Raw genomic sequence first — 144,179 nt, forward strand, 5'->3', positions numbered from 1 at the left:
AATTGGTGGTTAAGGGCCCTGGTGGGGGGGTTAATCCGTCCCTGGGTGCGCTCATGATCACGGCAGCAGTCGCCTGTTTGTCCACGGCTGCGCGCGCACCTGCAGCCCATGAAGTATAATTCGTGCTTCGTCCCGCAACTGTGTCGCGCCGCAACGCAGGCCTCTAACGCTAACAGTGGTGGCGTCCGCCATGCGATGTGAGCTTGTATATCAGCTGTTGCGCCAATTCCATATATTTTTGTGGGTCCTTGACATGAAAAAGTTTGAGAACCACTGACACATAGAAACATAGGACTTTTCTGAAACGTGTCATGATTTGTAGAAGACATTCGTAGAAGATCTGGCAGGTTCTAAATTGGTTAGGTAAAGCAATTGAGTACCGGGATATATACTTTTTCCACCACTGCTACACACACTGCACTTCCACACTCGAGTGAGGAGACGAGGGGACCTTCGGATCGGGTGGCCTGTACTCCTCTGTGTGTGTGTGTGTGTTGGGTCCACAACAGAACTAGAGAACACTGCTTATTGACCTGTGTGTGTGTGTGTGTGTGTGTGTGTGTGTGTGTGTGTGTGTGTGTGTGTGTGTGTGTGTGTGCGTGTGCGCGTGCACCGAGTGCCGCACTGTTAGCCTGGTTAATAAACCAGACTAATATCGCACGGATCGCGGGATATTAGTCTGGGGAGGCTCAGCTTGGATTTCATTTCCCGGGGGGGCGCTACCGCGCTGTGAGCTTGTGGGTCTGCTATTTTTGAAGATTCGTGAAAATGCATGCCTCAAATCTTTGAATATATATTGTTACAGACACAGAGTGAACATTTTAACTCAAATCTTTGCTTTGCTGGAACAACATATTTCCAGATGGGGGGGGGGGGGGGGGGGGGGGTCTCGGTTCGTAGCGCGCCACCGAGTGGTGCGCTACGAGCTTGTAGGTCTGCTATTTTTTTTTTATCTAAGAACGACTGACATAGAAACATGGCTTTTTCAGAACACTGTCAGGATTTAGAACACACTTGCAGAATCGTTCCCAGGTCAAAATGGGTTAATTGGGACCCCCCCCCCTCCCTTGGAGGTCCCCCCACGGTGGTCCTCAAACCACCACGTGGACTATACCATGCAGAGAGTCATATAGGATGGGCTAAAACTCCGCGTTTTCCACAGAGCCCTGCAGAGTATAGCCGGCCCACTACCACCACCAGGTGCAGATCCTGGCACTTGATTACATTTTCCAGGTCTGTTTGATTTTATTCACACTTTCTGCACAGAGAGTGCAAAAATGTGATGCTTTTCCGACGCACACGCGCACGCGACACGCACGCACGCACACACACACACACACACACACACACCACAAGAAAGGAAGGGAGAAAGGAGAGATGTATCCCCCACCACAGTAAACTCGGCGGTGTTAATTCAACACGAGTGTATAACCCGTCTGGGTTTCCGTTGGGTACACACACACACACACACACACCCTCAGAGTTACATTAGCACTGATGACTTGAGCGTGTGTAGGAATTCCAACCATCCGCAGATGGTATGTAGCACACACACACACACATGCACGCACACATGCACGCACGCACGCACGCACGCACGCACGCACGCACGCACGCACGCACGCATGCACGCACACACACACACCTTTGTAAAATAAGCTAACTTTATTCCTGTAGGCACTGGGCATATATCTATACCAAATGACACTGTCAGGGAGGAGAATGAATGTAGGATTCAGTGTGTGTGTGTGTGTGTGTGTGTGTGTGTGTGTGTGTGTGTGTGTGTGTGTGTGTGCGTGTGAACCTCCTATCTCTCTCTCTCTCTCTCTCTCTGGTAAAGTCGTCCTGTTTGACGCTGTACTCATAACTGGTCCCTCTATAACCCTATACCTTGGAGCATGTGTTGTTGTTGGCAGAAATTTTTGATTTTCGTTTTAGTCATAGTCTCTTGAATAGTTTTCATTTAGTTTCAGTCACATTTTAGTCACCCGGAAAGTTTTAGTTTTAGTGTGTTTAGTCGACTAAATCTACATTTGATTTAGTCGAGCAAAATGTATTTTGGCGGTGCCTTGGAAATAGACGATCTACAAGCCCTGCGACGCGTTGTGAGCTTGTAGATCGTCTATTTTCAGCATGCAACATTTTACTCTATAGTTTTTATTTGTTGACGAAATTGTCAGTATATTTAGTCTTGTCGTTTTAGTCACCGTTGTCATGGTTTGACTCTTCCCCTATGTCTGCATTTCCACGTCAGCCACTCCCACTCTCCTTTCCTACTCAGTCCTTGTCACACACCTGTTCCCACTCCCTCTTCAGCCCAACAGTGACATGTCCAGGGCCGCACACAACTTCTTTGGTCTAGTACTCAGAGGAGCACCTGGAGGAGTTACTTGGTGCTCCTAAAATGCGGCGACCCGTCTCGCCGGATGGATAAAAGAGGGATGCATGAATAACTTATAGCAAAACAATATTTATTGGATAAGTGGGGACTGGGGAGTCAATGGAGAGTATTGCAACTCTAATACAAACTTCTTAATACTTCCTTTGATTGATTGAACAGTTTGCAGAATTACAGTATATTTCAAGCACAATCCTTATAGGATAATATGAGCATCAAAGCAATATTTAGATACTTTTTTTATTTAAATAGCCGATCTACAAGCTCACAACGTGTTGCGGAGGCGACACGTTGTGAGCTTGCTGATCAACTATTTGTTTAACATACGACACGTCGTACGGCGAAGCATACGTCAGGCTTCCCTTTTAGCCGAGGCGAGACACCGTCAACACAGTCAGTCAGACACGCATGGCTCCTCGGTGCAAAATAAATAATGTACACTACCCGACTTTACGATAAAAGCTGGGTGACTGAAATTCTTTGTCCCTGTATAAAAGGTGCAGTTTTTATCGGCCAGATTGGGATGCTCACGACATATTTTGCACCACACCTCGCTGCGCTCAGCATTAGTTTGGAGCCAGCCGACATCATCCAACCACTTTTCCGCAAACACACGTTTTCTGTGCGGTTCAGGTGGTGGTTCCGTTCGGCGTCTCTTTGTAGGTGATGGTGCTGGAACACCAAAATAGTTACTTAATGGCGCTTGCTTCTTGGACATTTTGACGAGAGTTTGGCTGTAATACTGTAAGAATAATGTGTCAGATAACCTTTTCTCCGAGTCCGTAGTAAACTCCTGTCCTCCTCCCAGTAGCAAGCAGGAAGCAGCACGCATGGATTTGGAATCCTCCCTCGTTTGAGTAAGGAAGCACTGTGATTGGCCACAATGGCCGGTGCACTCTCGCAAGACGTGCTGTGATTGGCCAGTAGCCACTTTGAGTGGCAGTCGGTGGGAAATGCTCTCGCCACAGAATGTAGTGGGTATTTTGGCCATAATAATCATTCTGGGCGGCCCCAGCTGTTGGTACGCAGACGCGCTTCCCGGCGCTTGATTGACAGCGCATTTTTAATTTTGACGATGCACGCGCACTGGCGCACCACTTTTTTGCAGCCCTTCCACACCTGTGAACACTTCAGCAATTACCCTGCTCCCCATAAGACTGGACTCTTTCCACTCTCCCCCTGTCAGAACATACTTCCTTGTTCCCCGTGTTGTACCTGAGTTCCTGCTTCTCTCTTGTTGCTTTTCTCTAAGGCTGCATTTGTGGACTACTGCTTTTTGCATTTTGGAAGGTTTGCATGGTTGAACTTTCGGTTTACTGCTTTGTGTGCTTTGGGGAACTTTAGCAGTTTTGGCATTTCCTGATTTCGGCATGCAGCTACTACTCATTTGTTTTGTTTGTAGCTTGACTGCGTTTTGCTTTAATAAATCATTGAATTTAAATACTCCTGCTCTTGTCCTGCATTTGGGTCCTTCCCCTTGACTCACACGTGACCACCGTAGCTTTAGTTTCCATTTAGTTTTCGTCAGTGAAAACATTAAGGTTGTCCACGAACATTCTTCGTCTCGGTTTTAGTCGACGAGAAGACACGGAACACAGCCAATCAGGCTGGAACCATGCAGGCTGTGGTTAATCAGCCTGTTGTCACTGCATCTGTGTTCATCGAAGGGCTGTATGTGAGAAGAACACACACACACACACACACACACACACACACACACACACACACACACACACACACACACACACACACACACACACACATTCACACACACACACACACACACACACACACACACACACACACACACACACACACACACACACACACACACACACACACAATCTAGACACAGTGAATTTATTTCCGACGCCTTTTCTGTTTTCAATTACGTGGCATGCATGTGTAGTCTGGCAGTTTTTGTATTCTTTCTCACACTTGCAATTGCCCATGGTGTGTGTTTGTGTGTGTGTGTGTGTGTGTGTGTGTGTGTGTGTGTGTGTGTGTGTGTGTGTGTGTGTGTGTGTGTGTGTGTGTGTGTGTGTGTGTGTGTGTGTGAGAGAGTGCATGTTTGTTGTCAGCTGCCCTATACCGTTTTTATGCTATGCCCTTTGCCCTCATCCACACACATGCGCACACTCACACACACTCTCACACACACACACACACACACACACACACACACACACACACACACACACACACACACACACACACACAAACAGTATACACAAAGAATGCTGTTAGCTATTTGTCTCCTACGCATAGGATCTAGAGCAGGTTGGTTTGGTATGGCATGAAGCCTTTATATAACTCCATTCAGTCCACGCACGCACGCACGCACGCATGCACGCACGCACACGTCTAAATATTAAAGCGGCTCTATATGTAACTGTCCTCTTTATACCACAGAGTATTTTAACGTTTTTAAGTCAAATCTTCGCTTCTGGGGGGGAGGTCCCTGGAAGAACATATTTTCACATGATGGTCTGCGGCCAATTAGCCTACATATAATGTTTTGGAGTCCTTGACATGAAATATTGAGAACCACTGATACAGAAACATGAGGTATAATAATTTCAGAAAACTGTCATGATTTAGAGGACATGTTATAGAATGGAGCTCAGGTCTAAATGGGTTAACCCATTTAACCCATCGACAACAACGGGAGGTAAGAATAAATCTATCGCGGCTAGCGACTGGACCGCGGAGGGCCGTCTAACACAGGATGTTATTTCATAATTAGACGGGATGATTTAGATCGCGAGTTATTAACGTTTTTAAGATTTTCGTTTTCGTCGACTAAAGGGAGTTTTTTCGATGACGTCTCATTCCTTGCGCAACATCGAGAATTGCCCAACAGGCACTTCTAGGCTGTGGAGCCGATGCTATGACCTTTTCATATCAATAAACTTCGTCTTTTGGACAATACTTCGTCTTGGGCGTCGGGCGTTACTAATAGAAAGGGTTCAGCCTAGGCGTTCAAGAGTCTGATGGAGGTGGGCACAAAGCTAGCTGAGCCCCTTTTAGTGAGTTTTGATGCTCTGTAACGCCGGCCTGAGGGCATTAGTTCGTAGTGGTTATGGAGGGTGTGTGTTAGCTTACCGTTGACTTAGCTGTTAGCACGGCGGAAAGAATGCCTCGTCTCTCCTAATCCAGGGCGCTCTCCGTGGTTTTGATCTGACGCATATACCAGCGCTTCATTTCTGCTCCTCATCCGTCTCTCCCTCAAAATATGAACGCTTTTTGGATCATATATCGTATAAATTAAAACGATAGCAATGTAAGCTATAGCGATGTAAAGCAAACTTTTTTTTTTCCGGATTGTTTCCGGGTCGTGGGTTTTCAGAGTAAAAGCGGCCATGTCTTTCCGGCACCCCAGAGCTCCCATTTTGAAGGAATCCCGGGACTGATTGTGTTAAAGAAGCCACGTGGGGGTTTAACCTATAACCTGGATCCAGCCCAAAGACCCCGCCCACTCTCTGAGTGGACTGATTGTGTTAATGAAGCCACGTGGGGGTTTAACCTATAGCCTGGATCCAGCCCAAAGACCCCGCCCACTCTCTGAGTGGACTGATTGTGTTAAAGAAGCCACGTGGGGGTTTAACCTATAGCCTGGATCCAGCCCAAAGACCCCGCCCACTCTCTGAGTGGACTGATTGTGTTAAAGAAGCCACGTGGGGGTTTAACCTATAGCCTGGATCCAGCCCAAAGACCCCGCCCACTCTCTGAGTGGACTGCGTCTCTTGGTCTGGTGTTGTGCTGTGAACCTATCATTTCTTCGGTACAAAAATGTATTATCCAATGAGAATCGGTGGTGGGGGTGGGTCTAACGAAACAACCAATCAGCGCCGAGGCCCGTTTTCAGCGTCATCACACAGCGCAACACACAGAGGAAGGAGGGAAAAACAACACCAATGGCTACTAGTGGTTGAGGGAAATCCCCTCCCCTTTGAAATGGCTCAGACAGGAGACTGTCAGACTGAAGCTTGAAGAAAGCTACAGTCTGATAATCAGGCTAGGTTTAACCCCTATAACCCCAACCTCGACATCTCTGTCTATCTATGAATGCAGCAAGTCTCTGTGTGTGTGTGTGTGTGTGTGTGTGTGTGTGTGTGTGTGTGTGTGTGTGTGTGTGTGTGTGTGTGTGTGTGTGTGTGTGTGTGTGTGTGTGTGTGTGTGTGTGTGTGTGTGTGTGATCCACGTAAGTCGAGAACCGTTCGCCCGCACCGTCTTCAAATTTGACACGCGCGCGTTCCACACCAACCCCCACAGGGACTGCAATGCCCGGTGTCGAGTCGGGTCGGACACACGGTTGTCCAGAACCGCCACGAAAGGCGCCTCTGCTCTGGACAGGGCTCCTGCCAATTAAGGCTCCATATATGGGATGGCATTTCCAACCTGCATCGTTCCAAGTATAGGCCAGTGCCAAATGGGCACCGCTCTAGTTTTCCTACATTGTAACGGTCAGATATTACTATCACTGCTACGAATTATTTAAATCACGGGTTGTGAATGATCTCCTCTCTGGACACAACTGATAAAGTGGAATGCAAAGAAATAGCCTAAATAAGCAGCAGAAAACAGTCAGAAGCAAAGCTCACGTCAACCTTTTATCTAGTAATCATGGAATCAACAGTTATACAAACAAAGTAGCATGAATGAAATGAGTGAGTGATCCGAAACGAGTGTGCGTGTCTCACGCACGCACGCCCGTGCTTTATTGTTTTAGTATAGTTCCGTGGTTCCAACCAAAGTCTGTTGCCCCCAGAGTTCCTTCCCGAACGTTAAACTCCCTCCAAAGTAATGGTGAATAAAGAAACTGAATCCGTCCCAGCAGCGAACGTAATCCAATGTATAGGATACTCCCAACGAAGAGGAAGTACGAAACCTCGGATCCTCGCGGGACGGTGAAGTAAATAAATAAATAAAAGACGAACGATCTCACCGGTTGCAGATGTCTCGAGCCTCTTCCAACTGTGAGCGTTATCGTTCGGGTAGCTATAGCTTCCAGTAACGAGGCATTAAAGAACAAACGTATCTACAGGTCCCTCGTAGACTCCCTGTTGTTTGTTTGTTTCTCCCCGTCAGGTCTACCTCAGGCCGGTAACCTCCGCCTACTATGGGCGTCAGTCCAACTCAGACCCATGTCACTCAAAATATATAAAATCATAAACATAGTGTTTAAAACCCCCCAAATAATAACAAAATCACACAATAGACAGCACAGAATTTATAGGACCTTACCCTTGACAGATGGCGTTAATTAGAAATATTAAATAATAGAACATGTACTTTTAAATGTTGCTATTAAAATAAATCATCTTTAACTTGTGTGGCAGTTGCTACATATACCCCCCCTCCAGCCAGCGGCATCTAGGGTTTGGTACAAATACATAGCATTTAATAAATTAATATTTACCACCGACACATAATCCTGCTCATCAGGTGGGCTTTCCCATCACATTCAGATAAGTCTGTGTCCTATTTTTTTTTGCTGGTCCTCCCCACTCAGGCGCTAGCATGGCAGAGAATGTTTTGTTGGCCTGGTGAGAGAGGACGCAAACTGACCCGACTAGGTCTCCCTGCTGAAAGTGGCCTACTTTCCTGCGGGCATTCTGGCCTAGCTTGTCTAGCCTGGTGCACCCCCACTCTCCCCTGACCTCCTCCGCCCACTTCTGCTGTCTCTTCTTCACCAGGAGGTAAACGTTGGCAGGGCTTCTCCTTGGACCTGAACCCCTCTGGTCAAGGCAGGTGTTCGGTAACGGTGATGGCTTAGTGTTCTTTGCCTTGTCCTGCCGACATGTCACACAGGCCTTGGTATGACCCCACACGTCCTTCCGGACACTTGGCCACCAGGCCACCTCCATCACTCTCAAGAGGGTCTTCAGTCGCCCCCGATGACCACCGAAGGGTTTCTGATGAAGGTACCGGAGGAACCCCGGCACCAGAGACTGCGGCACGACCACCTGCCATTTCCCTCCCTGGCCAGGCACTCCTCTGTACAGTACCCCCTGGAACTCACAGAGGCGGACACGGTCTGGTGAAGATGTAGACTGACCCCTGTCCTTCCTCAAGTCCCTCACACCCTGGTCTTTCCCTTGTGCCAGGGCCAGTTCTTCCAAGGAGGTTGGTAATTCAGAGTAGCTCTCTGCAGAGGCTTCTCTCAGAATGTCACTGATGATGGGCGTCGGATGAGCGTCTTGTGAAGTCCCGGCAGTCACCCTCCTGTGGTCGACACGGAGCCTATTGGTCCCGTCTGGGATGTTTACCAGAGCCACAGGGGATGCTCCAGCTGACGACGACGACTCAGGAGCCTGGGCCTCAATGTTGTTGGTCGAGCCACTTCTCACCTCGCCTGGAGTTGATGCGTGGAAGAGGAGAGCCGGAGAGGAGAGTGAATGTGCACCAGGCAGACGGCCGGGCGCAAAGGGCATGAGGCTGACATCAGTGGACACGGCTGCGGGACTGGTTGTCACTGGTGTGCTAGTGGGTTTTAAGCTAGCTAGCTCCCTTTTCAACATGTCATCCCTCCGCAACATACAGTTCACAGTTTCCTTTTCTAGCTTATGCAGGTCTTCTCTCAGACTGGTTATAGCTGTATCAAAGGACTGTCTCAAGAGGACTTCCCTGTTCACTGCACTGTCCACAGACTCTCTGAAATCAGTTTTCAGCTTAATCACCTGTTCCATCAGAGAATTTAATTCTCCTTTAACTTCCCCATTTTCGGCCTTCAGAACTTTCACTTCCCTCTTAAGCTCCCAACACAGAGCCTCAAAATCTCCAATTTCATCATCATCATCATCATTACCATCATCATCATACTTTTGGTCATTATTATTTTCATCCTCTACATACAACTCTTGCATCATAGTTGACATTTCATCATGAATAGAGGAAATTAAATGAGTAGCACTGAACTTGACTGTCTTCACTTTTGTTGCTGCCATACTGCAGGCCAAAAATACAAAAACAAACCAAAACAGAATCAATTTAAATCATTCCCCGTATGGGCCACCATATGTAACGGTCAGATATTACTATCACTGCTACGAATTATTTAAATCACGGGTTGTGAATGATCTCCTCTCTGGACACAACTGATAAAGTGGAATGCAAAGAAATAGCCTAAATAAGCAGCAGAAAACAGTCAGAAGCAAAGCTCACGTCAACCTTTTATCTAGTAATCATGGAATCAACAGTTATACAAACAAAGTAGCATGAATGAAATGAGTGAGTGATCCGAAACGAGTGTGCGTGTCTCACGCACGCACGCCCGTGCTTTATTGTTTTAGTATAGTTCCGTGGTTCCAACCAAAGTCTGTTGCCCCCAGAGTTCCTTCCCGAACGTTAAACTCCCTCCAAAGTAATGGTGAATAAAGAAACTGAATCCGTCCCAGCAGCGAACGTAATCCAATGTATAGGATACTCCCAACGAAGAGGAAGTACGAAACCTCGGATCCTCGCGGGACGGTGAAGTAAATAAATAAATAAAAGACGAACGATCTCACCGGTTGCAGATGTCTCGAGCCTCTTCCAACTGTGAGCGTTATCGTTCGGGTAGCTATAGCTTCCAGTAACGAGGCATTAAAGAACAAACGTATCTACAGGTCCCTCGTAGACTCCCTGTTGTTTGTTTGTCTCTCCCCGTCAGGTCTACCTCAGGCCGGTAACCTCCGCCTACTTTATGGGCGTCAGTCCAACTCAGACCCATGTCACTCAAAATATATAAAATCATAAACATAGTGTTTAAAACCCCCCAAATAATAACAAAATCACACAATAGACAGCACAGAATTTATAGGACCTTACCCTTGACAGATGGCGTTAATTAGAAATATTAAATAATAGAACATGTACTTTTAAATGTTGCTATTAAAATAAATCATCTTTAACTTGTGTGGCAGTTGCTACAACATTGTAAGCCTAACTCCCCCAAACTTTTTATTTATTTATTTTTTTGCCATTATTGCCATCATATTGTCCTCGCTATCTATAAATGCACAACGTCTCTGTGTAATCCACGTATAACTCGACACTCACACGGACTTCAAAATTCGGACACACGCGTTTTCCACATCACCACAGGGAGTGCAGTGCACCCCTATATCTCCATATATGGAGCCTTCTGAATAAATGGTCACAGAGAGAGACGGATACAGAAGTCTCCATATATGGGCATGAAAGGGACACAGACAGATGGGTACTCTGACACGGGTACACAGTGGGTATCGCATAGCCGGGGGTGGGGCATGGATCTCCAACTTCCATCGTCACCGACTCGGTGCCCTACACACAGCCGGGCACCGGTCTATAGTTTCCCCACTGCTCAATACATGCACACACGCGCACACACACACACACGCACACGCACACGCACACACAGACTCGTGTGCTCGCACACAAATCACACGAATCAGTCCATGCTCTCACAAACCACTCGCCTTATGTAACTGTTAATTCATTCTGGGCGGGAACCCCTTTTGGTGTTAGCATTATGCTATATATGCTTTAGCTATTGAAAAATATCAGATCTATGTGGCGCGCTACGTGCTTGTATAGGTCTGCTATTTTTTTAAACCGAAGAACGACCGACACAGAAACATAGCTTTTTCAGAAAACTGACAGGATGTAGAAGGACATTTTTTAGAATCTGATCTCAGGTCAGAATGGGTTAATTCATGTCAATGAAACCTCCTCCCCCGAGAGAGCTTTTCTGTCCCTGTGCAGTCAGGCTACAGTAACGCCCGGCGAGCCCGATGCTGTAACGAAGGCACGCTATCCATATCCCTTAGGAATGAAGCTAGAGCGTGCTGCTGCTAGCCATTGCCATAGAGAACTACTGTATATAATATATACTGTAGCCCATTTAGGCCTGACGTCAAAATTAAAAAAAGAAAAGTCTTCTAAATCATGACAGTTTTCTGGAATATACCTCATATATCAGTGGTGCTCAATATTTCATGTCAAGGACCCCCAAATAATATGAAATTGGCCACGTGATAATATGTCGTTCCAGGGACCCCCCCCCCCCCCGAGTTAAAAATGTCCGCTCTGAAAGAATATATGTTCAAAGATTTGCGCCACATTTACTACGAGCTTGTAGATCACGCTCACAAGCGTCGCAGCGCAACGCATCGTGAGCTTGTAGATTAGTTTTTTTCAGCAAGTGTAAAAATCTGTCGTTATACGATCAAGGCCTGCCAATCCTCTGATATTCAGTCGACTGAAACTAGACTGACACTAAAACATTGCAGTTCACTGAAATGTGACTGAAACTAAATTATTCAAGAGACTATACACGACTTAAACTCAAATCTAAATTTGCCCTTCCAGCCTACTGTATATAGCTTTTTTTATTTTTACACTTTTTGTTGCTTTCGCTGACCGGAAATTACACCATGCGGTGGATTTGAATACGCTGAAAAACAGCAGCTTAACCCCTTCAGGCCTGATGTCGAAATTTAAAAGCGTGGCGCGCTATGAACTTGTAGATCTGATATTTTTTTATAATAGCTAAATTATAACATAATGTATGTATAACAAAAGGTGGTTCCTGCTTAAAATGGGTTAGAAACCATGAGCGGTGACGTCACCGGTCCGTTCCCTACGTCCATAATCTTTCCTACAGCCTATATGGCGGACATGTGGGTTGGCTCCGAAACCGTGGGAGTCCACGAGAAAAAACGACCCGTTTCTGTCCGGCGGGGCGAGAGAAGTCCAGTCCTGTCCGCCCTCCTGTCGACATGTCGTTCATCCCAGACACTAATCGCTGTCATTCTGCAGTGCGTGATGTGACGGTGTGTGTGTGTGCGTGTGCACGTGTGTGCGTGTGCATGTGTGTGTGTGTGTGTGTTTGTGACAGATGCTGGCTTATACACCAGAATCCCAAATGTTTTCTGGCCGAGAGGCCAAGTGTTCCTTTGTGGTTCCCAGCCCACATTCCTGTAGCCTTAACACCATGGAAAACTAGGGAAAACACCACACTTAATGATTCAGGTGTGCGTGTGTGTGTGTGCGTGTGTGCGCGTGTGCGTGTGTGTGTGTGTGTGTGTGTGTGTGTGTGTGTGTGTGTGTGCGTGCGTTCATCCATCTGGCTGTGTTTGTGTACAGTATGTACTGTGTGTGTGTGTGTGTGTGTGTGTGTGTGTGTGTGTGTGTGTGCTTGTTCAAGTGATTCGGGATGTGTGTGTGTGCGCGCACACGCGTGTGTGTACATGTATATGCGTGCGTGTATACATGCATACTGTGTGTGTGTGTGCACATGATGAAAACACAAGGTAAAGTTAATGTTCCCTGCAGCTAAAAATACTGCCTGTTTTTCCTGACGCGCTATTTATAGAGCTCCCCACAGACACCAGCGTCACCGAGCCCTGCTTCCAGCACACACACACACACACACACACACACACACACACACACACACACACACACGCGCGCGTGGGGTGTGTTGCAACCGGAGTGCAAAGGAGGCAGTAATGAACTCCCACAATGAGGAAATACAGAGAGGGAGAGTAAGAATGCAGTTTCAGCAGGATTTGTGTGTGTGTACGCGCGCGTGTGCGTGTGTGTGTGTGTGTGTGTGTGTGGTGTGTGTGGGGAGGGGGGGGGGGGGGTGCTCTTTCTGCCATCAGGTGTTGTTGTGTGGTTGAGATCCGTTAAGGGGCGGAAACACAACACGGCATGCACACGCACACAAACACACACACACACACACACACATGCACACACGCTAAAACAAACACAGACACACATGCACACGGACACGCACACACAGTACAGTGTCTTTTTTGCAGAGATTGCCATCGGCCATGGTGCATTTATAGCTTCTGCACTATGTGTGTGTGTGTGTGTGTGTGTGTGTGGTGTGTGTGTGTGTGTGTGTGTGTGTGTGTGTGCGTCTGTCACAGTGTGTGCGTGCGTAGTGTACATGTGTGCATTTGCATCTGCGTGTTTGTATATTATGCTCATGTCGTGCAGTGCATCCGTCAGTGCCTGCATAGTGCGTTTATAACTGTCTGGAACTGTGTGTGTGTGTGTGTGTGTGTGGTGTGTGTGTGTGTGTGTGTGTGTGTGTGTGTGTGTGTGTGTGTGTGTGTGTGCGGCTGTGAGTAATTGCCTGTGTATAGTTATGTCTATGTGCAGTTTGAGAGGGCAAATCAGTGCTCTCTCTCTCTCTTTCTCTCTATCTTTCTCTCTCTCTCTCTCTGCATTGTGGAAGGAAGGAAGGAAGAGTGTTTTGCCTAAGCATCCGCCCCCCCCGCTCGTTGGCTCCCTCTATGACTTGCCCTTTCGGACGCCCCCACACCCACACACACACACACACACACACACACACACACACACACACACACACTTAGCTGCGTGACGCTCCCACGTCACTTCCACTCTGCGCTATTTATACGTCTTTTTAGGAACTGCGTGGGTCGGCGTTGCTTCTCGCACCAGTGACTCACTGAGCCGAGGAGGGGGGGGAGGGAGGGAGAGAGAGAGAGAGAGAGAGAGAGAGAGAGAGAGAGAGAGAGAGAGAGAGAGAGAGAGAGAGAGAGAGAGAGAGAGAGAGAGAGAGAGAGAGAGAGAGAGAGAGAGAGAGAGAGAGAGAGATGAGAGAGAGAGAGAGAGAGAGAGAGAGAGAGAGAGAGAGAGAGAGGGAAGTTAACAAACGGATACTTGCAGGTCGTGATGAAACCAACTGAGCAACCAGTCGATCTAAGCTTCAAAAAAGGGTTGTGACCCAAAATAAATTGCAATAGTAATTGTTCAAGTTTTATTTTTTTATGATCCTTATGGTCATCCAAATAACATATTAAAGCTGCTATAAGCAATAATATGTCAACATTTTAATGACCTTTTAATTTCTATTTTTTTGGGGGGAAATCAGACAGCCAGCAATGGGTATAGAACGCTTCCCAAAAAAGATGTATCTAGGAGCCGCAATCTGCATTCAAAGATTTTCCTAGAAGCTTTGTCATTGGTCGAAGATTTGCCTGTCTGCTTCCTGCTTGGTTAGTCATTGCGACCGGGTTTTTTTGTACAACAAAGGGGGAAAAAAATTTTATCTCACCCACCGCTTCACACCTGTTGAACCTGCGATGTGACAATCGAGACCCATGGTTCCCCGATTCTAATTTTGCATTTTGCTTTTCTTTTTTCCTCTCATGTCCTCTTTTGTAGATTTAATTGATCGAGGATCATTGTTGGCCTCTTGGATGCACCGTCCGGAGAGAGAGAGAGGCGGGGTCAGCGGTCACAGTGTTCACACAGCCGATTGGTGGAGAGGGAAGACGCTGTTCTGATGCCGTCAGCCGAATGGTGGAGAGGGAAGCCGCTGTTCTGATGCTGTCCCTCACAGCACCACCCTTACCTCCACCTCCAAGGTTAGTGGACTTACACATATTCGCTATGGGTTCCATTATTGTCTCCACCAGGCCGAAGGCATGGGGAGAGAGTATGTTTTGCACTCAGTTCCGTCCGTCCGTCCGTCCGTCCGTCGTCTGTGAACAGCTAATCGCCGGCACCGCTACACACTCCCTGGATGCCAACGATGAACCTCTGCCCCAAAATTTCCAGAACGGCCTGTTATGGCGCCATCAGGAGGCCGACTTTTGTCGTAAATTATCGTAGTTGTCGTGTTAAATTATGTGTTCAAGATGGATCTGTCCTGGAACAAAATGCCTCAAATCATCCAATTGCCATCAATGGTGTAAGAACAAATGGCACCCTTTTCACATTGGCCTTTTATAGCGCCACCAGGAGGCCACAACCTCACCTGGCCTGGTGGAGACCTGTGCCCCGAGGGGCACTTTTTCATTTTCTTTCAGTTTGTTTTGACTCCTGGGTTAGCTATAGTTTAGTTTTGGGCTTTTGAGAAGGCTTTGTTTTAAGTTAGATTCTACAACAGGTCGTTTCGAGGAATTTTCGAGAATTCAGCTGCTCTGTTCTCCCAGAGACACAATGGGACTTTGTGGTCGTAGTGACTACATCTGTCATTCATTATTTTTTTTCAGCAATTTTCTTAGTTTTAAGGGTAACTGTTGTAGAATTGCAATATTACACTTGATGGCGTGGTTTTACGTGATTATTGCCACGACAGTGATGCGCAAGCATCACTGTGGGATATAGCCGTCTGTCCTGATGCGTAGAAATCTGTTTAACCCTGTAAGACCCGGATATATTTCTACTTGCAAAAAGAGATTTCAACCTTACTGGACTGTACTACTAGGACTTATGTTAAAAAAATATGTAAAAAAAATAAGTTTGATGAAAATTGTATGCACATTATAATAATTATATAATAATATAATAAATTAATAATTGACATTTGGGGGATATCTTTCACAGTAATGAATAAAATGTTCTAATTCTAATGATCACAAAAAATATATATATATTACAATTATTTTACTTACTTTTATTAAGGTTAAAGGTCATGAGTCCTTGGTGTGTGCGACCCAAGGGGCCAGTGAGGCACTCCAACGTTGAAGCGCTGGGGCCCTAGTGGTAAGAGGAAGGACTGCAGGCGGACCCGTGGATTCATGACGAGGAAACCCCGTGCAGCTGGGCGTTAACATTGAGCGCTCGGTTGCATTTCCGCATTGGACCTCCAAAATTTGGTGGGTCCAATGCTGAAATAGACGGTCCCCTCCGGGTGCTTCAAACGCCACTGAGCAACTTCCACTGACATGAATAGCGGAGGGGGCGGAGCTTCGCGCCAGATCAGTCTCTATCCTTTTAATACTCTATGGTGCGACCCTTCTCCTATTCTATGATGTATTATACATGGTAACGCACCATAAGTTCAGAGCGCGGTAGTCACAAAATAATTATCCCATTCTGGACGGGAACCCCTTTTAGTGTTTTAAGCATTATGTTTATACTTTAGCTTTTGAAAAATAGCAGATCTACAAGCTCATAGCGTGCCACCGAGTGGCGCGCTACGAGCTTGTAGTTCTTTGAATATATATTCTTTCAGAGCGAATGTTTTTTTTAAATTTCAACGTCAGGCCTACATAGGATATGTGAACACAATCCATCCACTTTTCCCATTTTTCAGATTTTTACAGATTATTAAAGTACAGAATGTAAGCTTTCATATGATGTATCCTTCAATGAAATTGGACAATAATTAAAGGAGATATAACCATTTTAAAATGACTGGGGCCTTTCACCCAAAGCTGAAAAAAAGTCCTTTTCAATATTCACAACATTTTATCACCTTAGAGCTGGACAGAAGTGGGTGTGACAATGGGAGGGACAAGGGACAATAGGACGTTTTAGCTGTGCAACACTAGAAACACCTGACATGTTTAAGCCAGTAGAAACAAACAATGCAATTTGTAAGGTGCCCCAATAAACCCTTTTGAAAGTACTAAGTATTAAATACTAAGTATAAGTATTCAAGTATTAAATACTAAGTTAAGTGTTCAATTTAACTTATACACTACCTGGTTGTAAATAGCTGCAGTACACCATTTTATGCAGGTCTACTTTAAGCAATCAAAGTCAGACAATTGACCCAGTATTTTAAATAAATAAAACCGACGCATCAGGCTATGATGTTGTGCGCTTGTAGATTTGCTATTTTAAAGGGATTGTGACATTTAAAACACATTTTTGTATATTTTTTGGCTTTTTTGGCTATTCTTGACATCAATTTCACAAAAAAAAAACGAAGTTTGAACATTCAGTGTATTCTCTGCTGTCTGGACTTTTGTGAATAATTATGCAAAAATGTCTCATCTGGTTGGACGGCAGAGATATACGTAGATCTCCGCTAAACCTCCGCCCCCCCTCCCCTCTGCTCCCTGCCTAGTGCCTACCCTCTCTTCTCCGCTTCCTCATTGTGAACACGACTTTGTTTCTTTGTAATACTTACTAATAATGGCTTCTAGAGAAAAATAAATCTGCTCTGTTGTTGGCTGTGTCAATCAACACAAGTCCTTACACTGGATACCAACTGGCCTAGATGACTCTTTTATTTTTGACGATGACATTCCTACCAAGTTGTCAAAGTAGCGCATCTTGGGTTGACAGGAAAGGGGGAATTACCGACATCTACAGGCTAAAATAATGTGTTTTTCCATGGCTTCTCAGGATGAACTTTACACATGCACAAAAACACCTGTCAAGAAATACTGGAGTGGAGTTGAGTGTTCAAAACTTTTTAGACACGTTTGAAGGACCATGGCCAAGACTTTTAATGTTTTAAAATTATGTTATAAATCATGTCATAATACCTTTAATAAACAGATCTGTCCACATGCAGTCACAATGCCTGGTTTCTATTTAGGTGTGCAAGGCTTACATCCGGTCTAAAGCCCACCCACTGTATGAACTTGATACCGTTTCGTAGAGAGGGCCTACACAACGTCACTATATAGCAAATGAAAGCCCCAATTCCGTAGTTTACATAGTATTTTGAATTTCTTTAAATGAGCAAAAAATGAGCGAGTTATGATTTAAAGAAAAGACAAATGATCTTGGCTCTTTGCGGGTGGAGGAAAAAAAAAAGAACACTTGACACACGACACACAGACAGCTAGCTAACTAGGCTAGCTAGCTTCTAGCCTGTTGTGTGTTGCTTCCAGGCTGGGAAGCGTATTTGAGCTACGTGGTTTTGTTTATTTTCTGTAAAGTATAACCCAAATGCTCCTCCATACTACTATAGCCATGTAGAATACTTCTGTGTTTACAAACACAAGCACGCTAATGGGCGGTGATCAGAGCGTGAAACCTGAGGACAAAGAGATTCCAGGACCAATCGAAAACAACATGCAAATCTCGGAACTGCGCTTCTCTGATCCCAAAAACTTGTTAAAAAACAAGCCCACTTTTTTTTTTTCTTTTTTTTTTTTTTTTTTTTGCGGCTTACGCCTTTTATTGATTATTTTTTTAAGGGACAGACAGTAGGCTGACAGGAAACGGGAGAGAGATGGGGGGATGACATGCAGTAAAGGCCGTGTCGGGTCCGGGAGTCGAACCCGCGGCACACTGCGACTGGATCACCAGTCCGGTGCCCAGACCGTTACGCTACGGCCTGGGCCAAAACAAGCCCACTTTGACGTATAAATGTATACATTTCATTTGCCCAAATGAACAATCTGAATGAAAACCTTCTTCAACATTCAAACTGTATTAATATGAAAAAAAAGAAAATCACATAAAAAAAAAGAGTTTATTTATTGATTTACGACATGTTCAATCTGGCGACATGAGGCATGTTTTGTTGGGGTGGGTCACTACACACACACACACACACCAATTGTTTTTGTTTTCAATTCTATTTTCCGTTATATTGTAAGTTTCCGTTAAATATAACGACCCAGAAGCCTTCCTCTTTGTTTTTTCCCAGCTCAACCACATCTCAGCCATCATGGACGACTTCGCCCTTCTCCTTCTCCTCCTTCTTCGTCTACTTCCACTGACGTCCTCGGCAACCCTTTGAAAACAAAAATCTTCCAGCTATATGATGCCTGGCATCTCTAGGACCTTATAGCGCTCCCACGACCTCGTATATATAACACCCCCCATTTTGATCCCTCCCTCCCAACTGTAAACGAAAAAAAGAGGGAGACTAAACCCCACCCATCAGAGGTGTGGCTTCCAGAGGTACCTTTCACATGAAAGGTACCTTTCAAAACCTATAAAAGTCTGCCTGGTACAGACGAAGGGGACACCACTGTATATAAAATAAAAATGGAACCACATGAATTTGCTGCTGCCGCCGGGCAGAAATGCCCAAACAAGGAGCCGGTGAGGGAGAAGGTGCCCCTCCTGCAGAGGAAGTGGGTGTCGGAGCCCTCCGCCGCCTCCAAACGAAGCACGTTCGCCGACCCGGCAAAGCGCCACTCACACCGCGAGAGCATGCAATGCGGAGGAGGCGCCACCGGGAACTCCTCCTCTGCAAAGCTGTTTTTGGGATCTTCCTCCTCCGCCTTAGGGGGAGGAGGAGGCCCCTGCACGCCGCCATCTCAGGAGGGGGGTGGTCCGGGGCCGGGGTCCTTTATCACGCAGGGGTTCCCCCCGCCACCACCCCGGGGCTACGCCGCCTACCAGCTGGCTCAGCCGCCGTACCCCCAGCACCCGCAGACGGAGCGCTGCTTCCTGTCGGGAGCCAAACCCGAGCCCCACGCCTGGCCCTTCGCCGGGCAGTTGCCCTCGGACGACCTTTACCCCTCTGCGGCAGGCAGCGGGGGGCACTCTGCGGCGGGCGGCGGCGGGGGGCACGCCGGACACCCCCACCCCGGCGGTGGAGGCGTCGGACGGTTCCCCCGGCAGAAGTCCCCCAGCTTGCCGAGTTCTTTCGGTCAGTACGCCCACCAGTCGGCGGCGGTCCCCCCTCCGGAGGACGCGGAGGGCTACGGCGCGAGCAAGAAGAGCGAGCAGCAGAACAACAACAAGCCCAAGAAGCCCGGCAAGTACATCTGCCACTACTGCGGCCGCGCCTGCGCCAAGCCCAGCGTCCTGAAGAAGCACATCCGCTCGCACACGGGCGAGCGGCCCTACCCCTGCGCGCCCTGCGGCTTCTCCTTCAAGACCAAGAGCAACCTGTACAAGCACCGCAAGTCCCACGCGCACGCCATCAAGGCGGGCCTCGTGCCCTTCTCGGAGCTGCCCTCGCCGCGGGCCGCCGCCGTGGGCGCCGCCGGAGACGGCGGAGACCAGGCGTCGTCCGTGGGAGAGGCGGACACGTGCCACTCGGACGGCGAGCAGAGCACGGACACGGACGAGGAGGGCCTGGCGGAGGGCGCCGCCCTGCTGACGCCGGACGACATGAAGGCCAGCCCCGTCCCGCACATCTCCTTTGAAGCTGACAAGAGCACAGGTATATGGAAGCGTGTGGCAAAATACAAGTTCACGTATTATGCTGTATTATGGGTTATATTATAATATATATATATTATATATTAATTTTAGTGCTGCTGGCTGAGAAAACGAAACGCATCTGGAGTTTCGCTTTATTGCAATTTGGCTTTACTTTATGTGCTTAACTCATTCCGGACGGGGAACCAACCCCTTTTGGTGTTTTAAGCATTACTGTATGTCATACTTAAATAAAAAAAATAGCAGATCTGTGCCACGCTACGAGCTTGTAGGTCTGATACTTTTGAAAAGTCGTGACAATTTGGCGCAAATCTTTGAATAAATATTCTTTCAGAGCGAAGCTCCTCTTCACAAAATCAAAAAGAATTATTAAAAATAAATGAAAACACAAATGAAACTCCCCCTGTCAGGAGAAAAGGAGCAACTTGGACACTCAGGCATGAAGGAAGCATGAGTTCAAGTCCGTTGCTCTCCCCTTGTCCCCCATATATGGAGACTAGGTTGGCGGAGGGTGTGTAGAGCCCAGGATCACATTAGATAATTGGCACAGGGGTGAAAAATGGGTTACAACATTGTGGGATAAAATATATTTATAAAAACAAAACTTTGATTCTGGGGGGGTCCCTGAAACAACATATTTCCAGATGGGGGTCGGCGGCCAATTACATAATAATCATTTGGGGTCCTTGACATGAAATATTGAGAACCGCCGACACAGAAACATGAGGTTTTTTCAGAAAACTGTCATGTTAGAAGACTTTTTTTTTTAGAATCGTTCCCAGGTCTAAATGGCTTAACCAGGGGGGCAGTCAGAAAGATATTTCGTGAAGCCACTAAGGAAATTGGGACTTCCTGAAAGTTCATATAATGGCCTGTTGTGGCGCTGTCATTGGGCCCAAAAAACTCATATCCCCATAGAGGCCCATGTATTTGGGCCCAACTTCACCTAGACTGTATTACCTTAATAAACATGGTCATGAATACTTTCTGCTTCCAGTCACTATAGTTTAAAGTCTCATTTCTCATGTCATAATATTCTTTTTGGAAAATGATGGTCCCATTTATTAAAAAAATTACCATGAAGTCCCGCCTCGTTGTCTGGGCCAGCCAATGGGCCAGCTGGGCCCAAACGGATCTAGAAATATGGCGACTTACAGTGCAAGGAATTACAGGCTTCATTTTACGTCCATGTTAGACCCGGGGAACGCTTTGTCCATATTTTTTACAGTATATGGGCTTAACACCTTCCCTCTCTAAAACGTCACTCTCGTCCTCGACCGTCTTTTTAAGGCGCAGAGCCGGCGTACGCCGACTCTGCAGAGGAGCTTACGACCGCGACGCAGCAGCTGGGCTCCATGAAGGTGCCTCTCCTCATCGTCCCCATGCCGGGAGGGACGGGAGGGCGGGTTCCCTCGCCTGGAGGGATGGAGTGCCCCCCGTTCCCCGACATGAAGGGCCCGCACCACCACCACCCCCACCACCACCACCACCACATGCCAGCGGGTTCGCAGGCCGGCAGCCGAGTGATGGCCGCCGCGGACGACTCGCCCACCATCAAGCAGCGGCTGGCCCTCAGGTGAACAAAACCGCAAAAGTGCTGGAGAAAAAAGGGATCCATTGTTGTGCTTAATGACGTTTAGAAGATTTGGAAAACTTTCCCGGGGGTCTCAAAGATTTTGACATGTTATTGCTTATAGCAGCTTTAAAGGGACACTAAACCCTTTTTGCAAAAAAATATATATGTTAATGTATTTTAGAAGATTTAGAACACTTTCCTGGGGTCTTTATGCGTGCAATATGTGGTTTTAGATATTTTAGATTTTAGCAGAGAGCCCAGTCCATTGTCTCTGATGTCATGGACACTGGGCTCACTTACTTCCTGGACTACATGTTGTCTCAGTAAGACTATCCACAAGGAGGAGCAGTGCACCAAAACATTATGGGAATTGTAGTCCAGGAAGGACTACATATATATATATATATGCCATATGTATATATATGCCATATATATACATATATATATATGGCAAAGACGCTTATAGGGATGAAGGGTAGGGGTGCGCCGAAAGATAGGGCCACAAGTGTTTGACTCCCCTATGTTGCTGTTTTTCACATTAACAGTGTTGTTTTTGTCGACTAAAACTAAGACGAAAAATGTCTGTCGACCTTATTTCACTGACAAATACTAAATGGAAACTAAATGAAAACTAAGCTACGATGACTAAAACTAAGACGAAATTATCTACAGTTTCGTCAACAGATAAAAACTAGACTAAAATGCTAGGAAGGGACTAGTGGACAAGAGATGCAGAATACGTTATTTTACACTTGGTTGCATGCTGAAAATAGCCGATCTGCAAGCACACAACGCATCACGCTGCAACGCGTTGTGAGCTTGAAGATCGGCTATTTTCAGCAAGTGTAAAATCAGCCATTGCGACGGCATCAAGGCCCGCCAAAATACATTTTAGTCCACTAAATCTACAGTTGATTTTAGTCGACTAAAATGTATTTTGGTGGGCCTCGACGCCTACAATCTCATGACATTTAGTCGACTAAAACTAGATCAACGCTCAAATATTCCAGGTGACTATAAAATGTGACTTAAAAACAAAATGAAAACCATTCAAGAGACTGTAACTGAAACTAAAATGAAAAAACAACACTGCTGCCTAAATAATAAAGCATTCCATTCCATTTAAAGGTATATTCAGTGATTTCACTTAATTCAAATATATATGTTTTGTTTTGTTGTGATAATCCTCTCTACTATAGAGTGTGCTGACCATATAAGTTCCTCCCTGTCCCCAGTTAACCCCTGGGGGTCAAAAAACCTTAGGTTTCGTTTTTGGCTCTCTATCCTGATTGGATGAAAGGCTTTGCCACCTAGCCAAAAACGAAACCTAAGGTTTTTTGAGTGAAATCACTGAATATACCTTTAATCACTCGCTCGACTCTCACCCAGGCTGACGGAGAAGAAGAGCCAGGACTCCGTGGACCACCACGCCTCCTCCGCCGAGTCGCCGCCGAGTCAGTCCCTGAACCTCCTCAGCCCGCACAGCAAGGGCAGCACCGACTCGGGCTACTTCTCGCGCTCCGAGAGCGCCGAGCAGCAGGTCAGTCCGCCCGGCAACACACACAACACCGCCAAGTCCTACGAGGAGATCATGTTCGGCCGGACGTGGTACTACAGGCCGTCCAACAGGCAGTCCGTCACCGTGGGAATGGCCGGCGCGGGAGTGGCGCCGATGATGGTGGACCCCGGCCTAAAGCTGTCCGGCCCCGGCCCGCCCGCCTCCTCGCTGGACATGGGCAAAATAGCCGAGGGCCGCGTCTTTTTCCGAGCGGGGGACAGCGAGGGGGATGCGAAGCAGTATCCCACGGGGCCCTGCCAGAGCAGCACGGGACTCCTCCTGGAGACCCCCGGGGACTCCGGGGGGCCCCTCGTCAGGAGCAACTCCATGCCGACGGCCTCGTCGCCCAACGCCACCGGCCTGGCGGTACCGCCACCGCCGTCGGCGCCCTCCGGGATCCGCGTGAGCCACTCCTTCGACGAGATGATGACGACGTCGGACGACGTCTTCTACCCCGGCGCGGGGGCCGCGGGGGGGCTCCGGAGGGGGCTCCGCCGGCAGGCCGCCTTCGAGCACTCGGCCCACGAGACCCACCACCACGGCGAGGCCGGGGCGGGGGGAGGGGGAGGAGGAGGAGGAGGAGGAGGAGGAGGAGGAGAGGCGTACGGCCACGTGCCCAAGAGCGCCGTTTCCTCCGCGTGCGCCAAGATGGGCGGCGGCGGCGGCGAGCGGAGCCCGGGCGTCCCCGTCGAGCACGTGGCATACGGCCCCTACGGCACCAAGGTGGGCACCGCCACCACCGCCGCGACCGCCGCCACGACGTCGGCGTCGGAGATCTCCAACCGGAAGAGGAGGAAGGAGAAGAGCGTGGGCGACGAGGAGGACAGCCCGGGCCACTGCGACGACGACGACGACGTCGTCCAGGCTGCCGCCGCGCAGCACGGCAGCGGCCTGGACGGCGGCTGCTGCGGTGGGCTGCTGCGGCGGGCCACGGCGGGCTCGCTGCACAGCGCCCACAGCCAGTCGGACAGCTTCGACACGTGTGCCAGCATGTGCTCCGACGACTCGGACGGCGGCGGCGGCACCGGGGGAGGCCGGAAGGGCGGCGGCGGCGGCAACGTCATATCCGTCATCCAGCACACCAACTCGCTCAGCCGGCCCAGCTCCTTCGAGAAGTCCGAGTCCTTCGACTCGCTGCAGGCCGCCGCCCCCCCCACGGGCGGCGGCGGCTACCAGACGCCTACCCTGTCCAGTCAGTACTCGGAGCAGTCGGACACGGAGGTCTACGAGGACGCGCTGCAGAGCCCGGCCGAGTCGACGACGGCGTTGCTGATGCGGACGGAGAGCGGCGGAGAGCAGCAGAGCGACATGGAGCTGGCCTCCGTCGTGGGGTCTCCCTGCTCCCCCCCCCCGCCGCCCTCCTACCACCACGCCCCCCACAAGCTGGTGCGGCAGCCCAACATCCAGGTCCCCGAGATCCGCGTGACCACGGAGGAGCCCGACGTGAAGCCCGACAAGGACGCCCACGAGATGGCCGTCATGTCCAAGGAACCGGAGAGCAAGGTATATAGTAATAGTTATAGTTTTGACTTTTTTTTTGCTAATGCAGTTTAGTTTTCGTTACCCGCTATTTAATCCAATATTCTACACTGCAGAGATTGTTTTATATACGCTGAAGTATTTGCAGCTTTCAACCACGAAAATCCGGTGAAAAATGGTCTGTTGGTTTGTTATGATCAGAAGCACCAGCGGCCATGACAATGCGAAACGAAACCACAGAGCAGAGCAAGTTGTAGTCTAAACAAACGGCCCGTCCACTTAATTGCATTGGGCTCAATTTCCCAGAAGCCCTAGCAGCCCAGAGGTTGACTTGATTTCCGCTTTTGTCATTTTAGGTCACATTCACACCAGAGAACTTTGCTGCGATTAAAACTAATCCTGCTGCGCATTTTCAGAAAGTGCACTTCGTTTGGCAGGTGTGAAGGCTCATTCGAATCCTAATGCGTATCAAAGAACCGCATTGTACCTCGAGCAAAAACGTGGGTTTCGTCAGTTGGAGACGGAGAAGGCATATTTTACGCAGCGCAAAGATGACCCGTTACCGTGGATAGACCATAGAGCTATAACGGATAGACGAATGAGGTGGTCGAATGAGGAGACTGAAGCCCTGATCGAAATGAGGACGAGTACATTAATCAATTGCTTAAGAAAACACATGAAAACACTGCAGTGTATATAGCCTACATAATATTATGTCTGTCTGTCTGTCTGTCTGTCTGTCTGTGCGTGCCATAAACATGGAGTGCTGTCACTGTGTGGGGACTGGGGAGTAGGGACTTTCATCTTGATAAACTTGTAAACATTTTGCGCTGCTGTCTGTTATATCAGTGCTCTCAGCGCTGTGCCTCCATGCCCAATAGAACAGTGTGTGTGGCTGCGTGCGTATAGTGAGAGAGAGAGAAAGAGGGGGGGTCCAGTCCCAGACGGCACGACACATGCACATTATGAGTATAGTTTTATCACCATAGATTTCACAGTGTAGGCTAGTTTATGAATGGAACACAATACAATGATAAAGGTCCCCCTGCTGCGTTTCCAATTGCTGTGGATGAGTGTGAAGGCAAACCGCAGCAAATTAAATATGCAAGAATCCCAATTAATCCGCGCATACGCATCGAGTCTACTGCAGTATTAGGTGGGAATGTGACCATAACCTGACGGCCTCGTCATCAGGTCCCGGGACAAAGCCGCTGTTTCTTTTTAATTATTTTAAAACGGCAAAATGAAACGCATTCAACAAATATAGCGTTTTACGCGCGGTGGAACACTGGATTAAACAATTAGCGGCCGTCAAACTGTGAAATCCATAAGCCCTCAATGAATTGCATTGAATTGAATGGGAATTGAATGGGGCTATGGGGTGTTGTGCTAATTCGCTTATTTCCATCTAAATAAGTAGTAAAGTGTGCCGCTTGGGATATTATTTACATTATGAAGAGAGGATAAAAAATAAAAAAACAACGCCCCATTCAATTCCCATTCAATTCAATGCAATTCATTGAGGCCTTATGGTAGATGGGAAATAGCCAGCTTTTGCACAAAATTACACCTGGACCTCTTTGGTGGGGGCCTTTTAGTATGGAATTATCAACAGTTTGACTCCATAAAACGCTTAACCCGCATTTTAATCAAATATTCTACGCTGCCGAGATTGTTTTATTACCTTTAGAGCATACGCTGAAGTATTTGGGCTTTTGATCCGTGAAAATCCGCCGAAAAAACCTTCGTCCGTTTGTTATGAACGATCGCACCCGCCATCTTGGTGCACCAAAGACCGCCCCACAAGACCCTCCTCCATGAGGCGTTGTACCCTGTTCATTTGCATTGGCCTCAATTTCCCAGAAGCCCTAGCAGCCCACAGCATGTGTTGATCTCCGGTTTCGTCATCATACCATGAATGTCTCGTCTCCGGCTCCGCGGCAAAGACAGAGTTTATTTTTGAATTATTAAAATGCAGCGGATTAAGCACACTAATCAAAAGGCGGGTTTAGCGTATTAAGCAGAGGCGATCGCTTGATTAAACAATTAGCGGCCGTCAGACTGTTAACTCCAATAACATCCTTGCCTGGAGCAGCAGCAGGTGGTGGTGGTGGTGGCGGCGATGGAGGAGTTCCAGCTCCCGCAGCGCAGCGACACCCTGTCCCAGATGCCGTCGGAGAAGCTCCCGCCCAAGAAGAAGCGCCTGAGGCTGGCCGACATGCAGGAGCACTCGTCGGGCGAGTCCACCAGCTTCGAGTCGGCGACGGGCACCAGCCTCTCCCGCAGCCCCAGCCAGGAGAGCAACCTGTCGCACTCCTCCTCCTTCTCCTCCGCGTCCTTCGAGAGAGACGAGGCCGCGGCGCTCAAGTCGGCCTCGCCCACCACCAAGCAGGTACTTACACTATGTATACGGACCGGTGTTGTCTTTGGCAGCAAATTTCCATTTTAGTTTTGGTCATAGTCTCTTGAATAGTTTTCACTTGGTTTTAGTCACATTTTAGTCGCCTGGAATGTTCTAGTGTTTAGTCTAGTTTTAGTCGACTAAATCTACAGTTGATTTAGTCGACTAAAATGTGTTTTGACAGGCCTTGATGTCGTTGTAATGACATATTTTACACTTTGGTTGCATGCTGAAAATAGCAGATATACAATCTCAAGTTCTCAACGCGTCAACGCGTTGTGAGGTTGTATATCTGCTATTTTCAGCATGCACCCCAGCATAAAACTGGATCTCTTGTCCACTAGTCCCTTCCTAACATTTTAGTATAGTTTTTATTTGTTGACGAAATTGTCAGTATACTTAGTTTCAGTCATCATAGATTCGTTTTAATTTAGTTTTAGTCAGTGAAAAAAGGTAGTCGACGAACATTTTTCGTCTTAGTTTTAGTCGACGAAAACAACACTGATACGGACCGGACCGATCCACACATTTGGGTTTTGCAGCTTTAATCTTAAGAACACCAAACGTATTTTTTTGAGTGGTGCAACCACTCCTACAACCAGCAATGTCCGTGCGTAGCTATGTATGTATGTGTCCGTCATGAGCACGAGTATGTGACTTATTAGTACCAGTATAGGGGGCGCCAGAAACAGAGAGAGATAGTGATGTGCCTGCTGCCTGCTAATGAGAGAGAGAGAGAGAGAGAGGTGGAGAATACAATATATTCTCATCAAAATATATTGTAAGTACAGCAACACATGACAACTTGAGCTACTCTTCTTCAATATTTTATATTAAGAATACAAATATCCCTAAAAAAACCGAAGAATATAAATAGCTCTATAATAGGGGAGGGCAAGATCTGTGAAAAACGTGCATATTCTTTATTTTTTTACATTCCTCAAAAAAGAGAAATGAGGACAAACAGCAATATTTCTGACTATGTTTAAACGTCGAGTGCAACCAACAGGACGAACCGTGCGCCGCCGCCGCCAAACAGTCAGAGTTCCTGACGGTCCCCGGCATGAGCGGTCATTCGGGCCACCACCAGCAGAGGGAGATGAGGCGCTCGTCGTCGGAGCAGGCGCCCGACAGCGTGCTGCCCAGCGAGCCGCCGGAGGTGCGCAGCAAGTCCTTCGACTACGGCAGCCTGTCTCCCAACTCCAGGCAGGGCGAGCTCTACTGCAGCGCCTCCGCCATGAAGGAGCGCAGGAGGGGATACCTCGTCAGACAGGTGGGGGCAAACTAGACGCAGCTGCGCGACATGAGACTAATTAGTGTGTGTGTGTGTGTGTGTGTGTGTGTGTGTGTGTGTGTGTGTGTGTGTGTGTGTGTGTGTGTGTGTGTGTGTGTCAATTTAGGCTTGATGTCGAAATAAATAAAAAGCCTTCTGAAAGAATATTATATTATATTCAAAGATTTGTGCCACATTTTCACGATTTTTCAAAAAATAGCAGAACTACAAGCTTGTGGCGCGCTATGAGCTTGTGGATCTGCTATTTTTCAATAGCTAAAGTATAACATAAAGCTTAGTTAAAACACCAAAGGGGGTTCACGTCCAGAATGGGTCTGGTGTATGTGTTGTCTTTTTTTTTTTTACCCCAAAAAAACATTATTACTATTTTTTTATTTTTAGCAGTCACCTATAAGCCAGGGGTTCTCAACGGGTTTTTTTTTGGCTGGGGGACCCACGGAAATGCCTTGGCCTGCCGTGTCTCGTTTTCAGGAAACTGTCAGGATTTCAGCCTGCAGGGCACCATTTCATTTCAAAAACCACAGTATTTCTTTGAACAGGTAGCACATGTAAGAGACGAACACAACCATATGACTAGACAAGCCAGTTCGGGTGTTTTGGTGGCACCTGAACCAAGAACAAATATTCTTAAATCTTCTATTATCTTTAGAGCAGTAATAGGTTGGAATGCACTACCAAAGTGTATAACCAATACAAATACAAAATTAATCTTTAAAAGTTAAAAGAACACCTTATGTAAACCACACTGCAGTAACCCTGGGGAAATAATAATTCTAATGTATAATGTGTTGAAAGTGATTTTTTGCTATGTTTTTATTTCTCCTATGTTTTTTATTTCTTATTTTATATTTAATTTTACTATGTTTTATTTTGAGTTAGTGTTTGTAAGTATTGCCTTTGTTAAATGTTAAATGTTTGTCTGTGTCGGACCCCAGGAAGACTAGCTTTTGTCAAGGCAAAAGCTAATGTGGATCCTTATAAACAATTAACAATTTAGGGTATATGATCCTGTCGGGAGCGGATGATATCGTTACGTCATGTTGTAGTATTGTTTTGTAGTCGACAGGCAGGAACAACAGGCGGCGGCAACTTCCTTTTCCCTCAAACCGATTTGTCTCAATAAAAGCTACAGGCTATACGAGAGCTTTTATTGAGATGGAAAAGGAAGTTGCCGCCTGTTGTTCCTGCCTGTCGACTACAAAACGATACTACAACATGACGTAACGATATCCTCCGCTCCCGACAGCATCATACAGACTTTTGAAACAGAGACCAGGCTTTCCTCCGAGGTGGTGGCAATCCTGGTGAGGCGAGGTTAGTCAGGATGTAGAAGACTTTATAAAAAAATATATACTTTTGACATGATTGACAGGCGTCACTGAGTGTCTACCCAGAGACAGTGGTCCAGGAGGCGGGAGGCGCCGAGCTGTCCATCAAACAGGAGAGCTGTGAGCACGGCCTGTGGCCAACGGGACACGGGTACGCTGCAGGCACCGACCTGACCAACAGAACCAAGAGACTGATCGGTTCTGGAGGTGAGCTTTATTTTAAAGTGTTTTATTTTTATCGTTGAGTGGTGCAACCACTCAACGATGTGTCACCTATGTGTTCGCCTATGTGTTCACCCACCCCTCTGTGTGTTCATTAATGAGCACCAGTGCTGTTGCCTGCTAATGAGAGAGAGAGAGAGAGAGAGAGAGAGAGAAGGGGGGGGGGGGGGGGGGGGGAGAGGGGAGTTGCACCACTCGGTTCACACGGGTGTGATTTTTTTATTATTTCTTTAAATGGAGAGAGTTTGGCAGTCGAGGTTATATTTGATAGAACACTTGTGCCTATATCACAATATAGTACAATATCCAACCCCCCAAAAAAATCACAGGCAATATCATCCAGTCATAATGTCATAATGTCATGGTAATAATATTGATACTAGGGAATGTCCCGCTCAGTTGTCGTTATATATAATAATCAATGAAGGGAAAATAATCTCCAGTTGCAGTCCTAAGTATGTACCGTCTAACGTGTGTTGTTTTCAGGTGTGAGCTGCCATCCACAACAACAACATCTTCATCATCATCACCACCATCATCAGCACCAGCATCTGCTCCAGCACAGCATCAGTGAAGACAGCCTTCAGGACGAACCTTCGCTCTGTCCAAGGTCTTCATCAATGCATTGCTACATAACAGTAACATCTAGTCATTTTCTAGTCATTTGTACTAGTTGCCTAGTTTACTAGTCGACTAGTTGTTTAACTACCTATTATGTAAAAAATAATAATAATAATAATAATAATTTTGGAAATAAATATTTGGACATCTAAAAACTGTGTACATTGGTGACTATAACCTAATATAATCTACCTGATCTTGAGGCCTACAAAATCTGGGGAAAAATTTAAAAGTTAACTTTTGTTTTTCTTATCAACTAGTCAACTAGTACCAACAAGGTTGACTAGTTGCTTAATGCCCTATAACATACCAGTGGTGGAAAGTAACTAAGTACTTTTACTAAAGTACCGTACTGGAGTACAATTTTGATGTATTTGTACTTTACTTGAGTATTTCCAATTTCTAGTACTTTTACTTCTACTCCACTACATCTCAGAGCCAAAATTTGTACTTCTCCACTACAATTATTTGAAAACTTTAGTTACTAGTTACTTTTTGCGATTTAAAATTTTATTAGAAAACATACATTAACCACTTCAACCCTATACATTTCGGCCATTTGAAAATAGCCGATCTACAAGCTCACAATGCGTCGCAACGTGTGAGCTTGTAGATCGGCTATTTTAGATTTTCTACACATTTTGAGCTTGTGAAATGGGACATTCTGCAATATGAATGAGTACATTTTCAATTCCGAACTTTTACTTGTAACAAAGTAGTTCTAAATTTCAGTATTGGTACTTTTACTTAAGTAAAACAATTGAGTACTTTTTCCACCACTGTAACATACTGACGCTAATAATCTCCATAGTAGAAGAGAGCGCCTCATAAAAAATGTTGAAATTGTCATGTGCTGCTGAATACACAAATCACACTTGTGTGAAGTGAGAAGCGCCATCGAGGGCACGCACAAAGTTCATAGACTACGGCTATATGCTCTAAAAAGTGTGAAAAAATATATTTTTCATTTCCCTACGTACGTTCTTTAAAACTGTTTGGTAGCCATAAACGTCTGGACGTCTAATTGCCAATTAAGTACCGGATGCCACAGGACGACAAGACGTCTTCCCTTGGGAAGAAGATTTAATTTTTTTTCATCCATATTTTGAAAATTCCTCTAATCTGGTGTACAGGTGATGACACGCACATTACATGCATATTAGAATTACAAATTCTTTCTTTCTTTCTTTATAATGGGAGAATTGGCACTCAAAGCCTAAACTGGTGACCACCAGGTGGCGCTGGAAGAGTTTTAACAATGGTATACCCGTTGTTCCAGCATCAGGTCCCAGCATCGCCTACAGGCCCAGGGCTCGTCCTCTGAGGGGGAGTATCCTGCACACGAGTCCTACCAGCAACAAGCACTCTGGAACCAGGCCGACTCCAACCACAGGCCCAGGCAGCACCTCTCCTTCCAGGTTAGGTTCTTCGTCTCGGTTTTAGTCGACAAAAACAACACTGACTCCAACCACAGGCGGTCCCTGGAACAACATGTTCTGATGGGCGGTCCACGGCCAAATTCAGATAATTCCTGGGCGTCCTTGATATGCAAAAAGGTTTGAGAAGGACTGACATAGAAACAGAAAACTGTAGAAAGGCATTTCTTTCTAATCGGACTCGGACTCTATAATAATGGGTCAAGTCAACTATACAATATAGCCTGGGGTCTACCTATGCTTTCTATGGCATACAGGCAGCTACCGGCAGGATCCGCCGGGAGAAATTAGACGCAGCTGCGCGATATGAGACTAATTAGTGTGTGTGCGTGAACGTGTGTGCATCAATTTAATCCATTTAGGCCTGATGTCGAAATAAATAAAAATCCTTCTGAAAGAATATATTATATTCAAAGATTTGTGCCACATTTTCACGAATTTTCAAAAATAGCAGAACTACAAGCTCGTAGCTACGAGCTTGTAGATCTGCTATTTTGTCCAGAATGGGTCTGGTGTATGTGTTGTCATGTATGTCTTGTCTTGTTTTGTCATGTCTATAAAAAGAAAAAACAATAACAACTAATAACAAGACGATCAGAAATCAGCAGAGAGTGAGCGACGTTTGCGCTACTCTATGCTAGGGCATTCACTTCTAGTAATTTTTGCTAGTTGACTAGTTGCCTAGTTTCCTAGTCGACTAGTTGTTTAACTACCTATTATATATTAATTTATTTGGAAATAAATATTTGCACATTTAAAAACTGTGTACATTGGTGACTATAACTATAATATGCCTGATGTTGAGGCCTACAAAATCGTGAAAAAAACTATTTTTCTCATCAACTAGTCAACTAGTACCAACAAGGTCGACTAGTGGATTTACTAGTCCACTAGTTGCTTAATACCCTACTCTATGCCGAATTGAAGTGGACTCGAGCCCCAGACTTTTTGAGTGGTGCAACCACTCCGTTACGGAGCTATGTGTGTGGGTGGGTGGCTGGGCGGGTGGGTGTGTCTGAAAACGAAAAACAGCATGGATGTTTTTCACCACCTGTGCGCCACCTAACACACACACACAAACACGCATGCACATATTAACTGTATATATGGTGATGTCGGGTGTGTACAGTAGAGAGGGACCCCCACACGGTAACTCTGTCATTTGTCAACCGTTTCGGACGCGGGGCGGCTCGTCGGAATCGGGCCGGCACCCTGGGTGCGTTCATGTGGGTCTGGAACCCCCCCCCCTCCCCCCCCACACACACACACACAGAGTTGCACCACTCACTTCACACGGGTGGGATTTATTTATTTTCTCCCTGGAAATAAAGACGTCTGGGTTTCCGAGGCTATAACTATACAATAACCTGGCACCACCACCACCACGTATACCACCTCTCTCCTTCCAGGCCCAGCAGCAGCAGCAGTTCCGGAAGCTTCACTCCAGCAGCAGCAGCAGCATGGCAGCTCACAACACAGCACTCCACAAACACCAACAACAACAACAACAAGCACAGCCTAGTAGTCTCCATGCCCCGCAGCACGTCGTCCATGACCCACAGCCACAGCCAGGGGGAGGAGGAGGAGGAGACCAGACCAAAGCAGAACCCCTGCCGTACCTTCCCTTAGCTTCCTTCCTGCCCCGAGCCTCTCCTCATGCCCAACAGCAGCCACAACAACCCGGCTTTGGCTCGGCGCTCTCCTCCAAGCTGTCTCTATCCTCCTCCACCACCACCACCACCACCTCCTCCGCAAGCACGCTGCTCCAGCAGATCCAGGTTATTGGAATACTTTGGCGGGTTTTTATCATTATATACAGTTCAGTTTTCGTTTGTTTTAAACCCATTTAAGACCTGAGGTCGATTCTATACAAAGGCCTTCTAAATCCTGACAGTTTTCTGAAGAGCCCTGTGTTTCTAGATCAGTGGTTCTTCAAATTATTTCATGTCAAGGAGCCCCAGAATTATATGTATTTGGCCGCCGACCCCCCCCCCCCATCTCAAAATATGTTGTTCCAGAAGCAAAGATTTGAGTTATAAACGTTCACCCTGAAAGAATATATTCAAAGATTTTTCAAAAATAGCAAACCATTTTTCCCCCCACTAGCTAAAGAATTACATAATTCTTCAAACACGAAAAGGGGTTCCCGTCCAGAATGGGTTAAATATTATATTTTATATATGTTTATATTCCCAACACAAACATTAAATGCCATTGACAATGAATGGAGAATTTACCTCAAATCGTGTCCGAGCAAATCGGCTATGTTTGTGTTAACGCAAACATGATATGCCATGAATGGAGAATTTACGTCATATGTGGACGAGCAAATTGTTAAAAACTAAATTGTTTTACGTCATGATGTACGATGATAAGAGCGACCCTCACTTCACACAGTTGTGATTTTTCTAATTCAGTTAGTTTAGTGTTTTGAGCGCATTTGCTTGTTTTCTTTTTTTTTTTTCATTGTTGTGACAATGCTTTGACAAGTTCTTGTCAGGTGCAGGATTCAATAAGGTCAGAGTAAGTAGTGCAATAAAATAAAGAAAAAAATATATATATATTTTTATATATATATATATTCAGTTACTGTTGGTAACGACAAAAACTAAGGGCATTTTGTGCATGATTTAGTTTGTAAACACACGGTACAGTTTGAGTTAGTTATCGTTTTTTTTTTTTTTTTTGCTTTTATTACAGTTTTTATTTACTTCAGTTAACCCATTTTGAGCGGGAACTCTTTTTGGTGGTTACATACATTATGTTATAATTTAGCTATTAGGTCTGCTATTTTTGAAAAATCGTTAAAATGTGCCTCAAATCTTTCCGAAAATTGTCATGATTTAGAAAACTTTATTTTTTTTAATTTGAGGTCAGGCCTAAATAGGTTAATTAATGATGTTGTTAACTGAAGCAAATGTTTTTTTTTTCCCTTCGTTTGTTATAACTCTTAATATCTTTTTGCAGCAGATCCGCCCGGCCTTCGCCACCCACACGGTCTGCTCTCTGCCCGAGGGCGCGCAGCTGGTGCTCCCGGGGGGCACACAGCTGGTGCCCGGGGGCGCACAGCTGGTGCCCGGGGGCGCACAGCTGGTGGTGCCCGTCCGCATCCACACCCAAGTGCCAACCTTCGGCAGCGCCATGTACACCACCGTCAGCCAGCTGGTGGCCAACCGCGGCGTCGGCACTAGTGCGCTGTGTGTCCCCACCGGGCTCGCCAAGGGAGGAGGTGTGTATTGTGATGGAAGTTATGAAATGTATAGTTGCTCTGGCCTCTGTCCTACTGACACCTACTGTCCATTTGCTGTATTACACAGTGGGTGGGAAAAAAACAAACCCCTTAAGTCTAAACCCCACCCATCAGAGGTGTGGCTTCCAACGGTACCTTTCAGGTTCCTTTCAGGAAAAGGTACCTCAGAGGAAGAGATGAAAAGAACCCCACTGTAATAAGTAAGCATGTCTTCGAGAGACAAGAAAGGGGCCACACACACTTATATAGCCAACTGCCATCATTTTAGAGCGCAGAGAATGAATGAATTAACTACCTTCTTCAGGGTATGTGAAGGCAGTTGTCTGACGAAACGTTGGTACATTCATTCTCTGTGTCCTAAAATAAATGATTGGCACTTTGGCTATATCAGTGTGTCTTGTCTCTCGAAGACATAGTTTTAAAACACTGATACTGCCACCTGCTGGACGCACAGCCAACCTCAGACTGTCGAGGCCATTTCAATGCTGCACACGCTGGACCCACATCCCGTTTTGGGCGTCCATGTGTTTAATGCTAAATAAATAGCATCAATGCTAGCGAGCTAAAATTAAGCCATCCTTGCTCTAGAAAGCGCCAATGTTTCCATCTAGACCACCGGATAATCAGCAAAGACCTCCGAACACCGCACGTTTTATCCTAACCACGGAGAGCTCCGTAGAGTTCGAGTTATTCCGCTTTTATCAGCCTGTATAATTGGGAGGTGGACTGCAGCGCGGTTGCGCAACCCGGTCTATAGGATCGCTAAAGAAGGAAAGGCAGAGACAAAATAATAATGAAAAAATTGAAATCAGCGATCCGGTTTGATATCAATAATAAAGCTTATCAGACGGAAACATTACGCCCATGAAGCAGTTGCTAGTTGGATTCCTTCTGACGGAAGGTTCCCGACCACGAGCAGCTAAATTGGTTAAGACTATTCCGCCCGTGGACTGGCACCACTGCAAGGCTTTGGCGTGTGTATCCATGTGTGTAGCATAGTGCTTGGATAATCTTCCTGATAACGGCTCAGTGAAGATACAGGACTGCCTGGGCCTGTTGGAGGATTCAAATACACTTTCATTCTTTATTGTAGATGTCGTCACACCAGAGAGTCTCTCCTCAGAGCTTACCCCGCAGCTCCCAAATGTCCCCACGTATATTTACACTAGTCCATTTTGACCTGGGAACGATTCTACAAAAATGTCTTCTAAATGATGACCGTTATCTGAAAAAGCCATGTTTCTATCATGTCAGTGGTTCGCAAACAGATTCATGTCAAGAACCCCCGAAAATGTAGCCTATGTATTTGGCCGCCGACCCCCGTCTGAAAATATGTTGTTCCAGTGACCTCCCCCAGAAACAAAGATTTGAGTTAAAAAAAACGTTCACTCTGAAAGAATATATATTCAAAGATTTGTGCCACATTTTCACGATAAAAATAAAAAAAAGCAGACCCACAAGCTCGTAGCGCACCATGCCACGCTTGTAGATCTGCTATTTTTCAATAGCTAAATTATAACATAATGATTAAAACACCAAAAGGGGTTCCCGCCCAGAATGGGCTATATAGCGGAAGTAGTGCACAGGTGGTCAATCCTCCTCGCATTGGGCTTTGATTGATTGATCGATTGATCAATTGATTTATTAACAGTTATGCAGTACATTTAAAGTACAGCTAAATAAACAAACTGTTAACAGTGAGTGGACGACGCCATAAAGCATTACACTTGTTTACAATAGGGCCCACCATTTTCAATTCATCAAAACATTTAGAGACGTACGAATATACACAAAAGTTAAAAAAAAAAGTCTATAGCTGACTCACACCACAGTCAGCATGCTTGAAATAGGTTTGCGAGTGTCGGCTGTTTGTAATAAGGGGAGAGGAGTTTGTCATGGAAGAAGCGATGATCAGCCCCCCTTGTGACAAGTTTTGTCTACTAATACATTAATCACTTCCACAATGATTGTAATAATATCTCTGCTGTCGGGGAATTAAACCACTTAACTCCAAAATGTATTTTTTTCAGGAAATAAAGAAAACCTTTATATTTTGGAAACAAAGTAATTCTGCAATACGTTGGTTTTGTGACTTTATATATTGTCAATGACTTACATGAGAGGGGGAGTTAGGGGTGGAGTCAGTTGCTTTAGCAGACAGTTTGAGGGACCAATGGATTTACACTTTTTTCGGTACGCTTTTAAACGCTTTTTTTTACTACTTTTCACGGGTTCAATATTTCCGAAACAACACACAGACGTAAAGGGTGTTCAATAGCACAGATTTATCAAAGGACAAAATTATCAAAAACCTAAAAAAAAAAAAAAATGAGTTGTTAAAAAAAAATGTGTGGTTAGCTGTTGGGAGGAAACCACCTAACTCCATTTTCCATCAATTCTGTCCACCACCACCACCTACAGGCGGAGGAGGAGGAATAACGGGCGGCTCGGGATTCAACCTGGCACACTTCCTGGGACAGCACGAGGCGGCGGCGCTGCTCCGCTACCCGCCCTGGAAGCCCCCGGACGCCGCGGACGTCACCGCCACCACGGCCAGCGGGGGCGGCGGGGGGGGCCCGCGGCTGAACACGGGCATCCCGCTGTCGCTCACGTCGAGCACCGTCGCCACCACGGACGCCTCGGGGTCGGGCGCTGGAGCAGGCGGCGGCACTGGCGCTAGCGCCGCCGCCGCCGCAGGCAGCAAGCGCATGCTGTCCCCCACCAGGTTGGGATTGTTTGGGATTTTTTTTCCATTACAGTTTAGTTTTGATTTTTATTATTTATTTATTTTCAGTTCGCTTTCAGTTTAGTTTAGAGCGGGTTTGCTAGTTTCTTATATATATATATTTTTTTTTTTGTTTAGTTTATTTTTATATATTTTTTTTTTCAGTTCGCTGTTAGTTTAGTTTGGAGCGGGTTTGCTAGTTTCTATATATTCTTTTTTTGTTTCGTTTAGATTTTTTTTTTTTCAGTTCGCTTTTATAGTTTTAGTTTAGTTTTTATTAGTTTTAGTGTTAGTTTTAGTTTTTTTGGCCCTGTAATAAGAATTCAAGAAAAGATAGCATTAAAAATGACATACATAATCAACATGTACGGTATATATATTTAAGCTCATAATGACATTTCCAGTTCCAGAGCCATAGTTAACAAAAACGGAAAATGTAAGGGCATTTTTGTCCATCATTTCAGTTTCAGTTTTAGTTAGTTTTGTACAACACAATAACGGAAATGCTTATTTATTTATTATAGTTATATTTAACCCATTTTGGGGCGGGAACCCCTGTTGGTGTTTAGTGTTTTGGTGTTGGTGTTGGTGTTTGTGCTTTAGCTATTGAAAAATAGCAGACCTACAAGCTCATAGCGCGCCACCGAGTGGCGCGCTATGAGCTTGTGGGTCTGCTATTTTTTGAAAAATCGAAGAACGACTGACATAGAAACATGGCTTTTTCAGAAAACTGTCAGGATGTAGAAGACATTTTTTTTAGAATTTGATCTCAGGCCTATAAATGGGTTAACACTAGGAAGTCTGAGCAGCCGTTCTGACCGAATTTGAGATTTCAACGTTTATTTTCTTAGCCCATGGAGTCCAGAGAAAGTTCCCCTTGCATGACTTTGTCTAAATATTCGATTGAAATAATCTCTGTTTTTTTTTCCATTTGAAACGTTTTGTAAATATGATTTTAGGCATATATCTCTTACTCAGTCTGACTATAATCGGCCCAATCGACCGCCGTCACCCTTTCTCCCCCTCTCGTCTTTTGTTTGCGCTGCTTGATAATGGTGACGTTAATGGTGATTCCCCGACATTTCCTTTTCACTTGATATCGTTTCGTAGAGAGCGCCTTATATAGCGCCTTATATACCAAATGAAAGCCCCAATTCCATAGTTTACATGGTATTTTGAATTTTTTTAAATGAGCAAAAAATGAGCGAGTTATGATCTAAAGAAAAAAGGTGGAGAAAAAAAAAGAGCACACAAACAGACAGCTGGAGATGTTGTTGTTCAAGCCTGCATTCCATGTCCAACGAATTAAATCATATACGTTTGGATGGTTAATTAACTTGGAATTTGTTTATTATTTTGATAAGATAATAGGAATATGAATACAATGATTATCATTGTTATTATTATTATTATTATTGAATGCTCGGTTAGACTCGACCCGACATTTACTTTCCATGAAGCGAGAACGCTTGCCGATGCGCGATACAAAATAAAAAGTGTTTGGAATAATTCCAACCAGATAGACCTCCCGAACCGCTAAATGTTTTGTCAGTCAAAAGAACAGTTCTTTCTGCAAGCGACGTGGAACGTATGTAGGCCTGCTGCTGTGGATGAATTTGTTTCACAGCACAGCCACAGCCTATTCTGGCATATAGGCTAAATATCGCCAGCTCTTTGTCAGTCAAAATAGTTCAGCTCCTTCTTTATCTGTAAACTTTTCTGCAAGCGACCAGATCCGTGGAACTTTCCTTTTTCTCTCTCTCTCTCTCCCTCTCAGGGAAGCATGTAAATGTTCATGAATTCAATAACTGCTCGATGTTATAAACAGCAGCTGAGCTGGGGTTTCTCCTCAACATGCAGTGGCATTTCACGTGTGGAGTTTATTTTTTGTATCACCAGGCTGCAGGCTTTCTATTTAGTGTGCAAGGCTATTTAGCAAGGCTATTTAGTGTGCATTTAGTGTGCAAGGCTTACATCCGGTACATCCGTATGCGCTGATTTCCATACACAACACATACAGGATCCGTATCCTCTCCTCACCGGATGTTGAATTCACAGTGCTAACGGCCGTATTCTGAACGATGTTTTTATTAATTAAACTGATATAACAACATAACGTGGCTAATAATTGTTTATTTGGAATGTACTTTGGCTGGTAATTTAGGTAGATATAACGCGACTCACTTGTATAAGTAATTTACCGCGGACAGGCCGCATTTAATGCAATACATTGGCTTTAGTAATGTTGTTAGCTTATAATATTAGCAACTGTAAGCTAACGGCTGGAGGACTACGGACAATCCGGTCAATAACATCATTACACTTAAACATTAATACAATTATGTCATGTTTACATGCCTAGTCAAGCAGTCTGTACATCGCGTGGGGTCACATATATTCATTACATCGATAACACACAAGAAAAGACAAGTGATCTTTGCTCTTTTGGAAGGAAAAAAAAGAACAACAAAAGGCATGTTGCAATATAGTACTAACGGGCAACGTTAAAATATATATTTTTCACATGTAGGCCTATTATTAGTTTTATACATTTTAGGAGTGAAAACATGTGTTAAGAAACATATTATGATTTAATTCGTTGGAAATGGGATGCAGGCTTGAACAATGTCTTCTCCAGCTGGAGAGGGACGTGTGGGGGAGAGAGTGGCCAATCAAATCGCACCAAAAACACGGTCCCCTTGACCGTTCAGCCGACTGAGTAGTAGTGAAATTTTTTCAGACTTCGTAGTGTTAACCATAATAACCGTGGTCCCTCCTCCTCCAGCTCGCTGGAGCTCTTCGTGGAGACCAAGCAGCAGAAGCGCGTGAAGGAGGAGAGGATGTACGGGCAGATCGTCAAGGAGATGCGCGCCGTGGAGCTGAGCAGCGGCTCGGCGGCGCCGAAGAGCCAATCGGACTCCATGGAGGACGCCGACCGGATGTCCTCCTCGCCCTCTCCTCCTCCCCTCCCGGCCGGCGAACAACAACCGCCAACCGCCAATAAGATCGCCGCCACCGCGCCCGGTGCCGAGAGCTTCACCCCGCCCCTCCAGATCGTCACGGACTCGCCGTCGCGGACGGCGACTCCGGGCGGCCGGAGGGCGGAGTCTCCGGAAGACCTGGACGTGGACGAGGAGGAGGAGGACGGCGGAGAGCGAGGCCTCTCCGCCGCCGTCAGCCCGAGTCGGTCCGTCATGGTCTCCCCTGGCGACGACGACGACGACGAATACGACTACGACGGCGGAACCGCGGCGGAGCGCCACCGGTCGAAGCGGCCGCCGGCGGGATCCAACAGGTAAAAAAACACACACCCCTTAAGACTAAACCACACCCATCAGAGCAACAGGTAAAAAAACACACACCCCTTAAGACTAAACCACACCCATCAGAGCTGTGGCTTCCAGGGGTACCTATCACATTAAATACTTTGATGGGTACCTCCAGATGTCGGCCTGGTAGAGACGAAGGGGACACCACTGTACTTGACTTTACTTTATTTGTTATGGCGGGACAAGCATATTCACTAGGGGTGCAACGATACGTTTTATCGGCGATACGGCACGTGTCACGTTACGTGGTTGGCGATACGATACATGGACGATATTGGTTCATTATGGCGATACGATACGATTCAATGATTTGAAATCGATACAGTAACTGTTTAAAACACATTGACATTATTTTAAATTAAGTAATTAAACCCTTCTTTTTATTTTTTCTTCTAAAATTTGCTAAATACCACGCACAAAAGTAGTATTGATACAATCGATTTTTTGCATAGCAAAATGATTCCATACCGATTATTTCCATTGCAAAACGATACGATACGATACATAGTCAATGTTGCTGTTTTCGATATACTTTGATTCTTGAAATTAAAATTGATTTATCGATGTTTCTATATCAGTTGTTCTCAAACTATTTCATGTCAAGGACCCTAAAAGATGTAATTGGCCGCGCGACCCCCATCTCAAAATATGTTGTTCCTGGGACCAAATCTTGGCGCAAATCTTGGTGGTCCGTGGAACAACATATTTTCAGATGGGGGTCGGCGAGCAATTACATATATTGTTGGGGGTCCTTGACATGAAAATGTTTCAGAACCGCACTGACAGAAACATGGGTTTTTCAGGCAAGGCAATTTTGTCGAATCTGGTGTCAGATCTAAATGGTTTAAAGGGCAATACAGAATTGCTTAACCCATTTTGGGCGGGAACCCATTTTGGTGTTAGCTATTGAAAAATAGCAGATCTACAAGCTCATAGCTCGCCACCGAGTGGCGCGCTACGAGCTTGTAGGTCTGCTGTTTTTGAAAAATCGAAGAACGACTGACATATAAACATAGCTTTTTCAGAAAACTCAGGATGTACAGTAGAAGACATTTTTAGAATCTGATCTCCGGTCAAAATTTGTTAAAGAAATTGGTAAAGTAACTTGTGCATGAAGTGCATTATTGCTTTCAAGCAATAATATGATATGCTGTCCTGGTGCATTGTATTATGAATACAATTTACATTTATGTTTGGCATTTAGGCATCATGAATTAAAGGTGTACAGGGCACACAAATAACTTACATAATTTTATAACTTTGAACAAAATAGCCAAAACACGTCAGATTGTGACACGTTTTGAGCTTTTCAACACGGAAATGATCACCACGATCATGACGATCATGCAAAAACATCTCAAATAATTGCGATTGGGCGGCGATTGTTACGTGATGTCACAATTATGGTCTCTACCAATCACAGGATACCCATCAGCATGCTGGTCCAGCTGGCGGCCAATCAGAGCGTGGCTCTGGACCTTGCCGACGCCCAGCAGTTCTTTCGGTTCCCCAGCCTGCGCACCTCAACGAGTGTCAGCTGGTGCTTCCTCAACTACACCAAGCCCAACTCAAGGTTACCATTATAGTTCTTTGGGATCTTTCATTATATGTTTTGTTAGTTTTGACGTTTTTTTTGTTTTGTTTTCTGATTCAGTTAGTTTTAATTCGTTTTTTAGAGCTAGGTTTGCTACTTTTTATTAGCTTTCATTACGCTTAGTTTTAGTTTTTTTTAGTTTTTTTTCATGCTTTGGGTTCATGGTTATAGGTGCACGATTCAAAAGTAAGTATAGGCCTATCGGGTAATAAAAACTCAACAGAACATACCATTTAAAAAACCATATTCAACGAAAAAACTAAGGGCATTTTGTTCATAGTTTTTGTTTGTCTTAGTTAGTTTTGTAAACACACAATTTCACGAGTTTTTAATGTTTTTATTATAGTTATTTGGTTCAGTTAACGGAAATGTTATATATATATATTTTTAGTAATTTATGTTTTAATTTGTAATTATTTTAATTAAATTTTATATATTTTATATATATATATATATATATATATATATATATTTGTTTTTTCAATTGTACTTTTTGTTGGCCCTCCCTGCAGCTCTGCGAGCGACGCCGGGCGCATCTCGTCGGTGTACGCCTCGTGGTCGGTGAGCTCGTACAACCCCAACCCACTGGGCCTGAGCACCAAGGTCTCGCTGGCGCTGCTGCGCTCCAAGCAACAGCGCCACCCCATGGAGAGGAGCACGTACGTCATGGCCGCCATGTCGCCGCCCTCCTCCGGGAAGCTGGTGTCCTCGGTGGCGTGGCGGCTGAGGTTTGACCAGGTATTTGGTGGTTCCCAAAGTATTATGCACAGTGGGCCTAATCAGCCTAAATCCCCTCACCTGTGCAATTTCCAGCCTCTGCCTCAGCCAATTGATTGCCATGGCAACCCCACACCTGACAATTATTGATTAGCCTACTTAACCAGTCCACTTTTCACATTCAGTCAGTCTCCATGTGGGACACAGACAGACAGTTAAAATGGCTGCTCTGACAACGGGTATTATTAGCTTCCCAAGTTGCATCGTTCTCAAGTAGGCCGGTAGCCGACGGGCACGTACAGGTCTAGTTATATCTAATGCATATAATGCTAAAGGACCCCCAGGGGTCCTTGAGCCAAATGGACCCTTATAGGTCAGTAACTCGGAGAGTTAAATTAACTTAGACTTTACAATATAAATGGAGGTCCCAGAGATGGAGATGCCATTAATTGGGGGGTCCGTATAGACTAATGCATGTCAAACTGGGGGGTCCGTATAGACTAATGCATGTCAAACTGGGGGGTCCTTGAAATAAACGGGTTGATAATCACTGCTAGAGCCGTAAATATCTTCTCTTAGTGTCCCTGGCATATCTTTTCTTAAATGTCTCTTTATTGTTTTCTTAAACAAGCATTGTCGAAAGCCAAATATATAGGAGGGGCTAGCGCCCCTCACAAATGTAAGATATATTATATTTATACAGTATGTAGTTCATAGCATGATCCAGTTTGTATGTTTTGATTGATTGATTTAAATATTTATTAACAGTTTGCAGAATTACAGTACATTTCAAGCACAAACTCAATACAAAGACTGTTAACTGTGAGTGGACGACCCAATTAAGCATTACACTTGTTTACAACAGGGTCCACCATGTTCAATTCATCAAAACATTTAGAGACGTACAAATAGACACTTCTATATAGTTAAAGAACAGAACAGGAATTCATCATAAAGGAAGCAAATAGGGAAAAGAAACATATACAGGGGAAAAAGGGGCGGGGGGGTCAGAATGATTTAAATGTATAATGGGATTAACATCGATGATGATGATTTCCTCCTCTCCTCTCCTCTCCTCTCCTCTCCTCTCCTCTCCTCTCCTCTCCTCTCCTCTCCTCTCCTCTCCTCTCCTCTCCTCTCCTCTCCTCTCCTTTCCTTTCCCCTCCTCTCCCCTCCCCTCCCCTCCCCTCCCAGTTGAAGCCGGAGCTGATGCCAGTAGACGTGTCTACGTTAGGGAGGAAGATGAAGGGAGTAGTGTCCAGGGAGCGCTCCAAAGAGGAGCAGGGAGAGAAGGAGGCCTCCTCCTCCAAGCAGAGCCCCGCCGAGCCCGCCCGCATCAAGATCTTCGAGGGAGGGTAAGGAGGTTTTGGGCGTGCCGCCCCGTCGTCATAAGACGTCTGATTTATCGTACCGCTGTACGTCATGCCGGCGTCGCTGTCGGGTGGAAACCCTGAGGGCTGTATTTTGCGTGTCTTATGTACCAGGTCTTATTACTTATAACTTAAGACCTGGAGGCCTGATCAATGCCATTTGGCTATTCTGAGTGGCCAAAGAGCATTGACCACGCCTCCATGTCTTAAGTTAAGTAATAAGACCTGGTACTTAAGACACGCAAAATACAGCCCTGAACGTCTTGACCCATGTGGGGGCGGGAAACCCCTTTTGGTGTTATAATGGCATCAACCATTTGTACACTCTGCGTAACGCTCAGCAGTAAGTTCTGGCTTTCACGCACGCACGCACGCACGCACGCACGCACGCACACACACACACACACACACACACACACACACACACACACACTATAATCTAACTTTAATTAGTGCCTGGGAAAACCCAGACACAGAACATGGGCCTGGTAAACCCATCGCGGCCTTAAACACACTGGAGCTAATTGCCCATTGTTTTTTTTTTTTTTGGGGGGGGGGCGGATTTTCTTTTTTAAATTGTTGCTGTCGGGTTAGAAACCTCTTATCTCCATATTTTAACTTTTATTTTTTTCAAAACGTCCAACTTGATCTCACTACAGCATTGGTTTTTATCGAAATAACAAATATTCTACATTATCTATATGTGTAGACTTCTTGGAAATTAAGTAATGCAGATGTTTAACAATAATTTAACTCTTGAGAGCGTAAAAGAGTTTTACGCTTTATAAGGGTCCATTTGGTAACAACTCTCCATCATTTAGCATGCATGGGGACCATAAAGTGTGGCGCAAATCCTTGAATATATATTCTTTCGGAGCGAACGTTTTTAACTCAAATCTTTGCTTCTGGGGGGAAGGTCCCATGGAACAACATATTTTCAGATGGGGGTCGGCGGCCAATTACATATAATTTGTGGGTTCCTTGATATGAAATATTGATCACCACTGACGTCAGGCCTAAATGGGGCACAGCAGAGTTATAAGATCTGTCCTGCCTGTTGAATGGAGAAAACGCTGACGCCATTCAGTGTGCTCTATCTATGCTGCCCCCTGGTGGAGAGTTTACATTCCACGGAAGTGGTGAAAATGTGAAGGAGAAGTCGCACGCACACACACCGGTGCGCAATTGAGCATACGTCAGCATTACTCCAACCCCTTAAAGATGGTGTGCCACAATCTTTCTATTTTCCAGTGTTTCATGTGTCTATGAGGTGACAGTACTTCATTAGACACCCTGGAGTCGTTTTTTTTTATGTCCAATGGTGTATTTACTTTGTATTTAGGGTTTCTTCCTGGAGGCTGAACCCTTGACAGTCAAACGGGCCAATGGAATAAACAGTAACATAGTGACATCACACTATCAGCCCCTCCCCTAACCCCTCCGCCTTTATCATACAACTACAGCTGTGGGTGTGGCTTCAGTTCAGGTGGATCACCGCCCATCACCACCCACCAGGCAAACCAGGCATACTTAATGAACTGGTGGGCGTGTCCACATAAAAGCATGATATTAACAAATACTACACACTTTTTTGGAAAAAGTTCTTCCTCCTTATATTATAATAATACCTGATGATCATGTTTTAGGGTGGGAAAAAAACCGTGGCACTCCGTCTTTAAACCTTTCAAAATGCTTAATCCCAATCCCAGAATATTTCCCAATTCATCTTTAAAAGCAGTTTTTGTAACCATACAAAACAAGTTAACAACCGTACATCTTGTGATGTGGCTTGTGGGGACAATTTGGTGCTCACAAGTCTAGTAATACAAGTGCGCACGCACACACACACACACACACACACACACACACACACACACACACACACACACACACACACACACACACACACACAAGTGTAGAGAGAGAGAGAGAGAGAGAGAGAGAGGGGGGGGGGGGTCTCCATAGTGTAAAAGGTTGATGGATAAATCCACCACCTTGAAGCAGGGCTTTTTTTGGCGCGGACGGTGAATACATTATACCAAATTAATTTCGTTGCTCCGACCGGGCTGAGACGCTCACCGCGCCTGAAACCCCATCCTCTTTATGCACTTACCGTGTGCTTAACCCATTTAGAAATTTAAAAAAATAAGTATTCTGAAAGAATATATATATCAAAGACTTGCCGCAGCTGTGTAAACGTCCCACTATACAGACACGCAGCGCTTTTTTAGAAGTATACCGTCGGCCGTCACCGCCAAGAAATCTCGCATCACACGTTTTTGTTTGTCGTGTTCTGCGTAAATTAAAACCCTTTTAACCCATTCAGGCCTGGCGTCGTCGAAATGTTTTAAATGCCTTCTAAATCCTGACAGTTTTCTGAAATACCTGTGTTTCTGTTTCAGTGGTGCTCAATATTTCATGTCTAGACTATTACATATCAAAAATGATATGTAATAGGCCTGCACCGACCTCCATCTGAAAACATGTAATTCCAGGAACGCCTCAGAAACAAAGATTTGAGTTAAAAACGTTCGCTCTGAAATAATATATGTTCAAAGATGTCAGGCACATTTTCACCATTTTTGAAAAATAGCAAATAGCAGATCTACAAGCTTGTAGATCTGCTATTTATGAAAAAGCTGCTGTCAGATCTGCTGTGACAGCGTAACAACCACTTTGAACGATTATTTAAAACTGTTGGAAAAATAGCAGATTTACAAACTCATACGAGCTTGTACATCTGCTAAAAAAAATTAAGTCATGAAAACGTGGCGCAAATCTGTGCATATAAATATTCTTTCACGCCAAAATATTTTTAACTCATACCTGTGCTTCTGGTGGGGCGGTGGGGGGGTCCCTGGAACAACATATTTTCAGATGTGGGTCGGCGGCCGAATACATATAATTTTTCTTGACATTAAATAGTTTGACACACCAACTGATATAGAAACATAGTTTTTTCAGAAAAACTGTCATGATTTAGAAGACATTCGTAGAATCCGATGGTCTCAGGTCTTAATGCCCGGCCTACTTCATCGCACAAAAATAATCTAAAAGCGCGCAACGCAAGCTTTTTATTTTTTTACTATTTCATATTATTTTAAAATAGTTATAGGCCAGTGCAAAAACCGATAGCGGAGGGAGTCCACTGCTTGATGTACTATTTCAATGCCTTCAAACAACTATTTTACAACTTTTTGAGCGAGAAAATGAACAAAGAGTATCATAGCTCTATCCTGCGGTTATAATAAACAGAACGTTGTGAAATAGCTGTTTGAAGGCATTGAAACGTTTTTTTCTCCACTTTTCCGTGGCACTTAACCCTTGGAATGCCAGGACCAATTTTTTTGTTTGGGTAACAAATTGGCATATTTTTAATTCATCGTTTTAACATACAAGAAAGATCTGGTGGATTGAAGAGATGTTTTTCTTTGTTCATTCATTGCAAATGTATTCTCTCGATTCGCCACCAGATGGCGGGAAAGCATCATTATGCTGATTTTGGCTAAAATAGACGGATCTTCCTAAGTCACTTCCGGTTGAACGATCAACAACATCCTGTAGTAGTTTGACCCTAGTCAATAGTTTGGCTGGTCCGGATTGCTAAGCTAATGCTATATTTTTCATAACTAAGTCAAATTAACCTCAAATCAACCCCAAAAGATCGCAAAATATCACATTTTTTACACCGACGCACATAGAGACGGCGCGCGTGCACGATAGCGCACGATCACGCGGATTTCGGCAGTTTTTTGGTAAATTACATCCAACATTAGTGATATTAGCGAAAAAATATAATTTTTTGCTCTTTTGACCCCGCGATAACTGATATTGATTGTCATTCCGTTTTTTCCGTTAACGGGAGGTTTAGATTTTTCGATTAATTCCGTTTTTTCCGTGAATTGTAGGCCAAGGGTTAAATAGCCTAAAGCCGCCTGTAGTCTGTAGATAATTAAAAAGGAATGGTCTTGGACTTACGCGATAGCGATAATTTCCTGGTCGGCGGCGGCGGATTTGAACCCATTTAGACCTGAGGACGATTCTACAAATGTCTTCTAAATCCTGACAGTTTTCTGAAAAACCCCATGTTTCTAGGTCGATGGTTCTCAAAACGTTTTCATGTCAAGGACCCCAAATGTCTGCATTTGGCCACCGACCCCCATCTGAAAATATGTTGTTCCAGGGACCCCACAGAAGCAAATATTTGTACTACTTAAAAGTGTTGGCTCTGAATTTTCACGATTTTTAAAAAATATTTCTATTTCTATTTTTGAAAAATCGTGAAAATGTGCCTCAAATCTTTTAATATATATTCTTTCAGAGTTTCAGTTTTTAACTCAAATCTTTGCTTCTGGAGGGTCCCCTGGAACAACATATTTCCAGATGGGGGGGGGGGGGGGGGTCGTCGGCCAAATACATATAATTTCTCGGGGTCCTTGACATGAAATATTGAGCACCACTGATACAGAAACATGAGTTTTTTTCTTTTTTTTTTATCCTTTTTTAATTTAGACGTCAGGCCTAACACAATCCGTTGTTTTGTGTGTGTGTGTGTGTGTGTGTGTGTGCGTTCTGCACACCGCGTATGCATGCGTGTGTGCGTCCCCATAGGTACAAGTCCAACGAGGACTACGTGTACGTGCGCGGCCGCGGCCGCGGCAAGTACATCTGCGAGGAGTGCGGCATCCGCTGCAAGAAGCCCAGCATGCTCAAGAAGCACATCCGCACGCACACCGACGTCCGGCCCTACGTCTGCCGCTTCTGCAACTTCGCCTTCAAGACCAAAGGTATATTTTTATGAGTTTAACCCATTCTGACCTGAGATCAGATTCATACGAGGTTTCCACTGGACACACACTGGTCTGATCAACCCCCCAGATCTTACTTTGTTGAGAACTCTAGTTTTCGCCGGCTGCCGGGCTGCAGTAATAACTTTGGGGCGGGCCCGTCTAGAGTGTGAAATGGACAGGTGTGTCAGTCAAAAGGGAGACATCGAAGAGGAAGGATGCAATTTACAATTTTACAATTTAGGCATTTAGCAGACGCTCTTAATCCAGAGCGACTTACATTTAAGCAAGAACAAAAGCATGGGAATACATCACATAAAAGCATTTATCATGAGACATGCGTAAGCTAAGAAGGTAACAGTGGAATATCTATATGATGAAACTATACATACACTATACATAATAAACTATACATATTCACTACTATGCTATACATATGTACTATGGCGTGCTATGACTATATACAATACAATTATAGTGCTGTCTACATAACATGCTATAAGTCTGTGTCAAATGACGGGTGGGTGGGGAAGGATCCATTATGGAATGTCAGAACAGTTCAGCTCCATATATGGAGATCTATACTCCCAGAGTTACACGTGGAACATTGAGCATTTGACTGCGCGAGCAATTCTGAGTTGTTTGTACTTTTAACTTGAGTATTTCCAATATACAGTACTTTTACTTCTACTCCGCTACGTTTATTTGAAACCCGTAGTTACTTTGTAGATTGTGATCGTTATTACAAAACATGCAGTAAACACTTCAGCGCTGTATATATACATTTCTTCCATTTGGAAATGCAATACGAAATGATTAACTCTGCCTGTATCAACAAGAGATATAGAACGTTCTTTTGGACATATATATACGAGCTTTCCGTCCCGACAAGCAGCGACGGCACGTAATTATATATGCGGCGTCGAGCCAATTAAAGGTGCGACTTTCGACGAGAACAGAGCGAGGTGTTATGGCTCCGGTGACGTTTTGGCGTGAAAACACACGCACACACGCACGCACGCACGCCTGTGTCTATATGTCTTCATCGCGACGCTGCCGTGTGGCAGCGCGGGAGCCTGCCAGACAGCCTCGTTATGGTCGATGTCGTCGTGGGACAACCTCGTATAAGTCCAAATCCGTTCCCTCTCGTGACATTACGTGACGTCGTCATCAATGTTAAGTTAACCCATTCTGACCTGAGATCAGATTCTGAAAATGTCTGTTTGAAAATGACAGTTTTCTGAAAAAGCTATGTTTCTATGTGTCAGCCGGCCCTCGTCAAACCCTGTACACTCAATACACTTCCCCCACTGCCACCTTAGATCTCCATAATGTTCATCTGACCTTCATCAAACCCTGTACGCTCAAGACACTGCTCCATATATGGCCAGTACATAATTCATTCCATATTCAAAGTGCCAGCGCTCACCGCAAGCAGTCTGCCGTCACCCAGGCAGATGAGTGCACGCGACCTGACAAAATCGTGAAAATGTGGCGCAAATATTTGAATAATATATATATTCTTTCAGGGTGAACGTCTTTAACTCAAATCTTTGCTTCTGGGGAGGTCCCTGGAACAACATATTTTCAGATGCAGCCAATTTCATAATAATTCTGGGGGTCCTTGATATGAAATATTTTGAGAACCACTGACATAGAAACATGGGGTTTTTCAGAAAACTGTCAGGATTTATAGAAGACATTTGTAGAATCGTCCTCGGGTCTATGGTTTGTGTTAGGGACACAATGACGTCATTTTTCCCTTCATTGTTGATTCGCTGTTTTCAATGTTTGTTTAACTAAAAACAAACAGCTCTCTCTCTCTCTCTCTCTCTCTCTCTCTCTCTCTCTCCCTCTCTCCCTCTCCCCCTCTCTCTCTCTCTCTCTCTCTGTCTCTCTCTCTCTCTCTCTCTCTCGTGCGGATGTGTGTGAGTGGGGAGCGTGGTGCGGAGGTTACGGAGTGAGTGTTTGTTCTATCTATACTCTGTCTTTTGCTCTTTCTATCTCGCTAGTATTGTTTTTTGCGGTTATGCACTGGTCTAGTGTTTAAACTGCTGTTGGTGGTTTTGTGTTTTGCTGCGCGCTGACGGCTGTCGGCGTCGCTATGGCTTTCACAACTCTGACACGGAAGCACGGCTTTAAGATCTCGCCAGCCTTCCCGTGTTCTGTAGGAGGACTGTAGTTTAGCGGTCGCGAAAGTAGTCGGACCCGCTAGCGTTAAATCTGCTGCCAGGATGAACGGTGGCGTTGTAATTTTTGTCGATGAGATGAATAAAGCAAACGCTGTAATTGAGAGTGGCGTTGTGGTTAAGGGCACGCCTGTGAGGGCAACACCACTCGCAATGCCAGCGAGTAAAGTGTTTCTGTCAAACGTCCCCCCTTTCATTGACGATGAGCTGATAGCGAGAGAGTTGACCAAGTTTGGGAAGGTGGCGTCGCCAATTAAAAAGCTCCCGTCAGGGTGTAAATCACCTGAGTTGCGACATGTTGTTTCTCACAGGAGAATGCTGTTCATGATTTTGAGAAACAGTAGTAAAGAGCTGTTTACAGGCTTTAGGATCAAAGTGGACAATTTCGAATACACTCTCTTTGCTACAACCGAGAACATGAAGTGTTTTGGCTGTGGGGTGGAGGGGCACTTGATAAGGTCCTGTCCAGAGAGGGTTGTTGATCCTGGCGAGGGGACAAGCAATGCTACCAGGGGGGGGGCGGGGGAGAAACCCCTGGGGGGAAAATGTTGAAAAGGAGATGGGAAATGTTAATGGGGGTGGTACTGTGGGTGAAGATGAAGGAGGAAATGTTGAAACCAAGGTGTTGGCAGAGAATGTCAATAAGGAGGGGGAGGGCACTGAGCAAACAGGTGGAGATGAAGGGGGAGAAGAAAATGATCAGCAGGAAAACAGTGGAGGTGAAGGAGAAGTGGTTAATGCTGAACCTGTGGCTGACACGAGCTCCCAAGAGGACAGTAGTCCTCCTGTCAGTCAAGTGGAGGAGGGAGGGGTTACAGTAGCTGACATGGAGATGGGGGCTGAGGAGGAAGGGGTGAAGGTGGTGGGGCAGAAAAGAAAGGCAAAAGGGTCAAATGGGACAAAAGCAAAAAAAGTGATCGAGGAGAAAGGAGAACTCAATTCAGAATCAGAAGATAGTACTGGTGGTTGGGAGAGTGATGATGAAACATGTAAAAAAAAGAAAAATGTCTATGGGGTGTCAGAAATGAAACGTTTTTTGCTGAAAACAAAAAACCAGAGAATGATCCGAATTGAAAAGCACTTCCCTGATATGAAGAGTTTTGTGACGGCTGCCAGGCAAAACATGAAGTTAACAGAAGGAGTATGCTTTACTAAGCAAGAGATTTTCAGAGTGAAGAAATTGGTGCAGAGGGTTGATGCGGAATTGGCAATTGATACGTGGATAGTGTGATGGTGGTGGTGCCGCTGGGTTCCGTCTGTGCGCTGGGTCCTCTTTTGCACTTGGTTTTGTCTTTAATGAGCATGAAGATTTACTGGACAATGATACAACCGGCCACTTGTGAGCTTGGTTGGCTTTGGTTGACTGGACAATGGTGGAGCGGCTGGAGCCTGCTACGTGTAGGCTCTGATTCTCAGACGGGCCTCTGGTTGGAAGGGCCAGGATGGACCTTCATCACAGTCCAACATCGGGGCTCACTCACAGCCTGTGTGACAGTGGTCATGGTGGAACTGTTGGATATAGCTGGTCAAAGCTTGGTGGATGCAGGAGCAGTAGCTGATCTGCTGGGGCTGATATCATCTTCAAGATGACATCTTGCCGTGTGGGTTGCTTCCCAGAACTGTGCAGCGAAAAACGGTCTATGAAGGAGACAAATGAAGATGGACTTGCACTGTACTGTTGTGTTGTTTTGTGCCCAGAGACGGGCTGGGTGTGGAGGAGGACTCGGTGTGCAGAGGGGGTTCAGGGGTGGCAGCAGCATGTCACTGGATGAACCCTCTGCATTAATTTAGTGAAAAATGGTGTTGAATGATTAATGATGCTATCTGTTCAGTTGATGTTATTTTATGCTTTGGTAAAATGCCCTTGGTTAATCCCGACATGGATGTTTTTGATTGAAAACAAGCGGTTGTTGCTTTTTTTAGTTTGTAAATAAAAGGTTTTATAAAAAGTCAAAGTCTCTCTCTCTCTCTCTCTCTCTCTCTCTCTCTCTCTCTCCTCTCCCCCTCTCTCTCTCTCTCTGTGTGTTGATAGGTTCAGCAGCAAGCTCTTTGGTTTCCAGTAAGACGTAGTGCGGCGTGTATAGCACCAGTTGAAAGTCATAAAAACGGGGTTCAGGAAAAACTAAAACAAAAAACGTGTCTGTGTGTGTGTGTGTGTGTGTGTGTGTGTGTGTGTGTGTGTGTGTGTGTGTGTGTGTGTGTGTGTGTGTGCGTGTGTGCGTGTGCACGTGTGCGTGCGCCTGTGTGTGTGTTTCAGGAAACCTGACCAAGCACATGAAGTCTAAGGCGCACATGAAGAAATGTCTGGAGCTGGGTGTGTCTGTGTCATCTGTGGACGACATCGAAGCAGACGACGTTGGTATGAGACGCACGCACGCACACACGCACAGACACACGCACACACATCTCATACACGTACCGCAAAAATGGCTAGACATTTTGATTTGATTTATATTCTTCGATTGCTTTGCGACCGACACAAGTTTAAAGGCAAATCGAGGATAAGTAAACACAGCAGCGTTGTGTTGCTCATTTCCACTCTCGGTGTACAAAAACTGTAACGTCATTGCAATCGAATGCAGTCGAAATAGAATACATATATGTTACAATGAATAAATATAGACAAATGCTGATGTCTAGCAATAGCCGGAAATACATAGCTCCAAGTAGTATAGACGCAGGCACGCACGCACGCACGCACGCAGGCGGGTATGATTTTTATTTTATTTTTTTGCCAAAGAAAGTCATGTAACTCACGAGAGCACGAAAGGGTGTGAGAAAAACACTAAAACACAAACGAGCATAACGAAGTTGTTCCATAACAACAGAGAACCATTTAATAATAAACACACCCTCGAGCGCGCTCACACATGCACACACGCGTGCGTACACGCGCGCACACACACACACACACACACACACACACACACACACACACACACGCAATTTTCCTATCTATCCATCTCTAGCTTCTCATTTTCCCTCTCTCTCTCTGTTTTTCCCCCGAAGAGAGAGAGAGGGAGCAACGAGGTGTTGTGAGCTTGTTAGTCATGGTCTGGACCAGAGTGCAGATCAGGCAGGAATCCAACTAGTGCTTCCCTCAAAACCCCAAGCTCTAAATGTCAAACCCCTTAACCCATTTTGGGCGGGGAAACCCCTTTTTGGTGTTAGCATTATGTAATGCTTTAGCTATGAAAAATAGCAGATCTACAAGCGCGCTACGAGCTTGTAGGTCTGCTATTTCTTTTTAAGAACGACTGACATAGAGAAACATAGATTTTTCGGAAAACTGTCAGGATGTATAGAAGACATTATTTTTTATTCTGAGTCATTCAGGTCAAAATGGGCTAAACCCCCACACCACTTTATTCCATTAAGACCTGCAGATGTCTTTCTAAATCCTGACCGTTTTCTGAAAAACAGATGTCTCTATATCAGTGGTTCTCAAACTATTTCATGTCAAGGACCCCCAGAATGATATGATATGTAGGCCTACTTGGCCACCGCCGACCCCCATCTAAAAAATATGTTGTTCCAGGGACCGCCCCCCCGCACCCCGCCCCCCCCCCCCCCCCCCCCAGAAGCAAAAATTCTAGTTGAAAGAATATATATTCCATTTTTACGATTTTTCAAAAATAGCTAAAGCCCAAAATAATGGTTAAAAGTGGTTTAAGGTGTCAAAAGCTAAAGCGACACAGATGCGTTCCAGGTCTTAATGGGTTCATCTTCTCCTAATTGTAAGATGTCTGTTTCTCATATACTATACATTGTTCTTATGGTGGGGATTTAGTTTTTTACATTTTCAATTATAAATCATAATCCTTAACCCATTTTGACCTGAGGTTTTTCAAAAATAGCAGACCTACAAGCTTGTAGCGCGCCACTCGGTGGCGTGCTATGAGTTTGTAGATCTAAAGCATAACATAATGCTAACACCAAAAGGGGTTCCCGCCCAAAATGGGTTAATCGCAACCTGAATCTTTTCCTAACTGTAAGCATAATTTAACACTTATTTTTTTGCCGGGGGATTTTTTCAGAATAAATCCAGGCAGATGAGGCAGATTTGACTCTGAAAAGGTTCCATTTCTCCCCCCCTCACGCTGAAAAACCTCATGTTTCTGTATCAGTGGTTCTCAATATTTCATGTCAAGGACCCCAAAAATTATATGTAATATGCCGCCGACCCCCATCTGAAAATATGTTGTGCCAGGGACCTCCCCCCAGAAGCAAAGATTTGAGTTTGAGAATGTTCACTCTGTAATAATATATATTCAAAGATTTGAGTTTGAGAATGTTCACTCTGTAATAATATATATTCAAAGATTTGAGTTTGAGAATGTTCACTCTGTAATAATATATATTCAAAGATTTGAGTTTGAGGATGTTCACTCTGTAATAATATATATTCAAAGATTTGAGGCACATCTTCACAATAAATAAAAGCAGAGCCGCGCTATATGAGCTTGTAGATCTGCTATGTTTCAATAGCTGAAGTGTAACATGAGGCTTAAAACACCAAAAGGGTTTTCCCGCCCAAAATATTGGGTTATATTCCAAAACGAGACGCTTGGATAAGTCAAAAATGAGGACAGATCGAACATCGCCTTTCTGAACAAAACCACGGAGCAGCGAACGCAGGTTCTGAGATAATGGACAGTTTTGTCGGCCCGTAAAAAAAAGAAGTTGAGCGGCCACACACATGCGCGCGAAACATGAAATATAGCAGATCCCGTTTTGTATCAAATGTCTTCTAAATCCCGACAGTTTTCTTCCATGTTTCTGTGTCAGTCGTTCTCATACATTTTCATATCGAGGACCCCCAAAAAATATAAGAAGTAAAGATTTGAGTTAAAAATGTCCGTTCTGAAAGAATATATATTCAAAGATGTGTGCTGCATTTTCACTGTTTTTTTTCCATCAAAAATAGCAGACCTACAAGCTCGGAGCTTGTAGATCTTCTATTTTTCAATAGCTAAAGTATAACAGAATGCTTTAAAACACCAAAAGGGGTTCCTGCCCAGAATGAGTTTAAAAAAGACCTAGAGACATCTCCACACTTCCTCCTTAGCACCCCGCGGAGACACTTTACCACAGAAGATTATATATTTAACCATAAAACAACATTTTCTGTCTTTTGAATAACGCACCATTTAGTCTTATAGTAGTCCTATTTAGTCTTATGGTTTAGTCTGTAGTCTTAGTCGACTAAATATCAAAAAACTTAAATTCACACTGGCTCACTAGTGTCTTATTTCTCAAATTCAAGTATACTCGTGGGGACATTAAAGGACCACATCACCACTTTTCAACCTATCTTCATATAATAGGTCCTCACTAATAATCATGATAACATGGCGCAATTATTTTCTACTCGGTCTGCGTCTCATCTCTTTCTGAACTGCCCACGCTGTGGGCAGTTCAGAAACCGTCTTCCAGTGACATCATCGATGGGGAATACAAGCTAATACAAACTGCTTACTGCAGGCTTTCTAGCCCTGAAAAGTTGCAATGCGAAAATGGAAGCCATCGTTTTCACGATAATGAAAATCTAAACATTTTTGTAAAAAAATCTTGTTTAAAAAATGATCTGCCTAATGATGATGTCACTGGAAGACTGTTTCTAAACCGCCCACAGCCCTCCTATGAGACACAGACTGAGTAGAAATAAATCGTGCCATTTTATCATGATTATTAGTGAGGACCTATTGAAAAGTGGTGAAGTGGTCCTTTAAGGCCTTCACAAGTATAGCAATAAATACACACACACACACACACGTGCGCACGCTCATACACACGCACGGTGTTGCACACACGCACGTGCTGTGTGATTCCCTGGGCTGGTCGGCCCAGCATTCCAGCCAGTGATTCCTGGTAGCTGGTGAAGATGCATGGGGGAAGGATGCAGCGCGCACGCACACACACACACATGCACAGTCGTACACACACACACACACACACACACACGCGCACACACACACGGAAGGATGCAGCAGAGTGTGTTGTGTTGTCGGGGCTTGCCTGCACGGTGCGGTTCCTGAAGGGACAATTAGTGTTAATGAGAAGCAGACTGCGACGCATGTCAAACGACCACACTCTACACAGCGACTTTAACCCCACGAGGCCGGGGAGAGCATCCACGCCCCCTTTTTGGCTTTTGACCATCATTAACCATCATTTATTTTATACGTATTGGCAACAATAACAGGTCTTACAGGTCTCGTCACTTCGTATCGCGCTTTGAGCTGGTAGATCTGTTTATAAAACCGCTTTAAAACGTGAAAATGTGTCTACATCTTTGAATACATATTTTTAAGCTGACATTTTGAACTCAAATCTTTGCTTCTCAGGGTCCCTGGAACAACATATTTTGAGATGGGGGGTCAGCGTCCAAAGAAGTATAATTTTGGGTGGTCCTCGACGTGAAAATGTCCGAGCACCACTGATATAGAAACATAGTTTTATTTATTTTTAGAAAACCGTTTTTTTAGAAGACTTAGAAGACATCCGTTGAATGGGCCTATCCTATAGGTCTTAATGTGTTAAAAACAACCTGATGGATAAAGCGTCCGCCCGCCATCTCCAGGCTTTCATTTAATATCGTCTGCTGTCGTCGGGCGGAGACCTCTTATCTCCGTACGCTAAGTCAACGCCTTCTTGTACATTAACGCCGTTCAGTTTTCTGAAAACCTCATGTTTCTATGTCAGTGGTGCTCAATATTTCATGTCAAGGACCCCCAAAAATGATATGTAATATGCCCCCGCATCTGAAAATATGTCGTTCCAGGGAACCTCCCCATAGAAGCACAGATTTGAGTTAAAAAACGTTCACTCTATAATAATATATATATATTCAAAGATTTGAGGCACATTCTTCACGATTTTTTTTTTTTTCAAGTTCATAGCGCGGCACTAATGCTTTAAAAACACCAAAGGGGGGGGGGGGCACGGTGGCACAGTTGGTAGTGCTGTCGCCTCACAGCTAGAAGGTCCTGGGTTCGATTCCCGCTCGGGGCGCTGTGGGTGCTGGCGGCGTGTTTCCTCCTCCGCGTCATCAGTGCCCATACCCGAAGGCGGGGTTGGCGAAAGGGCCTTTCTGTGTGGAGTTTGCATGGTCTCCCCGTGTCCCCTAGGGTAGGTACCCTCACAAAAACATGCAGTAATCCTGGTCTCTAAACTGCCTCCCCCTGGCCAGCCGGACGCCTGATGGAGGGGAAAGGAACTGGTTGGAATAACGTGCTCCTTCCACGCGCTACGTCCAACCAGGGAAACTCCCCCCTGTCAGGTGTAAAGGAGCAACTTGGACACTCAAGCATGAAGGAAGCATGAGTTAAGTCCGTTGCTCTCCCTAGGTTGGCGGAGGGTGTGTAGAGCCCAGGATCACATCACAGGATGATTGACACAGGGGTGAAAAATGGGTTACAAAATCGTGGGACAAAAAAAAAAAAAAAAACACCAAAAGGCGTTCCCGCCCAGAATGGGTTTTAACGCCCTATACGTGATCACAGTACGGCGTCAAATTTTTTTAAATAAATCGAAAGTCGCCGATCCGCGAGCTCGAACCCGCGGCTGGTTTTGAGCCCCTATAGATCAGTGGCTCCGCAAAGTTGATTTAGTTCCAGCAGCTAAATGATAGTCTGGAACCAAATGGACCTGAGAGTGTACGAATTTAGTCATTATTTATAAAAAGAAAACCCCCACACACACACACACACACACACACACTTCCACGTTCATTTAAATGTGTTCTTATAAAACAAACAAAAAGCAAAACAAATACTCTTGAGCTTGTAGATCGGCTATGTTCAGCACACGATGGCCTATGATAATAGATAATAGATAGTGACAAACTGAATTATATCATAAAGCCCCAATCGACAACGTCTATAGGGCTTCAAGTGGTTAAGTCGCCACCAGCTGTCTGCAATTTTGATTCCAATTTCCGAAATCCACCAAATCATTATCTTCAGTGGGATTCGTGCAAAACCTGCGGATAGTGGCTTTAAGCTTGTGTGTTTTCCTCTCGCTTTTTTTCTTTTTGCCGTGCTGGTCTGGGTTCAGCATTCCTCTCAGGGCTTAGGAACTTCACATGCGCACACACGCATGCACGCACGCACACACACACACACACGCACACGCGCACACACACACACACACACACACACACACACACACACACACACACACACACACACACACACACACTCAGCAACATGTAGTTATATTGGCCGAAGTGTGTGTGTGAGTGTGTGGGGGTGGGGGGGGGGTTATCGTTGAGCGGAGTCCCTCAAGGATCTATTCTAGAGCCCGCCGCATGCTGCTTCAAGCACTTAAAGGGATAATTCACTTTTTTCTTCTTTTCTTTTTACTTCCTTGGTCATATTTTTATCGTATATACTCAGGGTTACGTGAACATCCCAGACAGTTTATAAACTGCTCCATTCAAGTATTTTTAGATTTGGTAATCTGGTAATCCAGTCTGGCCAATGTGCCGCGGGTTCGACTCCCGATCCCGACGGCCTTTACTTGCATGTCGTCCCCCCCCCCCCCCCCCCCATCTCTCTCCCCATTTCCTGTCAGCCTATACTGTCTTGTCCCTCCATGAAAAATATAAAATAAAGGCGAAAGGCCACACAAAAATAAAACATTAAAAACCCTCCGATAAATCATCGGCGTCACTGTCAAATAGCAGATATACAGTAACAGAAATAGAACACTGACCATGACTTGTACGATAAAGGGGAGGACTATAGAGCCCCCTTCCATGACGATGCCAGGCCCAGGAAATGAATCCCAATGCATTTTTTCCTCATAGACATTTCTCTATTGACACTTAATCTCCTGCCGTTTTGTGTGTGGGGCCACGTTTTGCAGACGTGGGCGAGGAGGAAGGCCAGCCGAGGGCCAGCGGCGGCGGCGGCGGGGGGAAGACCCCCGGAGCAGCAGCAGGAAGAGAAGGAGGAGGAGGAGGAGGAGGAGGAGGTGTCATGGCCGCCAGCGACCACCAGTTCTCGGACGCCGACGATTCCGAGGAGGACGGCGACGACGTGGACGACGACGACGACGACTACGAGGACGGCGACTACTTATTATACGGCGACGGGGGCGACTCCACCCCCAAGACGGCGCGCTCGCGCTCCGCCAGCCCGCAGCCCGGCTACGCCTACATGTCCTCCGTCAGCTCAGCGGCGGTGGGAGGCGGCGGCGGCTTCTACCACCCTGCTGCCACTTCTCACCACCTCCTGCATCACCAGCACCACCACCAGCAGCACCACCACCACGCCTCTATGGACCTCCTAGGTAAATATCACCGCTATAGCCGAGGGAAGAGAAGAGGGCGGCGGTGGAACGTATAACTAAGTGCTCGATAGCGTATTGCCAAGGTTTTATCGCGCGTGACACTTACTTCGAAGAGCCAAATATCCGTAATCCGGATGTTATACAATGACAAGCTGCTGGTGTGCGGTGTCATATGGCCCCGGATGTTGTTGTCTCGGTCGGTGGTGGAAAAACCCCGACCGCGAGTGTGAGCCCGCCTGCTACACAGCCCGTTGAAAGCCCTTGTATTCACGGGAAACGACCCCCTTTCGATGTCCTTTCTGAGATACAGAGCGTTGAATACAGGGGTTTATAGTGGAAGTGGATGCGCGCGCATCTTCAAAATGGCCGCGGCCAGTGTCCCACTCTGTGTTGATGCGGGTTAGCAACATTGGCTAGCGATGCGATGGGATTAAAAGATGGATTAAAGAATACAAGCAGTTTGGCGGGCTATAGGGTACTAATTTAAACCTTCGTGTTCCTCGTTTCAGGCAGGCTCCGTGTTAAGTAGGCTACTGTACAACAGGCATTAACTGTCACACCACCCCCCCCCCTAACTCTCAAGGCACCAACAACAGGCCGCAATTGTTGGGCTACTTCACCACCGTGCCCAGCATCCAGATCACACCGCAGGGAGCCGAGAGAGAGGCCCAATGCCAGCAGGTAAGAGTGAGGAAGTAATGCTTAAGCTGCAATTTTGGTGTTAGCATTATGCTATGCTTTAGCTATTGAAAAATAGCAGACCTACAAGCTCGTAGCGCACCACCGAGTGGCGCGCTAAGAGCTTGTAGGTCTGCTATTTTTGGAAGAATCGAAGAGTGACTGACATATAGAAGCATAGCTTTTTCAGAAAACTGTCAGGATGTAGAAGACATTTTTAGAATCTGATCTCAGGTCAAAATGGGTTGACGAAAACTATGACAAAATAAATGTTCACTTGTTTCACTGACGAAAAACTAAATCAAAATGAACCCATTTAGACCTGAGGTTGAAAAAAAAAAGTCTTCTAAATCCTGACAGTTTTCTGAAATACCTATCAGTGGTGCTCAATATTTCATGTCAAGGACCCCCAAATGTATATTATGTAATAGAGGGTGTGCGCATGCTTAAAGTAGAAGCAAATATTTGAGTTAAAAACGTTCGCTCCGAAAGAATATATATTCAAACATTTGTGCCACATTAAAATAAAAGAATGTGCAGGTTGGCGCCTTGCATGGTTTACGCCGCCATCGGTGTATGAATGCGTGTGTGAATGGGTGAATGCAATGCACAATCTAGGTAAAGCGCCCTTGGATATAAAATGCACCATTCACCATTTATGGTGGAGAAGAGATACAGTAGAACTAAAAGACGAGTTTGTGTTTGATTGCGCTCATATAGGCACTCTGAATACAGCTGATCTACACTTGTATAGACCTGCTATTTTCAGTAAATATAACCAAGTGTCAAATCTGCCATCAAAGGCCTGTCAAAATGCATTTCAGATTAAATCTGACAAAATAAATATTGAAAAGACCTAAAACTACATGAAACTGTAATACAGTGGTTCCAAACGTGGGGTCCGGGGACCCCCAGGGGTCCTTGAGGGAGTTCCAGGGGGTCCCCCAGCTAAATGATAGTTTGGAACCAAAATGGATCCTTATATATAGGTCTGTAACTCAGAGAGTGTACAAATGGACCATTGGAACCAACGGGTCCATTTGGTTCCATTTGTACACTCTCAGAGTTAAATTAACATTGATTTCACAATATAAATTGGGGGAGTCCCTGGAACTACATATTTTGAGATGGGGGTCCGTGGCCCAATAGAGATAGTTCTGGGGGTCCTTGACATGAAAAAGGTTGAGCACCGCTGACATAGAAACATGGGTTTTTCAGAAAATGTTGTGTTCAATGTGGGAACCACTGCTGTAATAGAACGCCCTCTCTCACATCCATTTATTATTCTCTCTTCTCTCTCTCTCTTTTACTACCTCTCTCTCTCCTCTCTCTCTCTCTCTCATCTCTCTCTCTCTCCTCTCTCTGATCTCTCTCTCTCTCTCTTGACTACCTCTCTCTCTCTCTCTCTCTCTTTCTCTCTCTCTCTCTCTCTCTCTCTCTCTCTCTCTCTCTCTTTCTCTCTCTTCTCTCTCTCTCTCTTACTACCTCTCTCTCTCTCTCTCTCCTCCTCTCTCTCTCTCTCTCCTATCTCTCTCTCTCTCTCTTACTACCTCTCTCTCTCTCTCTCTCTCGATCTCTCTCTCTCTCTCTCTCTCTCTCTCTCTCTCTCTCTCTCCTCTCTCTTTACTAACCTCTCTTTACTACCTCTCTCTCTCTCTCTATCTCTCCTCTCTCTCTTTACTACCTCTCTCTCTCTTATACCTCTCTCTCCTCTTTATACCTCTCTCTCTCTCTTTACTACCTCCCTCTCTGTCTCCCTCTCTCTCTCTCTCTCTCTCTCTCTCTCTCTCTCTCTCTCTCTCTCTCTCTCTCTCTCTCTCCTCTCTCTCTCCCCCCTCCGCCACCCCGCCACCAGGGGGTGCCAGTGAGCGGCAGCGTCCTCATGGACGAGGACCTGGGCGACCGGGGCGTCCCGTCCCCGGAGCCGTCCTCCTCCTCCTCCTCCCTCTCGCCGTCGTCCCGCCTCTCCTCCTCCTCCTCGCCAGGCCTGGACCCCCCCCCCGCCTCCTAGCCTGGACCCCGCCTCCTGCCTGGACCCCGCCTCCTGCCCCTCCCCGCTGTCCGCGGCCTCGTCGCCGGCGTGTGCCGCTACCTGTCGCCACACAGGTACCGTGTTATGACATTATTTGGTCACTGTTTGTCTTTTCCTTTTTTTGCTTCTTTAGATCTGGTTCTCGGTGACCTAGAGTTTGAATAATGTACATAATGTTATGTGACTATGTCGATAGAATATTGTTCTTTTATCATTCAGCTTTTGTATAGATTTCTTTCCCCCCACAAACACGTAAGCAGGCCTTTCAGCAGTGTACAAAACAGCATATAGCATATTGTATTGTTTATACTGTCATTATTGCTTTAGAGTTCTTTCTTTTCCATTTATTATTATTATTTTTTTAACCCCATTTCGGGCGGGAACCCCTTTTGGTGTTTTAAGCATTATATGTTAAATAGCAGATCTACAAGCTCATACCTGGCCAAATGCAGGTTTATCTCTTTGTATTCTACTGTCTGGCAGGTATATCTCTTTGAAAAGCTTTAGTGCTTACTGATGTGCGGTAGGTGGGGGGGGGGGGGGGGGGGGGGGGGGGGGAACGCCACACCCTCCTGAAATCTGAGTAGGGATCTGCCATTTCCGTTCACGGAAATATATTTATTTACAAATATCTTTACATTTATTTTATTTTTTATTTCTATTTCTGCTAAGAGGCAATTAAAACACCAATTAAACAACAATTAAAACGTGCCCATCGTCAACAAGCGCCTCTAGGCTGTTAGAACGATGCGATCAGTTTTCATAGCACTAATTTGACGGAGATTATCAATCTCCGTCTCAGGCACATGACCGTGCACTTGAACTTGACGGTGATTTACGTCATGGACCCAGATGGTGTTAAGCTATATATGCTTCGACGATTTCTATTTATATTAGGGTACATTTGCGTGGCTGTGAAGACGAAACTGAAGTGGGGAGGAGGAGGCTCCACTTCCGCTTTATATTTGACTCATGACAGAGCTTCCGTTGCTCCAGACTCTGTGACCGGAAACGTTTAAAATTGCGAGAGGCGACAGTCTCGCACTGTACAGACTAGCCTACTGTTAACCATTTAAGCCTGACGTCGAATTTAGAAAATGTGTTCTAATTCTGACAGTTTTCTGAAATACCTCGTGTTTCTATATCAGTGGTGCTCAGGACCCCCAGAAACTATATGTAATTGGCCACCATCTGAAAATGTGTTGTTCCAGGAACCCCTCAGAAGTTAAAAACGTTCGCTCTTACAGAATATATATTCAATGACCACATTTTCACGATTTTTCAAAAATAGCAGACCTACAAGCTCTTCCTCGCCACTATGAGCTTGTAGATCTGCTATTTTTCAATAGCTAAAGTATAACACAATGCTTAGTTAAAACACCAAAAGGGGTTCCCGTTCAGGATGGGTTGAGTCGCCGTGGATAAGAGCTTCTTCGTAAAAAGAATATATATATATATCCTAAAATGTTTTTCATTCCACAGGGACCTGTCGCCCCGTGGCGGGCGCCGGCTCTCGCCGCGGCGGGAGCACTCTCCCCTACGCCACATCTCGCCCAAGAGAGACCTGGGATTGGTGGGAGGAGGAGGCGGCTTCCACAGGCGGGACCTTTCCCAAGGTTATTATAGTTAACTAAAGAACAGACTAAAACTAAAAAAACGAAAAAGTCTTCTGAAAGAATATATATATTCAAAGATCTGTGTCGCAATTTTTTTTCTCCAAAAACAGCAGACCTACAAGTGCGCTACGAGCTTGTAGATCTGCTATTTTTCAATAGCTAAAGTATAACATAATGCTTAGTTAAAACACACAGATTTATCTATTCTAAAGAATAGACTAAAAATAAAATAAAATAAAAAAACTTTTTCGTTAAAATAAAAACTAGACGAGGAAAAGAAAAAGATGACTGGCTGAAACTGTATTGTGTTGTTTACAAAACTAACTAAAACGAAACTGAAATGATAGACAAAATGCCCTTAGTTTTTGTTAATTAAATGTTTTGCTTAATCTGTATAGCTGAATATTATTATATTTTCTTGAGTTTTTATTACACAATACGTACTTACCTTAAATAAATAATAAAACATAAACAATAAAATAAAACATAGACTAACACTAAAACTAAGTGTACGAAATAAAGACTTGCAAACCCGCTCTGCAAACAAACTAAGAGTAATACAACTGAATTAGAAAATAAATAAGTCAGTAGTACTAACTTAGCCTCGGAAACCCAGACGTTTTTATTTCCAAAAAAAAAAGTCTGGGGCCGAAGTCCACTTCAATTCGGCATAGAGTAGGGCAAACGTCGCTCACTCTCTGCTGATTTCTGATCGTCTGCACCTTTGTAAAATTGACGTACGCACGCGCACACACACACACACACACACACACACACACAAACACACGACGTCAGGCCTTAAACTATAATGACAAAAACTCCCAAACTATTCTAACCGTGGGCTGCTTGATGTCCGTCCCCCCATGCATGCAGGAGGGAGCTGGGCTCGTCGTCGTCTTCGCGGGGTCTCCTGGCCGCGCTGTCCCCTCGCCCGGCCTCTCCCGGCGGGACGGGGAGGGACTACAAGCGGGAGCTGTCGCCGCGCGGCCGCCACAGGGGCGTGCTGCGGGCGCTGTCGCCCCGCCGAGGTGGGCTTCACCACCACCACCACCATCAGCACCACCAGCAGCACCAGAGGTATAAGGTCATAAACGATACTGTCTTAAATGGGGTTTTTGTAGCTTTTGCTTTTATTTTATATATTTTTACCAGCTGCGAGCTGGTCAATATTAGCTTGTGAAAGTCCCGACAGGAGATCGACAGGAGATCATTTTCTGCTGAGCCTGCTCTGTCACCAGTTGGCAACACTGGTTGCCAAGCCTGCATATTTCCAGCCTAACGTGGATTCAGTCACAGTTTGGTTTTTGGAGGCTGCTTAGCTTTTTCTGGCAACAACCCATAACATCCCATCGTCTGCACGGCATGGCTAGTCGAGCAGTTCTGATTGGCTGCCTCGTCTCCAGCCATGTTGCCTCAGAATTATTTAGGGTCACTAATTTGAGCATAACAGCGCAGCGCAGCTAAAAAGTGGCATAACGTCAGCAGCAGACCCACAGATAATAATAATGCAGCTGGTATTTAATTGATTAAATCAATTTGGGCTTGTTTATAGAGGGATAGACTGTAGGCTGACAGGAAATGGGGAGAGAGATGGGGGGGGGGGGGAGGGTGACATGCAGTAAAGGCCGTCGGGATCGGGAGTCGACAGACTGGAATACCAGCCAAGGTGCCTGGACCGCTGAGCCACGACAAGGAACGTGATACTGTCATAGTCGGTCGGCGGGTACTTAAGGCTGTCCCTGAAGATTCAGGGTTCGAACGTTTGCTCGTTAGGGTTGGCACTCGAATCTTAATTAATGGGCTTGAACCATTCGGTTCGAGTCCTAAAAACAGGGCTATAGGGTACAGCCTTAGTGGGTACTCAATAAAAGGAGCAATACTGCAATGTAAAACTATACTCTGTTTTACAAGTAGAAAGTCTGGAATTCAACATGCAGTTGAGTAAAAGTACAACGGTATTGGCATGAAAATGTACCCAAGTACCAAAAGGAGTCTGCCTGAATATAATTTAGCTATACTTTTGTTATAATTTAGCCATTTAAAAACAGCAGATCTACAAGCTCATGAGCTTGTAGATCTGCTGTTTTTGAAAAATCGTGAAAATGTGGCATACATTTGGAATATATATATATATTTTTTTTTTAATATATTTAATATATAATATATATCCTTGAAATATTGAGCACCACGGATATAGAAAACATTTTTTCCAGGCCTAAATGGCTTAAATGCTTATAAATTGTAAATGGTTCCTTTCCTTGTGGCAGCCACCAGGTGGCGGCGGTGGCCCTGGGTGGCGGCGGCGTGTGGAGCGTGAGGCAGGCCTACCAGACGCAGGGACCCTGCAGTACCGTCCGGAGCCATGGGGGAGAGCTGCAGCGCAGGGCCAGCACCGACATGGAGACGGTAAGAAGAAGTTGTGGGAAATGAATGAACCCATTTTGGGCCGCGGGAACCCCTTTTGGTGTTTTAAACATTATGTTCTACTTTAGCTATTGAAAAATAGCAGGTCTACAAGCTCATATAGCACTCATACCGAGTGCCGCGCTATGAGCTTGTAGGTCTGCTATTTTTTGAAAAATCGTGAAAATGTGCCTCAAATCTTTGAATATACAATTTCAGTTTTTTAACTAAAATCTTTGCTTCTGGAGGGACCCTGGAACAACATATTTTCAGATGGGGGTCGGCGGCCAAATTCATAGAATTTTTGGGGTGCTTGACATGAAATATTGAGAACCACTGATATAGAAACATGAGGTTTTTCCAGAAAAAAAACGACATTTTAAAAAGACATTTCTTTTTAAATTTCGACGTCAGGCCTAAATGGGTTAACTCATCTGACGATGAGCCAGTTGAAAACTATAGGAAACTAAGCTATGATGACCAAAAACTAAGACTAAATAATACTGACAATTTCGTACACAAATAAAAACTAGACTAAAATGTTAGGAAGGGGACTAGTGGACAAGAGATCCAGTATGAGTAATTTTACTCATGGTTGCATGCTGAAAATAGCAGATCTACAAGCCCGCAGTCGCGCAGCTTGGAGATCGGCTTGTAGATCGGCTTGTAGATCGGCTAGCTTCAGCACCGAGGCCTGCCAAAATATATTTTAGTCGACTCAAAACAACTGTAGATTTAGTCGACTAAAATCGTATGACATTTAGTCGACTAAAACTATACCAGCACTAAAACATTCCGGGGTGACTAAAACGAAATGAAGTTTCATTCCGCAGACTATGACTAAAACTAAAATTGAAAATTTGCTGCCAAAAACAACACTGGTAGTGGCGAGCCCTCACTCACGCTGGAGCTTGATGTGTGGACCCTCTTTGGCTTTCAACGTGGGGTCCTTGAGGAGAGGGGGGGGGTTGAGGGGGTCCCCGACAAAATGACTTAACACTATAGCATCACATCCATCCTTCCATCTTTTGGCTGAAAATAGCCGATCGGGTCGTGAGCTTAATGTCCATCTGCTATTTTCCTGCGAGCGGAGGGATGCGTTCTGAAAAAGGCGGGGGATGGTGAGAGAGGGGAAAAAACGAAAGCGAGAAGAAAGTGAAAAGCAGAACGCACACGAGATACACAGCGTGCGTGCGTGCGTGCGTGCGTGCGTGCGTGCGTGCGTGCGTTGAGGTGGTTAGACAGAGGTGGTAACGGGAGCTTGGCCCGTGGTCGGGCGGTTAATAACGCGGCTGTTTTTCTTCTTAAGAGCCCCAGTTGGCACTGGCGCTTTAATAAACTATGAAAAGAGCGTGCGCGCGCGCGTTAATAATTGACTGTTTTTCTTCATACTTTTCTTTTCTGGACTTCCTTAGAAAGAGGCTGGTCTAGTTTGGTGTTTTTATGATCATATATCGTCGTTTCTCCCAACTTTCCCCGAAAACCCGTTAAAACGTCTTTGTTCCTCTCTTATTTCTCCCCTTTTTATCCTTAGCTCGTTAGTGGCCAATAAGTGGAGAAATCACCAGAGACCCTGCAGCTGCGCTGAACGCATGCAATACTATATCCACTGTGTTCAACTGTTCATTGAATCCATTTAGACCTATGGCCGATAATAATAAAAGAAAAAAGAAAAGTCTTACTGAATCCTAACAAGGACCCCCAGAAATTTCTGTATTTGGCCGCCGACCCCCATCTGAAAATATGTTGTTCCAGGGACCCTCCCGCCCCAGAAGCAAAGATTTGAGTTAAAAACGTTCGCTCCGAAAGAATATATATTCAAAGATTTGTGCCACATTTGCACGATCTTTCAAAAATAGCTGATCTACAAGCGTGACACTATTTTCCAATAGCTAAACTATAACATAATGTTAAAACACCAAAAGGGGTTCCCTTCCCTTTTCAACCTTTTTTTTTTTTTTTTAAGATATTTTTTTTTGCGGCTTACGCCTTTTATTTATTTTTGAAGGGACAGACAGTAGGCTGACAGGAAACGGGAGAGAGATGGGGGGATGACATGCAGTAAAGGCCGTGTCGGGTCCGGGAGTCGAACCTGCGGCACACTGCGACTGGATTACCAGTCCGGTGCCCAGACCGTTACGCTACGGCCTGGGCCCCCTTTTCAACCTTTTGAGGCTGTGACAAAAAAAACAAAAAAATCCTATTGGACTGCATGGCGACGTCTCGTGTTGCGAGGCATCGTGAGCTTGAAGATCAGCTATTTTCACAAATCTTGCCTCTTGCTTATATTACGGCATTTGACAATTGGCCAATGTTGACCAGTTGTATATACAGTATATGTGTTGAGTGCTTTTGATGCAGTCCATTACTCAAAATAAAATAAAATAAAATAAATAAATGAAAATGTGAGTAATTACTCTCAATACCATTTATTCCTTTTATTTTAGAGGTCTTAAAGGGGTCTTAAAAGTCCTTAAATTGTCACTTTAGAAATGTGCAGATACCCTGGCCTATATAAAGGGAAAAAATAAATCCCCGGATTGGAGGACCAATCTATAACTACTTTTTATTTTAATGAAAACTCAGACAACTTGTTGAAAAAAAAAAAATTGTCGTTGCTCTATGAGTGATTCTGAAAAAAAGAAAAAAAAAGCCAACGTATAAAATAATGCTTTTTAAGATAGCGCTCTTCCCCCGGTTTCAAAGTGTCTTCCTGACAGAGGCCCCTTCTCCTCCTCCTCCTCCTCCTCTCTCTTGTTGTGTGCATGCAGGAACAGCAGAGGGCGCCAGGCTCCCCGTCGCCCCCGCTAGGCCGCCATGAGGGCAGCGGCCGCGCGGACCTGTCCAGCGCTCCTCCTCGTCCCGCGCTTTTCAGCCACCTCCCACTGCACTCCCAACTCCAGGTGAGTACGTACGGCCGGTGCTGTTCAGCCACCTCCAACTGCACTCCCAACTCCAGGTGAGTACGTACGGCCGTGCTGTTCAGACACCTCCCACTGCACTCCCAACTCCAGGTGAGTACGTACGGCCGTGCTGTTCAGACACCTCCCACTGCACTCCCACCTCCAGGTGAGTACGTACGGCCGTGCTGTTCAGACACCTCCCACTGCACTCCCAACTCCAGGTGAGTACGTACGGCCGTGCTGTTCAGCCACCTCCCACTGCACTCCCACCTCCAGGTGAGTACGGTATGAAAATGCCCTCCCTCCTCTCCTTTCCATGCCATAATTATCGGAAGGCAGCATTCAGGAGAATTGCTTTTTCTCTGAAGTCGAACGCAGCAGCAGCAGCAATTTGTGTTGAACTAATTTGTTTCGAAAATCCACGTGGTTACACATGTAACCAGTATCCAGTAGATAAAGACTGCAGGGTTGCGCCTCGGAAATAGCTGATCTACAAGCTCTCAACGACGCGTTGTGAGCTTGTAGATATATGCTTTTTTCCCCGCTGTTTTGGGCCAAAAGTGCCCTCTTACGGGATTTCAGCCCCTGCCCCTCTAACACTCTCTGCACGTTTTAGGGTTGGTTATGACACACAGTTGAGTACATACGTTAACCCATTTTTACCTGAGATCAGATTCTAAAAATGTCTTCTACATCCTGTTATGATTTCTTTACGTGACGCTGCCGGGAGCTAAAATGCCTATAAACTGTATAAACTGTGATTAATGTCATCATGCATCATAACAATTATGCACTTGGTAACTGCTCTTTGAATTTTGGCATTCTGTTACAGTAGGTATGGTCATAAGGTTTTCAAAAACCATCGTAAACTAATGTGGCTCGCCTCCTAGTGGTTGGTTTACAACTTTGTTGTTATTTAGCACACCCAATGGTAACAGAATCCATTGACAAATCTCTTCTATCAATTATCTGGGGTTCCAACCATATACATATCTAATAGTAGTTTCATTGCAAACCGACCACTAGGGGGCGAGCCAAATTAGTTTGCCATGGTTTTTGAAAACCTATATGCCCATACCTAACACCATGCCAAAATTCAAAAAGTAGTTACGAAGTGCAGAATGTGATAGGTATTTTATTATTTATTTTTGTTCGTTTTTCCTAAGATTTTAGTATGTTATAACTTATTTAGCACACAATAGTAACAGAATCCACAAAATCTCTTTTATCAATTATTTTGGTTCACAACCATAGCTATACGTATCTAATATTTGAGTCTGTGCAAACAGACCACTAGGGGGCGCGCCCAAAGAGTTTGCACAGCTTTTTGAAAACCGTATACACCACACCAAAAATTCAAAAAACTAGTCGACAACAGCCAAATTGTGGGTGATTTCTTACGAGTTCGCCACCCCAGCTATACTCACTGTCACCGTCGAAAGAAAGCGGAAGAAGCCGACAAAACAAAACAAAACTATAGCGTCTTGAAATAACAAAACGCGGTCTCGTCCCGCTGCAGGTGCGCTCTGTGTTCCCCATGATCCCCATCGGAGGCATTCAGATGGTACACTCCGTCCCCGCGTCGGTCACCTCCGGACACGCCCACGTGCCGCCGGGACACGCCGCCCACAGTGCCTCTGGCCACGCCCCCTTGTCGCATTATCATCATCATCAACATCAACGGCCGTCACCTCGCCTGGCGCTGCAGAAGAGCACCTCCGAGGAGTCCAACACCAACGACGTCATCGCGGGCGCCGCCGCCTCCTCCAATGAGAGGGGAGGAGACAGGCTCCTCCCAGGCTCCTCCCCCCAGGAGCGCGCAGCGGCGGCGGGCGGCGGCGGCGGCGTGCTGCGGCGGCGGGGCGAGGAGGAGAGCATCCGGACGTGCACGGACGCCATCGCCTCCCTCCGCATCATCGACCCCGCCTCCGGAGGAGGAGGAGGAGGAGGAGGAGGAGGGGGGGGGGTCTCGTCAGCGGCGGCGGCGCCCTCCTCCTCCTCTCCCTCGTCGGCCTTCGAGTCCCAGCGCTCGTCTGATCCATCTTCCACCCCCTGCTCCCCCTCCTCCCCCTCCTCCTCCTCCTCCTCCTACTCCTCCCCTCCCCAGGGTCCCGGCGGCCCGGGGGTGGTGGGGGTCCAGCAGCAGCAGCACTTTAGGTCTCCCCACCCTAATCCGCCCGCCCCCTCCCCCTCCTCCTCCTCCTCCCCACCGTGCTCCAGTCCCGGCCCCCGGCGGACGACGGGCGAGAAGCCGGGCGGCACGGCGACCAGCTAACCCCCTCCTCCTCCTCCTCCTCGCAAAGCACAACGAGGGGCTAAAGAAATAGACGGTATAACCCTGGATACTAGACCCTGGACCCTGGATACTAGACCCTGGACCCGGTCCCTGGATACTAGACCCTGGACCCTGGATACTAGACCCTGGATACTAGACCCTGGACCCGGTCCCTGGATACTAGACCCTGGACACTGGATACTAGACGTAACCCAACATCAGGTGAACGGGGGTCACCTGTGCGGAAGGAAACTTCACCAACATCAGGTGGAAATCATGGTGGAAGTTTCTTTTCTATTTTTTTCTTCGTGTTCTTTCGGATAAAAGGGAGGAAACTAATTAAGTGCAACCGACAGAGGAGAAGGAGTGACCTTTTTTTTGACGTAACGTGTCACGAACGTATACAGTACATGATACGCATGCACACGCATGCACGCTCGCACAAACATGGGCGTGCACGCGCACACACACAATGGGAGAGGAAAAAATCCACCGTATAGAAATGCAACCTTCAGAAAAGAACATGTGTCCCCCCCCCCCCCCCCGGCAGGTTGAACTCAACGGTAGTTCGGACGTGTGTCTACTACGGCATGCCTTGTTTTATTTCTACTACCACTGAGAGGGGGAGGGGGGGGGGGGGACTTTACGATGAAAAGACTTTGTTAAAAGAAGAGAGGGTCTCTGCATTCGAACGGTTCTGTCCAACGTTGACGTTTAATGGTTTCTTACGCGCATATTATTATTATTACGAGCCTGACCAAAATCGCGACACAGACATTTTTTTATTTTATTGGGTGCGGTACGTTTTCAATGGACACGACGATATAATATGAATATTAATGTGTGTGCCTTTTCATTTACTTTTCTCTCTCTCTCTCTCTCTCTCTCTCTCTTTCTTTTGCTTATATTCTAATAAGCATACAAAGCAGGAAGGGTGTTTAAACTTCTAATAAGCATACAAAGCAGGAAGGGTGTTTAAACATGTAAATAGGACGTTATCACGTTTTGCGTATCAGCTTTGTAATAAAAAATGCAACTCCCCCCAACCCCGCCCCCCACCCCCACCCACCCCCCAACTTTTTGGACACTTTTGAGTCTTGACGAGCGATGTGAAGTTATCAAAATTTACTATTATGACGATGTAAGGTTGCACTAAGACATATTTTTATATGAGTGAAATTAAATGGCTTTTTTTGTGTACAGCAAGCGGTTATATATATATATATATATATATATATATATATATATATATATATATATATAAATATAAATATAAAAAAAACTATTTATTATTGTTACCATGTTTCATAAATTGTGCATTTTTTCTTAAATGTCGTGGATGCCTTTTTCTATGTAAAGCATGTTTTTTGTTTTGGTTTTTTTTCTTGCTATCGCTTTGAATTACGAGGACGTGCACTGTAAAATAAATGGCTTTATTCATTAGACCTATTGAGATATATATATATATATATATATAGTCTAAGTGAGCGCACTTTACTTGGAGGTATATACAAAATAGAATTAAAAATGTACTAGAATATTTACCCAGCATATGAATACACTATAGAATCGGTATATCTATCTATCTATCTATCTATCTATCTATCTATCTATCTATCTATCTATCTATCTATCTATCTATCTATCTATCTATCTATCTATCTATCTATCTATCTATCTATCTATCTATCTATCTATCTATCTGCACTTAAACATTAAGAAAGACATTCACGTAATGGGATGGTAGATTGCTTGTACATTATCTGCAGCTCTTTGCATTTGCTTGTTTCTATCGTGATGTTCACTTTGTTTGGCTTTTGTTTTTATTTCTGTTTAGTTTTTTTTTTTTTTTTTACAATCAAGACTTTTATCTCAGCATTATGTGAATGGACATGGACGTTGCATTGTTGTTGTTTTTTCGCCGCAGCCCTTGGCTTATTGCTCCAATAGTGGTGACATACTTTTGAAAGTATTGTTGTTATGACAATTAAAGTTACATTTGCTAGCCATTGTGGAGGTTCCCCTTTGTGCCAATGGTGGAAAAAGTGCTCATTTGTTTTACTTAACCCATTTAGACCTAAGTTCGATTCTACAAATGTCTTCTAAAACAGTCTCTATGTCAGTGGTGCTCAAACTATTTAATTTCAAGGGGCCCCCAATATCATAATGTATGATAATTGGCTGCCCTATCTGAAAATACGTTGTTCCAGGGACCTTCCAGAAGCAAAGATTTGAGTTAAAATGTTCACAATATATTCAAAGATTTGAGGCACATTTTCACGATTAAAAAAAAAATAGCAGACCTACAAGTTCATAGTGCGGCACTCAGTGCCGCGCTATGAGCTTGTAGATCTGCTATTTTTCAATAGCTAAAGTATAACATAATGCTTTAAAGCACAAAAGGCCCAAAAAGTAAAGTAAAAGTCCGGAATTAAAAATGTACTTGAGTAAAAGTACCCAAGTATTGGCATCAATGTGTACTTAATGTACAAAAATAGTCAAATTATATGCATGCAGAATGTCCAATTTCACAAGTTTTCAACTGTCTAAAAATCATTTGGAAATCGCATATCTACAATCGTACATGTATCGGTTATTTCCAAAAGGCCCGAAATATGAAGTGGTTCATATAATTATGTTTTGCAATGAAAGTATGAAGTACAGTACTTAATTAAATGTGCATAGTTACTGTCCACCACTGCTCTCAGCTGACTGAAACAGGTCATGTTGATAGAGGATACAACGCTGCTGTCGGGAAATGTTTGAATTCAAATCCAAATCAAAGACGTATAGGTCAGGATCTAGAAGGATTTCAAAAGAAAAGTTGGACTAAGGTCTAAATGGGTTATTTCGGGCATTGTCATTATCGGGGGGGGGTTAAACAAAAGTGAATTTGTCGAAACGTTTACAAAATAGTGAAAATGGCAAAGACGCGTTAAGAACATCTATTTTTGCTATACTTTTCGCGCAACACTGTCACGCACGCGACGATGTATAAAACCGGACGTCTATTTATGAAAAGAGGAACGGAAGACCACGGAAAGAAAACTAAGCGTGGGGTAAAGCTTTACCTTTACAGGACAGCAAACGGAAAACTGTAAATACACTAGCATAGAGCCCTGAGGGACTCCGGTCAGCCAGAATGGGGTTTTTAAGTGTTCACGTTAAACATGAGCATAAGACGTTTCTGCCCCCCCGGCAGCGACAACATTATGTCATAGTTCACAGTGGTGGGAAAAGTACTAAAGTAAAAGTATCAATACTGCAATATAGAACTACAAGTAAAAGCCCGGAAATTCAAAATGTACTTGAGTAAAAGTACAAAAGTATTGGTATCAAAATGTACTTAAAGTACCACAAGTAAAAGTAGTCATTGTGCAGAATGTCCCATTTCAAGTTTTCAAATGTCTAAAACTCTTTTGAAAATGGCCGATCTACAAGCTCACAATGTGTCACGTCGCGACACATTGTGAGCTTGTAGATCGGCCATTTTCAAATGGTCGAAATGCATATAGGGCTGGAGTGGTGCTGTAACTCTGTGTTTTGTCATAATAATTCACATCTACAACATAGCTACTAGTAGAAGTAAAAGTACTGACAATTTGACAATGACATACTCAAGAAAAGTGGAAATACCTCAAAATTGTATGAGCACAGTACTTAAGTAAATGTACTTAGTTACTTTCCACCACTGATAGTTCAGTAGTATAGCCTAACTTAACCCATTTAGGCCTGACGTCGAAATAAAATAAAATAAAAAGTATTCTGAAAGAATATATATTCAAAGATTTGTGCCGCATTTTCACGATTTTTCAAAAATAGCAGGCCTACAAGCTCGTACGCGCTACGAGCTTGTGCGTAGATCTGCTATTTTTTAATAGCTAAAGTATTACATAATGCTTAAAACACCAAAAGGGGTTCCCGCCCAGAATGGTTACCATTTGTATCTCTACTTTCTTTCTGACTTGCACTGCTTGAAGTATTACTCAAAAGAATAAATAAATACCCTATTGACCTGAATATAAGACGACATTTTTGGAAATGTTTTTTTAGGAAGGAAATATCCTAAAAGATATTAATAAAAGGGGGTCGTATTATAATCGTGGACTAGACTATAGTTGACATTCAATGTTCTTTTTCCGCAAATGAGTCTTGGAAAAATGGGGGTCGCCTTATAATCAGAGTCGTCTTATTTTCTGGACAATCCGTGTACTATAATGAATACACTTTGTCGCTTGTTATAGCAGGGGGAAACATTCCAGTCAATGTAAATACCTAATGGCTATCGTGCACGAGCATGTGCTCGTCGGGGGGTGGGGGGGAAATAAAAAAAAACTAAATAAATGAACGCGCTTGCGGACAGACATATACCGTACACATTTCCCCCACACTATAGCTGCACATATGGACACGTTTTGAGGCACTGAGCACATTATGGCCGTAAGCAATCAGTCTGTCAAAATAGTTTTCTTTTTTTTTTGCTTTTTCTAATGGCTTGCAGTTGGAATGCACACACAAACCAAATAAATGCACCTTAAACCCACAAACTTGGCTACAGGACTGTCCCGTCTCTCTCTCTCTCTCTCTCTCTCTCTCTCTCTCTCTCTCTCTCTCTCTATCAGTTTTGCAGCATTTGTCTGAGGCATTTTGAGCACAGACCTACAGTAGTTTTGAGTGATGACCGAGGAGCCGTTTTGTGGGGATAGTACAGATCCCTGCCTCCTTTAGCTATTGAAAAATAGCAGATCTACAAGGTCATAGCTCGATACCGAGTTTTTTGGAAAAAAATAATACTAAACCTCGAGCCGCCAATCTATTAAGGGCAATAGTCACTTGAGGGTTCTTTTTCTGACACTTTTCTGTGGTCCTGCACTCTGGAACTCCCATTTTGTAGCTAAGCAATATTTAGCCAAAACCCTTTGCTGCTTTTTACAAGCTGGGGGATGGGGCGTATTTGTATTATTTTGTCATTGTAACACTTGGAAAGAGTACAGGATTGTACGTAACGTTCAGTGACAACTCTTTCCGATTGGACAGCTTTTGGGGGGCTTTTAGCCAACCAGAGAATGCTCTGTGTGTGTTTCTGTATTCTGTATTGGTGTGTTATTATTCGACCAGGCAGAGTTTTATCCAATATCTCCTCTTTGGGACTCTGTTTGTTTTCTATCTGATAAAACTATCTCCCTCTTATATTCTGCTTATCACGATGATAATGATGATGATCATGTCTTTTAAAAAATAAAAATAAATCTGTCTTTTCTCTCTTCAAAAGGTATCAAAGCACAAAGTCATTGTATAGAAACAACTTTTAAAAATAAAATAAATACTAAAAAGAAAAGGTTAACAAGAAAACAAGAAAAAAAAAGGTAACTTTGTGATGGTGTTCTGTGGAATTACTTCAAATATCATGTATGACCCCAGTTTCAATCAAAGAATCGCAGTGTGGAAAAGTGGAAAAAAAAATGATTGTTGTTTTCAAATAAATATGGGTATACTAATATTTCTCTTTTTGGTCAATTTATTGCCTTGATAATTTCATACATTTTTAACGTGTTCGTCTTGTATGACCTCTCCTGACTAGATTTCAGTCAGTCCGGGACAACTCATGAATGGATGGAATATATATTTATTGAATATAAAATGAGCTATATATATATATATATATATATATTTATGGTTTGGCGATGAATTGGATCTGCTTTTTAGGTACTTCAAGCGCTCAGTTCCAACCATAGCACACACCAGCTGTTTATTGCTTCTAGCTGCATGTAAAAAGAATATTATGAATTTGAATCCAGTGGCTACCATAACTGAGTGTAAAGTCTGGTTATAGCCAGCCTAAGATTTAGACTCTCGTAGAGGTATTTTTCGATTCTGACGTCGTCTCTCTACGAGAGTCTAAGGCCTGACTCACACCTTCACAACAGATTGATGTATAGCTGATGCATGAGACTTGTTTACTGACGCGAGCTCGCAATGCATTTCCAAAGGGAGTCACATGGTTTGACACAACATTTTTGTTGTTGTATGAGGTGGGGGAGGGGGGAAGTCGAAACACCGCCGAAAGCCGTACAACAAAAGTGTTGTGTCAAACCATGTGACTCCCATTGGAAATGCATTGGGGCAAGATGTAAACAAACCCTTTGCTTACATAGGATGCTTCAATGTTGTATGCTAGATCGAAAGGTGTGAGTCACACGTGCACAACAGATTGATGTATAGCCGATGCATGGGACTTATTGACTGATGCAAGCTCGCAATGCATTTCCAATGGGAGTCACATGGTTTGACACAACATTTGTGTTGTATAAGGGGGAAGGGGGCATACAATCTAGCATACAACATTGATGCATGCTAGTAGGCGTTCCTGCATAACTTCCGGGGTTGATGATGATGTCATGTCACGCTCACGCGCATGCTCTCTATACAGTACCGACCTTTATTCTTATCCTTATATCGCTATCCTTGTGTAACCTGCTGCTACATGTGCATCTGCTATTTATTGTCTCCACCAGGCCAAAGGCATGGGGGGAGAGTATGTTTTGCACTCTGTCCGTCCGTGTGTCCGTCCGTGTGTGTGTCCGTGAGCAGCTAATCTCGGCCACCCTTAACCCGGTCGATGCCAAATTTTGCACACACACTCCCTGGATGCCAACGATGAACCTCTGCCCCAAACTTTCTACAACGGCCTGTTATAGCGCCACCAGTAGGCCGCTTTGTGCAAAACAAGTTTTTGCACAGTACACCTACAGATTTTGTCCAAACATCGCGCAAATTGGTACACAGTCTCTCTAGAGCCATTCAACGAAACGGGTCTTTCAGATTTCTCAGACTCCATCCTGATTGGTTAAGATTGGCTTCCAAAGTTCACAGGAGTGCTCAGTTTCAAACAAAATGCTGCAAATCATGAACACATCGCGTGATTTCCGTGAAATTGTGCACGCACATTCCCACTAGGCCGAGGACGAAATGCCACATGAACAATTTCAACTCAGCCTCAAGGTGGCGCTATAACTGGCCGAAAATTGTTTTTAACTCTAACTGCACGGATCTGTGGATAATTAACTTTTGTTGCCCTTTTATCCAACCACCAGATGAAGGCAAGCTGCAATGTCCTACATTCCTATCCTGGTGGAGACCTGTGCCCAGAAGGGCACTTTTTCTAGTTCTTTTTTTTTTCTTTTTTCAAATTTATATTTTTTGTCCCACGATTTTGTAACCCATTTTTCACCCCTGTGTCAATCATCCTGTGATGTGATCCTGGGCTCTACACACCCTCCGCCAACCTAGAGAGAGCAACGGACTTAACTCATGCTTCCTTCATGCTTGAGTGTCCAAGTTGCTCCTTTACACCTGACAGGGGGGACTTTCCCTGGTTGGATGTAGCGTGTGGAAGGAACACGTTATTCCAACCAGTTCCTTTCCCCTCCATCAGGCGTCCCGGCTGGCCAGGGGGAGGCAGTTTAGAGACCAGGATTACTGCATGTTTTTGTGAGGGTACCTACCCTAGGGGACACGGGGAGAACATGCAAACTCCACACAGAAAGGCCCTCTCGCCAACCCCGCCTTCGGGTATGGGCACTGATGACGCGGAGGAGGAAACACACCGCACCCACAGCGCCCCGAGCGGTCATCGAACCCAGGACCTTCTAGCTGTGAGACAGCACTACCAACTGTGCCACCGTGCCCCTTTATTTATTTATTTATTCATTTTTAAACCTGGTACAAACTATTCAGACGGGGGTCCGCAGCCAAAAGAGGCTAACGCATGCCTCCGCTTTGGGACCACCGTGCCTATAAGTTCCCTCAGCCCTATTCTGACCTGAGATCAGATTCTAAAAATGTCTTCTACATCCAGACAGTTTTCCATTCTGACCTGAGATCAGATTCTAAAAATGTCTTCTACGTCAGTCGTTCTTCGATTTTTCAAAAATAGCAGATCTACAAGCTCGTAGCTATGAGCTTGTAGATCTGCTATTTTTCAATAGCTAAAGCATAACATAGTGCTAACACCAAAAGTGGTTCCCGCCCAGAATGGGTTAATTCTGTGTCAATGCTGTATACAAAGTGTTAGTGTCTCTGCTTCGACTAAATCCCTGTGGGTGGGGATTCCAGTCACAGCCAAACGGTACTGTCAGTCCTGAACTGACACCACTGGCTGGTTACTGAAAGCGAGATTTAAACGTTTAAACGTGTATATAATAAAAACAAAAAACTGATGTCCAAACGTTGACTTCGTTTTGAATTAAATGGTATGTCACTTCAGCAGGTTTAACAACGACATAATCAACAGCGTTTGTTCTCATGATACAGATACAGTCAACAAACCGTTGCCTCTTTCATTTCAGTAGCACCTGTGCCTTGTCGCCCACTTCCTCATATAGACAAGGCCAACGCCTTGGCCTTGACCGTGACGTCAATTATAGAAATAAAATGCATAGAAAAGTAAAGGCTCTTACACACCAGCCTCTAATTGTCTCCACCAGGCCGAAGGCATGTGGGGAGAGTATGTTTTGCACTCCGTCCGTCCGCGTGTCCGTCCGTCCGTCCGTGTGTGTGTGTGTGTGTGTGTCCGTGAACAGCTAATCTCGGCCACCGTTAACCCGGTCGATGCCATATTTTGCACACACACTCCCTGGATGCCAACGATGAACCTCTGCCCCAAACTTTCCAGAACAGCCTGTTATAGCGCCACCAGGAGGCCGCTTTGTGCAAAACAAGTTTTTCAATTTCAACTCAGCCTCAAGGTATCGCTATAACTGTCCGAAAAGTGTTTTTACCTCTAACTGCACGGATCTGTGGATAACTTTGTATGCCAACTCCCTAGAGGCCAAGGAAAAACCTTTGCCTGGAATTTTTCACATCTGCTCTTTATAGCGCCACCAGGAGGCCGACATATGTAAAACACATTTTCTATTATTACTCCTTCAGATTTTATCCAAATTTCACGCAAATCGCTACACATGATCTCCATAGTCATGTGATCAAGACAGGTTTGTTTGATCTATCATATTCCATCCTGATTTGCCACGATTGGCTCCTACAGTTTTCAGGAGTAGCCCGCTTTGTACAAATCGCCACAACTCCTCAACGCAGCGCCCCATTGCGATGAAACTGTGCACGCATATTCACACTAGGTTGAGGAAGAAATCCTGGTGGAGACCTGTGCCCAGAAGGGCACTTTTTCTAGTTGCTACTGGCATGCAAGACAGAGCAATTCTAAACCAAAAAAACAAAGAGCCAGACAAATAAATTAAGAAAAAACAACCTTTCAGGCATTTAACTCGGCAATATTCAATATTGCACTATTCCAAACTCAAAAGTGGTTAATCTGCACCCTCACATGAAAGGCAGATTTTTGTGACAGGTCTTTCAATCACACTTGTCTTAGTTTTAAGACGAACTGAACGAACGAGGCCTTTCCCATCAGGAAAGGTTTGCAGTATTCTTCCGAGCATCCAAGAGCCTCTTGGTGCTGAGGAATCCGCCACGACAACAATGTCTCCATGGGTATGAAACATCGTTTTTCCTGTTATCCACTTCTGACGCTCCTGTAATAACGGTAGGTATGCGTGGATCCATCTTTTCCAGAAGAGGTCAGCGATGTATTGGCTCTGTCTCCATCTTCTCTTTGCATTCAGATCTTCCTTTCCAAACAGTCCTGGTGGCAGGACTGGTTTGCCTTTCATTAGGAGTAGGTGATTTGGTGTCAAAGCCTCTAGGTCATTTGGGTCATCTGATGGTCGTGTGATGGGGCATTCAGCATAGCTTCAACCTCGCACAACACAGTTTGAAAGCCTTCATTGTCTAGTGTTTGTTGGCGAAGCACTGAACTTAAGATCTTTCTGATCATCCTGATGATACGCTCCCATACGCCACCAAAATGAGATCCAGCCAGTGGGTTGAAACTCCATTTGATTCCCCTTTGTGCTAGAGACCTTTCAATAAGGGTTTGGTCGAATGAAGCCAAGGCCTCTCTTAGCTCTCTTTCAGTTCCCACAAAGTTGGTACCATTGTCCGATCTTAGGTGAGAAACTTGACCCCTCCTACAGATGAATCTGCGGATAGCATTGATACAAGAGCTTGTATCGAGTGAGTAAGCCACCTCCAGATGAACAGCTCTACTTGCCATACAAGTGAAGATTACTCCATAACGCTTTACGATGCCACGTCCTCTTATTACGCTGATGGGTCCAAAGTAGTCCACACCAACATTTGTGAATGGAGGGAGATCTGGAACAACTCTCTCTCTGTGGGCAGGTCTGCCATTTTTTGTTCGCCAGTTTTCCCTCTGTACTGTCTGCAGAATCTGCACTTTGTGGTGACTTTCCACACTGCAGAATTGGCGTTTGTGATCCAATATTTTTTCCTTACAGTGGAAAGTATATGGTTCCTTCCTCCAGGACCCACAGCTGTTCGTGGTTCTGCCGGAGGATAAGGCTTGAGATGTGTTGGTCCTTAGATAAGAGGAGGGGATGATTTAGCTCTTCAGGCAAAGCTGCTTTATTCAGTCGACCCCCAACTCTCAGCAGATCTCCATCTATTACTGGATCCAGCTTGTAGATGGAGCTGCTCTTTTGTACCGGTTTTTCCAGTAGGTTAATGCTGTGATTTCATCGTGGAATCTCTCTTGCTGACAGAAATAAATGATAGATTTCTCCGCTTCTGAGAGATCTTCAAGTGACAACTTCTGGCTTCCCCAGTGAAGCTCTCACAGCTTGCATTTCCTTATGCACATCCAATACAGGTGATCCAATACCACCAGTACTTGTAAGTTGCTTTCTTCTTTCTTTCAAGTGCAGCAGGACCTTTTTTAGCTTGAGGACCCATGCAACTGCAACCTTTAGCCTCTGCCAGTCAGATAAATAGGCTATCAGCTGGTGAGCAGCATTCACAGCATCAACAACAGTTGCATTCATCAAGAGATTTCGCTTAACTTCTGGGTCGTCAGCAGTGATGTTCACATCTATGGGAGGTTTTGGCCACTTTTCCTCAGTCTCCCATAGAAACATTGGGCTTTCAATCCATCTCTGTTTGACCAGGTCTTCTGCCTTCAATCCTCTGGAAGCATCATCGGCAGGGTTTTGTGATGTGGGGATGTATCGCCATTGTGACCCTTATGGTTGTTACCCTATTTGCAACACATTTTTGGAACCTCTTGTCTTCACTTTTTATGTACTTTAGCACTGACGTGCTGTCTGTCCAAAAGACATATTTCTTCAGTGGAAGCTGCAGCTCAGCCTGCAGCATTTTGTCCACTCTAACAGCGACAACGGCGGCTGTGAGTTCTAGGCGGGGTATGGTAACAGGCTTCAGTGGAGCAACTCAGGCTTTGCCGAACAGGAAAGCAACATCAACAACTTTCTCTGTGTTCTCCATTTTCAGGTAGATGACTGTGCCATAAGCATTTTCACTAGCATCTGAAAAGTGATGCAACTGAGCAGTTGCAATACCTCTGAAACCCTTGGGCTGAACACAACGGCAGATCTTGAAATCTGCCACCTTCTCAATTTGTTCCACTTCTGCAGTTTCCTTTCCAGGCCACGGATCCGTTGCTTGGCAACACAGAGGTTATTAGGCAGAGCAATGGCTTCTGATTTGAAGGGCAGCTTAATTTGGTAATGCCCATCCTGTAGCTCAACAGAGCTCTCCACAAGTTCCATAATACTTCCTTTCTTCTCTTGACATTTCCTCTTGGTCTTTAGAGGTCAGTAACAGTAACAGTGGGGCGGCCACTCCCACTCTGAGTGTCCTTGCCTTGTAATGGACCGTTAATAACCCACCCCAGTAGGGTTCTGACGGCATAGGGACCATCACCATGACTGTTCATCACCTCCCACGGTTCCATTAGCTTGGATGCATTGGTACCGATTGACAGATCCACATTAGACGCTATTTGAGGGATGTGGATACCTTGGAGATACGGCCATTTAATCAGCTCCTCCTCACTGATGAGGTTGTCAGTAACACAGGCATTTTCCTTTGTGTGAACACATCAGGGAGTTCAAAGAACTGATTGCCAGTCAATTCTGAGATTTCCAGGCCGTTAACAATTCAGCTAGGTACCACCTTACTATGGCCCATGGTGCGCAGATGGATCTTTGTTCTCTGACCTTCTGTGTTCAACCTATTGACCAGCTGTTCTGAACAGAACGTGCCCGTGCTTCCTGGATCTAGAAAAGCGTAAGTCTGGATTATTTTGTTTCCCTTTGAGCACTTAACTTGTACAGGCAGGATTGGAAGTATGCCATTGCCAGCCCCTGTATGGCCACAAGTTGATGTTGTAGTACAGCTCTCCGGTTCTCTTTTTGGCAGATCGGTGCTACCTCCAAAGCTCCCAGTTTCCCTGTGTATGTGTAAAATACTGGGATGCGTTTGGCTGCAGTGGGAGCAATCTTGACACAACATTTAGACATGTGCCCTGTGCGCAAGCACCCGAAACACAGGCCTTTCTCCTTCAGAAGGTCTACCCTTTCCCTTTGTGTCTTTTTTCCCCAGCTGCCAACATTGCTCAAAAGTATGCCCACGTAGATTGCAATAAAGACAGGATGTAAGGCTTTCCTTGGGGTAATTCTTGGACCTATTCGGGGGAGGATCTGCTTTTGCTTCATCATCAAGCTCAACATGGGTTGCAAAACTGTTTGAATTGTGACAGGATCCGAAGCAACTCTGACTTGATGTTCAAGAAATTTCACAATGTCTATGAAACAGGCTCTTCTGTCGAACTTGTCTACAATGTCACATGCTTTTCCTCTCCACCGATCTCTGAGTCTATATGGGAGCTTCTGTATGAGGGCCTTCATGTTAGCAGGCATGTTTATCTCCTCCAAGTACTGTAACTCCCCCATAGCATTTGCCCACTCTCTCAAATAAAGTGCATAGGATTTGAGACCTTTAAGATCCTCCGTTTTTACATTGGGCCATGTCCTGATTTTTTCCATGTAAGCTGCTGTTATTTTTAATGGATGCCCATTTTTCCCTGCAAAGTGTTTTGGCAGAAGGCATATGAAGGCAACTGCGCACTAGGTCCCTTGGCTGCCCCCTAGTGAACTGCTCAAGATAGTACAAACAATCACCAAAATCACCAGTTTTAACCTCCACACAGTGCTGAAAAGCCTTAATGAATGATTGGAACTGTAGTGGGTCACCATCAAAAAGTGGAATTTCCCTGTGAGGCAAGTACTGAGAGGTTTGGGTTTGAACCAGGAGTGATGTTATTTCGTTTTGCCTCTGTAATATGTTGTACACATCCCCTGATACCTGGTTATGGACTTAAGATGGCAAAACTGGTTGAGGTAATTTTTTCCTCGTTTATGGTTTTTTACAGGATCCAGAGTTGCTGTGTGCACTGATTGTTTATGATGTTTGTGATGTTGAGAAGTGACACGACCTTGTGCCGTGTCTTTGTGCATGATCGCTACAAATAGATGCTTGTATTAGTATCACGATAAAATAATAGGCGACGATGACACCAATGAGAGAGCTGTTGGCTAGTTGCTAACAAACACTGCACAAATTGCCCCTGGGCAGCTACATTACCCGCGATCACTCATGGTGTGTCATTCTAACGTCGCCATATTCTTTTATCGTGATACTAATAACTAATTATACAAGCATCTATTTGTAGCGATCATGCTCTCGGCCCACAAAGACACGGCGGCACAATAAATTAATTTGATCGCTAGCAGCCGGGTAAAAACACCATGTAATAGACATAGTAGCGTGCACTGACTACATACAGCTAAATGTTTAATTATTTTTATATATTTAGAACTGGCATCAGATGAGGAGGAGGAGGAGGAGGATGATGATGATGATGATGATGAAGAAGCGTCAAGGCTGCGATGGAGTTCTCCGACACTGAACCGGATTCATTCATTCATTTCAGGGGGCAGTTGTTGGGTGTGTTTTTTATTTAGCCTACACACACACACACACACACACACACACACAGACACACACACACACACCGTCAAGAACAACTGGACTGCAGTGGTTTGAGGACACTGGGGAGGCGTAACTGTTTTGTATGTAGGCCTATTTATTTTCTGTAATATGTATTATAATTTTATTATGTTGGTAGTCAGAAGAAATAAAAATGCACTTTTCCAATCCGAGATACATCTCATGGCTATTTTTACAATATTCTGAGGTATATGGTCTGACTAAGCGAGTTTCAACTGTGATTTACTCTGTAAACGGTAGATGGTAAGAACCCAATTTATTTTTTATAATACAGTATACATTTACGTCTATATTTGATACATATCATAGGCACCAAGTCATATAAAAACAATGTCCTGTGTTTTTTATCAAAACTGTGTTTTTTCATAACAGGTTTTTGAGATACATGCATGAATAGACAAGGTACTAGTAAGACTATGTAAACATGGTAGGCCTATATATGAAAATGTACGTTAGAATGTCTACTTTTATCAAAAAAAATATATAACTTCAACCAGCCATAACTTTTTTTGTTGTCCTAGAAACACTACACAGTGTAAATGCAGGCTCTTTTAACAACTATATTGATTTGACCTGAAACTCTCAAAGAGTTAAAACACATTTAGGCACTGTTGTAATTATTCTAAGTACTGGACCCTCGTCTGGTTCTGACAGACCGGTCTTGTGTGTGTAGTCTGGGTGGCGTGTGACGACCCGGTTGAATCATTCCTTGGTCCGGCGGCGGACAGACGGACGGGCCCGGGAGCAGGGGCGCAATAACCTAGGGGACGGAGGGGACGAATCCCCTGCCAGCGTCACATTGGTCCCCCCCAAATGAGTTAGGGGGTCCCCCCTGGCTGGGGGGTCCCCCCCTGTATCCCCCCTGGCTCCAAAGTTATCTTAGGAGTAATACTTTTGAAATACTGCGTTCATAAACGCGATATATTTTGAAGCATATATTTGATCCACCCCTGTGTAATTCCCAAAATGGTTTGGCCCGTTCTACTGCTTTCGGAAGTTTGGGAGTTGTTACACCGCCATCAGTGACCCAATGTGCTTTGCACTCTGTAATGATTCTAATAATACAGGAACAGGATTCAATAGGTCACCACTTTTGGTGTCACGCACCACATTTGGTAAGACGTGTATTGACTATATAGTCTACTGATATCAGTAGATGAATGGATTTACTTTATCCTTTTCATGTCAAGGACCCCCAAATGGACACGTATTAGCCCGCGGACCCCCCCATTTGAAGAGAAGAGAAGGACCCCCATAAGAGAAGATTTATACAGCTCGGACGGACCCTATTTTAATGCCATTTCTAGCTGTGGGACTCCAATTGATAATCAATGTTAATTAAAAAAACTGAGAGCGTCCACATGACATGCCACAAACTATCATGTAGTTGTACCCCCTGGAACTCGCTCAATGACCTCTGGGGGTCCCCAGACCCCACTTTGGGAATTATATTATTACACCATTTTGGGATTTATGGGGAAAGGAGGAGATCGACGCCGCTAATGAAAGCACAACTAGATGTCTCCACTCCAGGAGCTAACTATAAAGTATGTTACAGTTCAGGCAGTACACAATACATATCAAGTACATTGTATATTCACGTACAAGTACATTGTACAAGTACACAGCATAGGCACTCAGATCATATCATACTACAACAGGCACTGCGGTGGCTTTTCTCTCTTACACAGCACAGACAGTACCCCACAGTCCCACTGTACTGGCGTGTTACAACGTCGTCCGTCCAATCTTGACAACCAAGTGTGGGCTAAAATAGACCAAACGCAGAAGAATTTCAGAACGAGCCGCCAGTAGTTTGACTGGAGTCGTAATGCTCGCAAGTAATACCCTTTTGCGGTGCTTGTTCTGTCAATCATGCTCTCTCTCGTGCGCTCCCTCGCCCTGCACCCCTCTGCCTAAACTGTAATTTGAATGCCGGTCCTGTCACCACAGTCACGTCCCATGTATATAGGAAGATGGAATATCTGCTCTTTTTTCCCTCTTTCTCTCCTTATATACGTATATATATATAATTTTCTTCCTCGGCTCGGCTTTCTTTTTTTTCTTCCTTTCTTGACACATTTGGGTTGGTGTCAACGTTGGCTTGTTGCCTTCCTGTCTGTCCCGTCCGTCTGTCTGTCTGTATGCCCCCCCCCCCCCCCCCCCTGCGGCCTTTGATAGTCGGTGATCAAGAGGGCTATTTTCGTCCTGATTAGCGTTTCATCCAATCAGCTTTCATCGTTGTTTTGGTTGCCGGGTTTTTTTTTAGTTTTTTGTGTGTGCGCGCCGACTTTCTAAAGGTTCACATACGCAGATGAGAGCGTTATGGAAATGTCCCCTGGGACTTCTTTTGTGAGGGTTGTGTCTGTGTGTGTGTGTGTGTGTGTGTGTGTGTGTGCATGCGTGCGTGCGTGTGTGTAAAGATTAGATGTCTAACACAGATGTTACTGTCTATCAGATTGCCAGTACAAAGGATATGAAGTTTGTAAAGTTTTGGCACACATACTGTACGTACAACCCAGGCAATGTTAGCCTACTGTATACTGTTTTACATTTTCTGACACTGCCAGCTTAGTTAAAGAGATGCAAGTCTTTGATCACTGGCTGGCTGAGTCCAACCCCAAAATGTGGGAATAACTCACCGGCCTGGAAGGAATGTTGGAGTAATGCACCCTTTTTTTGGTATCCCAAACATTCCAGACTACCGTTTTAGCCATGCATGCTTTTCAGCCATATGGAGATTAGCTATTACAGCAACACAGACACTGGCACGCACGCATGCACGCACGCACGCACGCAGTAGAGCCATTTTAGCAAAAGCTATAAGGTATGGCAAGTTCACGACGCGCAGTGCGCAAGCATGCGTCATGCCTGTGCGCATGCGTCATAATTCTTGCGGATATTTGCTTTTTATTTGATATTTGTTTTGGCATATTCTCCAGTTTTATATGGCAGCTGCCATAAGTTGCCAATACCCAATTGACGCCACTTTCTAAGTGATCCCTTAACTCTAAAACTGATTTTCAACCATACAGCAACCATTTCTCTTCTGAGGACCAGCACAATAACGGCCTCAACCATGTGTCTATTTCCCAAATACTACAATACCCAAATAATTTGAAATTTCTAAGCTTTGTTCGATGGCACAACGTTTTAACATCAAAGTCGAGGGTTTTTTTATTTTACGTTTGCATTAAAAGATTTTCCTAGAAATCATTGGTCAAACCTTTTCCGCTGGCAAATTACTAAGCAATCAGGAAGTGGACAGTCAAATTCATGCATTATTCCTCATTTTTGAAGGCCGACTGTGTCCCCTAGAGGTGTCGCGTAGACAAAAAGAAATAAAAGATTGGAAGCGTTTAATCTAAAAGTATTGAGTATTTTCTTTTCACCACTGTGCATGCATGCTCGCACGCATGCACACTTTGCACAGCGAGAGAGAGAGAGAGAGAGAGAGAGAGAGAGAGAGAGAGAGAGAGAGACGTGACAGCATTATAATCCATATCTGAGTTGTGGGAGGAGGAGGCCCATGCAGCCTGCTAGCTGTACGCTGTGGGTTTGTACATGGCGTGTCGAGGCCTATAGCTGTCACAGTGTGTCACACGGTCACGTCCACAGCATGAGGCTATAACTAAAGCTCTAGCCGGCGGACGTCTTTTTTCCTTTCTTTACGGGTCCATTCGCGGTCCATTTCCACACCCTGGGAGTTAAATGTGCACCGAGGGGTTTTGACAGTGTACGGTCGGTATACGACCAGGACCTCCCACTGCGTCGAGGTTGAGTTATCTGCTCCCGGGAACTCACGCGACGGCCCAGGCCCGGGGGCCACCGTGGCTTCTTTACACCGAGCGGCACCATGGGAAACATGCTCGTTTCTGGTTGTGTGACACCCCAAATGGGCTTGTTTTCATGCCACATTGGTCAGGCCTGTGGCAGAACACCCCATGTGAGGCTCCCACTCTGTGGGTGCGGGTGTGCGCGCGTGCGTGTGTGTGGTGTGCGTGCGTGCGCACGTACAATATGTGTGCGAGTGTGTGTGTGTGTGTGTGTGTGTGTGTGTGTGTGTGTGTGTGTGAGGAGACACCATGTTCGGCCGTTTTGTTGACTGAGTGAGCTGTAATTAACTCTAAAGATAAAATGGGCTTTTCTCTCTTCAACCCGGCTTTAGGAAGTGGTGCAGCGTTTAGTGTGTGTGTGTGTGTGTGTGTGTGTGTGTGTGTGTGTGTGTGTGTGTGTGTGTGTGCGTGTGTGTGTGTGTGTGTGTGTCCTACAGTACACTTGCGAGGGCCCTATTATGTCCAGGGCTGCGACTGCAATAAAGTGTGGTAGAATTTGAGAGAAATATAAGACCTCACGAGAGAAATGGCTGTTTTTTTTGTTTTCTTTTTTTTTAAGAAGATCTTTAGTGTTTGACTTGAGTAAAAGAGCTTCAGCATGGGGTCAGGATTACGATGTAGAGGTCATGACACCTTCAGGGGTTGGAGTTATACCCGACATAAGGTATATAGTCTATAAATACTTTCCGCCATCGTCTAAATCAACACACGCCATCAACAAATATTTTGATGTCCTCACAAGTATACGGTTCAAACACGGGCGTGCCTTCCTCCATTTGTGCATGCATGTTGGCACAGGGCTTGGGGGGGGGGGGGGGGGGGGGGGGGGATGCGTGCACGTGTATTTATGATGGGTGTACAGGATGCGTGTGTTTTTATGAGGGATGCACATGTGTGGTCTGCGACTGTGTGTGTGCAGTGTGTGTGTGTGTGTGTGTGTGTGTGTGTGTGCACGTGTGTGTGTGTGTGTGTGTGCACGTGTGTGTGTGCTAGAGAGAGAGAGAGAGAGAGAGGAGAGGGGGTGTGGGGGGATAGAGAGAGAAGCATCTGTTCTCTTGGAATAAACAACTTTCCATTTTTAGCTGCTTGGAAAAAAGAGGTGGAATTAGCAAAATCCTGGACTCTGTGTGTATGTGTGTGTGTGTGTGTGTGTGTGTGTGTGTGTGTGTGTGTGTGTGTGTGTGTGTGTGTGTGTGTGTGTGTGTGTGCGTGCGTGTGTGAGAGAGAGAGTACGCGTGCGTGTGTCGGGTTTGTCTGTGCGTGTATAAACTGTGATCTGTAGCCTATATGTAACTGGGCGAGGATTAAGGAGAGGCCTATGTCCTATGCAGATACCGACCTACGGTATTTAAGGATTAAGGAGAGGCCGATGTCCTATGCAGATACCGACCTACGGTATTTAAGGATTAAGGAGAGGCCTATGTCCTTTGCAGATACCGACCTACGGTATTTTACATTTGAGAAAGAAAATGTCTAAGAAGAGAAAATAGAGAAGTCGAGACAGGAGGGGAGAGATGAGAGAAAACAAAGTGGGAAAATAAGGGAATGGAAGAAAACAGGAGAGTTAGAAAAGTAAACCTCTCCCAGTGTGAACGCACTGCAGTGCTGCCATAGGTATATACTGACACCTGTTGGTTGGATAAGGCATTGCATCTATCTGGCAGATGAGATGGATGGATGCAATGTGCAGATGGCGATCTGCACTGATAATATTATGGATCGGAATTCGGAAACTACTGTAGGCGGCAGGCCTACAGTATAGTAGTATGTAGTATATAGTAGTATTGCATGAGCGCATACCGGTAGCCCCCCGACCCCCCTCCCCCCCCCCCCCCTCCCCTCTCCTAACTTAATTCCATGACTGGATCGAGAGGCATTTGCAGTGCTGCAGCTTTAGATTTTCGCAGATAAGTAAGCCTGGGACCGAGGCTATGCAGCTATAGTCAAGTCTACCAGGCAACTTCAATCTACAGCCATGTCTTTCTCGCGTTGCGTCTCGTCCTTTTAATTAAGGATGACGCGCTCAAATGCCAATAAATGTGACATATGCCGACAGTGTTGAGGCCGCGCAAAGGGGACCGCTTATTTTTTGTCATATGGAAAATCACGTGTTACCGCCAACTTCACTTCCTAAACTTTAGGCTGCGCAGGGAGGCAATCTAATATACAGTGAGTAATGTCATAAACGTGCATGCAGGTCAGTGACAGAGAGAGACAGACAGAACAGGAGCGGAGGAAAACAGCATTTGTCACGTGCGTCTCCAAACTCATTCCAATGACGTCGTGAGCAATTTTATTTAATTAATGCTTCACATAATCACAGGTTCAGGTTTTCGTTCATTAATCTTGTTGTATATTAAATGAATAAACATTTTAATAATTGCATATACAACTAACACACAGTGACAGTTGATGGCAAGTTGCATGTGCGTGCGTGCGTCTGTGTGTGTATATGAGAGGGGGGTGAGGCGGTCAGCAAGGCAAGTAAGGCTTGACTTGATGTAACTATGGTTTCCAAGATCGTACTGCAGTTGTTCATGTCACAAAAACGAGGGCGAGGCTTGATTTCATAGGGAGTGCCAGATAGATTTCAGCCGTCACATTTATTAACGTCGGAACGAAATTAAGGAAGGATCAGCTGTTTGCGATCACTTTATAAATGCTGTGGCGACGTGGGTGTACTACGAAACCTGCACTCGAATCTGTGGCAGATTTTACACTCAATTGATAAATGAGGGCCATAATGTGTCTCCTCCTCATGCCAAACAACTTTTGTGCTCTGACTTTTGACCTCTGACCTTTAGATCACAAACACTTTTGAATGATGAATACTTTCTTCTGACTGCACCCCAGGCAATATGGTAGAGGTCTATGCTTAGACATGCACAAAACACACAACCATTGGCCAAAGGGTGGCACTATAGCACTCAATTGATAAATGCAAACATTGGACAGGTATAACTCATGAACCGTTTGACCGCCAGCAATACAACTTCAATACACATATGGGTCTCCTCACAATGAGCAAAAAAACGTATAACCTTGACCTTGACCTGTGACCTTTAGATCTCCCGCCATTTAAAATTGCCATGGCAACCCCACAGGCACAGGCAGACAGACAGATACAGAGATCTCCATATACAGTATGGGCACAAAAGGGACACAGACAGATAGTTAAAACGGGTGCTATGACAAGTTGAATAACGGGTATTATTAGGTTGCATCGTTCTCAAGTAGGCCGGGGGCCGACGGGCACGTACAGGTCTAGTTATATGAAAAACAGAAAACTTTTGGTCAATTTATGGTCTACTCAGGTTTATGTGAACACCACAGACAGTTTTGAAGTTGCTTGATTCAGTATTTAGATATTTGATTTTCATTTCATTTTAGCTGCCCCGACCCCTTCCTATACAAAACCATTGTAACTTCAAACTCCATTTCAACCATGACAGATTCATAGAAAACACCCAACATTTTTCCCGGTGACTGATAGCTTATTGTCCACCTAATACGTGAGGGGACGTGTTTTTTTATTTACCGTTTTCATTTATTTTTTTGAATTATTTTTGAATATCAAATATCTAAATTCTGAATTAAGCAACTTCGTTTTTTTTTTAAGTGAAATAGATCCCTTTAAAAATCACACCCGTGTGAAGTGAGGCGCGCTTTACCAACCCTTATCGTCTTACATCCGTGCGATATCATAACATAACATCTTATGCCGATTTGCTCAGTGACAGACAAAACAAACATTAAACTCTGTTCATTGTTAATGGCATATAATGGTTGTGTTAGTGACAAAAAAACATTAACCTGTGTCCATTGTCAATGGCGTTTTTAATGTTTAATGTTTGTAAGACAAACACTAAACCTGTAGGAGTAGGGGCTAGCAAGAGCCATATAGAGTAAGACTGCTGAGCTACTTACGCAGACTTATGGGGTCCAGTCCAATGGCGGCTCTTCTACATATAGACTTCTATTGAATGGGGGTCAACCGGAAGTTTACGGAATGCATTGGAGTCTATGGGCTCGCGTGAGTACATGAACCACGTGACCGGGCTGTTTTCTGCCCCCTCGAAATCGCAACTCTTAGATGGCCTCAAAAATCGATCTAAGGCCATACTCCTTTTCCTTTCTTTATTTTTTTGCAATTTGCAACGTTCTACTGCACACAAACTTTGGAGCAATATCTAAAAACCCAATGAAGCTTTTATGAGCCAATGAAAATTGCAGTGTTATGAAAAGTCTTCTTCTGCCCCTACATGTTTATAAAAACCGTACAGTAGGCTATGGTAGAGGGTCATACCAAATAGCATAGTGCCCAAATTATAGTAACCATAATTAATCATTTTGTTGAAATACACACAGATATGCACTAAGGCTGTCCCCAAACATTCAAGGTTCGAATGTTCGCTCGTTAGGGTTGGCACTCAAATCTTAATTAATGGGTTTGAACCATTCGTTTTTTTTTTTTTTTTTTTTTAAATAAAAATAAAAATATATATTTGTTTCCCTTTTTTATTAACTCGAAAATATATCTCGGCGAGAATGTGATTTATGTTAAAAAGTAAGTTTCTCGTGCATTCCTGTCAGAAGTTATGTCTATCTCCTTGTTGTGCTGTCCCTCTCCAAAATCCCCTGTGCACATTAATTTGGTGATGGGCCTGCAGCCAATCAGCCAATCAGCAACAGACACACACACACACACACACACACACACACACACACACACACACACCAGCACGTTGAGCAGCAATATGAGAAAAAGGTTAGTTCTCTATCTCTCTCGCTGCGCTGTTGCGTCTGTCTGTCTGTGTGTGTGTGTGTGTGTGTGTGTGTGTGTGTGTGTGTGTGTGTGTGACACTGATTTATTGAATATTCTGACTTTCAATTCAAATGTACATACATTTAGTTTTGATTGTATTGTTAATGTGTTGTATTGTGCTTTTTGCCTTGGCAATGTAAACGTATGTTTTCTCAATGCCAATAAAGCTCCTTTGAATTGAAAAAAAGTGTGGTGACTGTGTGATTGTTTAGGAGGAGCCAGGCTGCTGATTGGCTCCTGTGATGGCCTCAACTATATAAAGCTGTGTGGAAGCAGCATTCTGATGTATTCTTCCTGGTGTGTGTTTGGTCTGTCTGTAGCAAGAAGTTACACACCGTCTGGCTGTAGCAAGAAGGTAACTACATGTTAAACTTAAACCTTTAGCTTTGTTTTAAATGCTTCAGTTTGGGTAACTTGATCTGTGAATGAATGCCACTGAGATGTGGAGTTTTATAACAAGAGTTAAGGTAACTGTTCCAATATGGCTCATAGTGTCTTTTTGACTGGCATTCAAACTCTTCAGACAGTGGACAGGGTCCATTTGGTTCCATTTGTACACCGAGAGCTGTAGTCCATTTGGTTCCATTTGTACACTGAGAGCTGTAAGGGTCCATTTGGTTCCATTTGTACACTGAGAGCTGTAAGGGTCCATTTGGTTCCATTTGTACACTGAGAGCTGTAAGGGTCCATTTGGTTAAACATGCTAACACTTCATCTTTAATATAAAATTGTCACAAACGCACAATACAATGTTGGGCTTAAACTTCATTCAAAGCTGAAGGGAAAACCTATTTCAAAAGTTGGGGGGAAATTATATTAAAAATGTAAGCTTGGGGGAGGGATGTTAAGTTGTAAAATATGGGTCACATGTGTTTCTAATGTGATGTAGGCCTACATAACACTAATGACACTTATCTTTTCTCCATGTAATTCCAGAATATGAAGAGTCACTGCACCAGTGGTGTAGGCAGCACCAAGCCCTGGACCCTGAGACGAGCCATGTCCGTGGGCCCCACAGCCCCACCAATTTAGGCTTCCGAGGACCCCCACGCTGGAGCCCATGTGAAGTGTCCCAGACCGATGCCCCCCTCCCTGCACAAGACATTGAGGTAGGAACTGTACGCTATAGCTGCTGCTGGGAAGAGCTGCTTGCTGTGCAGTGAGTACAAATCTTGTTTATTGTCCTTTGCTGTCGCTGGTGTGGTTAAGCAGGGTACTGATGGTGTTGCTCTCGTTTGCGTTCCGGCTTCCTGCGGTTGCGTCGCGTCAGGCTGCCTGCTGTTGCACTCGTTTGCGTTGCGTCTTTTGCGTCGACTGCCACAATTTCGTCCGGTTCCGACATTTCACCTCATTTCACCTAACTTGTGGACACTGCCTGTCATCTGCAGAAGAACGTGATGGTTCACGGTAAGTATCTGTTTTTGTATTCTTTGCTGCTGGTAGGGTAGGGCTCCTACTAGGGTAGGCTTTTGCGTTGCATCGCAAACTAAGCACTTTGGCACAGGCATGGAGCTCCTGGTTTACTGGGATGGGGTTCGATTCCCTGCTGCGCCCTGCTGATTACATTTAATCTGTTAAACAGGCATCCTTTTGCACAATGGAGCGTCTCAGTCCCTCCCCCTTTCAGAACGACGAGTGGCCCAGGAAATTATTCTCCATTTCATTTGCTCCATAGGCATTTCAAAACTTATTTATTTAAAGACCTTTAAGCGTCGTACGAAGCCAACTCTTGTCGTGACAAATCATGACAACACACAATATTTTGGACCAAATAATTACAAAGGAGAACAAAACGTGTTGTAACCTGCCGTTTTTTCTACTTTCTAATTCTTTGGCCCGAAACATTGTTTGTCATGATTGGTCCGAATGTTCACTCGCAAATTCCTGCCAAAGTTCGAGTCCTAAAATAAGGGCTAGGGTACAGCCTTTGTGAAGCCTGTACAACTAGGCTAAACAGCAGGGCAACTGGGTTGTACTGAGTTTGACGCATGCAGTGATTAATCAAATGTCCAGAGAGTTGTGTTACTTTCGGATATGTCAATCCATTTATTGATCCACTTTCTTTCATCAGTATTCAAAACTTAAATAAACTGTGTAAACTTTCAAACAAACAACTGAACCTGTCGACCACGCACGGTCGAAAACTGTGTCGTCTTCCCCTGTCGCACCTGAGTGCCATCACACTGACAGGTAATGAGTGTTTCTATGACAACCACCCACCAATCTGACTGACTGTTCCCATGACGTCATCGTAAAGAAGAACATCATTAATTAGGTTAAAATAAACAAAACAAAAGAAACAAAAAGCATTTTGGCTCCAACACACCGGCCCCTAATTGGGAATGGCAGGAGGCCGTGAGCAATTCAATTCAAATAAATACAAAATGGAGCCAATAATTCATACAAAAACTCAAAACCAATCCTCTTTTAGAGGTTTAAGTGTCTGCTTCGTGGATCAAGCAAAGTTTGGTTACTGGTCTGTCCAGTGTGCTAGTTTTGGTTTTGACCCGTGCAGAACGCACTAATCCTTTCCTGTCGGGATATGTCTCCAAAACTCTTCCCAGCAGCCAGGAACCACGTGGTGCTGTCGCATCCGCGATCAGCACTATGTCTCCAGGGACAAGACTTCTCCTCTCCTTGCTCCACTTCTGTCGCTCTTGTAGCAAGGGTAAATACTCCCTGATCCAGCGCTTCCAGAAAAGGTCAGAGATGTACTGAACCTGTCTCCATTTCCTTTTGAGGTAGAGGTCAGACTTCTCAAACAATCCTGGTGGAAGAATTGGCATCTTTTTCATGGTGAGAATGTGGTTTGGAGTGAGAGCTTCCAAGTCATTGGGATCTCCAGACAACTTTGTTATGGGGCGATCATTAAGAATGGCTTCGACTTCACATAGCACAGTTTGAAATCCCTCGTCATTCAAGGTTTGCTGGTGTAGAACTGATGTTGGTATTTGTCGAATCATCCGTATGATGCGCTCCCATGCACCTCCATGGTGAGATGCCGTTGGTGGGTTGAAGCTCCATTGAATTCCTTCCTCCAGGAATGCAGACTGAATTTTGCTTTGATTTAAAGCAGCCAGCGATTCCTTTAACTCTCTGTTGGCACCAACACAATTGGTTCCATTGTCACTCCTTAGATGAGAGATTGGTCCTCTTCTGCAAACAAACCTGCGTATAGCATTTATACAGGAATCTGTATCCAATGAGTAAGCAACTTCCAAATGGACTGCTCTAGATGCCATACAGGTGAAAATGACACCATAGCGTTTTTCAAACGAACGCCCCCTCTTGATCTCAATTGGGCCAAAGTAGTCAACTCCAACGTTGGTAAATGGAGGAAGATCAGCAATGATGCGCTCTAAAGGCAAGTCTGACATCTTCTGCTCACCCAACTTTCCTCTGTGGCGTCTGCAGAACACACAGTCAGACAGGATCTTTCTTGTAGCTGCGTTGGCACTAGTGATCCAATATTTTTTCCGCAATCTGGAGAGAACATGGTTCCTTCCGCCATGGCCCACTTGTTCATGGATGTGCTTCAGTATGAGAGTGGATATATGGAGGTCTTTTGTGAGGATAACAGGATGTTTGGATTCCTCAGGCATTGCTGCCCTACTCAGCCTTCCTCCAACTCTAAGCAAACCATCCTCCAGAATGGGGTCCAGTTTATAGATGGGACTGTCTTTCTTCACTTCACCCAATCCAGATGTCAACACAGCAAGTTCATCTGGGAACCTTTGCTGCTGAGTGAAGCATATGATGGCAGATTCAGCTGTGGAAAGATCATCTGGCGTTAAATGCTGGCTTCCCAAAGCAGCTCTAATGCGCTTCATTTCCTGTTGAACCCTTTCCGCATTTTCCTGTTGAACCTTTTCCACATTTTCCTGTTGAGCCTTTTCCGCATTTTCCTGTCTCAGCTGGTTTCTTTTTTGACTCATGGTCAATAGAGTCCTCCTGAATTTCAGGATCCAAGCAACTGACCTCTTTAACTTTTTCCAGTCAGAAAAGTAGGTGATCAGTTGCTGTGTGGCACTTTGTGTATCGATGATTACTGCGTTGCTGTTGAGATCCTTCTTGACCTCAGGGTCATCAGCAGTAATATTAAACTCCAAGGTACCATCTATATCTGGCCACTCATCCTCTGGTTTCCATAGAAACTCAGGACCTTCAATCCACCTTCTGTCGGTCAGTAGATCATCCACCTTTACTCCTCTTGAGGCTTTGTCTGCAGGATTCTGGGTGGTATGAATGTACCTCCACTGTGTGACATCAGATGTTCTTCGGATGGCAGAAATCCTGTTTGCCACAAAAGTGTGAAATCTCTTGTCTTCATTTCTGATGTATTTTAGAACTGAAGTGCTGTCAGTCCAGAAACAAGATTTCTCAAGGCAAAGCTGCATTTCTGCTCTGAGCATGGTGTCAACACGAACAGCAAGAACAGCGGCAGTGAGTTCCAAACGTGGAATGGTGACATGCTTTAGTGGGGCCACTCTGGCTTTACCATGCATGAAAGAGACATGAGATCTGTTGCTGTTGTTCCATATCTTCAGATAGGTCACAGTGCCATATCCACTTTCACTGGCATCAGCGAAATGATGTAATTGCCCAAGAGTGGACTCTCCAAAATCTGCCAGTTTGAGGCACCTTTCAACTTCAAATGCCCTCACTCTTTCCAGTTCTCCCAACCACCTTGTCCACTGCTGTTGGATAATTGGGTGTATCTCATCGCCCCATCCATAGTTCCTCCTACACATATCTTGCAGTATGAGCTTGGCTGGAAGAGTGAGTGGGGCAAGAAAACCCAACGGGTCGTAGATAGAGCTGACCATGGATAAAATCCCACGTCGAGTGTGAGGCTGTTCTTTGAGTGCTAATTTGAACTTGAAAGTGTCCGTCTCGACACACCACTGAAGTCCAAGGGCTCTCTCAACTGGCAGTTGGTCTCGGTCTAAATCCAATTCCTTCAGATTCTTGGATCTTTCTTCCTCTGGAATGGATAGCAGCACTCCACGATCGTTGCTAATCCATTTTGTCAAATGGAAGCCTCCTTTTTGACACACATCTGTCAAATCCTTGACCATTTGAACCGCCTCCTCGTCTGATGGCAAGCTCTTAAGACAGTCGTCCATGTAGAAGTTTCTTTTGACTGTGTCAATTACATCAGCAGGGAAACTGTTGTGGTTGTCTTCTGCCGTCTTTCTGAGTGCATAGCAAGCACAGCTAGGAGAAGACACTGCCCCAAACAGATGCACAGTCATCCTATACTCCACTAGTTCTTGGGATACGTCGCCGCCAGGCCACCACAAGAACCGAAGAAAATCTCTATCCTTCTGTGCCACGTTGACTTGATGGAACATCGCTTTAACGTCAGTCATTAAAGCTACAGGCTCTTGCCGGAATCTTGTGAGGACTCCTAACAGAGTGCTGGTGAGGTATGGGCCTTGTAGAAGCTCCTTGTTGAGAGATTTTCCTCTGTACTCTGCTCCACAGTCAAATACCACACGCAGTGTTCCTTTCTTGGGATGATATACTCCATGGTGTGGAATGTACCACACTTTTCCATCTGAACGTTCCACTTCATGTTCAGGTACAAGTTCAGCATATCCTTCGCTGATTACATCATCCAGAAAGTTGGTGTACTCTCTGTGGAATTTTTCATCTCTCCCAAACCTCCTCTTCAATCCAAGTATGCGTTGCCTAGCAACACACTGATTGTTGGGTAGAGAGATTTCTTTCTTCTTAAAGGGAAGCTCCAAGGTGTAATGTCCATCTTGAAGCTTGCAAGAATCGGTCATAATTTCCATGAACTTCATATCATCCCTTGACATTTCCTCTTTGTCTTCTGATGACTTCTCATTAAAATCATGGTTGTACTGATTGTGCAGCAACTCCTCCAGATGTGTTATGGAGGTCCTGTTGACAGTAACACTCTCGCTCTGCTCACTGTAGCCAGAAAGGGGACCATTAATGACCCACCCCAATAGGGTCCTAATGGCATATGGCCCATTGCCACGACTGTTCACAACTTCCCACGGTTCAAGCAGTTTAGAGGCATTGGTACCTATCAATAACTCAACGTCAGCTTGAATGCGTGGAAGAACAACCCCATTCAAATATGGCCACTTAGTCAGCTCCTCTTCTTTAATAATGTTACTGGTGGTTACAGGCATTTTCTTCCGAGTGTAGACCTTGGGCAGGTCATAAAACTGTTCTCCAGTGAGGCTTGAGATTTCCAGGCCCGTAAGCATGTAGCTGGAGACAATTGCCTTTGGGCCCATGGTTAGTAGGCCGATTTTGGCTTTCCTTCCATTCAGATTCAACTTTTTCATTAGGGCCTCTGAACAAAAGGTGTCGGTACTGCCGGGGTCCAGGAATGCATATGTTTCAATTATCTTGTGTCCCATGCTGGACTTCACCTGCACAGGTAAGATGGACAGAACGCCACTGCTGTCACCGGCCCCTGTTTGTCCACAAGTTTGCAAAGAGACCTGTAGATTGCTCACTGTTTGTTTCTTTGGCTGGTTTGTGTATGTGTTGCTTGCTCTCTCTTTTTGATCAAATTCAATATGAAGAAGACTGGGATGTTTTTTGTTGCACACCTTGCAAGTCAAACGGTCAACACAAAATTTGCTTAAATGTCCAACATGAAGGCAGCCAAAACAGATTCCTTTTTGCTTTATGAATGTAACCTTGTCCCTGTGTGACTTTTTCTCCATCTGTGGACATTGATCGAGAGTGTGATTTTTAGAACAGCATACACAAGTGGTGGTGTTGTGAGCAGATGCATTACTTTGCTTTGAACTGTGTGGAGATCCCTCTTGGTCGTCTACTTCAGGGGTTTCAATAGTAGTGGCAAAACTGTCTCCCTTGAACTTGGGTTTGCCTTGTGACTTCATTCTGTTCATCGGCTTTCCTGGGTTGCCTGCACCCTGTGTGGGATTCTGAATGTCCCCAAAGACTGGATCAGACACAATCTTCACCTGGCGCTCAATGAAAGCTACAATGTCTGTGAATTGGGGTCGGCGGTGATGTCTTTCCATTATACCACACGCAGAGACTCTCCAAATCTCTCGTAGCTTATATGGGAGCTTCGAAATCACCGTTTTCATGTTGGCTGGCATGTCAAGTTCCCTCATATACTGTACCGTCTCCATGGCATTACAACACTGGCGAAGGAAGAGTGAATATGCTCGAAGGGATGTCAGATCTTCAGATTTCAACAGCGGCCAGTTGAGCACCTTCTCCATGTAAGCTGCTGTGATCTTGTACTCATCTCCAAAGTGTTGCTCCAGGAGGTATTTTGCCATGTCATAACCTCTGTCTGGCTCCATGTGTTGACAGCTGCGTACAAGCTCATTGGGCTGACCCTTGGTGTACCTTTCCAAGTAGTAGAGACAGTCACCTTTGTTGCTTGTATTTCTCTCCACACAGTGTACAAAGGCCCTGACAAAGGTTCTGTATCGCAGAGGATCCCCATCAAAATATGGAATCTCTCTGGGTGGCAGTAAATGAGAGGTTTGCTGTTCCATTAGCATTGCCGTAATGTCATTTTGTTTTTGTAGCAAGTTGCATACAGTTGAGGTTTCATTGGGTTGAGGAGAAATTACTGTCTGTGTCACAGGAGTGCTCAGGTGAGTGGTGTGGCTATTGTACTGTGCTGCATTCAAATGTACAGTTGGTTGTGGTTGTTGTTGTCGAAGTGGTGGTTGTGCTTGGCTGAGTGCTTGCTGCTGTTGTATGAGTGGTTGTTGCACACATGATTGTGGGGGTTGGATATATTGTGTGACTGGTTCATAGTCTCTGGCTAGGGGATTGAATGTGACTGAAGGTTCTTTTGGCCTTGTGGCTTTCCGAAAGTATGAGTCCATTCCATCAGAGGGTGCATGTAATGGGGTTTGGTGACTGGGGGATTGTAGCACTGCTATTTTGGCACTAGCAGCTGCCAGTTGTGCCTCCAGTTCCATACTTTCCTTCTTCTTTCTTAGAGTTTCTTTTTTTTGTAACATTTCTCTTTGTAGCATTTCTTCCTCTTCCTCAATTGCATGCCTTTCTTTTAATGCGGCAGCATGTATGGCAAGTGCTGCCCTCTCTGCCTCTGCCTGCCTGCAAGCTGATGAGTTGCTGGACCTGCTTGTTCCAGACCTGTGGCTTTTATGAGTGGACTTTGTGCTTTCAACATTTGAAATGCTGTCATTGGGATTGATTTCAACAACATCATCACTTTGCCCAGTTTGTTTATTTGTCCAGTCATTCACCTCATCAATAAAGGCATGGACATTGATCATTTTGGCCTTGAACCAAATATCATGTTTCTCTTTTTCCCCAGGCTCAATTAGTGGCAACAGAGCACTCTGTGCCTCTCTTGCATCCTAGTGGGGTTCCGTCTCCATGTTAAATTTAGTTGTCATTTACAACTCATGTAAAAGTTTCACTTTCAGTACTAATTTGAAGGTGAGGGTCTATAGAACCATTTTGGTTCGAGTGGCAATCACCAAAATAAAATAATTGGCCTATAGGGGGCGTAGTCAGGTGCCAACCCTCATCAGCCCTACCAAAATATGTAAACTGTTGTAACTTTTGATTAAATTATCCAATCTGAACATATGATATATGTATGGATTCACAATCAGGAGTAGCAGTTGGTACTTAAACCTTATTACACATATAATATTTGTTTCCACCCAGTATTGGTGTATATCCACAAAATAGCAGGAAAAACGAGCTAAAAACTAGTAGTGGGGTCCCTAGACAGAACGTCATTTACAACTCAACAAAAGTTTAACTTTCACTTCTAATTTGTAGATAATGACCTATAGAACAATTTTAGTTTGAGTGGCAAGTCTACAAATTAAAAAATATATATATTTTGCCAAATTTCCAAAATGGCCAAAATCGGAATTATGTTTATTTGAAAAATGTCTTAATTTTATTATATTGCTGTTTTTTCTTTGTTTTTCTTGCTATATCAAGTTAATCCTGTGTGAGGAATCAACTGGATTTCAAATATTAATGTTTTGAATAATCTGATATAGAAACAAAATAAAGATGGCTGCCAATGTACATTGAATTACTACATTACGCCTAACTTCTATCCTGTTGAACCTAGAATGGTGATGTTGGTGCCTATACCCATGTTATCATGAATGACTAATTGTATAAAAAAAAATACATAAAATAGGACAATATTTCACACAAATGAGACAATGCAGTACATATGTGGGGAACTAAAGTTAGATATTGGAATATAATACACCACTCCTGTGTTATATTTGTTTATTTTATTTTAGTTAGTTATACTATGTACTGACACTATAGGGGGCAGAGTAGCAGGTGTGTCTTAATTGTTCAGACTTGGTATCTTGTTAGTTATAAGACTAAGCATACTGCAGAAGAGCATGAGCTGCACTGATTGCTCTCTTGTGGTATTGATATTTTGAAGGTATACGCAAAAAAGTTAAACATGTCATGAAGGATCCTAAAGTGTTTTTTATGAATATGGATAGTCATGTGGGATAAGTGGCCATCCCAATAGTATGAGCTAGCATTAACCAAAGTAGCCTGTAGCTATAGCACAGGCTAAAACTAAAGGCTAGCTAAAGTATAGCAATTATGCTGAGGAAGAAATTGTGTTTTCATTATTTTCATTATTATTATTACAATGGTAAATGTGAATGTAGCTATATGCACTGCTGACTGTTTTCTTGTATTAATATGTTGAGGCAAACTGTTAAATACAAAAGTTATATAATAATATAACAGAAAACTAAACCTGGATAAAGTATTTGTCCGTTATGGCTGGGACAACGAAATGGCAGTTGTGCATTTTGTGCCAAAAGCAAACTGAGGAAAGACTTGTTTGCCCTCTTGCAAATCCAGTTGCCAGTCGTAGAGTAGGACATCATAAGCCTTGCAAGTCAGTTCAGAGCAATTGACGCTTCTCGATCCCCACCCAGACGTAGAACTTCCAGATGCAGAATCCATGAAGCGAAATTGTGCATTCTGGCATACAACTTGTCCGCATCTGTATAGGGCAACAGCACTTGACAGTGCAAAAAAAAGGCATTCTGGAGGTGCTGTGGCATTGGCAAGAAGATCATGCCGGACATGGTGCACCTGTTAATCATAATAAATGTCTCTTTTGTGGTGAAGAAACATATGCAGCAGACCATTCATTCCAGAAGGTAGAACTCACCCAAGAGATAAACGACAAGGCAGTTGCGCTAGGAGAAGACCGTATCGTGGCACTCCATGACTATCCATATTCATAAAAAACACTTTAGGATCCTTCATGACATGTTTAACTTTTTTGCTTACCTTCAAAATATCAATACCACAAGAGAGCAATCAGTGCCGCTCATGCTCTTCTGCAGTATGCTTAGTCTTATAACTAACAAGCTACCAAGTCTGAACAATTAAGACACACCTGCTACTCTGCCACCTATAGTGGCAGTAGTATAACTAATAAAATAAAATAAACAAATATAACACAGGAGTGGTGTATTATATTCCAATATCTAACTTTAGTTCCCCACATATGTACTGCATTGTCTCATTTGTGTGAAATATTATATATTGTCCTATTATATGTATTTTGTTTTTATACAATTAGTCATTCATGATAACATAGGCATAGGCACCAACATCACCATTCTAGGTTCAACAGGATAGAAGTTAGGCGTAATGTAGTAATTCAATGTACATTGGCAGCCATCTTTATTTTGTTTCTATATCAGATTATTCAAAACATTAATATTTGAAATCCAGTTGATTCCTCACACAGGATTGACTTGATATAGCAAGAAAAACAAAGAAAAAACAGCAATATAAGAAAATTAAGACATTTTTCAAATAAACATAATTCCGATTTTGGCCATTTTGGAAATTTGGCAAAAATATATATTTCTTTAATTTGTAGACTTGCCACTCGAACTAAATTTGTTCTATAGGTCATTATCTACAAATTAGAAGTGAAAGTTAAACTTTTGTTGAGTTGTAAATGACGGTCTGTCTAGGGACCCCACTACTAGTTTTTAGCTCGTTTTTCCTGCTATTTTTGTGGATATACAGTATACACCAATACTGTGTGGAAACAAATATTATATGTGTAATAATGTTTAAGTACCAACTGCTACTCCTGATTGTGAATCCATACATATATCATATGTTCAGATTGGATAATTTAATCAAAAGTTACAACAGTTTACAATTTTGGTAGGGCTGATGGGGGTTGGCACGTGACTACGCCCCCTATAGGCCAATTATTTTATTTTGGTGATTGCCACTCGAACCAAAATGGTTCTATAGACCCTCACCTTCAAATTAGTACTGAAAGTGAAACTTTTACATGAGTTGTAAATGACAACTAAATTTAACATGGAGACGGAACCCCACTATCCTGGCATATGTGGAGATATTTCATGAATGTGGATTGCACTTCCTGTTTGCATCCTCCTCTTTGCATTAATTCTCCAATACATCTCTGCAGGCTGGATGCCTTGTTTAATGTAGATTTTCTCTCCTTTTGTAGCCAGTCAATTTTCTCAGCTAAGGCCTTTGGTGTTAATTTCACCTTGCGTTTTGTGATGGGTACCTGTGATTTTATTTCACTGTGAACACTTTGACCTGTGGTGGTCACATTGGAATGTGTTTCAATTTCACTGTGAACACTTTGACCTGTGGTGGTCACATTGGACTGCTTTTCAGCCTCTGTGGACTGTTTTTCACCCTTTGATGGTTCAATCATTGCATCACCATTTGAGCTTGTAATGTGCGATACAGCCACGGGGGGCTCTCCAGCCACATTGGGCTCAGTTGGACCCAGAACACCATTATCTGGATCCATTATTGCAATTAACCCAAAAGTGTAAAATATAAAACAGTACCTTGTTATTTCACAGTAAAAACACAGTTATTCATCACAGTTAAAACCATCACATTAAAACCTTAAGACCTTATTAAACGTATAGGAGTTGAAAACCATAAAACCACCAATGCATTGGATTTACCAGAGCGCTTGTATTTGACCCTTTTTTCTTCTCTCTTTCTCAAAGTATCCCTTTGTGTGCACACGTTTGTTTTATATGGCCATATTAATATACCAGCTGGTAGCGCGCTACGTACGTTACCTTTCTGTGCAGTGTGCACAGAGGACCGGCCCAATTCAAACTGGAAAACGCTCCCATGCACAATCAAGCGCCGGGAAATTGTGCTGCTCCAAGCACTGAGAGGAGGGCGGGCAGCGCGGCTGTCCGCTAACCGGGACGTTCTGGCTGGCAGTGGCTGCGCTGCGGTGCTGGTACAAGCGGCGAGCGCCTGCGAGGCGGGCGTGGTGCCGCCGGGCTGGCTGGCTGCGCTGCGGTGCTGGTCCAAACGGCGAGCGCCTGCGAGGCGGCTGGCTGCGCTGCGGTGCTGGTCCAAACGGCGAGCGCCTGCGAGGCGGGCGTGGTGCCGCCGGGCTGGCTGGCTGCAGTGCCGGTCCGAACGCCGTGTCCTCGCGGTGCCTCCGAGCCAAGGCGAAGGTCCTCGCTCACGCCGGGTCCCACCGACGTGGTCCTGGTCCGTCCCGTCCAAACGATCAGCCGTCGCGTTGCCCACGAAGATTCTCTTCTTCTAACATAAACTCAACTTTCATTAAACTAATAGTCCGTTTCCCAAACGAAGACTGTAGTTTTCGACAATGTGAAGCCTGTACAACTAGGCTAAACAGCAGGGCAACTGGGTTGTACTGAGTTTGACGCGTGCAGTGATTAATCAAATGTCCAGAGAGTTGTGTTACTTTCGGATATGTCAATCCATTTATTGATCCACTTTCTTTCATCAGTAGAATTCAAAACTTAAATAAACTGTATAAACTTTCAAACAAACAACTGAACCTGTCGACCACGCACGGTCGAAAACTGTGTCGTCTTCCCCTGTCGCACCTGAGTGCCATCACACTGACAGGTAATGAGTGTTTCTATGACAAGTTGACAACCACCCACCAATCTGACTGACTGTTCCCATGACGTCATCGTAAAGAAGAACATCATTAATTAGGTTAAAATAAACAAAACAAAAGAAACAAAAAGCATTTTGGCTCCAACAGCCTTAATATTCACACATAAACGTGCGTAGCTTAATGGCCTTTATTCAGTGAGTTACAAACTTCCTCCACCAGGGGGCGCAAATCATCGAGGAATAAAGGATCCATGCATCCAGGCCCCATGATCCAGGCTCGTTTATTGAGCAAACAAAATGAGCATGCGCGAAACACGTTGACCCGGAAGTAACTCCGTGGTGTTGTTGTTTACATACATTCCATTCTCACAACATCAAACCACACACAGACCGCCGCATACACACACAGCAGAGAAACAAAAAGCTCTCATGAAAACAACAACAAACCATTCAGTCAGAAAGAATGTATAACAAAACACAGTCGTTCAGGCTGTCGGTAGACGAACACGTGACGGCGGCGGGAGAGGAGATACTGTGCGTGTTGGAGAAGCAGCATTGCTACTATTCCTCGGAGCGCGTCCGAGTGTTTGTCAGCCGGCGGCTGGCCGCCGCCGCGCAGAGCCTCTGCGACCTGTTCCAGAGAGAGATGGAGGACCTGCACACGCTGCTGCAGCAGCACTACAGCACCCTGCTGCTGCTGGACCTCAGGCTGGTCTCCACTGCAGGTTTGACCACTTTAATACTCCCTATTAGTCACTAACTGCACGGCACACTGCTGGACCTCAGGCTGGTCACCACTGCAGGTTTCAGGTTTGACCACTACTCTTATACTCCAACTAAAGCAGTGGTTTAACTCTGAGAGTGTTAAAATGGCCATTTGTACAGTAACTCAATAACACAACCATAAGGGTCCATTTGGTTCCAAACTATCATTTAGCTGTAGGACCCCCTGGCTGTGCACTACAGCACACTGCTGCTGCTGGACCCGAGGCTTTTAACTAGAACCGTTTGCCCCACCAACTTCATATTCGACACGTGCGCTCCACACCCCCGCAGGGAGTGCGTTGCCCGGACTCGAGTCGGTCGGACCCACGGTTCTCCAGAACCACCACAAAAGGCTCTGCGCAGGCTCTGCCGGTGGGCCTAATCAGACTAAATCCCCTCACCTGTGCAATTTCCAGCCTCTGCCTCAGCCAATTGATTGCCATGGCAACCCCACACCTGACAATTGATTAGCCTACTTATCCAGTCCCCTTTTTCACAGTCAGGCAATTTGCCCTCTTCAGACACAGGCGGATCCAGAGATCTCCATCTCCATGTGGGACACAGACAGACAGTTAAAACGGGTGCTATGACAAGTTGACAACGGGTATTATTAGGTTCCCAAGTTGCATCGTTCTCAAGTGGCGGCCAGTAGCCGACGGGCACGTACAGGTCTAGTACTCACTAACTACAGCAACTACGGCTCTAGCAGTGATCCTCAACCATTTTAATTTCAAGGACCCCCGGTTTGACATGCATTAGTCTACGCACCCCCATTTAATGACATTTCTATCTCTGGGACCCCCAATTTATGTTGTAAAATCAATGTTAATTTAACTCTTGAGAGTGTACAAAAATACAACCCTAACGGGTCCATTTGGTTCCATTTGTACACTCTCAGTTACAGACCCATAAGGGTCCATTTGGTTCCAAACTGTACTCACTACAGCACACTGCTGCTACTGGACCTCTATTTGGCCGCCGACAACGATCTCAAAATATCCAGCGACCCCCCACCCCCCAGAAGCAAAGATTTGAGTTAAAAATGTTTTCTTTATAAGAAAATATTACATACTGTATATATTCAAGATTTGCACAATTTTTCAAAAAATAGCAGATCTACAAGCTCACAGCTTGGCACAAAGTGACCACGCTATGAGCTTGTACAGTATATCTTCTATTTTTGAATAGCTAAAATCTAAAATGACACGGATGCTTTCCAGGTCTAAATTCCAGTCACGTTAAAATGGTTAAAGGGGCAAGTGATATTGGGTAACTGGGTTGAGGTTGGTTAGAAACATTGGTATATCTTCCCTCTATTCTATTATGCCCCACCTTCATATTCTATTTCCTCCTTCCAGAACAGTCTGTGGAGTCCAGCCTGCAGGTGAAGATGAGTTCTCCAGTTTTAGCCAGGAGCCCTTCTGTCAAAGTGGAACCTGAAGACCACCTGTATCTCAGTAAGTCTCTCTCTCTCTCTGAAGAACTAAATGATGAAATAAAACAAAACAAAACATGGGTTTTAATATTATTGTGAGTACCCAACGCATGACATTTCTAGAAATGTCCTGAAGAATATGTGAGTGTACACAAAAGTACATAAAGTAAAGTAAAGCAAATAAAGGCTTCGTTAAAGGTCTCTCTCTCTCTCTCTCGCTCTCTCGCTCTCTCGCTCTCTCTCTGTCTCTGAAACCCCAGACGCTTTTATTTCCAGGGAGAAACAAAATGTCCACTTCAATTCGGCATAGAGTAGCGCAAACGTTGATCGCTCTGCTGATGTCTGATCGTCTGCACCGTTGTTAAATTGACGTACACACACACACACACACACACACACTGCTCTCTCTCTGTCGTTAATTAATTAGTTTCATGTTGCGCAGCTGCGTCTAGATTCTCCCAACGGATCCTCCCGGGAGCTGCCTATGCCATAGAAAGCATAGGTGGACCCCAGGCTATGTCTTCCATGACGCCAGTAATCTGTGATGTATCTGTGACGTATATGACCCCAGAGTGGGACAAGGTTTCAACCAGACTACAAGAAATACAAAACCACTTATTCGGCGAATTCCAATCTTGGAATCTTGAAACTTCCGTTCCCGAAAAGCAGCACATGGGACACATCGCCACCTCAACTATGTCTGCCAGACATTGTAGCTCACCTGCCCAACCCCTTGCAGCCAAACTCGGTAGTCGCATAGCACCACACACGGAAGCTACGGGTGAGTCTTAAGGCTCATACATGCTCCAGTTTGTGGAGATAGGTTATCACCGTTTTAGGTGATAGCTTATCACCTAAAACGGTGATAAGAGTTGAGGCCATCATACTCGCGGTGATGTCCTTAAGGATTGACCCCACCTCCCTGTGGTTTACCCAACTTCTAGACCAATCAGTGAACGGGGGTAGCTCTGGATAGCTCCAGAGTGAAAAGACTTGTCTGATAGTAAAAACAGAGAGATTTTTACCATTTTCACCATTTTTCTAAAATAGCAGCGCTATGAACTTGTAGGTCTGCTATTTTTGAAAAATGGTGAAAATGTGCCGCGAATCTTTGAATATATATATTCTTTCAGAGCGAACGTTTTAAACTCAAATCTTGGCTTCTGGGGGGTCACTGGAACTACAAGTTTTCAGATGGGGGGTCGGCGGCCAAATGCAGATATTTTGTGGGGTCCTTGACATGAAAATGTTTGAGAACGACATAGAAAAAGGGATTTTTCAGGATTTGGAAGGCATTTGTAGAATCCTCCTCAGGTTGACATGGGTTAAACAGCCATGTGTGTCGGACTCTAATACTTAATCGTAAAAAAAAATAATGAACCGAGTCGTGCCAATAAGGGACCACCTTATATGTACCTTTTTATGTAGCAATGTCAAATGTCCGCTAACATAAATTGATGATCTCCCAATCTCTGTGCGGGCACCACGAGGCCACTCGGCTGATTTCCATTAAGTGACACCCCCCCCTCCCCAATCTCAAACCTTGACTCGGTTGAGCTCTCTCCCGAGGCGGGAGTTCCCCGCGAGGCGGTTGGCCAATCGGCGCGGGCGCGAGTCGGCGGCACTGTACTAATTTGGGCGTCGACGTCACCCAATCACACCTGAACTCTATATAGGTAGGAGCGGCCTATACCCAGCCACGAAACAATACACATCAAAAAAAGAAACTAAACAGATCCATAAATAAGGTTAGTCAGATTTTGCGAGTCGCCGGCAGTCATCATGTCCGACCACCGCAGAGACATCAAGCTCATCAACGACATCATACAGTACAATAAGCTGTGCCGGCAGAAGCGGGTGTACAAGACCTCCAGCCACCTGGCGCAACACGTGGCGCCGCGGCCCAGCCCCCCCTGGGGCGGGCAGCAGAGGATCAGCCAACCGGCGCCTAACGGCCACGCCTCGAGCGGCGGCGGCCTGCGACCTCACCACCCCGTGCCACAGGGCCAGACGATGGCGGCGGCGGCGGGGGGAGGGGGAGGAGGGTCCTGGGAGTGCCTGAACGGATACAAAATGGAGAACCAGCTTCTGAAGCAGTGGAACTCCCGGCTCTCGGCCGAGATGGAGAGCATGGCGTGGAGGACGGAGGAGCTGGAGAAGGAGCGGCAGGAGCTGAGCGCGCAGAACGAGGACCTGGTCCAGGAGCTGACCCTGGCTCGCCGGCAGGCCGGCGTCCGAGTGGAACCGTAGATAAAGTGGGGGGGGGGGGGGAGGGAGGAGGACTCTAAAGGCGGTGCTCGCCGCTGGGGCTGTGACTGTCTGAAGACTTTATTGACGAATAGAATTGATTGAGAAATTCCTCGCGTTTTTGTTAATAAATCGTTTTCATTATATATATATATATATATATATATATCAACGGAACGTTTCATCACTTAACTATTGTACACTTCGTCGCACAAGTGTCATGCGGAACTAGTGAGAAAAGCAGATCTACAAGCGCACCACGTGCATTGTGAAGGATTTTGCCCAACATGGGGATTATTAACCAATTATGTTTTTTGAGGGGCCCTCCTACACAACACTTTGATGTTTGTCTTTAGTTCAATGTTTGTTTTGTTAACACATTGACAATGAAGTGAACATTTATGTCAATGTTTCATTTAAGTCATATTGTATTGTTAATGGCGTTTAATGTTTGTGTTTGCACCGTTTGTTTTACATACCCATTACATCACCTAATCAACATGAGTTAGACTTTAATATATTAGCGCCCCTCACTTCACAAGGGTGTGATTTTTTATTGTCAATTGCATTGGTTGGCTAACCGTCATAATTTATTTCTGATCCCCTCTCCGAAATGCCTGTCTGTCCTGACCCCTTATCCATAATTTATACATTATGGACTGTTATTTGTCTCTGTGTGTCTCTAGTGCTTTATTACTTGCGCAAGCAGAGCCTGCAAGTAATGTTTTTTTGTCCGGTGCTCCGATGCGTATGTCCCGTGGCAGCCTATGACGTAATGATTAATCTGTGCTTGATATGGCAGTGGTGTCAGATTACATACATGTATACATATAGGGACATTACCTTTAATCCACCCGACACTGAAGCATGTCATTATTACGTCACCAACGAGAGCCAGTTATACCCTGGCATTGGTACATATCTTCATCACGTCATACGCAGCTATGGGACATACGCATCAAACGACCCAAGTAACCACAGTATACTGCTAATCAACTTACAATTTACATATACATAGAGGCATTTCCTTTAATCCACCCAACACTGAAACATATCTTTATTATGTCACCATTGAGAGCCAGTTATACCCTGGCATTGGTACATATCTTCATTATGTCATGTGCAGCTACGGACATACGCATCAAACGACCCAAGTAACCACAGTATACTGCTAATCAACATACTTGCGCAAGCAGAGCGTGCAAGTAATGTTGTTTATCCAGTGCGCCGATGCGTATGTCCGTGGCTGCATATGGCGTATGGCATTGGTTTCAAACTACATATAGGCATTTCCTTTAATCCACCCCACACTGAAACATATATTTATTACATCACCATTGAGAGCCAGTTATACCCTGGCATTGGTACATATCTTCATTACATCATACGCAGCCACGGCATACGCATAAAACAACCTTAATGGGTTGTTATTAATTACGTAACCAGTCAATGTTTTTAAATCGTTTAAAATTAATTACGATCATTTACAAGGTTCAAACGGTTCAAGGTTCATTCAAGAGTTGTCAAATAAGGAATATTTTCTTTCAGTCTAACCGATAAACCCAAAGAAGATACTTAAATATAATATAATCTAATAGGAAGATGGCCTACAATAACATACAGGACGTTCAAACAGTGCAGTGTGACTCTGATCAGCCCATATAGTGACAATCAAAGCAGATGGGGATAGAAGCTTTTACCATACTTCAAAATACTATTGTTTTACCTCCAAAAACTAGCTACGTAGCACATAGCTAAACCTAATAATTCAATATTGAAACCGTTATTTCACAGAGAGGCTGAGATTTGAAAGTTCGTAGCGGTCGACAGTACTTGCACGCTCGACAGAGTAGGCACTCGACAGAGTGCAGTTCTACTTGTGCAAGTAATGTTTTTTGTCCGGTGCTCCGATGCGTATGTCCCGTGGCAGCGTATGATGTAATGATTAATTTGTGCTTGATATGGCATTGGTGTCAGATTACATACATGTATAAATAGGGGCATTACCTTTAATCCACCCGAGACTGAAACATATCACTTCACCATCGAGAGCCAGTTATACCCTGGCATTGTCTGTGTTCCCGCTTTGGCAACGCCCATTCCAGAACTGCTGCCGTGGGGAGGGCTTTCAGTCTGAATATTGAAGTGAAAGGACATGAACATTCAGACCGAGTGTCGGGCTACATTGGACTCGAGGGGCTCAAAAATGGAATAACATAACTTTGGTTGCATTTCATACAATAATGAAACGTTTTCTTAAATCCAGGACAAACCTGTCCCTCACCTACCACAACTACAAAACAGGAAATACAGCACATTGTCAATGAAGTTCGAAACATTTAATGGTTCTCTCATTTTGTCTTTTGCTTAGACTTTGTGAACCTCCCAAAAGAGGAGGACGACGACGAGGTTTCCCTTGAACGGCAAGAGAGGAGTCCCAGTCTGGTCCAGGAGGAGCCAGAGGAGCCACTTCAAAGACATGAGGAGGCTGGTGGGTCAACAACAACGTTACTAGCAGTGAAGAGTGAAAGAGCTGGTGGAAACGGTGATACAGAGCCTCTAGCCGGCACCTCAGCTAGTGGGCAAATTAAATCACAAGCCGACGAGGACGACTGTGGAACATTGCAACTATCTAGTGATGACCAGCTCCTCCGTTCACACCCTTACGAATCAGACGCCGAATACAGTGGCGAGTGGGAGGACACCGGCGAAGATCAATCGGCAATTGATCAATTGAGCAATGAGCTATCCCAGGACCTGATGACGGCAAAACTAATTCCATCCCTGAGGAGTCATAGAGGGGAGACACCGGTTAGTTGTACAGTTTGTGGTAAACTATTCGCTTTCGGTGGACATCTGATCAGACACATGAGGACTCATACAGGGGAGAAACCCTTTAGTTGTGCAGTTTGTGGCAAAAGCTTCAATCAGTCTGAAATTCTGAAAAGACACTTGAAGACTCACACAGCCGAAAAAATCTTTAATTGTGCAGTTTGTGGCAAAAGCTTTAATCGAACTTCAAATCTGAAAACACACATGAGGATTCACACTGGCGAAAAACCCTTTAATTGTGCAGTTTGTGGTAAACGTTTTACTTTGAAATGTCATCTGAAAACACACATGATGATTCACACAGGCGAGAAACCCTTTACTTGTACAGTTTGTTGCAAAGGCTTTGGTCAAAAAAGTGGTCTGGAGAGACACATGAGGAATCATACAGGTGGGGAATACCTTTAGGTTGGGATACCTTTACAGTGATGTAAATGGGTTTTCAATCTAATGAGTCCCGGGATGCAGGGATGGTCTTGTAGATGAGTCCCAGGGACATTTGATGAGTCCCACTTCAGCTACGTTAAGAGTCACATTTTGTCATTTTTACAAATTGCAGCATTAAACTCATTTCATTTTTGATGGTTATAATGTGGTTATATTCATGTAGAAATGTATGAAAGAAGTGAACACAATTCCAAATCTGAAAACTTTAATATTTGCAAAGATGTTTTCAACAACAGTGCAAATTATGCAGAACAGTAAATATAATGGCACCAAGATAATGTAAAATAAGTTAATTACTTTGTGGTGCAATCGTGTGTTATTGTGAATCGGGTCTGCTTGTCACGCTAAAACATGTTCCCCTAAATCTTTCTGTCGGAGGCAGTGCCGTTTAGTTGAGAGAGTTGCGACATCTCCGTTCACTGCTTATTCGTGGGGCTGCAAGCGTCACTGATCACTCAATTGTCGTCACTCTTTCTCTAAACAGCTCTAATCTAGAGGCTGCGCTGAGTGCGCTCGCAGCGTTGACAATGTAGTTACAAATTAGTGGTTCTACAACGATTCCTACTGTACATGGATTTTATTTTTTATAACATAGGATGAGGTCGGATGCGGGCATACAAAATGATCGTTTCCATAGATTATTGTTTTACCGCATTTGTTTCCCCGCGATTTTTCTTTTCTTCAGTGGATTATTATTACTGTGTACAGTAGTGCATCCCATGGACGCACAGGTTGATGGTCTATTGCGGCCCAAAACTATAAAGTGTGTTTTGGGACGCAAAACGCACCCTAGTTACATCACTGCCTTTACCTCACATGTCGATGTAGTTACTTCTGAACAATCCCAGTTACAATTTAGGCATTTAGCAGACGCTCTTAATCCAGAGCGATTTACATTAAGCAAGAACAAAAAAAGCATGGGAATAGATCACATAAAAACATTTATCAAGAAGCATGCGTAAGCTAAGAAAGTAACAGTGGAATATCTATATAATGAAGCTATACATATAAACTATACATCTATACTACTATGCTATACATTATGTACTATGACGTGCTATGACTACATACAATGCAATTATAGTGCTGTCTACATAACATGCAATGTTGCAATGTCAATCACGGCTATACACCATTAATGTAACAGTCGCGTCTAGGGATGGAGCCCGAAAACCGGGTCCATTACAAACCCGGTTCGGCATTTATCGAGACCCGAGTATAAATAAGTGTTTGGACGCTACCGGTGGTTGCGTGGTCCGTCATCATTTGCTGTGGTGGAAGTATGGTGGAACGGGTGAAGAGTTTGGTAACGTTAAAAAAAAAAGACATGAGGGGAGCTAAATACAATAATGTCGATTTCGACAATGCATTAGACATCTGTCCATATTGCATTGCATTAAACCCAAATGCGATACCTTTGCATGTCTGCACCGAGTCGAAACAACACGGGAGCCGTCAGCAGCGGAACAACCATCCTGCTCTTCCACCCAACGCATGTTGTGCTTACCGTGCTTGCTGCCCAAGGCAAGCACGGTAAGACGATATAATGGCACCGCCGTACAATGATTTATACATTTCACTTTTAAAGTGACCGTAGGCCTAAACAATGAACAGTTCCCTCTGTCTGTTAGAAAGGTACTGTATAAGGCCTATAGTAAAATGTAGTGCAAGGGGATGTGTGTGTGTGTGTGTGTGTGTGTATACACCTTATAACTGTCTGTTTATTGGCATAAAAATAAGCTTCTGTTCTTTCCACAAAATCATAGCAAATGCTCGATAGTGGGCTCGATAAGGACCCGGCTCAATAAGCCTGCTCGATAAGGTGATCGTTATCAATAATACCTTAACGAGTTCCATCCCTAGTCACGTCATACAACATAATGACAGTTTTTAAGCTAAAGAAATGAGGAGAGTTGTGTGCTTATACTGAAAAGGAGCACATTTCTATGTGGATGTACAAGGAGTCTGGACGCAGCAGACTACAACTCCCTGCCGTCACCCCTAACATCGTGAATGTTGCGGTCTTCAAAATATGATATCCGGTGGGACTACAGACGATATACTCTCTGTGTCACTTTGATATAACCTGTTAAATTGTTAAATTGGTACTCACATAAATGGTGCAATACATGCTTTTTTCTTTGTTTTTTTTTTTTCTTTTGAATTGTGTGAGATACTCTGGATCTTACTTCTTAGGGTATGTTCACAGTCACACTAGCCTCCTTTGAAAATGCAATGGAACTCTGTGAGAAACGATCCAAAGGCCCCGACGCACCCACACCACCACCCCACACCATCTCCCAACGTGTCACCACGTGACACGTTGGGAGCTTGTCGATCTGCTATGTTCTGCAAAAGCTTTTCCCCACAATCGGTTCAATGGAGTTTGAAGTTACAATGGCCTTTTATAGGAAGGAGGTGTGTCTGATAAAATGAATATAAAACATCTAAATAACTGAATCAAGTAACTTAAAAACGGCCCAGTCTGGAAGCTCACAATAGCGCCAACCAGTCTGCCCAAGAACTGAGCGAACCTATGCCGCCATATTGACCACCCATTAATTTCATTATTATTTTTTTGAAAATGTGGAAATATATCAAAAGAAACTTTAGAATGTCTGGATTCATGGAAAAAATAAACTGAGTTGATAACATCTTTGTGCCATTCCAGATTTCTCAGCAGTCAAAGACGGATTGGGGCCACAAAGTAAAGTAGTTTTTTTATAATTACACTTGACAACCTCTGGTTTAATTTGATATATGGCATGAATATGTAGCTATAGTTACTATAGCTACAGTAGTAGTTCTACTATAGTATAGTAGAACCCAGACTAGGTGTTTGAAACAAACATCAAACTAAATAAAACCTGGGACAATAGGAACAGGAATAACTGTGATTTGAACTGGCACAGCAAAGCACATCTCTTTTATTTTTGCCACAAATCACATCAATCAAAATTACTTAGGCCTATATACACAGACACACACACACTTACATTGGCATTGTATGTATAGACTCAGTATATGAACTGGAATGTAGTGTAATCCTGTGCGATGTACAGCCCGCATACCGGGTCCGGATGGTTTCAAAACATGTATTGGAGCAGCTCATCTGTCAAGAAGAGCTCAAAGAATGAGACTGGCTCACTGTTTGCATCCAGCTCACACCAAGGACCTGGTTCACCATTCACACAGTGTGTGTGTGTGTGTGTGTGTGTGTGTGTGTGTGTGTGTGTGTAAGACATTGAATTGTTAGATTTGATTCATTAATGGTTTCTATAAGTTATATTTAAAATGATGATTGAGTGAAGTTAGACTTTGATGAGATCACAGTATAGAGCATAGCAGTGGGTGTGGTTTTATGGACCCACTGGAAAATATCCCATTCATTTTTTTCCCCATAGAGGTTCACTAGAATATTTATAAATGTATTTATAAATATTATTTAACTGTATTAACAATATGTATATCAATTATTCTAAGCCTAGAATCGAGCCATCCATCATACTGGTGAATCATGAAACCATAAAACCTTTGATTCTGTGAATCAATAAAAATAAATAAAATAAAAGTTTGTAAATCTGTATGGGAAAAATTAATTGGAGAGATTTATGCTCTGTAGCTGTTCCACTGTATTACACTGTACTATGGCTCCCCCTAGTGACCGTTTATGGTACGTGCACCGTGCACACTCCAGGCTCCAGCAACGCTAGCTGCGCATACGTGCACAACCCTTGCGTCATTACATGGGCTATATAGCCCATATCGCACGGCATACTATATATAGCACGCCATTTTCATCATTTTTGAGGATTTGAAAAAGAATGAGAAAAACGATGGGTTATAGCCCATCGTTTTTTGAATTTTTGATTTTTTTTTTAATCCTCGTTTTTCATCATTTTGGACCATGGGCTATAGCCCATATACGGCATACTATAGCACGCCGTTTTTCATAATTTTTGAGGATTTGAAAAAAATGATGGGTTATAGCCCATCGTTTTTTGAATTTTTGAATTTTAGTTTTATCCTCGTTTTTCATCATTTTGGACCATGGGCTATACCCCATATCGTACGGCATACTATAGCACGCCGTTTTTCATAATTTTTGAGGATTTGAAAAAAATGAAAAAAATGATGGGTTATAGCCCATCGTTCTTTGAATTTTTGAATATTTTTTTTTATCCTCGTTTTTCATTTTTGTATGTAGGACTAGTAGCATGCCAAAGTTTGTGCTATTGCCATAGAGAATGCATTGGGCGTTTAAGTTAAATAACTCAAAAACTATAACACATTTCAAAGTAAAAAAGTTCCAGCATGTGTCTCCACAGTAAGCTGAATAATAAAAAGTGTGAATGGAGTTTCTAGGTGAAAGTGATTTTTGACTTGCCAATGTCTGCCATTGAGCCCCATTGTACATTTGAAAGCACTATATTTCTAAAACTATGAAACATTTCAAATATTCCTTTTCAGGCAAACATGTAAGATGAACCTAAGTAGGCTAGAATGGGGTTGCTAGGTGTAAGTATGTAGGCTTCTCTGTTGTTAGCAAAACATGCTAATATTTCTCATCCTCCGCAACACCCATTCTCATACACCGCTATACTTTTAAGTATGTTGCGGTAGAGAGAACGTCATCATTTTGGACCATGGGCTATAGCCCATATCGTACGGCATACTATAGCACGACGTTTTTCATCATTTTTGAGGATTCGAAAAAAAAAAAAAAAAACGATGGATTATAGCCCATCGTTTTTTGAATTGTTGATTTTTTTTTAATCCTCGTTTTTCATCATTTTGGACCATGGGCTATATATAGCCCATATCGTACGGCATACTATAGCACGCCGTTTTTCATCATTTTTGAGGATTTGAAGAAAAAAAAAAACGATGGGTTATAGCCCATCGTTTATTTTTATTTTTGAAATGTCTTTTTTGTCCTCGTTTTTCATCAATTTGGACCATGGGGTATAGCCCATATCGTACGGCATACTATAGCACGCCGTTTTTCATCATTTTTGAGGATTTGATAAAAATAAAAATAATAATTATTATTTTTTTTTTTTCTTCATTTTTTTCAAATCCTCAAAAATGATGAAAAACGGCGTGCTATAGTATGCCGTACGGTATGGGCTATTAGACGAGCGTCTAAAAATGGGATAAAAACGTCTAAAAATAGACGTCTAAAACACGTCTAAAAATAGACGTGTTTTTGACGTCTATTTTTAGACGTTTTTTATCTCATTTTTGACCATGGGCTATAGCCCATACCGTACGGCATACTATAGCACGCCGTTTTTCATCATTTTTGAGGATTTGATAAAAATAAAATAAAAACGATGGGCTATAACCCATAGTTTTTTTTTTTCTTCATTTTTTTCAAATCCTCAAAATTGATGAAAAACGGCGTGCTATAGTATGCTGTACGGTATGGGCTATTAGACGAGCGTCTAAAAATGGGATAAAAACGTCTAAAAATAGACGTCTAAAACACGTCTAAAAATAGACGTGTTTTAGACGTTTCTTATCCCATTTTTGACCATGGGCTATAGCCCATACCGTACGGCATACTATAGCACGCCGTTTTTCATCATTTTTGAGGATTTGAAAAAAAAAAAAAAAAAAAAAAATGATGGGCTATAACCCATCGTTATTTTTTTTTCTTCATTTTTTTCAAATCCTCAAAATTGATGAAAAAAGGCGTGCTATAGTATGCCGTACGGTATGGGCTATTAGACGAGCGTCTAAAAATGGGATAAAAACGTCTAAAAATAGACGTCTAAAACACGTCTAAAAATAGACGTGTTTTAGACGTCTATTTTTAGACGTTTTTTATCCCATTTTTGACCATGGGCTAATAGACGTCTAAAACACGTCTAAAAATAGACGTGTTTTAGACGTCTATTTTTAGACGTTTCTTATCCCATTTTTGACCATGGGCTATAGCCCATACCGTACGGCATACTATAGCACGCCGTTTTTCATCATTTTTGAGGATTAAAAAAAAAAAAAAAAAAAAAAAAACGATGGGCTATAACCCATCGTTATTTTTTTTCTTCATTTTTTTCAAATCCTCAAAAATGATAAAAAACGGCGTGCTATAGTATGCCGTACGGTATGGGCTATTAGACGAGCGTCTAAAAATGGGATAAAAACGTCTAAAAATAGACGTCTAAAACACGTCTAAAAATAGACGTGTTTTAGACGTCTATTTTTAGACGTTTATTATCCCATTTTTGACCATGGGCTATAGCCCATACCGTACGGCATACTATAGCACGCCGTTTTTCATCATTTTTGAGGATTAAAAAAAAAAAAAAAAAAAACGATGGGCTATAACCCATCGTAATTTTTTTTCAAATCCTCAAAAATGATAAAAAACGGCGTGCTATAGTATGCCGTACGGTATGGGCTATTAGACGAGCGTCTAAAAATGGGATAAAAACGTCTAAAAATAGACGTCTAAAACACGTCTAAAAATAGACGTGTTTTAGACGTTTCTTATCCCATTTTTGACCATGGGCTATAGCCCATACCGTACGGCATACTATAGCACGCCGTTTTTCATCATTTTTGAGGATTTGAAAAAAAAAAAAAAAAAAAAAAAAACATGGGCTATAACCCATCGTTATTTTTTTTCTTCATTTTTTTAGACGTCTAAAACACGTCTATTTTTAGACGTGTTTTAGACGTCTATTTGTAGACGTTTTTATCCCATTTTTAGACGCTCGTCTAATAGCCGATACCGTACGGCATACTATAGCACGCCGTTTTTTATCATTTTTGAGGATTTGAAAAAAATGAAGAAAAAAAATAACGATGGGTTATATAGCCCATGGTTTTTTTTTTTTTTTTTTTTTTTTTAAATCCTCAAAAATGATGAAAAACGGCGTGCTATAGTATGCCGTACGGTATGGGCTATAGCCCATGGTCAAAAATGGGATAAGAAACGTCTAAAACACGTCTATTTTTAGACGTGTTTTAGACGTCTATTTTTAGACGTTTTTATCCCATTTTTAGACGCTCGTCTAATAGCCCATACCGTACGGCATACTATAGCACGCCGTTTTTTATCATTTTTGAGGATTTGAAAAAAATGAAGAAAAAAAATAACGATGGGTTATAGCTAGAGCTGGGACTCGATTAAAAAAATTAATCTAATTAATCAGAGGCTTTGCGATTAATTAATCTAGATTAATCGCATTTTAATCGCATAGCATTATTTGACCCGAGAACAGTGGGAAAAGCAATTTTTTCAAATGGATTTTGGTATACTAGTGAATCAATGAATAGTGAATACATAAGTTTAAGCAATAAAACATTGTTTTTGTAGTAATAGGGGTAATAATTCTTTATTGAATAATTGCACACAACTGTGCTGTAATCCACGCTACCATCGGATAGCCTTTTAAATCCTATTTCCAATCCACGGGGACAAGCAAAGTGATCTCAGCGGCTTCCCCCAGTCTGGTGAACTGTCTGCAGTTTCTGGTGGTGTTATTGTCTGAAGAGGACACGGACACTTGGTGCGCAGGTCCGTCTGAAAACTGTCCAGTGACAACGTTCCGCGGTGAATAGTGCGATTAAAATGCGTTAATTTTTTTAATGCATTAATTTCTCTGTAGTTAATTAATCGCAATTAGTCCCGGCCCTAGTTATAGCCCATCGTTTTTTTTTTTTTTTTTTTTTTTTTAATCCTCAAAAATGATGAAAAACGGCGTGCTATAGTATGCCGTACGGTATGGGCTATAGCCCATGGTCAAAAATGGGATAAGAAACGTCTAAAAATAGACGTCTAAAACACGTCTATTTTTAGACGTGTTTTAGACGTCTATTAGCCCATGGTCAAAAATGGGATAAAAAACGTCTAAAAATAGACGTCTAAAACACGTCTATTTTTAGACGTGTTTTAGACGTCTATTTTTTGACGTTTTTATCCCATTTTTAGACGCTCGTCTAATAGCCCATACCGTACGGCATACTATAGCACGCCGTTTTTTATCATTTTTGAGGATTTGAAAAAAATGAAGAAAAAAAATAACGATGGGTTATAGCCCATCGTTTTTTTTTTTTTTTTTTTTTTTTATATCCTCAAAAATGATGAAAAACGGCGTGCTATAGTATGCCGTACGGTATGGGCTATAGCCCATGGTCAAAAATGGGATAAGAAACGTCTAAAAATAGACGTCTAAAACACGTCTATTTTTAGACGTGTTTTAGACGTCTATTTTTAGACGTTTTTATCCCATTTTTAGACGCTCGTCTAATAGCCCATACCGTACGGCATACTATAGCACGCCGTTTTTTATCATTTTTGAGGATTTGAAAAAAATGAAGAAAAAAAATAACGATGGGTTATAGCCCATGTTTTTTTTTTTTTTTTTTTTTTTTTTAATCCTCAAAAATGATGAAAAACGGCGTGCTATAGTATGCCGTACGGTATGGGCTATAGCCCATGGTCAAAAATGGGATAAGAAACGTCTAAAAATAGACGTCTAAAACACGTCTATTTTTAGACGTGTTTTAGACGTCTATTAGCCCATGGTCAAAAATGGGATAAAAAACGTCTAAAAATAGACGTCTAAAACACGTCTATTTTTAGACGTGTTTTAGACGTCTATTTTTAGACGTTTTTATCCCATTTTTAGACGCTCGTCTAATAGCCCATACCGTACGGCATACTATAGCACGCCGTTTTTTATCATTTTTGAGGATTTGAAAAAAATGAAGAAAAAAAATAACGATGGGTTATAGCCCATGGTTTTTTTTTTTTGCTATAGTATGCCGTACGGTATGGGCTATAGCCCATGGTCAAAAATGGGATAAGAAACGTCTAAAACACGTCTATTTTTAGACGTGTTTTAGACGTCTATTTTTAGACGTTTTTTATCCCATTTTTGACCATGGGCTATATAGCCCATACCGTACGGCATACTATAGCACGCCGTTTTTCATAATTTTTGAGGATTTGAAAAAAAAAAAAAAAAAAAAAAACGATGGGCTATAACCCATCGTTATTTTTTTTCTTCATTTTTTTCAAATCCTCAAAATTGATGAAAAACGGCGTGCTATAGTATGCCGTACGGTATGGGCTTTGAAAAAAAAAAGAAAAAAAAAAAAAACGATGGGCTACAACCCATCGTTATTTTTTTTCTTCATTTTTTTTAAATCCTCAAAATTGATGAAAAACGGCGTGCTATAGTATGCCGTACGGTATGGGCTATTAGACGAGCGTCTAAAAATGGGATAAAAACTTCTAAAAATAGACGTCTAAAACACGTCTAAAAATAGACGTGTTTTAGACGTCTATTTTTAGACGTTTTTTATCCCATTTTTGACCATGGGCTATAGCCCATACCGTACGGCATACTATAGCACGCCGTTTTTCATCATTTTTGAGGATTTGAAAAAAAAAAAAAAAAAAAAAAAAACGATGGGCTATAACCCATCGTAATTTTTTTTCTTCATTTTTTTCAAATCCTCAAAAATGATAAAAAACGGCGTGCTATAGTATGCCGTACGGTATGGGCTATTAGACGAGCGTCTAAAAATGGGATAAAAACGTCTAAAAATAGACGTCTAAAACACGTCTAAAAATAGACGTGTTTTAGACGTCTATTTTTAGACGTTTTTTATCCCATTTTTGACCATGGGCTATATAGCCCATACCGTACGGCATACTATAGCACGCCGTTTTTCATCATTTTTGAGGATTTGAAAAAAAAAAAAAAAAAAACGATGGGCTATAACCCATCGTTATTTTTTTTTCTTCATTTTTTTCAAATCCTCAAAATTGATGAAAAACGGCGTGCTATAGTATGCCGTACGGTATGGGCTATTAGACGAGCGTCTAAAAATGGGATAAAAACGTCTAAAAATAGACGTCTAAAACACGTCTAAAAATAGACGTGTTTTAGACGTTTTTTATCCCATTTTGACCATGGGCTACAGCCCATACCGTACGGCATACTATAGCACGCCGTTTTTCATCATTTTTGAGGATTTGAAAAAAAAAAACGATGGGCTATAACCCATCGTTATTTTTTTTAATTTTTTTCAAAAAAGACGACGACGTTGACGACGACGACGTTGACGACGATGACGACGACGTTGACGACGACGACGTTGACGTTTTTATTTAATTTTTTCAAAAAACGATGGGCTATAACCCATGTTTTTTGAAAATTTGAATTTTTTTCAAATCCTCAGAAATGATGAAAAACGGCGTGCTATAGTATGCCGTACGGTAGGGGCTATAGCCCATGTTCAAAAATGATGAAAAACGAGGTTAAAAAAGATAAATCAAATTTTCAAAAAACGATGTTTTTTGAAATTTTGAAAAAAAAATTAAATCCCTGAAAAATGATGAAAAACGGCGTGCTATAGTATGCCGTACGGTAGGGGCTATAGCCCATGTTCAAAAATGATGAAAAACGAGGTTAATTATTTTTTTCAAATTTTCAAAAAACGATGGGCTATAACCCATGTTTTTTAATTTTTTAATTTTTTTCAAATCCTCAAAAATGATGAAAAACTGCGTGCTATAGTATGCCGTACGGTAGGGGCTATAGCCCATGTTCAAAAATGATAAAAAACGAGGTTACATTTTTTTTTCAAAATTTCAAAAAACGATGGGCTATAACCCATATTTTTTTTTATTTTGAATTTTTTTCAAATCCTCAAAAATGATGAAAAACTGCGTGCTATAGTATGCCGTACGGTACGGGCTATGGCCCATGTTCAAAAATGATGAAAAACGAGGTTAATTTTTTTTTTCAAATTTTCAAAAAACGATGGGCTATAACCCATGTTTTTGAAATTTTGAATTTTTTTCAAATCCTCAAAAATGATGAAAAACGGCGTGCTATAGTATGCCGTACGGTAGGGGCTATAGCCCATGTTCAAAAATGATGAAAAACGAGGTTACATTTTTTTTCAAATTTTCAAAAAACGATGGGCTATAACCCTTTTTTTTTTTTTTTTTAATTTTTTTCAAATACTCAAAAATGATGAAAAACGGCGTGCTATAGTATGCCGTACGGTAGGGGCTATAGCCCATGTTCAAAAATGATGAAAAACGAGGTTAAAAAAAAAATCAAGTTTTCAAAAAACGATGGGCTATAACCCATGTTTTTTGAAATTTTGAATTTTTTTCAAATCCTCAAAAATGATGAAAAACGGCGTGCTATAGTATGCCATACGGTAGGGGCTATAGCCCATGTTCAAAAATGATGATAAACGAGGTGAAAAAAAAAATCAAAAATGATGAAAACGGCGTGCTATAGTATGCCGTACGGTATGGGCTATTAGACGAGCGTCTAAAAATGGGATAAAAACGTCAAAAAATAGACGTCTAAAACACGTCTAAAAATAGACGTGTTTTAGACGTCTATTTTTAGACGTTTTTTATCCCATTTTTGACCATGGGCTATAGCCCATACCGTACGGCATACTATAGCACGCCGTTTTTCATCATTTTTGAGGATTTGAAAAAAATAAAAATAATAAAAAAACGATGGGCTTTAACCCATCGTTATTTTATTTTTTTCATTTTTTTCAAATCCTCAAAAATGATGAAAAACGGCGTGTTATAGTTTGCCGTACGGTATGGGCTATTAGACGAGCGTCTAAAAATGGGATAAAAACGTCTAAAAATAGACGTCTAAAACACGTCTAAAAATAGACGTGTTTTAGACGTCTATTTTTAGACGTTTTTTATCCCATTTTTGACCATGGGCTATAGCCCATACCGTACGGCATACTATAGCACGCCGTTTTTCATCATTTTTGAGGATTTGAAAAAAAAAACAAAAAAAAAACGATGGGCTATAACCCATCGTTATTTTTTTTTCATTTTTTTCAAATCCTCAAAAATGATGAAAACGGCGTGCTATAGTATGCCGTACGGTATGGGCTATTAGACGAGCGTCTAAAAATGGGATAAAAACGTCTAAAAATAGACGTCTAAAACACGTCTAAAAATAGACGTGTTTTAGACGTCTATTTTTACACGTTTTTTATCCCATTTTTGACCATGGGCTATAGCCCATACCTTACGGCATACTATAGCACGCCGTTTTTCATCATTTTTGAGGATAAAAAAAAAAAAAACAATGTATATATATATATAAATGTGTCTGATTTAACAACAACAGGGATTGAAACAAACTGACAATATCCATTTGTTTATTTACTTATTTATTACAAAACAAAACAAAAAAACTGTGCATATAAGATTAAACTACATGTAAATAGAATCCTCAAAAATGATGAAAAACGGCGTGCTATAGTATGCCGTACGGTAGGGGCTATAGCCCATGTTCAAAAATGATGAAAAACGAGGTTAAAAAAAAAATCAAGTTTTCAAAAAACGATGGGCTATAACCCATGTTTTTTGAAATTTTGAATTTTTTTCAAATCCTCAAAAATGATGAAAAACGGCGTGCTATAGTATGCCATACGGTAGGGGCTATAGCCCATGTTCAAAAATGATGATAAACGAGGTGAAAAAAAAAAATCAAAAATGATGAAAACGGCGTGCTATAGTATGCCGTACGGTATGGGCTATTAGACGAGCGTCTAAAAATGGGATAAAAACGTCAAAAAATAGACGTCTAAAACACGTCTAAAAATAGACGTGTTTTAGACGTCTATTTTTAGACGTTTTTTATCCCATTTTTGACCATGGGCTATAGCCCATACCGTACGGCATACTATAGCACGCCGTTTTTCATCATTTTTGAGGATTTGAAAAAAATAAAAATAATAAAAAAACGATGGGCTATAACCCATCGTTATTTTATTTTTTTCATTTTTTTCAAATCCTCAAAAATGATGAAAAACGGCGTGTTATAGTTTGCCGTACGGTATGGGCTATTAGACGAGCGTCTAAAAATGGGATAAAAACGTCTAAAAATAGACGTCTAAAACACGTCTAAAAATAGACGTGTTTTAGACGTCTATTTTTAGACGTTTTTTATCCCATTTTTGACCATGGGCTATAGCCCATACCGTACGGCATACTATAGCACGCCGTTTTTCATCATTTTTGAGGATTTGAAAAAAAAAACAAAAAAAAAACGATGGGCTATAACCCATCGTTATTTTTTTTTCATTTTTTTCAAATCCTCAAAAATGATGAAAACGGCGTGCTATAGTATGCCGTACGGTATGGGCTATTAGACGAGCGTCTAAAAATGGGATAAAAACGTCTAAAAATAGACGTCTAAAACACGTCTAAAAATAGACGTGTTTTAGACGTCTATTTTTACACGTTTTTTATCCCATTTTTGACCATGGGCTATAGCCCATACCTTACGGCATACTATAGCACGCCGTTTTTCATCATTTTTGAGGATAAAAAAAAAAAAAACAATGTATATATATATATAAATGTGTCTGATTTAACAACAACAGGGATTGAAACAAACTGACAATATCCATTTGTTTATTTACTTATTTATTACAAAACAAAACAAAAAAACTGTGCATATAAGATTAAACTACATGTAAATAGAATCCTCAAAAATGATGAAAAACTGCGTGCTATAGTATGCCGTACGGTAGGGGCTATAGCCCATGTTCAAAAATGATGAAAAATGAGGTTAATTTTTTTTTCAAAATTTCAAAAAACGATGGGCTATAACCCATGTTTTTTTGAAATTTGAAGTTTTTTTCAAATCCTCAAAAATGATGAAAAACGGCATGCTATAGTATGCCGTACGGTAGGGGCTATAGCCCATGTTCAAAAATGATGAAAAACGAGGTAAAAAAAAAAAAAAAAAAAAATCAAAAAACGATGGGCTATAACCCATGTTTTTTGAAATTTTGAATTTTTTTCAAATCCTCAAAAATGATGAAAAACGGCGTGCTATAGTATGCCGTACGGTAGGGGCTATAGCCCATGTTCAAAAATGATGAAAAACGAGGTTAATTTTTTTTTTCAAAATTTCAAAAAACGATGGGCTATAACCCATGTTTTTTGAAATTTGAAGTTTTTTTCAAATCCTCAAAAATGATGAAAAACGGCATGCTATAGTATGCCGTACGGTAGGGGCTATAGCCCATGTTCAAAAATGATGAAAAACGAGGTTAAAAAAAAAATCAAAATTTCAAAAAACGATGGGCTATAACCCATGTTTTTTGAAATTTTGAATTTTTTTCAAATCCTCAAAAATGATGAAAAACGGCGTGCTATAGTATGCCGTACGGTAGGGGCTATAGTCCATGTTCAAAAATGATGAAAAACGAGGTTACATTTTTTTTTCAAAATTTCAAAAAACGATGGGCTATAACCCATGTTTTTTTTAATTTGGATTTTTTTTCAAATCCTCAAAAATGATGAAAAACGGCGTGCTATAGTATGCCGTACGGTAGGGGCTATAGCCCATGTTCAAAAATGATGAAAAACGAGGTAATTTTTTTTTCAAAATTTCAAAAAACGATGGGCTATAACCCATGTTTTTTGAAATTTTGAAGTTTTTTTCTAATCCTCAAAAATGATGAAAAACGGCGTGCTATAGTATGCCGTACGGTAGGGGCTATAGTCCATGTTCAAAAATGATGAAAAAGGAGGTTACATTTTTTTTTCAAAATTTCAAAAAACGATGGGCTATAACCCATGTTTTTTTTTATTTTGAATTTTTTTCAAATCCTCAAAAATGATGAAAAACGGCGTGCTATAGTATGCCGTACGGTAGGGGCTATAGCCCATGTTCAAAAATGATGAAAAACGAGGTTAACTTTTTTTTTCAAAATTTCAAAAAACGTTGGGCTATAACCCATGTTTTTTGAAATTTTGATTTTTTTTAAATCCTCAAAAATGATGAAAAACGGCGTGCTATAGTATGCCGTACGGTAGGGGCTATGGCCCATGTTCAAAAATGATGAAAAACGAGGTTAATATATATTTTTTTAATTTCAAAAAACGATGGGCTATAACCCATGTTTTTTAATTTTTTAATTTTTTTCAAATCCTCAAAAATGATGAAAAACTGCGTGCTATAGTATGCCGTACGGTAGGGGCTATAGCCCATGTTAAAAAATGATGAAAAACGAGGTTACATTTTTTTTTCAAAATTTCAAAAAACGATGGGCTATAACCCATGTTTTTTGAAATTTTGAAATTTTTCAAATCCTCAAAAATGATGAAAAACGGCGTGCTATAGTATGCCGTACGGTAGGGGCTATAGCCCATGTTCAAAAATGATGAAAAACAAGGTTACATTTTTTTTTTTCAAAATTTCAAAAAACGATGGGCTATAACCCATGTTTTTTAAATTTTAAATTTTTTTCAAATCCTCAAAAATGATGAAAAACGGCGTGCTATAGTATGCCGTACGGTAGGGGCTATGGCCCATGTTCAAAAATGATGAAAAACGAGGTTAATTTTTTTTTTCAAAATTTCAAAAAACGATGGGCTATAACCCATGTTTTTGAAATTTTTAATTTTTTTTAAATCCTCAAAAATGATGAAAAACGGCGTGCTATAGTATGCCGTACGGTAGGGGCTATAGCCCATGTTCAAAAAATGATGAAAAACGAGGTTACATTTTTTTTTCAAAATTTCAAAAAACGATGGGCTATAACCCATGTTTTTTTTAATTTTGAATTTTTTTCAAATCCTCAAAAATGATGAAAAACGGCGTGCTATAGTATGCCGTACGGTAGGGGCTATAGCCCATGTTCAAAAATGATGAAAAACGAGGTTAACTTTTTTTTCAAAATTTAAAAAAACGTTGTGCTATAACCCATGTTTTTTGAAATTTAGATTTTTTTTAAATCCTCAAAAATGATGAAAAACGGCGTGCTATAGTATGCCGTACGGTAGGGGCTATGGCCCATGTTCAAAAAATGATGAAAAACGAGGTTAACTTTTTTTTTCAAAATTTCAAAAAAACGTTGGGCTATAACCCATGTTTTTTGAAATTTTGATTTTTTTTAAATCCTCAAAAATGATGAAAAACGGCGTGCTCTAGTATGCCGTACGGTAGGGGCTATAGCCCATGTTCAAAAATGATGAAAAACGAGGTTAAATTCTTTTTTCAAATTTTCAAAAAACGATGGGCTATAACCCATGTTTTTTTAAATTTTGAAAAAAAAAGTCAAATCCTCAAAAATGATGAAAAACTGCGTGCTATAGTATGCCGTACGGTAGGGGCTATAGCCCATGTTCAAAAATGATGAAAAACGAGGTAATTTCTTTTTCAAAATTTCAAAAAACGATGGGCTATAACCCATGTTTTTTGAAATTTTGAAGTTTTTTTCGAATCCTCAAAAATTATGAAAAACGGCGTGCTATAGTATGCCGTACGGTAGGGGCTATAGTCCATGTTCAAAAATGATGAAAAACGAGGTTACATTTTTTTTTCAAATTTTCAAAAAACGATGGGCTATAACCCATGTTTTTTTTAATTTTGAATTTTTTTCAAATCCTCAAAAATGATGAAAAACGGCGTGCTATAGTATGCCGTACGGTAGGGGCTATAGCCCATGTTCAAAAATGATGAAAAACGAGGTTAACTTTTTTTTTCAAAATTTCAAAAAACGTTGGGCTATAACCCATGTTTTTTGAAATTTTGATTTTTTTTTAAATCCTCAAAAATGATGAAAAACGGCGTGCTATAGTATGCCGTACGGTAGGGGCTATGGCCCATGTTCAAAAAATGATGAAAAACGAGGTTAACTTTTTTTTTCAAAATTTCAAAAAACGTTGGGCTATAACCCATGTTTTTTTTTTTTTTGATTTTTTTTCAAATCCTCAAAAATGATGAAAAACGGCGTGCTATAGTATGCCGTACGGTAGGGGCTATAGCCCATGTTCAGAAATGATGATAAACGAGGTAAAAAAAAAATCAAAATTTCAAAAAACGATGGGCTATAACCCATGTTTTTTGAAATTTTGAATTTTTTTCAAATCCTCAAAAATGATGAAAAACGGCGTGCTATAGTATGCCGTACGGTAGGGGCTATAGCCCATGTTCAAAAATGATGAAAAACGAGGTTAACTTTTTTTTTCAAAATTTCAAAAAACGTTGGGCTATAACCCATGTTTTTTTAAATTTTGATTTTTTTTAAATCCTCAAAAATGATGAAAAACGGCGTGCTATAGTATGCCGTACGGTAGGGGCTATGGCCCATGTTCAAAAAATGATGAAAAACGAGGTTAACTTTTTTTTTCAAAATTTCAAAAAATGTTGGGCTATAACCCATGTTTTTTTTTTTTTTTGAATTTTTTTCAAATCCTCAAAAATGTAGAAAAACGGCGTGCTATAGTATGCCGTACGGTAGGGGCTATAGCCCATGTTCAAAAATGATGAAAAACGAGGTTAACTTTTTTTTTCAAAATTTCAAAAAACGTTGGGCTATAACCCATGTTTTTTGAAATTTAGATTTTTTTTAAATCCTCAAAAATGATGAAAAACGGCGTGCTATAGTATGCCGTACGGTAGGGGCTATGGCCCATGTTCAAAAAATGATGAAAAACGAGGTTAACTTTTTTTTTCAAAATTTCAAAAAACGTTGGGCTATAACCCATGTTTTTTGAAATTTAGATTTTTTTTAAATCCTCAAAAATGATGAAAAACGGCGTGCTATAGTATGCCGTACGGTAGGGGCTATGGCCCATGTTCAAAAAATGATGAAAAACGAGGTTAACTTTTTTTTTCAAAATTTCAAAAAATGTTGGGCTATAACCCATGTTTTTTTTTTTTTTGAATTTTTTTCAAATCCTCAAAAATGTAGAAAAACGGCGTGCTATAGTATGCCGTACGGTAGGGGCTATAGCCCATGTTCAAAAATGATGAAAAACGAGGTTAACTTTTTTTTTCAAAATTTCAAAAAACGTTGGGCTATAACCCATGTTTTTTGAAATTTAGATTTTTTTTAAATCCTCAAAAATGATGAAAAACGGCGTGCTATAGTATGCCGTACGGTAGGGGCTATGGCCCATGTTCAAAAAATGATGAAAAACGAGGTTAACTTTTTTTTTCAAAATTTCAAAAAACGTTGGGCTATAACCCATGTTTTTTGAAATTTTGATTTTTTTTAAATCCTCAAAAATGATGAAAAACGGCGTGCTCTAGTATGCCGTACGGTAGGGGCTATAGCCCATGTTCAAAAATGATGAAATACGAGGTTAAATTCTTTTTTCAAATTTTCAAAAAACGATGGGCTATAACCCATGTTTTTTGAAATTTTGAAAAAAAAATCAAATCCTCAAAAATGATGAAAAACTGCGTGCTATAGTATGCCGTACGGTAGGGGCTATAGCCCATGTTCAAAAATGATGAAAAACGAGGTAATTTCTTTTTCAAAATTTCAAAAAACGATGGGCTATAACCCATGTTTTTTTAAATTTTTAAGTTTTTTTCGAATCCTCAAAAATTATGAAAAACGGCGTGCTATAGTATGCCGTACGGTAGGGGCTATAGTCCATGTTCAAAAATGATGAAAAACGAGGTTACATTTTTTTTTCAAATTTTCAAAAAACGATGGGCTATAACCCATGTTTTTTTTAATTTTGAATTGTTTTCAAATCCTCAAAAATGATGAAAAACGGCGTGCTATAGTATGCCGTACGGTAGGGGCTATAGCCCATGTTCAAAAATGATGAAAAACGAGGTTAACTTTTTTTTTCAAAATTTCAAAAAACTTTGGGCTATAACCCATGTTTTTTGAAATTTTGATTTTTTTTAAATCCTCAAAAATGATGAAAAACGGCGTGCTATAGTATGCCGTACGGTAGGGGCTATGGCCCATGTTCAAAAAATGATGAAAAACGAGGTTAACTTTTTTTTTCAAAATTTCAAAAAACGTTGGGCTATAACCCATGTTTTTTTTTATTTTGATTTTTTTTCAAATCCTCAAAAATGATGAAAAACGGCGTGCTATAGTATGCCGTACGGTAGGGGCTATAGCCCATGTTCAAAAATGATGAAAAACGAGGTTACATTTTTTTTTCAAATTTTCAAAAAACGATGGGCTATAACCCATGTTTTTTTTAATTTTGAATTGTTTTCAAATCCTCAAAAATGATGAAAAACGGCGTGCTATAGTATGCCGTACGGTAGGGGCTATAGCCCATGTTCAAAAATGATGAAAAACGAGGTTAACTTTTTTTTCAAAATTTCAAAAAACTTTGGGCTATAACCCATGTTTTTTGAAATTTTGATTTTTTTTAAATCCTCAAAAATGATGAAAAACGGCGTGCTATAGTATGCCGTACGGTAGGGGCTATGGCCCATGTTCAAAAAATGATGAAAAACGAGGTTAACTTTTTTTTTTCAAAATTTCAAAAAACGTTGGGCTATAACCCATGTTTTTTTTTATTTTTATTTTTTTTCAAATCCTCAAAAATGATGAAAAACGGCGTGCTATAGTATGCCGTACGGTAGGGGCTATAGCCCATGTTAAAAAATGATGAAAAACGAGGTTAACTTTTTTTTTCAAAATTTCAAAAAACGTTGGGCTATAACCCATGTTTTTTGAAATTTTGATTTTTTTTAAATCCTCAAAAATTATGAAAAACGGCGTGCTATAGTATGCCGTACGGTAGGGGCTATGGCCCATGTTCAAAAAATGATGAAAAACGAGGTTAACTTTTTTTTTCAAAATTTCAAAAAACGTTGGGCTATAACCCATGTTTTTTGAAATTTTGATTTTTTTTAAATCCTCAAAAATTATGAAAAACGGCGTGCTATAGTATGCCGTACGGTAGGGGCTATGGCCCATGTTCAAAAAATGATGAAAAACGAGGTTAACTTTTTTTTTCAAAATTTCAAAAAACGTTGGGCTATAACCCATGTTTTTTGAAATTTTGATTTTTTTTAAATCCTCAAAAATTATGAAAAACGGCGTGCTATAGTATGCCGTACGGTAGGGGCTATGGCCCATGTTCAAAAAATGATGAAAAACGAGGTTAACTTTTTTTTTCAAAATTTCAAAAAACGTTGGGCTATAACCCATGTTTTTTGAAATTTTGATTTTTTTTTAATCCTCAAAAATGATGAAAAACGGCGTGCTCTAGTATGCCGTACGGTAGGGGCTATAGCCCATGTTCAAAAATGATGAAAAACGAGGTTAATTTTTTTTTCCAAAATTTCAAAAAACGATGGGCTATAACCCATGTTTTTGAAATATTGACATTTTTTCAAATCCTCAAAAATGATGAAAAACGGCGTGCTATAGTATGCTGTACGGTAGGGGCTATAGCCCATGTTAAAAAATGATGAAAAACGAGGTTAAATTCTTTTTTCAAATTTTCAAAAAACGATGGGCTATAACCCATGTTTTTAGAAATTTTGAAAAAAAATTCAAATCCTCAAAAATGATGAAAAACGGCGTGCTATAGTATGCCGTACGGTAGGGGCTATAGCCCATGTTCAAAAATGATGAAAAACGAGGTTAATTTCTTTTTTCCAAAATTTCAAAAAACGATGGGCTATAACCCATGTTTTTGAAATTTTGACATTTTTTCAAATCCTCAAAAATGATGAAAAACGGCGTGCTATAGTTTGCCGTACGGTAGGGGCTATAGCCCATGTTAAAAAATGATGAAAAACGAGGTTAAATTCTTTTTTCAAATTTTCAAAAAACGATGGTTACCCATGTTTTTTGAAATTTTGAAGTTTTTTTCAAATCCTCAAAAATGATGATAAACGGCGTGCTATAGTATGCCGTACGGTAGGGGCTATAGCCCATGTTAAAAAATGATGAAAAACGAGGTTACATTTTTTTTTCAAAATTTCAAAAAACGATGGGCTATAACCCATGTTTTTTGAAATTTTGAAATTTTTCAAATCCTCAAAAATGATGAAAAACGGCGTGCTATAGTATGCCGTACGGTAGGGGCTATAGCCCATGTTCAAAAATGATGAAAAACAAGGTTACATTTTTTTTTCAAAAAACGATGGGCTATAACCCATGTTTTTTGAAATTTTGAAATTTTTCAAATCCTCAAAAATGATGAAAAACGGCGTGCTATAGTATGCCGTACGGTAGGGGCTATAGCCCATGTTCAAAAATTATGAAAAACGAGGTTAAAAAAAAAATCAAATTTTCAAAAAAACGATGGGCTATAACCCATGTTTTTTTAAATTTTGAAGTTTTTTTCAAATCCTCAAAAATGATGAAAAACGGCGTGCTATAGTATGCCGTACGGTAGGGGCTATAGCCCATGTTAAAAAATGATGAAAAACGAGGTTACATTTTTTTTTCAAAATTTCAAAAAACGATGGGCTATAACCCATGTTTTTTGAAATTTTGAAATTTTTCAAATCCTCAAAAATGATGAAAAACGGCGTGCTATAGTATGCCGTACGGTAGGGGCTATAGCCCATGTTCAAAAATGATGAAAAACAAGGTTACATTTTTTTTTCAAAATTTCAAAAAACGATGGGCTATAACCCATGTTTTTTGAAATTTTGAAATTTTTCAAATCCTCAAAAATGATGAAAAACGGCGTGCTATAGTATGCCGTACGGTAGGGGCTATAGCCCATGTTCAAAAATGATGAAAAACAAGGTTACATTTTTTTTCAAAATTTCAAAAAACGATGGGCTATAACCCATGTTTTTTGAAATTTTGAAATTTTTCAAATCCTCAAAAATGATGAAAAACGGCGTGCTATAGTATGCCGTACGGTAGGGGCTATAGCCCATGTTCAAAAATTATGAAAAACGAGGTTAAAAAAAAAATCAAATTTTCAAAAAACGATGGGCTATAACCCATGTTTTTTTAAATTTTGAAGTTTTTTTCAAATCCTCAAAAATGATGAAAAACGGCGTGCTATAGTATGCCGTACGGTAGGGGCTATAGCCCATGTTAAAAAATGATGAAAAACGAGGTTACATTTTTTTTTCAAAATTTCAAAAAACGATGGGCTATAACCCATGTTTTTTGAAATTTTGAAATTTTTCAAATCCTCAAAAATGATGAAAAACGGCGTGCTATAGTATGCCGTACGGTAGGGGCTATAGCCCATGTTCAAAAATGATGAAAAACAAGGTTACATATTTTTTTCAAAATTTCAAAAAACGATGGGCTATAACCCATGTTTTTTGAAATTTTGAAATTTTTCAAATCCTCAAAAATGATGAAAAACGGCGTGCTATAGTATGCCGTACGGTAGGGGCTATAGCCCATGTTCAAAAATGATGAAAAACAAGGTTACATTTTTTTTTCAAAATTTCAAAAAACGATGGGCTATAACCCATGTTTTTTGAAATTTTGAAATTTTTCAAATCCTCAAAAATGATGAAAAACGGCGTGCTATAGTATGCCGTACGGTAGGGGCTATAGCCCATGTTCAAAAATGATGAAAAACGAGGTTAATTTCTTTTTTCCAAAATTTCAAAAAACGATGGGCTATAACCCATGTTTTTGAAATTTTGACATTTTTTCAAATCCTCAAAAATGATGAAAAACGGCGTGCTATAGTTTGCCGTACGGTAGGGGCTATAGCCCATGTTAAAAAATGATGAAAAACGAGGTTAAATTCTTTTTTCAAATTTTCAAAAAACGATGGGCTATAACCCATGTTTTTTGAAATTTAGAATTTTTTTCAAATCCTCAAAAATGATGAAAAACGGCGTGCTATAGTATGCCGTACGGTAGGGGCTATAGCCCATGTTCAAAAATGATGAAAAACGAGGTAAAAAAAAAAATCAAATTTTCAAAAAACGATGGGCTATAACCCATGTTTTTTGAAATTTTGACATTTTTTCAAATCCTCAAAAATGATGAAAAACGGCGTGCTATAGTATGCCGTACGGTAGGGGCTATAGCCCATGTTCAAAAATGATGAAAAACAAGGTTACATTTTTTTTTCAAAATTTCAAAAAACGATGGGCTATAACCCATGTTTTTTGAAATTTTGAAATTTTTCAAATCCTCAAAAATGATGAAAAACGGCGTGCTATAGTATGCCGTACGGTAGGGGCTATAGCCCATGTTCAAAAATTATGAAAAACGAGGTTAAAAAAAAAATCTAATTTTCAAAAAACGATGGGCTATAACCCATGTTTTTTGAAATTTTGAAATTTTTCAAATCCTCAAAAATGATGAAAAACGGCGTGCTATAGTATGCCGTACGGTAGGGGCTATAGCCCATGTTCAAAAATGATGAAAAACAAGGTTACATATTTTTTTCAAAATTTCAAAAAACGATGGGCTATAACCCATGTTTTTTGAAATTTTGAAATTTTTCAAATCCTCAAAAATGATGAAAAACGGCGTGCTATAGTATGCCGTACGGTAGGGGCTATAGCCCATGTTCAAAAATGATGAAAAACAAGGTTACATTTTTTTTTCAAAATTTCAAAAAACGATGGGCTATAACCCATGTTTTTTGAAATTTTGAAATTTTTCAAATCCTCAAAAATGATGAAAAACGGCGTGCTATAGTATGCCGTACGGTAGGGGCTATAGCCCATGTTCAAAAATGATGAAAAACGAGGTTAATTTCTTTTTTCCAAAATTTCAAAAAACGATGGGCTATAACCCATGTTTTTGAAATTTTGACATTTTTTCAAATCCTCAAAAATGATGAAAAACGGCGTGCTATAGTTTGCCGTACGGTAGGGGCTATAGCCCATGTTAAAAAATGATGAAAAACGAGGTTAAATTCTTTTTTCAAATTTTCAAAAAACGATGGGCTATAACCCATGTTTTTTGAAATTTAGAATTTTTTTCAAATCCTCAAAAATGATGAAAAACGGCGTGCTATAGTATGCCGTACGGTAGGGGCTATAGCCCATGTTCAAAAATGATGAAAAACGAGGTTAAAAAAAAAATCAAATTTTCAAAAAACGATGGGCTATAACCCATGTTTTTTGAAATTTTGACATTTTTTCAAATCCTCAAAAATGATGAAAAACGGCGTGCTATAGTATGCCGTACGGTAGGGGCTATAGCCCATGTTCAAAAATGATGAAAAACAAGGTTACATTTTTTTTTCAAAATTTCAAAAAACGATGGGCTATAACCCATGTTTTTTGAAATTTTGAAATTTTTCAAATCCTCAAAAATGATGAAAAACGGCGTGCTATAGTATGCCGTACGGTAGGGGCTATAGCCCATGTTCAAAAATTATGAAAAACGAGGTTAAAAAAAAAATCTAATTTTCAAAAAACGATGGGCTATAACCCATGTTTTTTTAAATTTTGAAGTTTTTTTCAAATCCTCAAAAATGATGAATTACGGCGTGCTATAGTATGCCGTACGGTAGGGGCTATAGCCCATGTTAAAAAATGATGAAAAACGAGGTTACATTTTTTTTTCAAAATTTCAAAAAACGATGGGCTATAACCCATGTTTTTTGAAATTTTGAAATTTTTCAAATCCTCAAAAATGATGAAAAACGGCGTGCTATAGTATGCCGTACGGTAGGGGCTATAGCCCATGTTCAAAAATGATGAAAAACAAGGTTACATTTTTTTTTCAAAATTTCAAAAAACGATGGGCTATAACCCATGTTTTTTGAAATTTTGAAATTTTTCAAATCCTCAAAAATGATGAAAAACGGCGTGCTGTATGCCATACGGTAGGGGCTATAGCCCATGTTCAAAAATGATGAAAAACAAGGTTACATTTTTTTTTCAAAATTTCAAAAAACGATGGGCTATAACCCATGTTTTTTGAAATTTTGAAATTTTTCAAATCCTCAAAAATGATGAAAAACGGCGTGCTATAGTATGCCGTACGGTAGGGGCTATAGCCCATGTTCAAAAATGATGAAAAACGAGGTTAATTTCTTTTTTCCAAAATTTCAAAAAACGATGGGCTATAACCCATGTTTTTGAAATTTTGACATTTTTTCAAATCCTCAAAAATGATGAAAAACGGCGTGCTATAGTTTGCCGTACGGTAGGGGCTATAGCCCATGTTAAAAAATGATGAAAAACGAGGTTAAATTCTTTTTTCAAATTTTCAAAAAACGATGGGCTATAACCCATGTTTTTTGAAATTTAGAATTTTTTTCAAATCCTCAAAAATGATGAAAAACGGCGTGCTATAGTATGCCGTACGGTAGGGGCTATAGCCCATGTTCAAAAATGATGAAAAACGAGGTTAAAAAAAAAATCAAATTTTCAAAAAACGATGGGCTATAACCCATGTTTTTTGAAATTTTGACATTTTTTCAAATCCTCAAAAATGATGAAAAACGGCGTGCTATAGTTTGCCGTACGGTAGGGGCTATAGCCCATGTTCAAAAATGATGAAAAACGAGGTTAAAAAAAAAATCAAATTTTCAAAAAACGATGGGCTATAACCCATGTTTTTTGAAATTTTGAAGTTTTTTTCAAATCCTCAAAAATGATGAAAAACGGCGTGCTATAGTATGCCGTACGGTAGGGGCTATAGCCCATGTTAAAAAATGATGAAAAACAAGGTTACATTTTTTTTTCAAAATTTCAAAAAACGATGGGCTATAACCCATGTTTTTTTTTATTTTGAATTTTTTTCAAATCCTCAAAAATGATGAAAAACGGCGTGCTATAGTATGCCGTACGGTAGGGGCTATAGCCCATGTTCAAAAATGATGAAAAACGAGGTTAAATCTTTTTTTCAAAATTTCAAAAAACGATGGGCTATAACCCATGTTTTTTGAAATTTTGAATTTTTTTCAAATCCTCAAAAATGATGAAAAACGGCGTGCTATAGTATGCCGTACGGTAGGGGCTATAGCCCATGTTAAAAAATGATGAAAAACGAGGTTACATTTTTTTTTCAAAATTTCAAAAAACGATGGGCTATAACCCATGTTTTTTGAAATTTTGAAATTTTTCAAATCCTCAAAAATGATGAAAAACGGCGTGCTATAGTATGCCGTACGGTAGGGGCTATAGCCCATGTTCAAAAATGATGAAAAACGAGGTTAATTTCTTTTTTCCAAAATTTCAAAAAACGATGGGCTATAACCCATGTTTTTGAAATTTTGACATTTTTTCAAATCCTCAAAAATGATGAAAAACGGCGTGCTATAGTTTGCCGTACGGTAGGGGCTATAGCCCATGTTAAAAAATGATGAAAAACGAGGTTAAATTCTTTTTTCAAATTTTCAAAAAACGATGGGCTATAACCCATGTTTTTTGAAATTTAGAATTTTTTTCAAATCCTCAAAAATGATGAAAAACGGCGTGCTATAGTATGCCGTACGGTAGGGGCTATAGCCCATGTTCAAAAATGATGAAAAACGAGGTAAAAAAAAAAATCAAATTTTCAAAAAACGATGGGCTATAACCCATGTTTTTTGAAATTTTGACATTTTTTCAAATCCTCAAAAATGATGAAAAACGGCGTGCTATAGTTTGCCGTACGGTAGGGGCTATAGCCCATGTTCAAAAATGATAAAAAACGAGGTTAAAAAAAAAATCAAATTTTCAAAAAACGATGGGCTATAACCCATGTTTTTTGAAATTTTGAAGTTTTTTTCAAATCCTCAAAAATGATGAAAAACGGCGTGCTATAGTATGCCGTACGGTAGGGGCTATAGCCCATGTTAAAAAATGATGAAAAACAAGGTTACATTTTTTTTTCAAAATTTCAAAAAACGATGGGCTATAACCCATGTTTTTTTTTATTTTGAATTTTTTTCAAATCCTCAAAAATGATGAAAAACGGCGTGCTATAGTATGCCGTACGGTAGGGGCTATAGCCCATGTTCAAAAATGATGAAAAACGAGGTTAAATCTTTTTTTCAAAATTTCAAAAAACGATGGGCTATAACCCATGTTTTTTGAAATTTTGAATTTTTTTCAAATCCTCAAAAATGATGAAAAACGGCGTGCTATAGTATGCCGTACGGTAGGGGCTATAGCCCATGTTAAAAAATGATGAAAAACGAGGTTACATTTTTTTTTCAAAATTTCAAAAAACGATGGGCTATAACCCATGTTTTTTGAAATTTTGAAATTTTTCAAATCCTCAAAAATGATGAAAAACGGCGTGCTATAGTATGCCGTACGGTAGGGGCTATAGCCCATGTTCAAAAATGATGAAAAACGAGGTTAATTTCTTTTTTCCAAAATTTCAAAAAACGATGGGCTATAACCCATGTTTTTGAAATTTTGACATTTTTTCAAATCCTCAAAAATGATGGAAAAACGGCGTGCTATAGTTTGCCGTACGGTAGGGGCTATAGCCCATGTTCAAAAATGATGAAAAACAAGGTTACATTTTTTTTTCAAAATTTCAAAAAACGATGGGCTATAACCCATGTTTTTTGAAATTTTGAAATTTTTCAAATCCTCAAAAATGATGAAAAACGGCGTGCTATAGTATGCCGTACGGTAGGGGCTATAGCCCATGTTCAAAAATGATGAAAAACAAGGTTACATTTTTTTTTCAAAATTTCAAAAAACGATGGGCTATAACCCATGTTTTTTGAAATTTTGAAATTTTTCAAATCCTCAAAAATGATGAAAAACGGCGTGCTATAGTATGCCGTACGGTAGGGGCTATAGCCCATGTTCAAAAATTATGAAAAACGAGGTTAAAAAAAAAATCAAATTTTCAAAAAACGATGGGCTATAACCCATGTTTTTTTAAATTTTGAAGTTTTTTTCAAATCCTCAAAAATGATGAAAAACGGCGTGCTA

The 144,179-nt window shown here is 42.6% G+C and overlaps 3 protein-coding genes across 3 annotated transcripts; all 3 read left to right on the forward strand.

Annotated features, from left to right (window-relative positions):
- The first annotated feature begins 14,625 nt into the window (after window positions 1-14,625).
- Window positions 14,626-65,717, forward strand: LOC310876465 (uncharacterized protein). The gene is made up of 22 exons (XM_083790005.1): window positions 14,626-14,775; window positions 18,750-20,234; window positions 21,518-21,797; window positions 23,187-24,858; window positions 26,930-27,226; window positions 28,245-28,508; window positions 29,902-30,064; window positions 30,566-30,689; window positions 31,980-32,118; window positions 33,546-33,914; window positions 35,104-35,365; window positions 37,808-38,111; window positions 40,897-41,406; window positions 42,864-43,013; window positions 43,547-43,772; window positions 44,946-45,106; window positions 49,733-49,908; window positions 54,355-54,456; window positions 60,969-61,394; window positions 61,978-62,075; window positions 63,928-64,178; window positions 65,587-65,717. The coding sequence occupies exons 2-21, from the start codon at window positions 19,094-19,096 to the stop codon at window positions 64,081-64,083; spliced, it is 7,020 nt and encodes a 2,339-aa protein (XP_083646131.1). The 5' UTR covers window positions 14,626-14,775; window positions 18,750-19,093; the 3' UTR covers window positions 64,084-64,178; window positions 65,587-65,717.
- On the forward strand, window positions 64,911-73,511 carry LOC310876850 (uncharacterized protein; the record flags this gene model as incomplete). The annotated part of the gene is made up of 6 exons (XM_083790502.1): window positions 64,911-65,002; window positions 65,587-65,703; window positions 66,594-66,797; window positions 67,988-68,126; window positions 70,895-71,026; window positions 72,546-73,511. 6 exons carry the CDS (start codon window positions 64,911-64,913, stop codon window positions 73,299-73,301), a joined length of 1,440 nt encoding a protein of 479 aa, XP_083646628.1. The 3' UTR covers window positions 73,302-73,511.
- Window positions 73,512-109,281: 35,770 nt separating this feature from the next.
- On the forward strand, window positions 109,282-118,902 carry LOC310876851 (uncharacterized protein; the record flags this gene model as incomplete). Its single annotated transcript, XM_083790503.1, has 4 exons — window positions 109,282-109,585; window positions 110,984-111,082; window positions 115,679-116,118; window positions 118,780-118,902. The coding sequence occupies exons 1-4, from the start codon at window positions 109,324-109,326 to the stop codon at window positions 118,900-118,902; spliced, it is 924 nt and encodes a 307-aa protein (XP_083646629.1). The 5' UTR covers window positions 109,282-109,323.
- Between the last annotated feature and the right edge of the window lie 25,277 nt (window positions 118,903-144,179).

Source organism: Protomyctophum parallelum (genome assembly GCF_964188405.1).
Source record: "Protomyctophum parallelum genome assembly, chromosome: 19".
NCBI classification, from domain to species: Eukaryota; Metazoa; Chordata; class Actinopteri; order Myctophiformes; family Myctophidae; genus Protomyctophum; species Protomyctophum parallelum.

Bases quoted from the DNA above. Each gene is read 5' to 3' on its own strand.
- LOC310876465 (XM_083790005.1), top strand. From the start codon at position 19,094: ATGGAACCACATGAATTTGCTGCTGCCGCCGGGCAGAAATGCCCAAAC. The intron at 24,859-26,929 runs GTATATAGTAAT...TGCCTGGAGCAG, and splicing joins CCAAGGAACCGGAGAGCAAG to CAGCAGGTGGTGGTGGTGGT. The intron at 38,112-40,896 runs GTTGGGATTGTT...CTCCTCCTCCAG, and splicing joins CGCATGCTGTCCCCCACCAG to CTCGCTGGAGCTCTTCGTGG.